The 144179-nt window shown below is 34.8% G+C and overlaps 1 protein-coding gene across 1 annotated transcript; it reads left to right on the top strand.

Annotated features, from left to right (window-relative positions):
* Positions 1–55412: 55412 nt before the first annotated feature.
* Positions 55413–128332, top strand: Si (sucrase-isomaltase). The gene is made up of 47 exons (XM_042279159.2): positions 55413–55530; positions 56814–56920; positions 61870–61987; positions 62262–62371; positions 64010–64161; positions 65711–65882; positions 68751–68850; positions 69748–69860; positions 70584–70709; positions 72309–72440; positions 72527–72646; positions 74727–74840; positions 76669–76753; positions 78095–78212; positions 80009–80180; positions 82388–82504; positions 84280–84434; positions 85715–85799; positions 86552–86608; positions 88285–88409; positions 90015–90103; positions 91862–91911; positions 92577–92747; positions 92981–93136; positions 97941–98147; positions 98364–98518; positions 99832–100000; positions 102046–102142; positions 102252–102364; positions 102452–102577; positions 103875–104003; positions 104661–104771; positions 106044–106106; positions 107152–107268; positions 108890–108977; positions 110496–110634; positions 112466–112599; positions 113579–113613; positions 113700–113816; positions 117117–117265; positions 119450–119534; positions 119617–119673; positions 120241–120365; positions 123542–123630; positions 125449–125498; positions 125697–125864; positions 128144–128332. The coding sequence occupies exons 1-47, from the start codon at positions 55413–55415 to the stop codon at positions 128210–128212; spliced, it is 5454 nt and encodes a 1817-aa protein (XP_042135093.1). The 3' UTR covers positions 128213–128332.
* The last annotated feature ends 15847 nt before the right edge of the window (positions 128333–144179 follow it).

Below are 144179 nucleotides of genomic sequence, written 5' to 3'. Positions count from 1 at the left end.
GGGTCCTTTTATTCAGGTTCAACCCAGGAGGCCTCCGAATGGCAGATGGAAGGAAATGTGGTGATGGCCACGAGCCCACATGTAGAGGGTTTTTATAGGGAAAAACCACAAGCCAGGAATTGACAACTTAGGACTGATTGGGTAGAAAGGGCAAGGTGATTTTTTGAAACTATTGGTCTAGACTTTTGGTGGGGAACCACAACCTGCTGAACAGGATTACCTGGACTGCTCAGCAGGATTATCTACATATCTCCAAGGGCCATAAATCACAGACAGGATCCTGATAAGCTTTCCTTTCCTGTATAAACAGCAAACAGGATGTCTGCAGGAATATCTGGATCCTGTTAAGCTTTCCTTTAATCAGCAGACATGATGTCTGCAGGAGGATACTGCTCTGTATCCGTTCGAGTTATCATGGCATATTCCTGAGCATGTAAAGTTAAGTCTAGGCCTTCACACTATCTCTCACAACTTCATGGTTTTTTGTTTGTTTGTTTGTTTTTTTAATAATTCACTAAATCCAACATTCATAAGTCTCAAATACTTATTCATCTATATGTGGTTGTGTATTCACATAGTGTGCACTAAAGTATGCTCTGCTTAGAGCATACTTAATACATCTATATGATTATTTTAAAGATACTTAAAATCATTTATTAATCTGCTGGAGAAATGATTTATTGGCTAAGAGAACTTTTTGTTCTTCCAGAAGACACAAAGCATATTACCTGAACCCATGACAATTGGTTGACAACCATCTAGAGTTCCAACTCCAGCTTCTAAAATAACTTTTTCTGATCTCTGCTGGTACCTAACACATGTGGCATTGGGGCAGGGGGCCAGAGGGAGTGGCGCAAAACAGCTTGACCACACAGCTGCCATGACTGGCTTCGAATCCCAGACACAGCTTCTGGCAGGCAACACCTGGACCCAGAAAAAGTCATAAGCTGACCTCACCCAGGGAGAGGCGGCATCTAAGGGGAAATACCTGACATTCTAAACATTCCCTATACCCCTAGACAAATGTCAGCCAATCAGGGTCCTGAACCCTGGAAATCCTCTCACCCCAACCTCTTCTATGATAAAAACCCCACTCTGCCTGGGCTCTGGGGTCTCTGCTCTTGTCACTGTGTTGGACAGAGAGTACAATCTCCAAGCTTGAAAATAAATGCTCTTTGCTTTTACATATAGGATCTGGTCTCCATGGTGGTCTTTTGGGGGCCTCCATGATCTGGGCATAACAGCATATATTCACACTCAGATTATGTATATATACACCTAAGTATACATACATATATATATATGAAAATATCTATCTCTATCTACCTATCTATCTATCTATCTATCTATCTATCTATCTATCTATCTATCTATCTATCATCTATCTATCTATCTATCTATCTATCTATCTATCTATCTATCTATCATCTATCTTTCTCATGGAAAAATAGGTTAGACCCACAGGTCTAATACAGTTTTTCTTTATCATGAACCCGCTGGCTGTAACTGCTATTTGGCTTCTTTTACTATGGGGGGACATGTGGCAGGGTTTTCCTGTAACTGGAACTAGGCTCAAGGTTGCAGGCTCAATGGCATTCGTCCTGTGCCAGGGGCCTACATTCTGTGGGGTGTTTTCCACAGCCTCTCCTGGCTGCAGAATAGCCAAGGCAGGGTTTTGGGCAGGGGCCTGGGTTCCTTAGTAGGTACAGTAGATACTTAAATTTTGCATCAGATCTCTGAGTTCTCCTTACCCTCATTCTGCTCCTAAAAAAATAATTGTGGAGTATAATTTTTACAGTATCCTTAATAATTTCTGAGTAACATGTTATTTAAGATATTCTGTGTTTTAGTTTGGTTGGTTGGTTTTCCCATACATAGTTTCTCTGTGTAGCACTGGCGGTCCTAGAAATCACTCTGTAAACAAGGCTGGTCTTGAGCTCACAGGGATCCACATGCCTCTGCCTCCCTGGGGCTGGGATTAAAGGGGTGGGCCACCACTGCTGGGGGGCGGGGAATATTCTGCTTCTTAAACCAAGTCTTGAAACTCACATTTAGGAATCATTCTATTTTCCTTTTCTTTTTTTTAATTTTACATTAAAAAAAAATCCAGTTTTCCATCACTCCTCTTCTCTGAAGTCACTCCTCCTGACACTCACCATTCACTCCTCCTGCTACTGTTCAGAAAAGGGCAGGCCTCCCATGGATATCATCAAAACTTAGCATAATTTCCTGCTGTAGAACTAAGTACATCCCCATGTATTAAGGCTAGGCACAGCAACCCATTATGAGGTATAGGTCCCAAAGGCCAGGAAAAGAGTCAGAGATGTCCTCTGTTCCCACTGTTACAAGTCCCACAAGAGGACCAAACTATACAACTGTCACATCTATGCAGAGGGCCTAAATTAGTCCCATGCAGGCTTCCTGGTTGTCAGTTCTGTCTCTGTGAGCCCCTATGAGGTCAGGTTAGTTGATGCTGTGGGTTTTCTTCTGATGTCCTTGACCCTTCTGGCTTCCTCTCTCTCTCTCCAGCAGGGGAAATGTTCTTAATTGTAATTAATTTTCATGTAAAGATTGCCTCTAAGTATCATTATTTAGTGTCATTGTTTTAAAGTCTTTCATATGTTACTTTTTAATATGATAGATGGTATCTTGTTTTTTTGACACTGATGATAGTATGTGTACTCTTCTTTTATTTTAACTTTTTGTTGATTCTTTGTAGATTTAAAATCATGTGTCCTGATCCCACTTATCTCCCCATCCCCTCATTCCCACCCTCTCCCATCAAAACAAAATTTAAAGGTAAAGGCAACAAACAACAAACAAAACAAAACAAAAACAAAAACAAAAATCTCAGCTTGGAAGATATAGTGTGGCCCAGTGAGTCACACAGTATGCCCGTTAGTCCATACATCTTTACTTGTGTTTGTTGCAATGAGTCATTGGTCTGGTCCAAGGCCTCTGGCTTCACCTCCACTATCGATGCTGGGTCTGCCTCTTGGATATCCTATTGTTGCCTTATGTCACGGAGATCCTGTAGCTTTGGATCTGCAGATCCAGCCCCATCACATACACTAGCAGTTCACAGATGAGGTGGGTGTTGGGGTGGGCTACCTCGTAGTCCTGGTTCTGGCCTTGGGTGGTAGCTGGGTTGGCCAGCCTGCCAACTCTACCTCATCATCACTACCCAGGTGACCTCTCCAGTCCTGACCCAACTAGCTCACCCAATGTCGCAGACAGCAAGCAGTGGCCTGTTCTCCTGCTCTCACCCCCTTGTGTCCAGCTCATGGGCACTCCCACCACCAGAGCCAACTCTCCTGTTTTGTGCAGGTGAGGTGCAGGGCCTGCTCTCTGGATTGCCACACTTGCAAGGCCCAGGGTCAGCTGTCCCATTCTCATGCCCCCAAGGTTCTACCTCCCACTTGTTGCAGGGGGAGGGGGGGATGTTTTCCTTACCCATGCCTTCCCTTGGCATAAGAGAGATGTGGCAGTAGAATTTCTTCTGCACTCCTGCCCACAGTCCCTGCTCACCTGCATTCCTACCAACAGGGTCAGCTCTAGTGTGCTGCCCAGTGGAGGAGTAATGCCTGCTCTCCCATGTACTGCAGCTGGTGAGGGGCAGGGCCAGTTCTCTCATCTGCCATAGGTAGCAAGGGACAAGGGGAAGAAGGGCATTTTTTTTTCCTCACCCATGTCGAGTGGGAAGTGAAGTCAGTTCTCCTGCTCTCATCCCTGACAACAGAGAATATTTACTCTTAAGTTTCATGTTTTTCTACTTTTTTGCTCAATCATAGCACCACCGGACAGATGTCCCAAGTAGAGTAAGCCAACAGTGATTATTTTTACTTCTGAATCTGTCACATATATGATCCTGAAGCCTATATCTCAAAACCAGTATAATGTGTACTGTATTTGGTTTCATTTATTCATTTATTCAATCTCATTTCTCTGAGTGGGCTTCTCTAATACCAGTCTCTTATGACTTTATTCCAAAGCCACTTCCTCTTAGTTTTTGCTTGCTGTTTGCCTTTCTTGTATGATTGTTTTGCTCCTTATTCAGCACGATTAGAAATACAGGGAGATGAATGATATTAAGTTGGGACATTGGAGAAAATATTTTGTGTTAAGTAACAGAAGAAGCAATAAATAGTGTTTTATGAGAATTAGGATAGAAAGGAATTATGGGAGAATGAGCTAAGCTAAAAGAAGTTAAATTTGGGTGCATTGTATTTGAAAAGCCTGTAGGCTGTTTGATGGGAAGTAGTAAACAGCTGAAGTACACCATGATCCAAGAGTTTCATACTGAAGAGGAGCGAGCAGTTCTAAGTCTCCTTTAAATGAGAAATCTCTGGAAGAGTAAAACCAATGAAAAATAGAAGGGACAGAACTCTGAGAACCTACATTTACGTGGCTCAGTGGACGTTCTACACTCAGAAGAACCTTTTGGCTGGAGGTGGTTTTAAAGGCAGAGCTAGCGGCATTTCCATCTGGCATAGAATTATTCCTCTGTTATTGAAAACAGATTCTTTTCTCATACAATGTGTTCTGATTATGGTTTCCCCTCCCTCTGCCCCTCCCAGTTTCCCTCTACCTCTTCTCCCAACTCAAGTCCACTCCCTTTCTGTCTCTCATTAGAAAAAGATAAATAGGCATCTAAGTGATAATAACTGAGCATAACAAAATTAAATATAATAAAATAAAACAAAAAAAATCACATTGAAGTTAGACAAGGCTAACAAGCAGAAGGAAAGGAGCCCACAAGAAGACATAGTAATTTATAGTAGATATCCTTTGATAGGCTCAAATTATGGGGACTGCTCTTTTAATTACAATTTACAGAGAATAGCAATGTATCCTAATCCTTTTCCAACAGTTAGTGTTATATTATTGACAATAATCTTTGGTATTTGCCCAAGTAAGTATTAATATATTTATTTTAATTTCACTAATTCCTTAGACATCGACTTTCTGACCTTCGAGATTTCTGTTTTAGAGGAGGGATAGCAGTGGAAATCCAACATAATAACTTAACAGAGATTTAGAAGCGAATAGCGAGTTGAGGAACTGAATTGCAACCCAATATACTCAATAAATCAGATGGTCCCAAGACTGTTGATTTTGAGTTTTAATGTTCTGATCAGTAAAATGATATGAAGAAGGAATTGTGTAGTTTGCAACTGTGGACAAAAAGCATGCTGGAAAGATGAGGATGGCAGGGAGAGTTATGAGTTTGGTTTTATGGAAGGAAAGCTGTTTCAAGTCAGGTCAAAGAGGCAACTGTGCATGTGAATTGTGAGTGCTTTGTCTTCTAGAGCTATAAAGTGAAGGTGATACAAATGACATTAAAGGCCAAGTAGCATGGTTAATATAACTAGGTATGACTGTGATAAAGCAGCATACCATGTTTTGTTAGTGGTAGATTTTGACCCTTGGAATTTAACACAAATAGCTATGTTATAGTAAGGAGACCTGCATCATAAAATAATAAAGCTTTAAAACTGAAGTGGATAGTTGAGATAGAGTTGTTCAAACTACATCATTTTACAACTGAGGAAGTAGAGAAAGCAGGTTATCTAAGGTCAAACTGTATACAAGTAACAAAGTTAAATTAATTGATACCTTGAATCATATCTTATTGACACTATCATGTGAAAGTTATCTATGGAATTTGTCCTTTTAACTGAGTTGAGTTTTTAATCTTTTGTTCTCCAGTACTCAATGGATTGGTAATGCTTTACTTATTGATAAAAAAATTTTCATCAGGTAAAAAATACAGTGATGCATATTGGATAATTTTTGAGTGATTCAAACAGACTATATCACTGCTTTTAATTGGTGTTTTAATGACAAGAATACGAAGTACAAAGCACAAAGAATAAAAATATATCCAAATTTTTTCTTTCGTTAATATTGAATTCTTGGTAAATTCTATTGCTATTTGTGGAATGGATTTCATTAATTGAGTGGAATATAATTTTAAGTTAGTCTTCTATATAGAATCACATAACCAAATTGAAGAATTACATTGCTAGGTGTCTCTCGTGTCATATGTCTGTAATCTCAGCACTTAGGAGGCTGAGAATAGTGACCATGAACTCAATGTCAATCTAGGCTACAATGGAGAAGCATTGGAGAAGTTGAACATCTACCTCTACCTTGATGTAGCGAGGAGTTCCCATTCTTCTTTGAGGAATCAAGCAGTGTCAGAAAAAGCCAACTAAAATAGAAAATTTTCTTATAACATAGTGACATTTTTATAGTATGTAAGATATAATACGATATAAAAATATTCAGGTCACAAACATAAACTAATCCACATCCAAAGACCAGAAACACTTTGAGACTGAAGGTTAGAAGTTGATTAACTATAGTCAGCACTGAAACAGGAGTGATGATAATTTTGACAAAGATAATTTCATGACAATGTTGCTATAAGAAAAAAATAATGCTCCCACAAGCACTCATAAACCTTGAAAGAAAAAACAGAGAGACAACAGGGAAAAAAATTTTTTAAAAAAAACATTAAAATTCTACCCACAAAAGAAAACCCGAAAATGCAAAGTTTATAATATAAAGACAAAATAACAGAAGTAGAAGTTGCAGGAGATGGGTGAGAAGAGACTGAAGATAAAACTAGAAGATAGACTAAATAAAAACTGCCAAGTATTAGCAATAGTGGAAACTAAATCTCTGGCGAGAGAACAGAGCAGCTACACATATAAAATAAAAACAGTTATGGTAGCATGCGAAGACCTGTGTAAGCTCAAGCCCAACCAAATGTTATCATGGGACACTGACCCACCCCCAGACAAGGAATATTTGAAAATGACTAGCAGTTAAGAGAGGGAGAGTCAATTTCCTTCAAAAGTGTAGTCACTCATAAGTCAACCACATGCCAGTGGAAGGTCACACAACTAAAAGTATATGGACAACACAAACTGGGTTTCAGTGTCTATTTAAAAAGAAAGAGAGTACACAAGCACAAGGTTGTTTGGGTAGGGAAGAGAGTGGACCTGGAAGGAATTAGTATCAAAACACAATGTACAAAATTCTTAAAGAAGTAATTTTAAAAAGCCAAAAAATATACTGTAAATAAAGGGGTCAAAACAATTAAGAAAACAAGCTATCTCTAAGTCACTTGAACTGATTAAATGAATCATGTATCCTGTGTTATTCAATATAATTTATAACATAACATTCAGGGAAGCCAAGCAAGAACCAGGAAAACATTATACAAAACCCAAAAAGCAACAATAAGAAAACTTCAAGTAACTCACAGAAAATCAGAAACAAAGAGATTTTTAAAAGGAACACAGTTACTGAGTATGAAATATTGCATTAATTATGCAAACACAGTAATTCAAACAATATTGTCCGACTGGATTAAAAGCTATGAGTCTATATACAACCCCATGTCACAATCAGTAGTTTAGGTTAAGTTGCAAGTACAAGGACAAAAGCCGGGAGGTGGTGGCGCACGCCTTTAATCCCAGCACTCGGGAGGCAGAGCCAGGTGGATCTTTGTGAGTTCGAGGCCAGCCTGGGCTACCAAGTGAGTTCCAGGAAAGGCACAAAGCTACACAGAGAAACCCTGTCTCGAAAAACCAAAAAAAAAAAAAAGTACAAGGACAAGAAAAGAGTTTATGGGAGTTTTATTGAACAAAACTCAGGAACCAGCTATATGAATTACAGAACAAAGGCATCTTAAAACAACACAACTTGACAGAAGGAAAGGAGACATTACGTAATAATTAAAGTGTCATTCTATCAAGAAGACTCAACTATTCTAAGTACTGGATTGTGCAAAAAAGCATTATGTAATAACCATCAACTCAGAAAACTTTGGTAACCTCAGAAAGCCTAGTTTTGACACCACCAGCAAGAAACCATATATCTTTTGCAGTATTAGACAACAGGGTGAGTTCTGTCATCCAGTTGTATTCTGATACTAAGTGTATACGATGAAATCTTGATAGAAGCGTGTTCAACCTTCACTTTAGATGCCAAAACCCTAAGTTGATTTAGTTTTGTTGGCTTGACTCTAAATCAAGAGTTCCACAACTCCTTACTTAGGTTCAGTTAAATTGCCCCAGTAGCTGGCAGAAATAAAATTTCCTAGTAGTTTATCATAAAAGATAAGACAAAGGAAAGACGGGGGATCTGTGGTTAGTCTGTAAAATGAATAAAAAAAAATTCTTAATAAAGAAAAAAAAGATAAGACAGATGGTGTGGACTATGAAAGGCACAGAGTAAGGAGGTTTTAGCAGGAGAGTGGGGACTTGAAAATTCACATGTGGATAACTGTGAGAACTTGTGAGTGGACCAGAAGGGCATAATCCACATGAACAGACGTGGTAGGGAGTCAGGCCTGGTGGTGCAAAATGACCCTAGCACTTGACTGAAGCACGGGGATGATGAGTTGGAGGGCAGGAAAGCCTGAAATATATAGCAAGCTATTTTGTCAGAAAGTGAAAAAGAAAGAAGCAAGGAAAAAGGTAATGAAGAAAGAAAAAGAGAGAGAACATGCCATTTTTCCCTTCATAGTTGCATCAGGATCCTCTGACATCAGGAGAGCCTTCTGTTCTACTCCCCGACATAATAGGTCATACATTTTTAATGGCAGCTAAAGACAGAAAGGATTACAGATTCTATGTCTTGTTGAAGAGAGAGACTTATAACATGGGAACTAAGGTTAAAAAACTAAAACCTCTATAATTACATGCAAATACATTGTAGTGTTACAAGTATGAACCACACAGTAACACCTCCAAGTATGTGAAACAAATAGTTAAAAGCTAAAAAGATAAATAGGTATGTCAAACAGCAACTAAGATTTGATACTTTAATATTACTCTTCCAAAAACTTACAATAAAAAGTAATATAGGAGAGATAAGCAACAGCATCCAAAGTATATGATAAAACGTCTGCAGAACTCCCCAACTAACAGCAGCAAAGCATAAATTCTTTTCATTTCACTAAGATCCACTAACACAGAATAAATTTGAGGCATACAATGATATTAAAAATAAAATAATTAGGGTCATACAAAATGTACTCTTGAAGTAAAGTTGAAACTCAGTGACAAAAATATAGTAGGAAAATCTGAAAACACATGTGAATTTAAAGAAACATTCTAAAATAATACAAAGCATGAAGAGGAAATCAAAGTGTACAGTGGACTGAACGAAGATGAAATTACTTAGACACAATGCACTTGCTATATCACCAGGAATTAAAACAAAGAGGAGACACCTACCTTCAATAATAGGAGCTCTAACACTGAGAACTGAGAAACAATCAATTTAAATCCAAGAAAAAAAGGACTCAGAAAAAAGGAGAATCAAGTGAAGTTGGAAACACAGAATAATAAAGAAAATCTGTGAAAAAGCAGCTCGTTGAAACAATCAATAAAATGGACAAAATAAAAACTACAAAATTGAAATTTCCAATACTAGAACCTAGAGGCAAAATTAACAACAGTAATAGTAGTGGTTGTGACACATTTTGAAAATTATACATATACGTTTTAAAAAAGCAGGCTGACTACTCAAAAATCATAATCACAAGCTACAAAATGTGAAATAGGTAATTTTTGGGGCAGCACAACCATTAAAGAAATTACACACACACACACTCACACACACACACACACACACACACACACCACACCACACACACACACACACACACACACACCACACACACACACACACACACACACATACACACACACACACACACACACACACACACACACACACACACAGAGAGAGAGAGAGAGAGAGTTTCAAAATACCTTGCTAATATCCACCAGTCCTAGATATTTAACTTGTGAATTTTACTAAATGTATTAGAAATAGTTAAAAGCATTTAATTTCTACCTCTCCTAGAAAACAGAAAAAAGTAGTTCTTAATAATTTTATTAAAGTAGTAATACCTAGATATCAAATTAAAGATAATAAACACATTTTTAGAAAGATTTGCTAGATTTATTTTTTATTATTTTATGTGCATGAATATTTTGCCTACATGTATGTATATGCAGCCAATGCATATCTGGTACCTGCAGAATTCAGAACAAAAGGCAATGGATCCCCTGGAACTGGGGTTAAAGAGGGTTGTGAGCCATAAATTGATGCTGAGAATTAGACTTGGGTCCTCTGTAAGAGCAATAGTGATCTCAATGAATGAGACAACTCTTCAACCCAATAGACACAAATTAAAATCTATACAATTACATATACTGTGAATAAACATGCAAAAACCCTTTAAGACATAGAATACATGAAAACTATATAATATAATATAATATAATATAATATAATATAATATAATATAATATAATATAATATAATATAATATAATATAATGTGATTTATTTAAAAGACTCAAGGATGACTTAGTATTTGAAGAACAATTTATGAAACCCATGATAAAAATAGACAAAAGTAAAGGATAAAAAGTTCTAGCAATCAGTGCAGAAAAAAAAAAAATCTATTGGTAAAGTCCATCAGGCACACATGATTAAAAAAAGAAATAGACCCATGCATGCTCCCCAGCTGACAGGCCAGAGTCCATGAGCTTCCACCAGCTAGGATCAGCTGTCTCTGTAGTTTTCCCCATCATGATCTTGACCTCACTTGCGCACGTGATCCCTCCTCCCCTCAACTGAAGTCTTGGAGCTCAGCCCAGTGCTTGGTTGTGGATCACTGCATCTGCTCCCATCAGTTACTGGATGTAGGTTCTATGATGGCAATTAGGGTAGTCACTAATCTGATTATAGGGATATCTCAATGGAGGCCTTACCCTCCCTGAGCAGCAGATGGGGTGAGGGGATGGGAGAACTGGGTGGGGCTGGAGAAGGGGAGGGAGGGGGAACTGGGATTGGTATGTAAAATGAAAAACAAAACTTTTTTAAATAAATAATTTTTTTTAAAAAAATAGACTAAGACCCACACCTAACATTACAGAAAACATTCTGTATCTGTGGGTGATCCATTCATATATTCAGCAATGAGAATATGACAATTGCTTTTTAAAAAATAACACATGATTAATCACTAATCAGTTACTCTTTACATGGAATAGAACAGTAAAACAGTGAAAAAATCAAGCAATAATGATCTTCTGACACTCTTTATTGGTCTTGCAAAAAGCATAAACTCTTCTAGAAATTTTTGTATTTATTTTTGCAATTGTTCTCTACTATCTATTTTTAAAACATTAAATAAATAAAAAAATTGTGTGTGTGTGTGTGTGTGTGTGTGTGTGTGTGTGTGTTTATAGAGATGATTATTTGGGGTTTGATAATCAATTAGGGGCTCTTTAATTGGAAAGATTTTTTTTTTTTAATTCTCAGCAGCCATTAATTCCTGAAGTTCTTAATCTAGTAGTGGTTCCCTGTGAGCCTTCCCTCTTCATGTCTGCATGTCAACTGGTGTTGTCATCCTCCATGTCTCACTTAGGCAACCATTCTCTTGAGAGCATGGGTCCAGCCTCGCTGTCATATGTAGAAGATACAATCTTTCAGCAAGTTTCCTGTTCCTCTGGCTCTGACAGTTTTTCTGCATCCTCTTCTGAGATGGTGCCTGAGCCTTAGGTATAAGGGTTGTACTCAGATTTATAATTCGGGGCTGGGCACTCATGATCTGCTGTTCTCTGCATCTTGAACAGTTGTGAATTCTAAAATGCCCTATGTCACTTGCAATAAACGAGTGTCTTTAATGGGGGGCGGTTTGAGAGATACATTATCTGTGGTAAAAGGATGTTTGCATTTAGAACTTAGAATGTAGTTAGAAATCATGTTTTAAAAGAGGTTGGAAGAGTGGGCGCACTGTCCATACATAGTTGGTTAGGTGTACAGTACCAGGCAAGCATTCCCTTTTGCTGAGTAGAGCTTAAGCTTAACTTGATGTCTATTGGTTCTTCCCATGCTGTAAGTTCTTCTTTACCTTTGAGGATATCATGCTGTGATGGTCAGTTTGTGTTTTGTGGTCATTATGCCTGGGCAAGAACTTTTCACTGATTTTCTTCTTTGGCAGTTTGTATAGCATCTCAGATACCGTAAGAGCTACTTCTGAGCAAGGAGGCCTCCAGATCTGATTCAGTTTGATTCTTCTAAACCCCGTGTCCAAAGTATATGACATATATGATGTCTTCAGTAAGAGTGACTTAACTTTTGATTTCTGGGAGGTAACCAAGGGCAATAGAAATATCTTATATAATTTTTTATAATGTTATAATCACATAATTCTTATATGTGACCCAGAGTTCAGAAATCAATAATGACCACTAAGTCATTAAAAGCATATTTCAAACTATGCATTTTAACCTGTTTCCAGAGACTAATACTGTAGGCAGAGTTTTCCTGAGCCAACCACCTACTCCCAAATAATCACTCAGAGGCTTAATATAAATACTTGTGCAATAGCTCAGGATTATTACTAACTGGTTCTTACATTTTAAGTTAACCATATTCCTTATTTATGCTCTGCCATGAAGCAGTACCTTTATTAGCAAGGCATGTTCATCTCTTGTTCCTTCTGCATCTGCTGATGACTCCTCTGACTCTACTCTTCCTCATAATGTCATTCTCAATTTGGCTTTCCTGCCTAGCTTTATCCTGATCAGCTACCATAGCAACATATATTCATACAGTGTACAGAAGGATTACTCCACAGCATTTCCCCATCATGTCTAATTAAAAAGGAAGGCTTTAACTTTAACATAGTAAAATTATATACAACAAAAACAGTTATCAAGTAAGAATTACTGTTACTGAGTTTCTTCCGTTGGTTGCTCTTTTCTTTATTTGAAGAGACACTTTGCCTGGACTTCTTCAGTTTAGATTCTCTCATTAATAATTCCTAGGGGTCCTTCTGTCTTCAATCTCTATCCAGTTCTGGGATAACAAGACTGTGCTACCATGCTCAGCTTTTTAAGTGAGTGGTAGGTATCTAAACCCGATCCTCATGCTTGTGAAAGTTTGCCACTTGGCAAACTGAGCCATCTCCTTCATGTGCACATGCACAAATAAACATGTACTCAAAGAAAGCTTCAAGACAAATTGAGCATGGCCTAGTAGAATTTAAACCACAGAGGTTATTAAATAAATAAAACATCATAAACAGCACCACAAGTTTGAAATGCAACAATTAGCCTTTAAGACCATCATTAACATACATTATAGATATTCTACAATAGTATAAAGAACACTAAAATAACCATTAAGAACAAAATGATGGAAACAAAAATAAAAAAAAAATCCCAGGAAGTAAAAATAATGGAAAATAATTATATTAAATTAGACTTAAAACTGAAGAAAGCACTTAACATTCATCAAGTGTAAGACAAGGATGAAAAGAATGGTAGAAGGTTAGGGAAAGTTAACATAGAATTTAGAGGGGAAGAAGAGACACACGAGGGAAAACTTCTCAAAACTTGAAAGGGAGCAAGTGCAGATTCAAGAAGCCCAGTAATTTAAAACCAATTACAAGGACAGTGTCAAAATAAAACAAAAATATAAATAAAAAAAACGAATTACAGTTACAATATTTAATCTATTTATATTTGGCAAAATGAGAGAAAATACTCTATTATTTATTGTATCTTGATGATATTGGGCTGTATGAGATAATGTCTCAAAACAAAACTAACTGAACCAACCAAACAAAATTCTGCCGCTTTACTAAAACAGTATAAATTCTAACTAAATATTTGTTCTTATCCACAGAGATAAGTGTAGTCCTCGCTCTTAAACAGATTTCTTTTTGCAATAGACACCATTATAGAAATCCACAACCAATCAAAATGCAACATTGTAGAACTCAGACGAAACTGAGACATCTAATCTTCACTTCTGCATGTAAAGCTCAGGGATCATTGTGTAAGATGAGGCATAACGATTCTAAAACCCAGAGGATTATGGAGTTTAATGTGGGATTATGTCTCCTAGTAATGTCAGAAACTACACCCATAAAGTCTCATCAACAAGGTTACCCAAACATAAACTGAGCAAAGTAACAATTGACATGCTAAAGTGAATAAGGAAAAGCTCAGGAGGTCTCATTCCCCCAACAAAGAACTACGGAAAAGACGAATATGGAATTCTGATATTTTGAGAGGTAGTCTTCCTGGAGGAAAAGTATACCAATTGGTTGTATAATGCCAAATGGTCAAACCTAAGAACATATAAAGGGCGGTGGTGGTGCATGCCTTTAATCCCAGCACTCGGGAGGCAGAGGCAGGAGGATCTCTGTGAGTTCGAGCCCAGCCTGGTCTACAGAGCAAGTTCCAGGACAGGCTCCAAAACTACACAGAGAAACCCTGTCTCCAATAAATAAATAAATAAATAAATAAATAAATAAATAAATAAATAAATAAATAAATAAATAAATAAAAATGGGTTGGGGATTTAGCTCAGTGGTAGAGCACTTGCCTAGCAAGTGCAAGGCCCTGGGTTTGGTCCCCAGCTCCAGAAAAAAAACATATAAATACAAATAACATACAGACTGAGCAGGTTATATTTATGTATTTTAGAATTCACATACATACATTTAAAATATATAAACAGGTTTATATAACATGCATATATGTACATACCAACAATTGAAGAAACAGAAGTCTAAGAAGAAACAAGTCTAAGGAGAGGTATATGAGAGGGCTTGAAAGGACGAAATGGAAGGGAGAAAAAATGTAATAACGAAACAGTCTTATAAAAATAAATTAAGAAACTCTTTATGGATGGGAAAGTACTTTTATAATTTTTATAACATATAAATAAAATGAATGTAAATATCATTATCTACAAGTAAAGATAAAATAGTAAATCTAATTTAATAATGCTTTATAATTTATATAAACTTATATTTATATAAATATAATTTAATAATAAATTAAATTAATAATTTAATTATCTAATGATGCTGTATAAATAATGACTGTTTACTTTTTATACTATACTCAATAGCATCTTATGTGTACATGTTTTAATTAGTAGCTTTGTCATAACTTTAGTTGTATGCTTTCAATTGTTTTTCCACTGAAAACCACTGAAGGATTCAGCTTAACAAAATGATTCTATATTTTTGTGAGAAATTTTTTAAAAATATTTTGAAAGAAATTAGGTCACATCAATAAATTATTTAGTTGCTTTAGGATGGCACCACATAAATACCCTGCTGACCCCCAGCTGTTTCCTGGAATAATCTCCATCTGAGATGCACAGACTATTGTGGGCCATCAAAGTTCTCTTCAGTAAATGGCATCATCCTGGGGCATCAATTTTTATACTAACCAGCGTTTATTACTTTCTTCTTTGCTATTAAAGACCAGGAAAAAAAAGAAGAGAATACAGAACTGCATTGATTTTTCACTTGGCAGACCTGGTGAGTAGACACCATATATCATGTGATTTTGTATTTTGTTCTGATTCTTTTGTTTGAATTAGCACATATGCTAACCGAAATCACGTTTTGCCTCACGTGAAGAAAAGCTGCACCATGGTTGCCTGTGCTATCTAGAGAGTTTTATAGCAGTGATTATCATACAGTTTGTCACCTGGTCAAAGATCAATGTAAAACCAGCTCAGGGAAATGTTATTGTTGTGTAGGTTGTTATAAAAGGGGCGCAGTCTTAGCTCCAATCTTCTACAAAACAGGTATGTAAGATATGACGTAAAGTTTGATAAGACAGAAACTTGAGGTTGATCATGTTGCAACAGTGTAGGAGATACAAGAAAGGAAAACTTGTATATCAAATAGTAACAGCTTCAGAGTCTGGATAGAAATGCAAAAAGATGTTTGGTAGGCATGGAATACAAAGCATTATATATTACACTGTGAGATTTAAGGAAAGAATAGTTTCTTCTGCCACTTTCTGTAGTAAGTCCTCTGAAGTCATAGACAAAAAATTCAATGTTAAATGATTCTGAGGAAAATTTTCCTAATAATTTAGTCATCATCTGAGGAAGGTATCTTCAAAGACATTATGCATTACAGTGTTACAGAGTTTCCTCTGTGGATGACAGTCTTTGACATTGACTTTGAGATAATTGGCAATAGCAGAATCCTACCTGGACAAGCATCAGAGTTCTCTGTACAAAGTACTCTAGTACAAAGAGAATCCCTTAGGGGATTTGATATATTACTTGTCCAAGAATCTGTTGAATATGCAGATTCCTGAGCTGCTGACTTCAAGGTTTGGAGGCATTATCTTTGGGATTCAGAAGCCTGGTTTTCTGGAAATTCCAGACTATTCTAATGTAGTATATTTGGTCTATGTCAGAAAAATCTTAACATGCTTGCTGCTTATAGACAGGGAGGCCTCTTGTTCAGTAATGATTCGGGTACCTGAAACTTTAGGAAACTGTTACTCTTTGTAGTCATTACAGATGATTTTCTTAACTACAATCAAAGTTCTCCAATTATTTAGAATCTGCCAAGATGATAAAATATTGACTAAAAATATAATGGCTACATTATTTATGGTAGCCATATTCTTGCATATTTAACTGCAATAATTGTTTATAACCACAATGAATTCCTTACATTGAGACACAAGTAGCAATCTGGCATCATTGCATTCTGTTTTTGAATTTGTAAATATTGAGTTTGTATTTTTTATTGTAGTGCTAAGATCCAGCCCATTGCCACGTGCTTGCAGCCACCATCCTCACCCCTGTGCAAATGCCGTTTTCTAGAAGCCCTTCTCACACTAAAGCATTATCTCATAGTGCTTCTTATTCTTGATTTCCTGTACAGATATTAATTCACCTTCAAGGTGTCTGAAGCCTTTTCTTAACTTTTTTTTTGGCAAAATGCATTGCAACTGGAGAGGTAGGAAGGCTAGTATTACTGCTCTGTTAAGCTTAGGAAGGTGACATTGGAAGTGCCGATGTCATATTTTTCTCTGCTTTCACTCCATTACCTGATGTAATGAACCAAAGTGGGAGATCTTTAGTCTTTTCTCATATTTATTCTCTCTTTATTTATTTATTTATTTTTGAATTTGTGATTGCAATGCATCTATTTATACTGTTAAATCTGAAATTCAGAAAACAGGCCCATACAATGTTGGTTAATTTGAGAGATAATATAAACTTGAACACAGCTATTTTATTTAGAAACTGCTTTGTAAATATACTTATCCTAGAAATAAATGAATATGGTTGTTAAACACAGACCCAATTTGTCTTAGATGAATCTTGGGATCTCTGTTTCACAAGTCCATATACCTGGTGTATGGACTTATTGGTTATTGGTGGGGAATCTGGAAACAGCTGCACTTACAATGCTTGGTTTCTTTGTTACGAGCATGTTTGTGTAAAAGTCTTCATAACTAAATCAGCGAGGAACCTATAGCCATAGCTAACAATGCTGAAAGCATCTAAGGACTATTTAAAAGTGCATCTGTAAACTTTGCTTCACTATCTTCCTTTTTTATTAGATTACATTAATTATATAAATTCATGGGTTTCATTGTTCCCTGAGTACAATGCATTTTGATTATGTTGATCACATCTGTTGCATATCCTTCCCCTCTTACTCCTCTACCACATCCCTCATAGTCATGTCGCCTTCACGTCCTTCTTTTATCCAACATCATCTTTGTTATAATTTGCTACAAGTTTTTTCATGCAAAATATTTCATTATATTATTTCCATTACCTCAGCTCCTTCAGCTCCTCCCACCCTCCTACCCAAACAACTTCATGTTCTTCCCCCTCCCTTTCTCTCTTAAGAAAAAGCAAAAATAAAACAAAAACAAAAAATCAAAACAAGCTAAAAAAAGATTAAAATACATAAAACACACACATCACCACCACCAAATAGTGTCCATTTTGTATTGGTCAACTACTCCTGGCCATGGGGCTTATCCTGGGAGGTGGTTGAAAAACCTACTTAGTGACTTTAAGTTATATATATATAAAAAAACAAAAAAACAAAAACAAAAACAAAAAACTGTGGTGGTATTCTAATTGTACTGAAATGTGATTTTGATTGTATGTTAATAAATAAAGTTGCCCGGGGGTCAGAGCTATTAGAGCCATAGAAAGGGCATGGCGGTGGTGGCACACGCCTTTAATCCCATAGATCTCTGTGTGCTCAGGGATACAGCCAGCATTGGAGACATATGCCTTTAAGACCTAGGGGGCTGTACATTCAGACAGTGACGAGGCAGTCACACGTTTGGGTTTACAACCAATGAGAAGGCAGAATGACTAGAAAAAATGACTTACGCACAGGAAATAGCTCTCTCTTTTCAGGAAGCTGGGACACCGCAGGAGGAAGGGTGAGATTTTAGCTCTGAGCTCTGACCTCTCAGCTTTCTCTTTTACATTGTTTCTGTGTTTCTTATTTAATAAGACGGTTGGATACATCTACACAAAACAATTTTTCCTCTCTAAGCCAGTATCAATTGCACATAGCTCCAAGGATGTTAAGGATGAGGATTTTTGTCTACTTCCCCTTCTCTGTACTGGGATTTTATCTGGTATTAAGATCAGTCCATGTGAGTCCATTTAATAAGTGATGATAGGGATTTAGTAAGATATAAATTGAGGAAATACACTCACGAATACAAAATGGAGTAGGCAGCTGAAGTCATCCTCTGATTTGATTGGGAGCAAATCCACCTCTCAGTAGCAAGGAAAAGGGGCATGCGACCCTTTTTCCTCTCCTTTTAAGAGGTCTTGTACAATGGTGGGAAGCACTACCTCCTTCAGGCCCTATAGCATATTGTCATGGGCAAATGAAATACTACTGCATTTCCCTTTTTTGTCTAAATAAGGAGATCCTAAACTTAATTCAAACTATATACAATAAGAATGATTATCAAATATTGTCCAGGAACAACAAAAGGTAATAACATAAACAAAAATGGAACTACAACCAATAAGAATAACAGCAAACAAGAAAAGCATGCCAAATGTCCAGAATATAGGTAAATGGCAAATCATTGAGATTACTCCAATAGCTGTTCTATCTTGAAGATTCTAACTCTAGTACTAATATGTTGTAGCTAAGATATGAGAAGATTGTAACTATAACTATCCAGTCTTCAACTCCATCAAAAACCAGAGAAGGAAAATAATAATACTGGAGAAAACAGAAAATGCAAGCAAGCAATTTCCAAAATTCTTGTGAGAATAGACAGAGACCGCTAACAGCCTGGACAGTCAATTAATGTTTCTCAGCATCACTGGGGCATTCAATTTGACTATAGACCTAGAATATCTGATGGACCACTTTCAGATGCTGGAATTTTGAAAGACTGTCTTACACTGTCTATGCAGAGTTCAGTAGTTGCTTTTCCTTGTGTCCTGCTTGTCCGGAATTCATACTGTCAGCAGTTGAGGCAAGGGGAGTTCTTTGCCCAGCAGACCATTTTGTGCCAAGAAAAAGACAAACTTCCAAACAGAAATGTCTAGAAGCCCAACATTCTCTCAGGATCAGATTGGTGCTGCCAGGATCAATCGTGTCTCACATCAACAGAATTCTAAGTTATCAAAACATTTAAATGCCATATTCTCTAGGTCTATGAAGTGTTTGAAGATTACATATCCATCTGACATATGGTTCTGTAAATCTGGAGAACCTAACTAACATAACTATAGAAATGATAAGCATAGGTGACTATAGTTCTGTAAGTCTTATCTATGTAAATAGTCTAAGAACCAAGGATTCATATTAACAAGATAAACAGTCAGCAAGCAGATCTACCGTATAAGGATATGACCTCAAAATTGTGACAATACACGAAATATCTTAAACAGAGGTAGTGTATATTGCAATATGCAATATGACAACAATATCCTTAATATGTATCAACATATATTGCTGTATCCTAATGGCTCCCTTGTGGTGTCAATGGCATAGACACTAGGAGTCAGTTGAAAGCAAACAACAAACTCATTTATTGAATAATAGGGAAGGCCTTATATACCCTCCTCCCAGCACCCAGTCTATGTTGCAATCTGGTGGGATTGCATGGCCATCCCTCATTGGCTGTATATGATCAGGAACTCTGACAGTGCCTGTTGCTAGGCCCTCAGGCAGACTTCAGGTTGGCTTATAAGGAAGTATGTTATGTGAATGCCTTGGCAACTGATTTGAGCCAATTTCCTCAACCCTATATTGGTGAAATTATTAAGGACACACCATGTAGTTAAAAGGGAGTTTTATTTTGTGGGGTAACTTAAAAGTGAATGGATATTTTACAGAGTCTGGGAAAGGCATGGTGCAGTCCAGTAATGTTCTCTGGAGAACTCTGCCTGGTCTACCTCCAGCATCCAGGGTCCAGGAACCAAGAGAGCCGGCACATCCAGATCTTGGGTCTTCAGGATCCTCTCTTGGCCCTGCCTTATAGGCATGACAGTTACCTAAGCCTCAATGGGGGTTGGAACTTCCAGATCAAAGCTGGAATGGCTACCCACTACAATTCTATGGGCCTGTCATACTATAAATATATAAAATATTTCAATCAGGAGTAGAAATATATGTATACTACAACAAACATAGTTTTGTATTTGTATCAATATACAAATTATCTTAAATAGGAATGTAATAGTTTACATTTGTATCAAATATACAAGAATCCATATCAGTGCAAATTATCCAAGGCTGATAATTTGCTAAAACACATTGCTAGTAGATACAATAATCTACCTTAATATACTGTACCTACTCATCCCCCCTTTTCCTTCCTAAATGAGAATGCTGAGTCTAAAATTTATTGTTACACCCCCCAACCCTATAACCATCCATCCATAATCCTAAGAAAAATGAAACCTTTGGGAGACAGGCATCGTTTTCTTAGAATTGCTTTCTGCTGTTTAGGGGGTGATGGTATCTCTGTGGGGTCCTGCAAGAAAGCTTAGATAGTTAGTCTCAATATGGCTAGCCATAAAGTCTGCAGCCAGTCTCATAGTAATGGGTAAGATCATCTGAGATTTTGGTTAAAAGTGTAGTATGAAGGACCATCTCCTCTTGGAACTGTCCTGAAACATTATCTGTCCAAGTCTGGTCATTGAGTAATGTTCTTAGATACAGTGTTATCTTTCTGGACTGAGTAGAGTCATTGTTGTGGTGACTTCATATTCCTTCTGGAGACCTCAGAGGTTGCTATTGGAAAGACTTTTTTTTTCACTGAGGAAAATTGAACATTATTAATATCAAAATGGAAAGTTCAGATTTATGCTGGATGGAGAAGGGATTCCCAGAAAGCAAGGACAAGCATGGAGAAAAATAGAATCCTGATAACAATGGCCCTTAGATTATTGGTTTTCTTCTGTCCCACACCATTTGGCTCTTCTGATATGAGACAGAGTATCTTAAATTTTCTTTTAGCAACATGCTTGGATTAAGAGAAGGAGAGAGCCACATACCAACTCCAAAGCCAGCTTGATTTATAATTGAATCTGGACCACAACCATCCTAGAGTGAAAGAGATATCAAAATTAGGCAATGAGATATTACCCTATATAGTATATTGATACCAATATGTCCTTCCTTTATGCAATAGACATCTAGGTGTACAAGGTCTTATGATTTCATGAAGATGGAAATTTCTATTATCCTATTAAGAAAAAAAAAAAAAAACAGAACCTTGCCCCAACTCTTGTTTGTTGAGTTTTTCTTACAATGTGTAGAGTTGTGATATTGGTGGATGAGCTATTACTTTTTCTCATTCAGGGGTTTCTCCTGTTCAAAGCAAATTTTTATCAATTTTGTTGGTATTCATAGCTTTCCTTCTCCTGCAGAAATAAAAGCAAAACCCGTTCCCCAATGTAGGACATATCTTGGTTTCCATTCCAAGATCAGTACATCTTTAAAGTAAACTGGTTGGTTTAGCTCAGGAGTCTTTTCTGTTATCCAATGTCTCTCCATGGCTGTTCCTTTCTCATCAGCAACAAGAAAATTCAAGGTTAATAAAGCATTATGTAATCTATTTCTAGGAGTCATTGTTACCTGTTTCTGTTTATTTAGCATATCCTTTAAAGTTAAATTGGATCTTTCTATGACTGCTTGGCTTGTGAGATTGTGTGGTATACCTGCAACATGTTTTATATAGTAATAAGCAAAGAAACTGTCTCATTTTATTGAAGATATGTGCTGAAGTATTGTCAGTCATAATTTGTATAGCTATTCTCATGATGGCCATAACTTCTAATAGGTGTATAATCACAGAGTCAGTCTTTTCAGAACTCATAGGGGTTGCTCATTGATATCCTGAATAGGTGTCAATGGTATGGTGTAGATATTTTAATCTTCCAAATTCTGCTAAATGAAACATACTTCTGCCAAATTTCATTTCTTTGTATACATTTAGGATTACTTTCTACAGGTAATGGAGTTTGGTTATAGAAGGAACAACTAGGACATTTTCTTATAATTTCCTTGTCTTGTTGCCAAGGGATAGAAAAATCCTTTTTCAAACCTTTGCTATTTACATGGTATTTCTTATGAAATTCTGAGGCTTCTAGCACATTACCTATTAATAATTTATTAATCATCACTGCCTTGTGCTAGAAGACCTGGTAGACCCATAGGGGATATGATGTGTTATTTATATATAGAATGTTCCCTATTTCTAATGATTTCTTATAATTGTATAAATGGTGAAGTTAATTCTGTGCTATGAGGAATATTCAGTGGTTTCAATATGTAAAACAACTCTCTCTGCTTATTGAGAGTAAGTAACTATATTGAGAGGTTCTGTTAAAGTCCATTAGTACCACAAGAATGGCATACAGTTCTGCATTTTATACAGAACTGTAGGGACAGTTCTGCATTTTATACAGAACTGTAGGGGCTTTGAATTGTTTTACTTAAGTCTCCTGATTTATATCCTGCCTCTCCTGATTTATTTGCATCAGTATAGAATGTGGGAACTCCAGAGATTGGTTTTTGCTGTACAATGTGAGGAAGGACCCTTTCAATTCTTTTTATGAATTCTATTCTCTTGCATTTGGAATAGTGATTGTTAATCTCTCCCAAGAAGTTACTGCAGGCTCTTTGCCAGTATTCATTATCTTCCCATAAAGAGGAAATTTCCTTATTAGTTAAAGGTACTACAATTTCTGCTAGGTCCATTCTGAACAACTGACAAATTCTTAATTTTCCTTTTAGGATCAAATCAGAGATCTTTTTTACACAAGTTTTTAACTTCTTACTTGGATTATGTGGTACAAATATCCATTCCAACATAACATTTTCCTTCTATATCAATTCCTGTGGGGGAGTGTCTTGAAGGGAGTAAGACCAGAATGCATTTAAGTTCTGGATTCACACAATCCACATGTGGCTCTCATATTTTCTTTTCTACCTATTCCTATTATCAGCTTCAGCTGATAATTCTCTTGGACTATTTAAGTCCTTGTCGCCTTTTAGGGTATTGGCCAAATTTACTAGTCCATATTTAGGTATTCCAATGATGGTCTATAAGTTGGAAATGATCCTAAAATTTTTTTAAAAATTATCAATAGTCTGCAAATTGATCTCTCCTGAGTTGTACCTTTTGGGCTCTAATTTTTCTAGCTCTATCTTATTCCCTAAGTAATTAATAGTATTTCATCTTTGTATTTTTTTCAGGAGCAATTTATAATCCCCAACAAGGTAAATTTTCTTTACTTCTTCAAACATGTTTTCTAATGTATCTAACTTTGGATTGTCTGATAAGATATCATCCATATAATAGCAGATTATAGATTGTGGAAATTTTGCATGAAGTATTTCCAACTGTGTTTGCACAAAATATTTGCCCAAGGTAGGGTTATTTAACATTCCCTGTGGGAGGACCTTCTATTGATATCTCTTGAGTGGCTGGAAATTATTATATAAAGGTAGGTACTGTGAAGGCAAATTTTTCTCTATCCTTTTCTTGTAGAGATATGGTAAGGAAACAGCCTTTTAAGTCAAAAACTATAATAGACCATTCTTTAGGTAACTTGGAGGGAAAGGACATCCTATTCTGTCAGGAGCCCATAGGCTGAATTACTTTATTTATGGCTTCCAGATGTGTCAGCATTCTCCATTTACCATATTTCTTTTTAATAATAAATATAGGAGAATTCCAAGGGCTGGTAGATACTTCAATATGTTGAGCATTTAACTGCCCCTGAACCAGCTAAAGCATGTAGTTTCTCTTATATCATAGGCCATTGTCCAACCAAGATAGATTTGTCCATTTGCCATTTTAAACATAGGGCCATTGGTACTTCTGAGAGTTCAATTGCAGTTGTGCTCTGTTTATGTACAGCCTGAATGGTTGGTGTCTGTTTTTAAAAGTATCTTATCATATTATTCCCAGAAACTTGAATTGGTCTATATTCCACTCCTGGGATTGGAGGAATTTTAATCTGAGTGTTCCATTGCTGTAACAGATCTCAGCCCCAAAGATTCACTGCTACATTTGTCACATATAGCTTCAGACTTCCTCTTTGTCCTTTTGGCCCTATGCACTGAACCCATCTCGTACTGTGTTTTAACTGAGATAGGGTCCAATCCCTAGAAATTGGACATATACCTCTTCATGAGGCCAATTTGGATGCCATGATTGTGGTGTAATTATAGTCACATCCACACCTGTGTCCACTAATCCATCAAGGACAATGTTATTAATTTGCACTATAAGGTTTGGTCTTTGTTCATTTATGGAAGTCTGCCAAAATATTCATTTTATGGAAATTTTGGAACTTTTGATCCAACTATCACAGTTGTTCTATCATCCAGTGCAGTATCATTCTTTACATTAGGCACTGGGTTATTTAATTGTCCTGGGGAGTAATTTTCCCTACAGTGACTGGAAATGCTTGGAGCATGTTCAATTTGGGGGCCTGTAAGAGGCCCCCTGAGGTGTTTCCCAGTGGTAGAAGGTTGCCTCATATGACTCATATTGATGTGCATTCATTGGTCCAGTGTTGGCCTTTGCCACATCTCCTACATAATCCAGAAGATTGGGGTCTCCTGTTTGGGTTATTTCTATAAGAAGCATTGGTTCCAGGAGTACCTTATGTACAATTTCTTCTTATATGACCTGGTATACCACAGCTAAAACATTTTTTATCTTGATGCCTCTTTCCACCTTTGGAAATCACCTCTCCTATCCAAGCCTCAACACCATTTATATGTTGCATCCATTCTTCCAAAGGTGCTGCCCTGACCTTTAAAGGTATAAGTATTCTTTTTCATTCTGTATTAGCATTATCAAAAGCCAAAGATTGAGTTAATACTTGTCTTAACTGTGGGTCTGATATTGCCTTTTTAACAGCCACTGTCAGTCTTTGTAAAAAATCAGTAAATTTTTTTTTTCACTGTTGAAAAATCTTCGTATATAGCTCAGTTGGTTTTGCTGGTTCTGGACTTTTCCCCCAAGCATTTAAAGCTGCTGGAGAGACTAGGGGTGGGATAATGTATGCTCATCCAAGGAATTTTGTACATCAGCGAAACAACCCTCACTAAGAATTTGATCTTGGGAGGTTTTTAAACCTTGCCATTCAAAGGCCTTAGCCTCTTCTCTAAACCAGCTTTTCCATTGTAACTGCTAGTTGTACTCTAACAGATATTTAATTAACTGAGTCCAGTCATCTGGTATGATTCTGTTTCTTTTTCTTTTTTTTTTTTAAATCCTGAGTCCTCATACAAAAGGATCTCTTATTTATTTATTTATTTATTTATTTATTTATTTATTTATTTATTTATTATGCATACAGAAGAGGGCACCAGATTTCATTACAGATGGTTGTGAGCCACCCTGTGGTTGCTGGGAATTGAACTCAGGACCTCTGGAAGAGCAGTCGGTGCTCTTAACATCTGAGCCATCTCTCCAGCCCATGATTCTGTTTCTAGGAGACCACATATTTAATATCTATTTTACATATGTTGAACAGATTCCAGAGGTGGCTACTGCTTTTTAAATATTTTTCAAAAAATCTCTCATATGAATTGGTTACCAGATATATTTTGTATATTCTTCAAGGATATGTATTATCTGCTGTCTTCTCATGGATGATGAGTCACCTGACAATGTTATTATATGTATGGTTCTGCCTGTCTGCTTATTAGTTCCTTTATTATCCTTACTGAGAGACTCCTCCAGAGCTTGAAATTGATTAACTGTGACCTGTTGCAGTGTTTGAACCTCCTCTGTTGTGAAGGATTCATACAATTTTTTATGTTCATCAGAAACATATGATTCCACAGACTTTATTTTATCAATTAGCAAAAATTAGTCTTCCTTAGAAATTATCTGAATGGCATTAAGATTGCTCTGAAGAGGTATTGTTTTATCTATTAAATATTCATACTTATTATCAGTAGAATTAAATCTGGTTGTCCAGTTATTATTAAGTGACTGAAGTTCTTGTGGCAAATTAGCAGATTCCAAAGAAAGAATCCTTCTATTTAAGTCCTGTGTTGGTCCCACTAATGTCTCAATTTTGCTGTTGTTATTAGGCTGATTTTTCATTGATAAGAGATGAATCACCATGCTAATTACTATTATGGTGATCATTGTACACTACTGAGGAAGGTCATATATGTCCTGTAATATTTCATTCATAGTACAAACAAAAAGATTTAAAAATTCCTGAGTGGTGAAATTGTCTGTCATTTTTTGAGAAATATTCAAAACTTGCAAAGAAAATTTTATTAGTTTATTTATTAATCAGTTTAAAGTGTAAAATTGTCAAGTAATTTACCACAGATGAAATCCTTAAAAGATTGTTCTACATGTCCAGATGTTCCAGGTGTAATTAACGAGGTTAGGGGAAGGGCTGGTTCCTTCAATGACTTTTGGATGTAGTATAGTTGCTTGGCCATGGTGTAGCGCCAAAACAGGTCTGGTGCGGACTGACTCAGGCTCTCTGAATGGGCTCTGTGAATCAAACACTAACCCAGGCAACTCCTACGTATGAGTAACTGGCCACAGCTGCTGGGATCATCATGGATGAGGTAATACACAGAACATTGAGAAGCGCTGCCTGGGACACATGCAGACACTGCAGGGCTGGCTGCACATGCCTAGGTGGTTGCGCACAAAATGGCAATGGCGGCGGGAGTTTCAAATGGGCAGCAGCTACACCAGTTTTATAAGAAAAACAACAACAACAACAACAACAACAACAACAACAACAACAAAAAACCAGTCTGCTGGCAGTCTCTAACCAGGCAGGGGTCTGTTACCCAGTCTGGCGCCTAGCCTATAAGTATGGAACTAGAAAGGCGCCTAGCACAGACACCTTTCTCTCTCTCTTGCAGTGCTCTATCCACCGCAGAACAAGCATGCTTCTGGCAGTGGTTGAAGTTCCTAGAGCTGCCTGGCCTACAGACTCCCCACTGGCTGCAATATGCAGACAGTTCCTACAGGCTTCACACAGACTCTGCAGGGAAGAGAAACTCACCAGCAGCTGCCCCCATGCATTAGAGTTTGGTCACGTGAATAGCCCCAGGGAGGACATGTGGGACTCAGATCCTTGTGGTTGGACCTCAGCGGCTTGTGGGTGCTAGTGAGGCAGGCTTGCAGTAAGCACATGCACCTCTAAGCAAATCTGCTGCTACTGCCACTCAAGCTGTGGGCAGGAGCCACAGGAGTATGGGGTCTTTTTCATCACATGGGTGCCACTTACTAAGATCAACCCACACGAGTCTATTTAATGGGCAGTAGGGATTTATAAGACATAAATTGAGGAAATACACTCACGAATACAGAACAGAGTTGACAGCTGAAGTCATCCTCTGATGTGACGGGGAGCGAATCCACCTCTCAGGCAGCAGGGAGAAGGGACTTGTGACCCTTCTTCCTCTCCTTTAAAGAGGTCACATACAAGGGCAGGGACCACCACCTCCTTTTGGCCCTATAGCCCAAGGTCATGGGCTGAGCAAATACCACTACAGCCTGGTTTAAACCAGGCTGTGCATCTTGTCATAGTGTCTATGAGTTTATATGTGCCTCAGTCCTGTCTTTTCAGAAAGACTCTGCTTCCCCAGAGTCATCCACCACCTTTTTATCTTATAATCTTTCTGCCTCCTCTTCCACCTAGATTCCTGAGTCTTGAGAGATGGCTTATTAAAACATCTCATTTAGGCTGAGTGGTCCAAAGTCCCTCACTCTATTCGTGTTGTTTAGCTGTGGATCTCTTTGTTAATTACCATTTATTGCAAGATGTTTCTCTGATGAAGGGGTTGCAATCTATGGGTATAGAAATATGTCATTAGGAGTTATTTTATTGCTTTGTTCCTTTAGCGGAATAACAGTACCAGGTTTTCTTCTAGGGCCTTTGTTATACATAATCTTAGGTTCTTTGTAACTTTAATGGTGTCCTGGAGTGGGCCTTAAATCCAATCAAAAAGAGGCTGATTTATCCCTTATTTATTTATTTATTTTTTTTTGTGATACTCTTGCACCAATACATCAACCTTTTCTCTTTCTTTCTTTCTTTCTTTCTTTCTTTCTTTCTTTCTTTCTTTCTTTCTTTCTTTCTTTCTTTCTTTCTTCCTTCCTTCCTTCCTTCCTTCCTTCCTTCCTTCCTCCCTCCCTCCCTCCCTCCCTCCCCGCTCTCTCCCTCCCTCCCTCCCTCCCTCCCCCCTCTCTCCCTCCCTCCCTCCCTCTCTCTTTTTCTGTCTGTCTTTCTTTCTTTCTTTCTTTCTTTCTTTCTTTCTTTCTTTCTTTCTTTCTTCTTTTTCTTTTTAAGATGTAATATCACTATGTAGCCCTCACTAAGAAAATTTTCTTTGCACCAATAAAATACACCTGCCTCTTCCTTCAGAGTACTGGAACATCAAAGACAAACATCACCTTAAAGTAAAAGGATAGAAAAGATGTTCCAAGTAATGGAAACAAGATGCAAACAGATGTAGCTGTTATAATGTTTGACAAACTAGACCAAACAAAAAAATCGGAAAGGATAGAAAAGGACATTACATACTTGTTAAATGTGCAATCCACCAAGAAGATGTAATTCTAAACATTTATCCCCCAAACCCAAGAGCACACAATTTCATAAAAGAAATACTACTACAGCTAAAATCGTGAATTGACCCTAAACCAGGGATATTCAGTGGGATTAATGCCTCACTCTTGTCAATATACAGATCATCCAGACAAAAACTAAGCAGAGAAATGCTGGAGTTCAAGTATTTTAAATTAAATGGGTCTGAAAGACACCTGAGGAGTATTGTACCCAAACACTAAATATTACGCTTTCTTTACAGGAGCTTGTGTGACTTCCTCCAAAAATGACCACATGACACAAAGTACTTCTCAGCAGACATAAGAAAACTGAAATTATACCCAGCATCCCATATGATCACTATGGCTTAAATCTGGATTTTGGCAACAATAGAAACAACAGAATGTATGCAAATTCATGGAAGCTGAGAAACTCACTAGTGAATTAAAATTGGTTCAAGATAAAAATCAAGAAGGATATTAAAAACTTGTTATAGTTAAATAAAAGTGAAAATACTAAATATCCAAGGCTATAGGAAACAATAAAGGTATTTTTAAGCAGCAAGTTTATAACACAAAGTGCCTACATAAAAATAGTAGAGAAATGTCATATTAATAACTTTGTGGCACAGTAGAAAGTTCTTGAAGAACCAAGAAGAAATTATACCCAACATGAGTTGACAGAAGAAACAATCAGGTTTGGAGTGGAAATCAATGAACTAGAAACAGTGCAATTAGAAAGAATCAATGATATGGAGAACTGTTTCTGTGAGAAAAATCTACAAAATGGGCAAAACATTAGCCAATTTAAAGAAGAAAATTTAAAGACAAATTTATTTTGGTGTAGTTATGTTCAGGCATGACATCAGTGATATTATATAGTGACAAATTGTAAGTTCATCAAGAAACTGCATGTGTGAATAGTGTATAGACTTTTAGCTAAATAAATAAGTTGCTCATGTTCTGCAGCTAGAGTTACTGTGAAAGACTATACTTATTAGTACATCACACAGATTAGATTAGTCTAGCTGAATTTATCTCAGTAGCTCAATTCAGTTTAATTGCGAGAAAATAAACATTAAAGATATTTAGAACTGTATAAATCCAAGATGGAACTAAATGAGTGATAGGAAGGAGCATAAATTCAACCAGTGTTACTACTGATTTTCAAGTTATTAATTTTAAACTCATGATTTGCTCCAATTGCCCATTAATTTATCTTCAAATTCCATCTCTTCAACCTCCCAAGTATCCAAGACAAAACCAAATCTTACTTAAAATTATCTTAAGGAGAAATATGTGATAAAAATGAGGATAAGATGTTTCAGCTTTTCCTGTTTAATATAGTCAACAGCTAATAAGAAACTCTAAAGTCAACGTGCTGATAATGTCACAGCCACTGTAAATTACATAATGACTATAGGGCTTGTGTCGAAAGCAATATAACAAAATGCATGTGTGCGCATGTCTCTTTATAGTGCCAGAATGGATATTGAGAGTGTATTCTATGACATCGTGGCTACGTTATTAAAACTAGATAAAGATTTTATTGCCTGTAACAATCTCTTTCAAAAAAAGTATTTAAACTTTCTGAGTCTCAGATTTTCCCTGCATTGCTTAGATTTATGACATCCTAATGCCATACATGATTTGAAAATCTCAGGAGGCATAGCTTTAGTAACTAACCAGGAAGATTCATTGAATAACTGTGATGTGAGATTTTTTTATGTTTTCATTTAATTGTCTATTGATGTAGAGTGTTTTAAATAATGGAGAAAATTATGTTTTTTTTTCCTATTAAATTTCTCAGTGTTTCTCTTTGTAGGATCCTAGTTCTGAAACACATTTAGATACATTTCTTGTCAAGTTGTTTGTTTTAATAAAGAATAATATGAATAAGACTCTGGATTGCTGTTTATTTCTATTCCTTTTATAGTTTAGTAGTTTCCATGCTTTTTTCTACCTGGGAGATTTTAAAAAAATACTAATTTATTATTTTTATTTTCTTGGACATACATGGAGTTCAGAGAGCAACTTTCAGAAATCAATTTTTTCTTTCCAATTTTTGGCCCCTGGGAATCAAACTCAGGACTTCTGACTTGGCAATAAGCATCCATTGAGTCATCTCATCTTTCTCTGGGAATTTTTTTGAAAGTTATTCATGTATTGAACACATTATATGTAATTTTCTAGATAAGGTTTTATTTAAATGTAAACTCTATCAGTAATATTTTGCACATTATTAGAGGTTTAAAAATGGCAAATTACTCCAGTATGGGAAATAACTAAAAAAAGTTCTTATAATGTAACATTGAAGCAGATCCATGGCTATCACCTCCCTACAAAACACAAACATCTAAATTAGGCCAACATGGTGGTATATTCCTGTATCTTACTCTATAGAAAGTTAAGGAAAAAGGTATTTTGAGTTTGAGGCCAGTCTGGGCTATTTGGAATGTTATAGGTCATCATTAAAAACAAACAAACAAACAAACAAACAACCTTGAGACATTGTCTCAAAACCTCAAATAAAATAAAATAAAGAAATGCAAAAAAAACATATTTGATTTAGAGAAATTTTCTAGGTTTATCAAATATAACAAATATTTCGTGGTAGTCTTTGATAAACAGGCTACAAAACACTCCTAGGTAGACAGTAAATTAAATTATTTAATTTTATTTTTGTTTAGGCAACATCTTTATTGCTCAGCACATACTAGATAAGTCCTCTACCTACTAAAACATATTGTTGATCCAACATATTTGTCATTTGAATCCATTTTTAATCACCTTTGCTGAGGTCGAACTGTCATCCCTTTCCAGTGTGTTAATCACTACAAGAACAGAGAAATGAAACTTTCTCTCTTGGTGAAGAGCTTTGTTAGAAACCACTCTTATAGCACGTGCTCCCTGCATGTGTGTTATTAAACCAAGATAAAGAATTCTTATAAGTGACCCTGGGAACTTTGGAACTTTACTCAGCTTATTCAGATAGTGCCAAGAAGCCTTCTAATACTGACATTGTACATGTATCTATTATTAATTATTTAAAATATATGACAGGGTAAACTCCAAAGTTGCTCCTGACTGATAGAAAGAGCATTGCCTTTGGTGATATAAATCTATGGCTTTTCCACTGAACATGGACATTGAACTTCAGAGCAGCTGAACAAGTGCTCCTGAATATGCATTTTCCTTATGGATTTCTTTTCTTTCTCTCCTTTTGTGTCCCTATGTCTCCTTCTGTCCCCTTCTTTGAGTATACAGCAAAAACAAAGCATAATATAGTATTTTTGTTTGTGTTTATTAGAAAGGTCACATAGCATACATAAATGACTCCCCTTTCCCTTGCTCTCCCTTCCTGACACTGTCCTTGTGCATCATCCCAGATCTTCTCATTTATTCCACAACCTACCATGATGACTCACCTCACACAACACAGTTATTTGAAAGTGTTTTAACTTTTAAATAATTTTTGTGGAACCCAACTGTTTCCATGTAGACATCCCTTTCAAGAAGAAGGTGACTTCAGATAGTAACCTAATATAGATAAACCACTTCAAGTAACTGCTTTTCCTTCACAATGATGCAGATTTTTAGGGGGAAAAGTCAACACAGAGTCATTCAATATTGGACAATTTTACAAGATAAATGACCTTAAGCTTCTCACTGTTCTTGTGTTTTGGATTTCCTCACCTCTGCATGTCTATGATGCAGCTTGTATTTATCTGTCTTCTTAGATCTTTGTTTGAATGTTTTTTCTTAAAATTGTTTGTATATTATTGGTTTTGAAAAATAAAATATGGGTAATTATATCTCAACAATTTACATAGTCTTGCAGACAATAATCTACATGTAGATGTTAGAATATACAGATTTTTTCTAGATAAATAGCATGTAGATTCTCTTTTAAATAACTTGATATGACCAAGAAAATACTAAAATATTCAGCTTTTCTTGTATATTTTTTAATGTAAAGTAATTTAAAAGTTAAACCATACAAAAAACTGCAGAACAAATAATTTTGGGTAAGACCTTTCCGCATCCAACTTGATTGGGACTCTTTTTCTTGTATTTATTCATGTCTTCAGAATGACACTGAAGCTAGAAAAAGACATTTAGATAAATATACTATTTATTTGTCAGAATGGGCTTCTGTTTTCCACTTTCTGAGTTATGTTTTAGTCACAAAAGTTAAAATTCTTTTGTTTTTGAATCCTCATCAATATATCTGTTTTGGTGAGCTTATGCTTATTATGATAGCTGTCCTATCTGAACAAAATCCTTGGTGTTCCCAATCAATAAAGGACTGGAACAATATTAATCAATTGAATGTGCAGACCTTTCTAATTTTTGTCAGTCATCCTAACTGCAAGAAACTTTATCTAAAAGCTAGTATGCATCAGTGAGTATATTATCAGCAGGATGATAGACTGGAGGGAAATGAAGGGATTAATGAGCCACAAAGGATAACTCCATCATTATAAAGAACAAATATGTGGGTAAAGAATATGGGAATCAAGAAGAAAGAGCTAAGAGGTCAGGATTTGTGTTTATCTCTGATCCACAAGCTAACAGCAATTCACAAAGTGTACAAAAAATCAGATTATGTACAAAGAAGAATTTCCTAATTTTAGACCCATAGTTTGATGGTAGCAGCAAATGGCAATAGCTGAAAAGCAATATTTCTCTGCCATACACAAAGCTAGGTTTCATAGAATGACAGACCTTTATTCAAACTAGAACTTAGCATATAGATACAAAACCTGAGATTTGTGTCAAATGGCTTGCTCAGTCTCAAGTTTAAGCATTCAATAATTTAACAAAGCATCTGTCTCTAGGAATAAGAGTCAAAATTGGTTAGGATAGTCAATTCCCATAGACACAGAAATGAATATTAAGTAAGCCAGACTCATGCTGGCTTTAGAAATAAAATCAGAAAACCGAACATTATAATGAGTGCATTGTTACTTAAATGCTATAATATAAATACAGCATTAAATATCCTACTAATAAATTATTCACTAATCCTTACTTAAGTGATATTTGTTTATTGTATACTACCTAAGCTTCATAATACTGCCAAAAGTCAGTATCAAACATCATTTGCCTACTCTCTGTCTTTTTCATGCATGATGTATTTGTGTTTGTCCACAAATATCACTCATGTGAGAACATGTGGAGACCAGAAGTCATTATGTCAATATGGTTTTGTCTCTCCCTCCCCCCTCTGTGTTTCTCTCTCTCTCTCTCTCTCTCTCTCTCTCTCTCTCTCTCTCTCCCCCCGCCCCCCGTTTTTCTCTCTCTTCTAACAATTTCTTTATTGATTCTTTGGGAATTTAACACCATGCACCCTAATTCTGCTCACATTCCAGTGCCCCCATATCCTTCTCTCAGCCCTGCAGTGTCCCTCCAGAAGAAAATTTTTACAAAATCAAACCAAACCAAAACACAGCAAGTCCACAAACACACAAACAAAAAGAACCCCCCCACCCCATCTTTGCTTCTCTGTCTTCTCTGCCTCTCCAACAACTCTGGTGGCATTGGGAGCTATGTGTTACGTAGTATACTCTTTTGTCCAATCAGTTTTACTAGCAAATGTTCATTGCAATGGGTCACTTGTCTGGTTCAAGGCCTCTGGTTTGTGGTACACCATCAACCCTGGATCCTCACTGAAACTCCTGCAGCCACCCGGAGTCTCAGACCTTCTGCCAGTAATGTTCCATAAGACCAGTTTCTTCATGAGGTCCAGTTGGTCCTAGATGGGTTAGATGTTTGGGTGGGACAACCCAAGGTCCTTCTGGGGGCCTGAGTGGTAGCTGAGCTGGTCAGTCGAGGCCACTAGGGCCACCTGCTTTATGCCAGGGGGCAGAGTTAGCATTTTTTGCCCATGGCATCAGACTCATTTCTCCCTCACCTGTAGTTAGGGGTTGGTCCACCTCTCCTGAGTGCAGGGGCCAGCTCTCCAAGGAGGGTCAGTATCAGCTCTCTTTCTGCAGTGTCCAGTAAGAAGCAGGGCCAGTTTTCTCAGGGCACACGAAGGGTGGACAGCTCAGCATAGTGCTCTGATTTCATCATGAATTGTTTCTATGGCTCCCTCAGGTGACACAGGCCTAGACCTCAACAGACCCCAGCTATAGCTGGACCACAGACCCAGACATGGCCCTTGGCAGCAGCTTGGGCCAGATGACATCCTTGGCTCTGGTGGCCGCATGACCCACAATACCACCAAGGCCTCAGGTTGCAGACCCAGGCCTGGATTTCAGTGTGAACTTTGGTGCCAATGCAGGTCTCAGACTCCAACACAGACCCCACACAGCTCCACTCCAACACAGCTGCCTAGTAAAACCAAGGACCCAGGCATGGTCTTTGGCAGCAGCTGGGTCTGGATGTCACCATTGTCCCAGGTGACAGTGCAGGCCACTCAGATAGGCATGGGCCCATCAGCAGCATAACTCTAAGATACCAACATGGCCCCAGACCTTTGGGCATCCACACAGCCTTCAATGGTAACATAATCCTTGGACATCAACACAGACCCTGGCTGCAGTAGGGCCATAGACCCAGATATGGCCCTTGGCAATAGCCTAACCTGGATGACACCGTGGCCCCAAGTGGCAGCACAGGCCACTCAGATACCTATGGCCTCAGCTGTAGCCTGGTCCCTAGACTCCAACAAGGCCACAAGATGCACCCCAAACTCTGAGTCTCCATGTAGGCCCTAGTGGCAATGTGGGCCACCGACTTCCACACAGACCTTGGCTGCAGTATGACCACATCTCTCTCTCTTTTGAAAAGTCATCACTTCATAGAGTTTTATATATATTAATGTTACTGAAGGTTAAAAGATCACGATTTATTTACAAAATTTGTTTAATTTACCTTTAAAATAGTTCTTGTGTTTTTTCCCTGTTCCTGTGAATTGAAGATATAACCTAGTATAACTTCATTTGCTGACATTCTCTAACTCTAATTCAGCTTTGCTACTTTGAAACAGTGTTGTCAAACATAAGACACTTCTTACTCTATTAGCCTAATAGTGTTATATACACAGATTTTCATTGAATCTCTTCTTAAACAGCCAGAGACTAAAGGAGAAAAAATATTCACTAATACTATCTTTTTCTTCCTTTTTGTGTGGGGGGTAGTTTGTTTGTTTAGACAAAGTCTGTTGTGGCTCAGGTACCCAAGGAAGACCTGAAACTCTTGACCTTCCCTCATCCACCTCTTAAGAACTAGGATGACAACTTTCTGCCACCACAACTGGCTTGTGCTGAACATTATTGAAGTTTTTGCATACAAAGGCAAGCTTTTCATTGTGAGACTTTCATTTTGTTCTGATTCACACCCCAATGCCCTGTTTGGTTCTTCTCAAAGACCTTATTGTTCCCCTCTCCTTCCCTCATACTGTCCCTTTTCCTGCTCCCATGTCACATACATTCCCTTACCCTCTCTTTTATGTATCTTCTCCTCTCATAGTCTTCTGTTCTTATGTATACTTTAATTATGTGGTTTTTAAATTAACTTTAGTGATATATATATATACATATACATATATATCACTATATATACACATATATATCACTAAAGATGTACACACATTATATATATATACATATATATATATATACATACATACACATATATACCTGAATTCAAGCTGTATACAATCACAAGGACAAGCAGCACATGGCAAAGCATATTTTTTCATAGTGGCATATAAAGGATAATAAAAGGAAGCAATAATGAATAACTGAAGTAAACTCACTCCTGTCTGCTACACCTGGGAGGAGCATGAAGACACATTACAAGAACAATTCCATGTTTTGAAGAAACTGAGGTCCAGGACATTTGTCTTATTTACTTGGAGTTTTCTCATAAGCACTAAGAATTCTCACAGACTCCATTTCTGGACTGTGTTCTGATGTTTTAGTGTCTCTTACAGGGTGGGTCTGATCACAATACATTTGATGTGTCTCTAGTTATGCCTTCTTTATTTTGTATATATATATATATATATATATATATATATATATTGATCACATTTTTCTCCTCCCCAAATCCTTCCAGTTTCTCTCTTCCTCCCTACCCAACTTTAAGTTCTTTCTCAAAACAAAAGCCCAATACAACAACAACCCCCCCAAACAAAAACCCAAAACCCCAAACCCCAAAACAAAACCAAGATGAAAACAACAGCAACAAGAAGGAAGAACAAACAAACAAACAAACAAACAAAAAAAAAACCCCACTGCTATGGATGATTGATTGATAAATAAAACACTGATTGGCCAGTAGCCAGGCAGGAAGAATAGGCGGGACAAAGGGAGAGGAGAATTCTGGGAAGTGAAAGGCAGAGGCAGGAGGAGATGCTGCCAACTGCTGCTGCCATGAGAAGCAAGATGTAAGGATACTGGTGAGCCATGTGCCACGTGGAAAGGTATAGATTTATAGCAATGGATTTATTTAAGAAAGAATATCTAGATAACTGGAAGCCTGCCAGGGCTGTACAGTTTATAAGTAATACAAGTCTCTGTGTGTTTGATTGGGTTCAAGCAGCTGCAGGACTGGCAGGTGAGAGAGATTTGTCCTGACCATGGGCCAGGCAGGACCAGAAAAACTTCAGCTACACCCCACAAAGCTGTAACCAAATGAAAGTACCCGCCCAACACATACAAAATTGTTGAGTCCATTATATGTTGGGCCTATGTCAGTCTATTGAAGAAAACTGATTTTTCCCTCTACCATCAGGTATAAGTGATAGCTCAGTTGTTAACATTTACCATTGATATGGATCACAACACGCCCCCACGGTTGGGTATGGTCGTGCATGCCCGGCAGGGCCTAGTCACTTCTGCCTAGTCATTTCCGGGTCAAAATGTCTCGAGTGACCAGGACCCCGTGGCTGTGTGTGGTTGTGTAAAGCACGCAGTGCAACCATGTGATCTACCCACATGCATGGAATAGCCACATGGGCCTGTGTGCGCAGGCGCGGCCCAGGCTTTATAAGCCAGCGCCGTGATTCCTGTCCCTACTTCACTCACGTGTCTTTCCACAGGCCTGTGCACATCTGTCCCTCTCCCTTATCTCAATAAAACTCCCATTAGTGGATTCTGTCGTGTTTTGTGACGTTTCCTCGCAGGGTAAGAGCACTGCAAAAAACCCAACAACCATAATAGCTGGTTTTCATTCATTCATTCATTCATTCATTCATTCATTCAATCTTTCATTTTAAATGCACTGATCTTAGAATACTTGGAATTTGAATTAGGAGTTTCAACAAGAATTTGGAATTCCCAGAGTCAGTTCTCCTTGTCTCCATTAGCCACTCCCAGCACCACTGGAATCTAGTACCACTTGGAGCCTGACTTAAAACTCTAGTTAGAGACACCTCAATCCAGTCCCTTCCCTCTTCACCTGCTCATCTATCTGCCACCATATCAAACAAGCTCATCTGGGACCACTTGGAGTCTAAACCAGAAACCAGAAGTGGCTATTATTAAATGAGTTGTTTCTTCTAACTTCTAAATGTCTAACAGAGACTTCTAACTTCCCTGATTTACTAAAACCTTGATATTGAAGTCCAGTGTGAATTAAGTGCTATTTCTCCATCACTGGCAGGTACTTATACTAGCTGATGATGTTCTGTGCTTCTGGTGACCAAGAAGTCTATTCAGTTATGGCTAACAGTCTTTAAGGAATCTTTGTGACTCTGATTGCTGAGGTAACTGAACTAGAAATTGATTACAAAAAGATTGGACCATCATGTTCAATGAAATATTGGATAATGACTGATTTTTTGTATGGATTAATACACTTAGATACAAACATATTTTTTTAAGACTGAACTTCATGTGACATTTTCATATTAACTCAGAAGTGACATTGAGAACCTGACACATTTGGTAATCATCATGTGAAGTGAATCATTTTATATTGTCCAATTTTTCCATATTGTTTCAACATTGGGATTAAACATGCATACTTAGGTCTCAAATCTAGCTGTTGCATGGACTCTTTAACAGACACTAGCTTGGTTGCTAGCAGTGATGGAAAATTTGGGTAATAGTAGGAATCCAGAGGGCCCTAGTTATTGTTTGAAGTCAACCATGCTAAAGCCCAGGGAAGGACTTAGAATTCTACCAATTCTGCTTGCCCCACAGCTCTGCTGCTTCTGTCTTTAACAGTTAATGTTCCTGTTGATAGAAAGGAGACTCTCTAGAATGGTCATCATTTCTAAGGTCCCAAGAACTTTCTTTTAACAGAAAGGATTTCAAGATGCTAGAAATAATGCTTTCTTCTGAGTGTCTGTTTGAGGCACAGTCTGTTATACTGTATGTTTTACTAAAATAGTGACATTAACTAATATTACTTTACATTAGACATGTGCATTTAATACTGATCAATGTTGTCCTGAAGCACCGTCTCCAATATCATGTTTTATAGACTTTTCACATGTTGACATTTGGCAACCTGTCATTTGATTTCAGATTTTATTACTTTTCGCATATTATACACAATTCAATGAGTCTTAACTGTGGCCATAAACAACCTAGAGTATACTCATGAATGCACAATGGTTTTACTATCCATTAAAGCTGCTGCCTCCTTCTTCATTATCCAGTACAATTGTTTGCATTTTCCAAGCCTCACATTCAAAATAATCAACAACAGTTATTTATTTAATATTAAGTTGTTTTCAGAGTGGGGTACAGTTTAATAACATGTTTTTCAGATAGATCTGAAAAGATGTTATATAAATCACAATAAAATTAAAAGTGAATTTCCATCTTCTGGTTTTTGAGACAAATATATTAGTATCTGTAAGAACCATGAACTATATGTAAAGTCAAAATTACAATTTCTACTTAGGGGAATTGGATATGAATTAGTGGTTGTATAAGGAGGACAACATATAACATGTGTAGCTATATAAATGTTCACATACTGTGTACCACACACTGAAATCACTGGGCAATAAAATAAGATGTATCTAATGTTGAAGGCATTTTAAAGTATCATTTTAAAGATAAATTGATTTTATCTTATATATTAAACCAAAAACCTACACACACACACACACACACACACACACACACACACACACACACACGATGATACAATATAAATAATTCTGAGGAGGGGAAATTCCTCAAGAACTGAATTTTGTATATGTATTTGTTCAGCAGGGCTGTGCATTTGGCACCAAGTGAATGGGGAGGTCAGAGGAAAACTTGCATAAATGAGTTATTTCCGTCTTCCTAACATTTGACTCTAAGGATCCAATTCAGACTTGACAACAGGCAACCTTTACCCACCAAGCTACTCTGTTGACCTGAATGATCAAATCTTAACAAAATAATTAAAATTTGAAAGGCAAGAAGTTTATCCTTAAAGCTTTCTCTAAAACTGGTGGCACAAAAACGTCTCGGAGTGTTTTAGGAGAAAGTCAAGAGAAAAGATGGAGAGTATGACTCTGGAACTATTGACCTTGGGAGATGAAAACTCATTCAAGTCAAAATGTACAGTGGAATGTTATATATTTGTGTTCTTGGTGAGAAGAAGATGAAAATAGAAATAATATAGAGGAAAAAGTTCAGCATGCTGCAGTTCAGGTGAGACGAAAAAGTAGAAAAACAAGTTTAGCTGTTTTCAACAGCGATATGACACTTTGAGGGGTGAGTTCTCAGAGGAATAGGATTGTAAGAAAAAACATGGGTCTAAAGTAATTTTAAAAGCCAATAAAATTTTTTGTTGATCTATCTTTTGATATCTAGCTCAATATTCTCTTGACAATCATGAAAAATATGAAGAGTCCATGTTCAGAAAGCAAAACTGCTGTCTCAAACACCTGTCTTAAAAACAAAGACTTATATCAAATTCCATTTAAACCAACATATTTCTAACAAAGCAGTAAGTCATCTCTATATAAGCTAGCCACATCTTTTCTTATGGAAAACTTGATTCCATCCAAGTACATTATCGCTTTGGCATAGAAAACAGAGAAAGAGGAAAACTATCTTTATTTTCTAGAAGTGCCTAGGTAAACTCCACACCTTTTTTAAGCTAAGATCCAGAATTGAAATTGAATATGAATTTTTCTATTTGCTATTACTAGTTTCTGGTAAAAGCTGTATTTTTTAACTAATTCTCTCTTCTCATAGGTTATTTTAAAAATTATTTTAATATAAATTGAGTATATACGTGTGTCTATGTGTTGGAATGTGCAAAATGAGTGGGAGTGCCCATAGAGGCCAGAAGATTTTTGTATCCCCTACAGATGAAGTTATAGGCCGTGGTGAGTCACAAGGCAGGGATGCTGTGAATCAAAATTGGGACCTCTGCAAGACCAGTATGCACTTTAATCACCAACCTATCTCTCAGGTCCCTTTTAAATAGGTTCTTAATCTAAATTCTTTTATTATACAAGAGAATCATATTTACAGTCATTTCATGAGCTTTTGGATAAGTTGTATGTGTGCATAAAGATATTGTAATAGAACACTTAGCTTGTTATTGCTTTTTAACTGCATTTAGGTTTCTGACTTGTTTCTTTTGGAAGGCAAAAAGAAAAGTTAAATAATGGTAAATTTTCCATTTTTAATTTTTTTCTAGAACAAAATAATTGGTGGATATGGTTGGTGAAACAGCTCAGTGCATGAAGTCCTTGATGTACATGCATGACAATGAGCATTCAGATCCACAGAATCAAGGTGAATTCCAGGAAGAATGGACAGTCCACCTGCAATCTCTTGCTAGGGGGAAGGACACAGGGCAAACTAATTGACTAGCCTGTCTAGAAGAATATAGATGTTGTGGGTTCAATATAAGATAGCAGATAATGACTATGACCAATGATACCCAATGATAATTAGTAACCTCCACATTCTCTCATACATGTGTTTAAATACACGCATGAACACATGTGACCACACATGTGAATGTGTATACACACTTTCATGTACATTTCACAATGTACTCACACAAAATTATTTAATATTTCACTTGAAGTTACTTGAAGTACATATGATTTTAATTATTTAAAATTTTCAGAGAAGACATTCATCTAAAGTTCATTTATGGAAATTTTATCACACATCACAAGTGTGTTAGGGTTCTTAACTTCCTTGTGTGCTATAATGAGTCATATCTATTGACTCAAAAGAACTGGTAACATGTTGCTAGACAAAAAGATCACTCGCGTTTGTTCCTAGCACTCTTGACAGATAAACATCTGTCATGTTGATTAGTACAGTCTAATATTTAAACAAATTTAGAAGGAAATAACTACATATATTTATAAAGAATTAAAAAACAATGGAATATGGTAAACTACATTTGTTGCTTACTCAAAAAATTATTTACATAGGAATGAATTATAAATATACATATAATAATGACATAAAAATCTGATCATAGTATTTACATAGTAATAAGGATGATAGTGGCACTAAGAGAATTTCATTTTACATATTAAGAATAAAAAAGTCTTCAGATTGATTAGTGGTAAATACTATGTTTTTAATCACTGATTGTCTTTCTCTCCTAATAGGCTCTGTGAGACAAACTTTTATAACTTTTGAAAAGACATTTTATTCTCTGTACCTAGAATACAACATGATATTTGGAAATTGCTGAGTAAATATTGAATAGGTACATAAACATTTAAATACAAACATATTCCATGAAAATAACTTTTTAGTCTTTATATCTCTTTGGAATATTCTAAGAACTCTATATGCATTAGCATCATATGTCTATAATAAAAATGTAATTAATATGTAAAGTATTTACAATGACCTACTCATTTTGTTGATTTCATACTCACTTTTAGTAAATATTTACTTATATAAATGAATATCTATTCCAGTTTAGAAGAATGAAGGATATAGTGTGTGAAGCTGTCATTAGCATGGAAGAGGCTAAATGAATAATCTGCTAAGGTATAATCCAGAGGAGTATCCAATTTTTTTAAGAGGTAACACTTGGTCAACTATGTTTATTATGATTTTATTCATAATAGCCAACTACTGGAAGGATCCCAGATGTCCGTCAACTGCATTGGTGTATTTCTCAGCTGTTAAAAAAAAAAAAGATATCATGAAAATTGCAGGCAAATGGGTGCTATAGTCAGATGTTTCTATCCCATGTACCAGTTTGTGAATAACTACTCAAAGGCTTAATATTAATTATAGATGCTTGGCCATTAGCTCAGGCTTGTTACTAACTAACTCATACTTAAAGTAACCAATATTTCTATTTATGCTTTGCCACATGGCTCATAGCTTGTTACCTCATTTTTACACATTCTACTTGTTCAGTGACTGGCTAGCGTCTCTCTGACTCTGCTCTTCCTCTTCCCAGAATTCTCCTAGTCTGGTCACTCCACCTGTATTTCTTGCCTGACTACTGGCCAATCAATGTTTTATTAAATCAATTAGAGTGACAAATCTTTACAGTGTACATCAGAATTATTCCACAGCATTTCCTTTTTTTGTATAATTAAAAAGGAAGATTTTATCCTTAATATAGTAAAACTATATACAACAAAAAGTTATTTAGCAAGCTTTATTTGTTAGAACAAAAACAAAATATCACCATAGCATGCAATTAGAAAAAAATAATCCTGAGTAAGGTAAACCCAGACCCAGAAATATAATAGTGCATATTAGCTGTTAAATAAATGATAATCAGGCTACAATCCACAGTCCCAGAGAAAACAGATAAACAGAAGGGCTCTAATGAGGGGACCCATAATCTTCTCTGGGGGAAATAATAAATTGTGTTGGTGCACTGGGGTTCAGTGAGGACAAGAGTGAGAGAGATCAGGCAGCAGGGAAATGATAGAGGGAGAAAATTGGGGGAGAGAAAGCTGCAATTGGAGTACATTGTGGGGGCAGTGTGGAATCCTTGTGCAGTGGAAACGTCCTGGAATCTATAAGGAATACCCTAGTGGGGACTTCTAGTAATGGAGGATACAGAGTCTGAACTGGCTCTCTTTTGCATCCACACAAGGTTTCCAGCGGAGGGACTGGTTTACATTCCTGTTGAATCGATGGCCAAGGAGGAAGTCCAATGGAGATCTCTAAACAACACAGGCTGATGAGAGGTCACTCTCTGAAAACTGACAAGTCCACATTGCTGAGGATAGCTTCCACACAGCTAATTCAATGGATAGAGGTTGAGCTTGTAGGCTTGAAGCCCATGCCCGACACTGCTGGGATGACCAGGAACCAGAGACTGGATAGCTCAGAAACCTAGGGTAGACCCAAATAAGACTGTCAAAAAGAAAAAAAAGTGAAATGATTCATAATGATATTCTACTATACTCATAAATCAGTGTCTTATCCAGTCCTCATCAGAGAGGCTTCCTGTGGCAACAAATAGGAATGGATGCAGAGACCCAAAGTCAGACAGTATGAGGAGAGTAAGTGTAAACTGGATGTCCCCATCAGGTCTCTCTTTTAGGAGCTCCAGGAATCTAGCAAATGGGGAGAAACTATTCTAGGAGTCACCAGGTGGGTCACCAGGAAAACATGGCCCGCAGAATCAACTAAGTAGGGCTAATAGATACTGAAGCGACAAGCACAGGGCCTGCATGGGTCTGTACTAAGTCCTCTGCATATGTTACGGCTATAGTTTGGGGTTTTTGTGAGATTTCTAACTGGGAGCGAGTGTGTCTCTGACTCTTTTGGCTTGTCTTGGGCCTCATTTTCATCTATTGGGTTGTCTTGTCCAGCCTAGATATGAGGGGTTTTGCCTTGTCTTATTTTATCATGGTTTGTCCTGCTCAACTGTAATATCTTGGAGGTCTGCTCTTCTCTGAAGAAGAAACAGGTGTGTGTGGGGGAGTTCTGTGAGACAGAGGAGGAGGGGGAGGGGAGAGGAGTGTAGAGAGTGAAGGCTGTGGTTAGAATGTATTGCATGAGTGAAGAATCTGTTTTCAATAAATAAGAAAAAGAAAATTAAAAAAAGGTAGCTTTTTGATCTTTCCCATGTTCTGTTTTAAACAGAAGTTGGAATTTTCAATATTGGATAAAACAAGCATTTAGGGAACTCATATTAAATTTTACTCATCAAAATTATATACTGTAACATTTAGAATACATATTTATTGCATATAATGTAGCCTAAATCTAAATTTAATCTGAAATATCATTCTAAATTTATATTGCAGCTAAGGTCTCTCAAACGTTCTGAGAAGAATAAATATGAAGTTAATAGTGTAATGTTAACTTTGTATATTTCTGAAAACTGTAGGGAAGTCACTGGCAACATAAAATGTCGTTTTAGTCTTTGATTTATCTAAGTTAGACAGTTTTCTTATCATTTCAGAAAGAATTCTGTAACTTGAGACTTTTGTTCCAAAAAGAAGCTCCTTCATAGTTAACAGGCCTGTGATGGGAGTCTTACTTTCCTCTCCTCCCTCAGGAAGAGCTGGCCTTCCTCAACACATTAACATGTAACTATGGTCACAAAAATCTCAAGATATGGCACTTATTAATATTTGAGCTGGGAAGATTTTCTTGGTCCAATAGCTGTTCAGTGGTTTAGAAAATATATGGGCTAAATGACCCTTTATGTCTATCTTTTCTTCCCGGAAGCATATTCTTGAAATGCCTGTTGATGTGGACATAGAAAAGCCTGTGCTGGAAGCTGGTAAAAGTAACATTAGGAATATCATATAGACATGGTAATTTATAAAGATTCTCTTATGACTGTCAACATTTTACTTTAAACATCATTTGAAATTCTCCTGTGGTAACTGAGAGATAACATATAAACGTTCTATAAGTTAAGTTCTGCCTTTCTTCTTTATGTCAGGGATAAGACACCAAAACCAACTCAGAGGAGGGAAAGGTTTATTTTATCTTACAATTTACAGTCTTTCATGAAGAGAAACCAGAGTAAGAACTCATAAAAGTCAGAGTCTTACAGCAGGAACAGAATAGAACATAAGAGGGATGTTTCTTACTAAATTCTTCCTCAAGGGCTTGCTAGCCTGATTTATTATATAACCTAAGACCCCTGGACCACCTGCCCAGAGATGGTACTTCCTCAATGAGAAGGACTCTCCCTCATCAATTATTAGTCAAGAATATACCCTACAACCTTTCTAATAGATAATTTGGTGGAGGCATTTTCTTGGTTGAGGATCCTCTTCCCAAACAACTCAAGCTTCTGCCAGAATGACAACAAAACTCACCATCTCAATTCCAAATATGAGAAATTGAGTATTTGTCCATGTTTTCTTGAAAATGTACTATCATTATTAAATACTTAAGAGACTTAGAATTTAAGATAAATTTTATGAAGTCCTAGGAATTAGTATAACGCAAGTTTTACTGTACATCTTTAACCATAAGAAATTACTTTTTATATAGCTAGAATGTGGATTTTGAAGATAGCTTTAGGGTTTTCATGTTATGTCTCAAAGAAATGTGGTTTTAAGTTTCTAGATTTCTAGTTCAGAGAAGTAAACCTCAGCATATCAGTGACCAGACTAATTTCAGGGAAGTCCTACTTGCCTTTAAAGTCTTTTCAGCTTTTATTTGTACAACTTCTGTTTCAGCATGGTATATAGCTATTTTCAGCATGGAATATAGTATAGTCAATTTTCAAAGTCCTTAATCACTTTACTTTCTGTTTTTAATATATAAACAAATATTCCATATTTTCAAAGTAGTTTTGCCTGTAATAAATTTCCTAAAATTAAAATATGGAGATATACTTAAAGAAAACAATAAACAAGTTGATAGTTTTAGACATATTTTAGAAAAATGACAGATTTTCAAAAATGTTTGCCTTATTTGTTATATCAAAATATATAGTGCAATATTTATATTAATTAAATGTTCCATTTTAGGTGAATTTTGTAGCGATGACAAGATAAACATTTTACATATCACAACCTGAGTAACTACTAGATGCAGTATATTTTACCCATTTGCTTCAATGATGAATAAAAAACATGTTTTGAATATTATTAGGAGAATTTTAAGGACGTACATTTGAAATAATGAACAAATTTCCCCCCCTCTGTCAATCTGAGTCTCCTCAGGCTGCTCTAGGCACTCATCAGCTTACACATGAACAGCATTCAAGCCCTTGACAGGCTCCTCTCCTGTAATGTTCTTTGCAATCACAAAGCACAAATCCAAATCCTGCTTCAAATCTCATCCTAAGTTTGAACCGACACTCTCTGCTCTCCCCGGATTATCTGCAGCTGTGTCCCAGAGAGCATTAGGCTGGTGCGACTTGACAAGGAGAAACTGCTGTGAGTATGTAACTATGCTATCCACTGCCGTATCATTCCACAGAAGAGATCAGAGAAGCATTGTGGACCAAGGCAGTAAAGGTACTTCTCTTCTTTCTGTGTTCTCGCTCATCTGATGGCTTCAGTATAGGATGAGCTGAGCCAGCACTCTAATATTATATAACACATTGAGTTGGGTAAAGAAGAAAAATTTGTACTTTTGAGAAGTATTGTAGGAGAAGTGGAGGAGGTTTTTTTTTTTTTTAAATAATTGCTGTCAGGCAGGCTTTAAAATGTGGATTCAACCTGCATTAAGAAAGTACAAATCATCTGTGAGACCAAATAAATAAAGTTGAGCAGGTTGAGGTAGAGTGGAAGCAGATTGTATTGAAAATAAAATTTCCATTTAATACAAAATGGAGATCCCAATGTATGGAGTTTTCAAAATGGTACTTTTGGAGGGGTTTGCCTCATAATGCTTTGTCTTAGCTTTTTTTTTTGAACGTATATATATATATACGTTCAACAGAGAAATTGGGAGATTTGAATCTGCATGACTTTGAGAAGAAGAGATATTGAGAAAGAAAACTAGAGTTGACTGAGTTCTATTTCATATCAACTGAAGATGAGACTACCTAGAAACTTGGGCATGAAGCTTAGGAGAATAGTCAGATATTGAGATTGAACCCTACAGTTGTCTATCCAGTGTATCCCTTCCTAATAATCTTGGGAACATTCCAGTCCCCCCAAATCTCTATTTTCTGAAGGATCTTTGCCTGATGACATCTAAGATTGTCATCTCTCTAATGATGATGATTTTGGAGTCTTGTCTTCCTTTTGTACTCCTCTTTCTGTTCTCCTCCTCTTCACTAGTCCCCTCTGGCTTGCTTCTTCCTTCTCCTTTGTTCTTATCTCTTGTCCTACTTGTCCTCCCTTTATCCTCCTACTGAATTCTAAGTTCACCCTTTGTCACTGTGGTCCTCTGCTTCATCTTGCTGTTCTCCTGACCTTCTGCCCTTTGTCCTTATGATCTTCCTCTTTCCCTGCTCTGCTCCTTCTGCCCTCTTCTCCCTCCCTCTCTCCTTCCTTCACCTCATCTCACCTTTCTGCTTCACCCCTTCCTCTTTTCCTTCTCACCCTTCTGTTTCCCTTCCTCTTCTTTTCCTTTATTTCCTTGTTGGTGAAGTTTTTGACATGTTCTCACACAGGATCAGTATCTCTCCCTTTGACTTTGATATTTACTTCTGTTTCTGGCTTCTGTAAGTAAAGCTCAAGTTCTTCAAATCCTAGGGCCTCCTGCCAACTTAGCTTCAGTCCCAAGCCTGTTATTTCATTTCATTTCTGGGTATATTTTTTGTAAGTCTCTGAAATAAGTAGGAACTTTCTGATCATTCCATTTTTTTTAAATATCTCTCTATTATTGCTGTGAATGTTAAACTTTGGTCACTTATTCTTTCTACAACATTAAAAATCAGCATTTAACTATAAAGATTTTGTAACTTTTATTCTAATGTGCATATTGGATATGTTTAGCTATCATAAATTTCAAATCCAGAAATGCTAATTAATATGTCTAAGCACATTGATCTATAATGAGAACATTTTAGCATAAATCTGTTTTGATTATAGTAAGTGTCACTCACTATTTATTTAATTTCACTCTAGTGTTTACAACATCATCTGCTATTTTATAACCTACTTAAATTTGAGTTATTTTGTTTCACAGTCTTAACATTTTTGTACAGTTTGTATTTTGTCAACTAAAAACTTTGTGGCTGGAGAGATGGTCAGGAGGTACGGCTGCTGATGGTTAGTTTTTGTTGCACAAACTAGTCATTTGGGAAGCTAGGACCTTAACTGAGGAGTTACCTACATCAGATTGGCCTGTGGGCATAACTTTGAGGCATTTTCTTGTTTGATGATTAATTCCAAAGGGACCAGACCAACGTGGGCAATGCTATCCCTAGATCAAGAAGGGCTTCTCCTGAATAATAATAATAATAATAATAATAATAATAATAATAATAATAATAAAGGGGGATCGGAATCTATCCCTGGTGCATGGGCAGGCTTCTGGAACCTGGTGCCTGTGGTGTGACACCTTGCACAGCCTTGGTGCAGTGGGAAGGTGCTTGGACATGCCTAGGCTCAGTGTGCTGGGCTCTGCTGACTGCCCATGGGAGACCTCGATTTGGGAGATGTGGGGATGTGGGGTGGCTCGGGAGAGAGGGCTGGAGGGTGGGAGGAGGGAGGAGGGGGGGTCTGTGGATAGCATGAGGAGTGAGTAGAAAATTTCTTAATGAAGAAAAAAAAAAGTAGCTGAGTAAGCCAGAGAAACAAACTAGTCAACAGCATTACCTCATGGGCTTTACTAGAGTTTCTGCCTCCAGGCTCTTCTCTTGAATTCTTTCCTTGACTTCCCTGGATGATGGACTGCAAACTATAAGCAAGATAAACCTTCTCCTTCCAAGTTTGCTTTTGGCCAGTGTTTTATCATAGAAGCACAAAGCAAACTAGAAAGCTGCTCTTACAGATGGAACTGAGTTCAGTTCCCAGCACCGAAATTAGGCAACTCCAAATTGCCTCCAGCACCAGGGGAATTGATGCCTCTGGTCTCTGTGGACAACCAGTGCATACCCAAGTCCCTCATATACACATAGTTATAATTAAAAATAAATATTTAGAAATTCACATTTATATTAAATTACAACATACCATGAGATAAATGCTTTTTTTTTTTGCTACTGCATATAATTTGTTTCTGTTCATAATTGAAGAGCTATCATGGTTTTATCAGAGCCAAACCTCTCAGTAGTTTCTAAACCGATTACTTAATGTAAAGGAGAGTGAGAAGAGAGATAAAACAGTGGCAAAGAAAGAAAGTGCTCAAGGGAAAGACCAACTCATAGTATCAGGCAGATGGGAATTACAGAAGAGAATGTACGAAAATGCAACCATATGCATTTTAGGAAGATTGAGTTTACTTTAAAAATAAACTTTGGTTAGCACGTAAATATTAGATTAAATAATGATATTTCTGAAACAAATGTTTTGTGGTTTCTTCTCACCTCCACTCGTCTCTCCTCCCCTTTCTGTCACCCCACACTGTAGTAGCTTCCTATGCTTCACCTTTTCACTTTTGCCCTTTTCTCTCTTCCGCAACATCTGTGATTTGACCCCCACCCCACCCCCACCCCCAGCACCAGTGGTAGCCTATCTAGTATCAGGGCCTCATGCGCTCTCACATGGTTTTCCTAACGTACACACAAACACTCAAATTAGGGTCCACATATGAGAGAGAACATATGATTTTTGTGTTTCTAAATTTGGGTCAGCTCAATGTACGTGGAAAAGACAAAAGCTACTATTTAAGATGTTTTAATATACAAAAGAAAATGTGAAAGTGGAGTAATTAAAATTGACAGTTTCATCCAAAGATGTTGAACACTTGTAAAAATATTTGATCTTAATAGAGAGATAATAAGTGCAAACAGGCACAAACTGAAAATTGACGGGCTTTCTTTATACCTTCAGAGAATTAAAGCTGATGCTAAAAGAATTAAACTGAACATTAAAGTCATTTATGTTATTATTTTCATACATTAGAATTTTCTAATTGTTGTTGCTGAGTAATTTGCCAGTTTATGTATATGTAGGATTGGCAACTAGATTCTATACATTTTAAGGAAAGTTTGAATCAAGTAGTTATGAAAATTTTGATACAAAATTTATGTCTCATCTATGTCTATTTTCTATAATTTTAATTGATTTTTTATTTTATAGATGAATATTGTATTTACTTCATTTCTACCCTCTTCACCTTCCAAATTCTCATGTGCTTCCCAAAACCTCCTCTCCTCTTTGTTTTCTTCTTTAGTTATTTAGTAATCCTATAATTTTATACTTATACATTATATACACACATATCTCACTGAGTTTATTAGTGTTGTTACTGTGTACATGTGTTTAGGGATGCCATCTCACCACTTGGGGTTGGATAACCAACCAGGGAGCTTTAGAAAAGTGCCTGGAGAAAAGTGATTCTTTCTCAACAGCAATTGTTGCCTATAGCTCTTTATCTAGGGTTGGGGCCTTATGAAATTTTCTACAACTATGTTGACATGTCTCCTGGAATTGTCACTATGCAGATCTTGTTTTGGAAACCACATTATTGAGACTTTACAGATACAACATTCCTACTAAGCACAAAAGCTATCATATCACACCAGACATCTTATTCTGGCCCTTACAGACTTTCTGCCATATGACCAAGCTATACCACAGATTGTCAAACACCCAAAAGATTCTTTCTACTACTGAGAACCTTGCTCATACTTGTTCACTGATGCTCTGTTCATAATAGGAAATGGAAACAACTCAAATGCCTTTTAAGTAAAGAATGGATAATGAAAATGTAGCATATATATGCAATAGAATCCTATTTAGCTGTGAATAAAAATAAAATCATTAAATCTATAAGCATATGGTTAGAAATAGAAAATATACTGATATATACATATGTATGTGATTATAGATAGAAGATAGTTAGATGGATAGGTAGATAGATAGATAGATAGATAGATAGATAGATAGATAGATAGATAGATAGATAGATACAGACTTAAATGTAGATAGATAGATACAGATTTAAATGTAGATAGATAGATAGATTGACAGATACAGATTTAAATGTAGTTAGGAGATATAGAGGGAATTAATTTTCTCCACAAGAGCCATAGGCTATATAACAAAACACCAGTACCTCCCTGTCATGTAAAACTTACCTCTTAATTCTTAGAGTAGTAGTCCAAGAGACTCTCAAAACAATTTATGGTCTTTCTATTGATCTTGGTTTATTCCCTGAATTTGAATTTATGTCTCCATTGAACAAACCACACACTTTGTACACAATACTTGAAGGAATTAATCTGTAAATGACATGCTAGTTTCTTCTGTGAATACAGCATTTAATATCATTGGAAGGTGCTATGCAAGTTGCCAAGGGAAAAAATAGCTGAAAATTCTAGGAACCATGACAATGATTGTCCCAGCAATATACCCCCAATGGCTAAATAGTGGCTCTTTTATGTAGGGAGTAGTCAATAACTGTCTAGTTGGATTTAAGGTCCATTCAGTAAGAGGGAATTCATGTCTCACACAAAAAACACAGCTAATTACCCATGACTGAAGAGCTCATAGACCCCAGAAGAGAACCCAAGGCTGCCATTTTCTTAAAACAATATAAATTATAACTGTATAAAAATATTTATTTTTATACACACAGATTAGTGAAGATTTCACTTCTTATCCACATTCCTTTCAGCAAGACCTTTCAACAAGACAATGACAAAGATCCTCAACTGGCCAAACTATAGAAAATAAGTGACTATGTGGTAAACAGTCCTAATTAATACATTTATAATAAAACACTCACAAGACAGAAACCCAAGGCAGAGAAATAGTATAGATGAAATTTTATTTCAGCATTTTGAAAATATATATTTTACTTTGTAGAACCAGCAGCTTGATATTAAATGAGAATGCGACCCTTTCATTCATTTGGCTATTCTTTCATCAATAGTTTTTTAAGTCTTCAGAATAGAATAACTTCTAATAGTTTTGAAAAAGTTCTACCCAGGAATGTGGCTTTTGTTCTTGAGAGGTGATTTTACAAGAACAAGTATATATACATATATACTTGTGTCTTACTTTTAGCTTCCAAATGGTCATTGTTACCTTGGAACTTAATGGGCTAACATGTATCACCTTTATATACATTGTTTGCCTTCATATATTTTTTTCCTAGGGGGTTTGAGAAGAGTTTATGGGGATTTTCCACATGTATTCACACAGTCTATAGGTAGAAAATAATAGTCTCAAAATTTCTGTTATATTGTACTTATTTTCTGCTTATGGAGGCCAGTCTAGGGCAATCTCATCTTATTTCTTTGTAACTAGAAGTTTTTCATTTCTCCCCAGAGTCTTGTAATGATTCAGTCATACTGGTCTTTTGTTGTTTATGTTCACATTTGTACTCCGATTGCCTTGAAAGGGAGTTGTTCTTTCTTCTGTGATCACATTATTTTAATATTGCTCTGTTCAGAACAAAGTGAGAGACTGTTTACCGAGTTCCAGTACTATGTATGAGTCCAAGTAGACTGCCCTTGTGACAGTAAAGGAGGAAGAGTGGTAAGAGACTATGAGAAATGATCTTATTCTCTCATTGAGCACAAGGTAGTTTCTTTAGCTCTTTTAGGAAAATGAAGGGTATTCTTTAATAAATTTGCCCGTAGAATTTGTGGGCAAGATAGATCCATATTATGTCCTATGCTCCCAGAAACCATAGTAATGATACCTTCAATTAGCAACATAATCAGTTCTGTAAAGTTTGCAGTATGAACTGAGAAACATTTAGATTATGATTTTGTAAAATAAATTAGTGTCATACATAAAGATAAATGTGTGTTGCCTAAGCCCTACATTTACATTTTCTTCTTATGAATTTCCTCAGTTCTGCTGCTTTAGGGCTAGTAATATACATGATTAAATTTTATATAATCATTATTTTCTAATGAAGTATTATCACATAATTGTTTTCATCTGAATGAATCTGATTTTAATTATTTCTTTATAAAGTGAACATCAAGCCTGAGAATGAACAAAATCCAATAGTCTGTAAAGAAACAGCTTCAACGCCATGTGTGGGAGACAATGACCGAAACTTAGAAGTGGTCCTGAGGGTTCACATACCGTATTCAGTGGCTCTGTAAATCTTTCTATGCCATGGGAAGTCTTGTGATGTAAGATGTCAGCTCCAACCTTTGATTTGTCAAAGTGAAAAAATGCTAGCTAAGTGTTCGTTCTTGTAAATATTTTATAATCTACATTGTTCAAATGTTTTTTTTAATTTCATAAAAGATAAAAATTCTTAAAACCATGTCCAAATATTGAAATAAAAACATACTTTACAAAGAGTAAAGCCAATTTCAAACAATGACTATGAGATGTTTCAATATTTTCTGCTATCTAGATATCAAAAGCTATCTAAAAACATGGTTATTAATTAACTTGGGATGGCAGAGAGGTATATTTATATAAACCACTTTCAGGGCTGAGTTTTCAGCAATTGAATGTGGAACAGAAGAACATTAAATGTTGATAAGCTTATGAAAGTGCAATAAAACTTTATGAGTAGTCAATATATACCTGAGCAATTTTCTCTGATCATTACTTTAACAGCCTTGTCCAGCTCCAACAGAACACAGCAAACAGGACAGGCTATGAGCTAAGGTAAGTCTCCAGGTCCCATTATATCTCTATGCTCATGTTTCTGAACAAATATGGTTTTCTTTAATTATGTTAGAAATAGCCCCATTTCTAATTTTTTAATAGTCAAATAGTAAATTTGTCATTCTAAGTATGTTTTTTGTTCTCAAAGCAGAGGAATGAATTTAAATATTATGAAATACAAAATTTTTTTCTTGCTTGTTCTAACAGTTATTATTCACATATAGGTAGAACCTTGGTTTTGTTTAAATATTTTTTATAAAAGAAAATAGATTTGAACATTTAAAAAATACTGGGAAGCCCCAGTTATTGTGAAAGTATTTTTTAAAGAATACCTGCATAGGAAGAATATTTTCTAGATTCATTACATATTTTATTATTGCTTGCAGAACCATAGAATAACATCCATCAAGATATCATTTAATAAAGCAGTGTTCATGTAAAATTGGTTATCAATTGTAACTTACATAGTTTTCCTGAAAATTAGTATGGTCTGAAAAATAATTGCTGTAATTTTCACTCACAAAGTGGAGAATTTTAGCCCCTGTTGATTTTAATACTCATATCTAATTTGATTTTGAAATATAATTTTTGTTCCTGTTTTCTACATAAAGGAATGTTGGTGTCATGATACTATGCATTTTCAATTCTTTTTTGTTTTTATTATATTAGACTTTATAAAATGTACTTTTTCCATTTTTTTTTGAGATTACAATATAATTACATTACATCCCTCTACCCTTTCCTCTGCCCAAAACTCTTCCCTGTACTCTCTTCAAATTCATGGCTTCTTTGTTTTTCATTGTTCTTACATATATAAATGCCCACAGCCTCTTGGCTTAGAAATTAATATATAAAAATTCATAATCAGTTGTGGCTTACTGACAAAAATTTTATGTTTAAGCACAAATTTCTTTCTTTCCTCAGATGGCAAAGAAGAAATTCAGCGGATTAGAAATCTCTCTGATTGTCCTCTTTATCATAGTCACGATAATAGCTATTGCTTTGGTTGTTGTTTTAGCAACAAAGGTGCCTGCTGTGGAAGGTAAGTAATACTCTCCATTTTAAGCAGTAGAGGGAAGTTAGGGGAAAGTTACTCCTCAAGTATCTGTGGGTTAAAAACTGTATTGGTGCTTGGTAAAGGGAAGTAATGAATTAACTTTCATAAGTTGCAAGTTGCCCTCTTGCTTCCATGATCATGTAATAACATCAAAACAATACTCCCTGACTAATGAATAAATCAATGAGATCAAAAACAGTTTTTAAATAATTTATGAAAAGTGGTATGAAATGTGAAGAATTCAGTGTAAGTTCCAAAGTTGCTACAACATTTTCTGTCCACTGAATTCTTTTGTTTTCAATAGAAAGCACTAAAATTAAAGAATCTGTGCACTTTGACATTAGTGGACTTCCCAGCATACATTATTTAAGAAAGAGAAATGAAGCAAAGTGGTAAAGCATTAAAACAGGTGGAATAACTTGCAGGTGGGATCTCCCTCCTCCATCTCATCACTCAATTTTGAGGATGCCAAGGTTTTTGCTTTGGTTTCCAGAAATTTGAACAGTACATGGATAGTATAGACAACATTCTCTTTGTCCTTGCTGTAACTGATGAAGTAGAGAATATATGACAAGGTACAAAGAAGGTGACTTAAGGCTTTGTGTTTCTAATGATCTTTTCCTATCCTAATTAGAGGTCCTTTATATTATTGTCGACCTCAAATTGTCTTTTCCACTTAAATTTCCATTGACCAGACAGGAGGTGACGAGGATGTTCTACAGTGTACTTAAGTCAAACATGAGTTAGAGATCCCACCACTGTCACTATCATACCTTCTCCATGTCATTGACAGCTCTATAAAGACAATATTCTCTTTAAAAAGAGGTATTTAGTATGTATACAGTGTTCTGCCTGCATGTATGCCTGCAGGCCAGAAGAGGATGTCAGATCTCATTACAGATGGTTGTGAGCCACCATGTACTTGCTGGCAATTGAACTCAGGACCTCTGGAAGAACAATCAGTGCACTTAACCTCTGAGCCATCTCTCAAGCCCCTCTCATTTCCAACAGTTTAAAGAAGATCTAATTAAAATGCCAGGTTCTACCCACCCCCAAGACAATATTCATCTCTACTAGAAATCAGACCATGCCCATAATTTAAAAATATTATTTAAACCTTTAGTTTTACTGACCAAGACTTGAATTTTCAGATCTTCTAGAATCAGAAACTGATGTCATTTTAATTAAACATAAAATGAATCAACTTGTTAAAATATTCATTACTTGAGAAATACATAAAAATAATTTTTAATATTTTCTTCTTCCAGTAACTGAAAATCCGACTTCAACCCCTAGTCTTGGAAAGTGTCCCAGTGAGCAAGATGATCGTATCAATGAGAGAATAAACTGCATCCCAGAACAAACTCCAACACAGGTCTGCCTAGAATGCTCTGGATGATTTTAGGAATAAATACACCATTATATGAAGATAACTACTCAATAGAGTTTAATTCCATATGATTAAAGATCTAAACATAAACTTCACTTATGTTTCCATTATTTCTCTGGATAAACATACCACAGAATATTTTATATTTTAATGAACCTGCTTTTGATTCCTTTGCTCTCCTCAAATTAAGAGGTTAATATCCATCCATACTTACCAAACTGTTGTTGATGTTATAAACCTTCATGAAATTTCCATCAATCTTCCCTGCTTCTTAATGTATAATCTGTAATAGCACAGGGCCCTTGAATAGCACTTGAGCATAAGCTATGTTATTTGTAGTGTTGGTGATAAGAACAGTTTCTAGAAAATTAAATACTATTCACCTTTCCAAATATATTTCTATTTTATTGTATGACAACTAGAAGAGAAGCTTGTTGGATTCATGTCACCATACATTGACTCAGACTTTTTAATTCACAAAAATTGTGAAAATAAGAGTCAATAAGTATATGTCTATATTTGACAAGTCCTATAATATTTGTGTTTGAATCTCACTTCAACATTCCTTATCAAACTAAATAATAAAATATTTACCAGAACTTTTATGCATTATAATTTACACAGGATTTTCTTATTAGTTTATCAGAAACTATATAAATAAATTAAGTATGCATCATAGTAGTAAACTTACAGTAATAACTCATATTACTCATTGATGGAGTAGCTACGTAGATCAGTGATTACTGTTATATAGATGGAGGAAAGTCGATATTCTGATTACCATTATTCTCAAGAAATTACTGAAGATTAACTCTAAATTCTTTTTGGAAGAATATTGGTCTTCTAGGAAAGTAACAGATAAAAAGGCAGTGATTTAGCTTTGACGCTATCCTTAGGTCTTTCTTGTTTATTCAATCCATTAAGTTACTGAAGAATATTTTTATTTTCACATGCTTAGTAATAACCTAATAGTAATGAACTTAGTTATAAACTAAGCTCCCGAAGTAAACAAATTCTACTTCAGCGAATACATTCAACAAGACAATGTGAGTCCAACATTGTGTTTCATGCCTGTCATACCAGCTCCCTGGGAATCTGAGGCAAGATGATCCTAAGTCTGAGGCTAGCATGGAGAAATTATCCAAGATTATAAATACGTCTTCAGTGCACTCAGTGGTAGAGTGCTTACAAAGCATAGTAGGCCTGGGCTGGATTCAAAGAACAGGAAATGAAGTTGAGGTAGAAGGAGACAGCAACAGAAAAGGGGTTTCTTGACATTTAGAGAGAGAAAAAGACAACTCAAACTTAGTCAAAAATAGTTTATCGCTTTCACGCATTGAATTTTAGACTTAATTGGAAATTCAGAGAGCTAATCAAGGCTAAGTGAATATGTCATAGGAGTTCTACAAGTGTGTACAAAGTTCAGTCTTAGCTCATGTTCCATAAACTAAGTAGGCATTAGTCATTAACTAGTATATTAAAATATTTTTAATCAGATGATTTTCAAAGGTAAATTTTTACTGCAGAAAACTGATAAAGTAAATGATGAATGAATAAAAAATAAAATGTGCCAGAAATCAGAAAAATGGTCTAAGCATTCTTCCTTCTTTCTCATACTTAAATTATAGTATACATTTTAAATGTAATGTTTATTCAAATCATGTTCTGTGGATTTTTATAGTTCTATTTTTAATTATGTGTTTCCAAAACTATTTTCCCAGTAATACCTTGTAAAATCTTTAAAACACTTGAACTGTTAGCTTTACATTTTCTTTAGTGACAAGCTAAAATATAGTTTATTAACTTAATGTATATATTTGTAACTCTAAATATGAAATTAGCATTTGAATATATTTTATCTAACCCAAAGAAGGCATTTAAGATTGAGTTAGTCAAAATGATTATTTTCTGTTAATTTCCATAAGTTTTTTATTATAAAATTTTTCTTGGGTTTTATATATTTGAAGATATATCATAATTGATATAAGATTTAAATTTGAAATATAAAACATTGTATATACAAGGCATGAAATTTTTATTGTTCAATAATGACAAGGTATATAAGAGTCAAAATGGTAACTTAACAGCTATATTCTCATTCAAAGTGTTTTAGTTCGTTTAGGCTCTGATAACAAATATCTCAAATTTGATAGTTTCTGCACATATTTCCCATAGCTCTGGAAGCTAGTTGTCCAAGACAAAGTAGTCATTTTCACGGATTTATAGTGAGGACTTTGTATTTGTTTTTAAGTATGTATGCTTATTAACATTATACCCACCCTTCCTGTTCTCTCTCCCAATAACCCTCCTTCCCCCAGTCTCTTCATATTCACGCCTTCTTTTTCTTAATTGTTACATATATACATATAATTGAATAAATACAACCTCCCAAGTCCATTTAGTGTTGCTTGTCTGTGTATGTTTTCAGAGCTGAGGGCTTGGTATTGGATAACCAATTAAGGGCCTTATCCTTTAGGGAGACTGATTCTCCTACTATCAGCAGTTGTTGACTGCCTGCACCTTTTCTAGGAATGGGACCTTGTGAGATTTTCCCAACCACATTTGGCATATTCACTATTTGTATTATTATTCAACTCTTGTGTGGGTAACCGTACTGTTCAGATATGATGGGTGTGTCTCCCTGCCATATTTAGAAGAGACTGTGTCACAGCAGATATCCTGTTCTTCTTGAGCCTTAGGTGTAAGACTTGGGCTGTACATGTATCCGTTAGATCTAGGAAACATACCATTATTTGTTCTTTACATTTTGACAAGTAGTGGCTTCCTGTAATGGTCTCTGTCTGCTGCAAAAGGATACTTCATTTCATCTGGCATGAAAGATCAACTTCTCTGGGGGTATCTAGAGATGACTTACTACTGTTATCGTAGGTACTCCTTCTTGCCATCCTTACAGGACATTTCTTCAGTGTGCAAGCCAGAAGGAAGAAAATGTTTTTATAAGGACAGCAATACCCTTGGATGAGGTTCTATACTATGACTTTATTGTAGTTTCTATTCTTCCTTAAGGACTCTATTGCCAAATAAAGTAATATGGGAAGAAGAGGCCAGGCTTTCCTTCAACATTTGAATTTGAGAACACAATTTTGTTTATACTGATTCAGCTTAGTGCTATATACTTACACAATAGAATTCTAATTATAGTATATACATGTATTCATGATGCATAATTAAATAAGAATTGAATTTTTTGCAATTTTATTCATGAGTACTTAAATTATGACTATTAATGGATTTCAGTGTTTCTTAACCTTCTGTCTTTCAAGCAAATCAGAAAGAAACATGAATTTAGAGAAACAAATAAGAGTATTAAAAAATTTAAATACTAGGAAGAACAGCAAAACAAACAAAAGAAACATCAAATTCCACAAATGAACTAAAATTAATAACAATCCCCTTTGAAGTTCATATTGTTTTTAAGCTAACACTATAATGTATGTATGTAGTGAGTTACATTATGCCTGTCAAGTATTTATGTTGTCTTGAAGAGTCCCAAAACTGGACCTTATTTGACAAAAGTGTTTTCAAAGATCTATTTCAAATGTTGACTTTATATGGAGAATCTATTCAGAGTGACAGATAGAATAAAATTGAATGAAGATCAGAGCTAAGGGATGCCAACTCTTCCTGGAGTCACTGGGAGTCATGGAAAAAAAGGAGGATTCTCCTCTGGATCCTCAGAAGCAGCATGGCTGCCTGAACACCTTGAGTTAGCACATCAAACCAGTAGTGCTCTGAGAGTTTATGTCTGTTGCTTTAAGGCACCTTTTATTTTATGGTTTTTATGGCAGCCACAGGAAAGTACTAATAGAGCATATTTTGAGAAATTTACTATAATTCCACTTTACTTTTTGCTTTGCCAAACTATGCTTATAATGTGCTCTGTTTTTTTTAAAGCATAACCTCACACATTTTCCGATTATTACATCTATGTCTTGTTCTACTTTTGTATTTGAACTAAATTAAAATAAAACATCTTTGAAAGTTTGGTATAATGGCCATTGTTTTAATTATTTTCCAGCATATCTTTGTGTTGTTGGGGATGTTTTGACAGGTTACGGAACTTGAGATACAACTGTCCAAATAAAGGCTGTATATGAGTGGTGTCAACTGATACTTTTGCACTCTCACCTGTAATGTATGCATGTGCATGACTGTGTACATGACTGTGTACATGAAGCCATTTTAATGTGATAGGACGATAGAAGATAGGAGTTTAAAGCATATATTCAGTTGATCAACATGTACAACTTGAAAAACTGTTTTCACAAAAATAGTTATGAAAACGTTGTACCAGTATTCAAACTGTAAAAATGTTTCATAATTGAAAATTATATTATATGGCTATTCAATTGCACTATGGATAATGTTCAACATCATTATGCCATTCAACATTTTAAGCATGTGTGCACTTATGGCTTTTTCTACTTTCTATGATTTTTTTAAAGTAGGAAGTAAAATCAATCACTTTAAGTCAACATTTTGTAATGTTTATTAAATTATGGTAATTTTTGTGACTATTTAAAATAACTCAACTGCTAAGATGTTTAGCTAATAAATGGTTGTAAATTTGTTATAAACCTTTGGGCTGAGAATGTGATTAAGTGGTTGAACAGTTATCTAGGATGCACAAGATCCTGTTTGTAAGCACTAGTCTTTGCTGCATGGTATATGGGATGGAATTGAATCTAAATTTTTATTTAAGTAACTTCACCTGCTTTTGATGCTTAATGAACACAACATATGTATTGAAATTCTTCCTTATTAGTATCATGATGAAGGAAAAATCATAATTAATGAAGAGCATAAAGTTTTAAAATGTGTGTGTATTAGAGTGATAACAATAAGTGAAAACAGACTCTAGTATGTCTGATTTCAGTGCCAAACATTTTATTTATTTAAAAATATTTTACCAGGCAAAATGTGAAGAGCGTGGCTGTTGCTGGAGCCCATGGAACAACTCTATCATTCCTTGGTGCTTCTTTGTAAATAACCATGGCTATAATGCTGAGGAAGTAACTGTAAAGGATACTGGTAAGGAGTGTCCTTGTCATGATAGATCAGAATATGTTCTAAGTTAAAAGATTTTATTTTATGTTTTTCTTGAAAATAATATTTTCAATAGAATCTATTAAGTGCATATAGCAAAATACAATATTGAGGCATTTTTCACAGTTTCATCATGTAATATAAAAAAGAAACAGTTATTTATACTATAAGAAAATTATTAGTAGAGATAAATTATGAATAATTGTTAATATCCATAAATTATTTCAAATGCATGTGCTTTTCTCCACCTTTATTCAAGGACTTGAAGCCAAATTGAACAGGATCCCTTCTCCTACTCTATTTGGAGAAGACATTCAAAGTGTCCTCCTCACAACTCAGAGTCAAACTGCAAATCGTTTGCGGTTCAAGGTTTGACTTTTACTATTTCTAAAGATTTATTTCTCTTTAGTTTATATGTGCAAAGTTTGTCTGTTTATGTCTATGTGTGTTTGTTTGTGTGTGTGTTTCACCAGAGAGCAGTACCCATAGAGGACAGATGAGGCCAATGTATCTCCTGGAACTGGATTTAGAGATGGTTATGAGGCATCATGAATATTCTGAGAACTAAATCCATGTCTTTTGCAAGAACAGCAAAAGACATTAACTGTAGAGCCATCTCTACAGCCTTTGGCTTTTAATATTTCTAAGAAAGATTTTGTGATAAAGTGTACTTAAAAAACATACTTTGGGCCGGACGGTGGTGGCACACGCCTTTAATCCCAGCACTTGGGAGGCAGAGCCAGGCGGATCTCTGTGAGTTCGAGGCCAGCCTGGGCTACCAAGTGAGTTCCAGGAATGGCGCAAAGCTACATAGAGAAACTCTGTCTCGAAAAACCAAAAACCAAAAAAAAAAAAAAAACCAAAAAAAAAAACCAAAAAAAACATACTTTGTCTTTTTCCTTTCCATGTGTTGTCCACTGTGAGAAATATTTATGTCAAAAAAATAACTACAATACTAGTTACCCTCTTATGTGTCATTCTCTCCTTGAAGACAATATCAATAAGAAAAGTTTCTTTTGTAGTCATTTTTCAAGAATTCAAGCAATGCATGGTAATTTAAAGTTTGCTTTGATAAAAGTTGATAGTGCTCTATGAATGCAGTGGTTGAAACTTCATACTTGAGTTTAAAGTAAGAGACTGTTGGCTTATAGGAAGGGATTAGTCATGTGCATGTATGCTCACACATAAAAAGATATAATCTGGAGAGGAAAAAAATGACTGCAATTTTTATGAACACATTAAAAATAAATGACTTAAATTATTTATATATTAATTCAGTTTTGCACTGATAAGGATAGAACCCTTGAGAATGAATATGCTAAAAAGTGGTCTACTGCCACAATGTATGACAAAAATATTATTTGAAAACTCTTCCGTGTGTGTGGTTTGTTGAGACAAAGTTACTCTGTATAACAGTCCTGGCTGTTCTGGAACTTGCTTTGAAGAACAGGCTGGCCTTGAGAGATCTGCCTGCCTCTGCCTCCTGAGTTCTTGGAATAAAGGCATGTGCCATCATGCCCAGTCATTTTAAAACACTTTATTCACTGTTTCAAAGAGCTGGAATAAAACTAGCTGCCCATCAACAGATGAATAGATAATTTACATACATATGTATATAGTATGATGTATATAGTATATGTATAGTTTGCTATTTTAATCTAGAGAAAATGTAATTACAAATTTAAAATAATAATGGGTGGAGTAAGTACTAAACAGAGGTAATAAATAGGAGTTATGAAAAAGGGTATATACCTAAATTATACTTAGTGACAATATCTTACCCATCCTCATAGAAAACTTTTTAACCAATTAATTTATAATTATTTCATAGGAATTTGTATAGCTTATCCTTGCACAACCATAAAGTGTTAAATTTATATTGTGGCATTAATTGATATTTTATAAAATTATATATGCATATATATACATATTTCACAGCTTGTATGCAGTAAATCAGAGGTGGGAATTTCTCTATCACTTACTGTTTATGTATTAAATTTTTGACAGATTACAGATCCAGTTAATAAAAGATATGAAGTGCCCCATCAGTTTGTAACAGATGTTGCTGGAATCCCAGCTGCTGATGCACTTTATGATGTACAGGTCACACAATACCCATTCAGCATCAAAGTGATCAGAAAAAGCAACAACAGAGTCTTGTAAGTGATGCTCTCATTTTGCATTTACATCAGTTCCAGTAGGTTGCCAATATTATTCTCTTGCCCGAGGATAAGAACCTCTTAATGTCAGTTCCAGTTAACAAAGAATATCCCAAAAAGTGTAAGTAAAGATCTATAAATATGATGATGAAGAATTAATTTTGATTCCCATTAAAAATAAACTAAAATACAAATTTGAAAACATCAGTTGCTTCCAACCAAAGGCAGAGATGGAGAAAAGTGCTGATAACATTGTACATTGTCAATATTACTCAAATGTAAGAATGACTGCTCTGTTTGGTACCCTCATTACTACCTCTTTTTCCAAAAGAATACTCAGAATTAAATAGTTTCTACTCAGTGAGGTATGAATTTCCATGGCAGTATCAAAATCATTTCCTCATACACATCAAGTTAAATACAAGTTGAATATTCTCATTTAGAATGCGTTGTCTGGGGAAAGGAGTAACTATTGCAAAGAATTTAATAATTTCTTGCTAAAATTTCAGTCTCGTCATACAGGAAGCATTATATGCATGCACACTCACACTCACACACTCACACACACTCACACACACAGTATGTAACAAGAATTAATAATAAAAAGTTATATATTTTAAAAGGGTAAACAGGGATATATGGGAAGGTTTTGGGGAGGGAGGGAAAGGGCAGTGATTTAGTAATTACATTATAATCTCAAAAAAAAGAATTGTTCTAAAAATAAAAGTAATGGTTTTGAAGTAGAGAAAAGTGAAGACACAGGCTCCATGTTATCATCTAACGATGAACAGTGTTGAAAACCAAATCTCACAAAATGATTTTCATTAAATATATTTGGAAATTTTTAAAATTTGCTTTGTGCAATTTCCTAAAAAGTACTTAGTTCTAAGCATAGTAGTTCAGCACAGAAAGAAAAATATTTCACTGAATCAATTACATGTGAACTCTAGACAATTCTAACCATAGAACTGAGTAACACACTGCTGATCTTGGGTCTAGGTCACGATAGAAGATAGGAGGCTTTTGCTAATTAGTTAGACATGAAGAATATGTTTTCAAGATTTTTTTCATGATATGTTTTAAAACAGTGGTTTTGAAATTAATTTTACCATGAATGAAACCAGTAGAGTGATGTATTATACACAGTACCAAGGACAATGAACACAGTTAAAACCTGAGTCTGCAGAATAAGATTCATGATCTTTGAAAACATGACTTGCTTCATTCTTGCATTTGTTCATTCATTCATTCATTTACTTATCTATTATTTATTTAAGTGTAAGTTGCACCTGTGTACAACGAATGATAGTGGTAGTTAAATTCTGCGACTGTGAGGAGGACTACAGGGAAGCATGCCTGTGAAACTTTGTACTAATGGAAATGAAGTTATTTTGATGACATGTGGAAGAATTTTTATTTTCCCTAATCATGACTGCAGCTGAAATCTGACACCTTAGAAATCAAATATCCTGGGTGGTATCTACGTTTAACTAAAATGAAGGAATATTTCATCTATACACATACCATTTCTTTTTCTTCTGTGGTTCAGGTTTGATACCAGCGTTGGTCCACTGGTGTACTCAAACCAATATTTGCAGATTTCAACAAAACTTCCAAGTGAATATATTTATGGTTTTGGCGAACATATTCATAAGAGATTTCGTCATGACTTATACTGGAAAACATGGCCAATATTTACTCGAGATGAACTGCCTGGTGATGTATGTTATTATCTTGGCTTTATAGATTAAATGATTATACTGGAGAAGTTGTGATGGAATTTGACAATATTGTTTATATCACATTGCTGATTAAATTATTTACATAACAGAAATACCTATCCTAGCATTGTACTTATTTTTAATTTGTTTTAAAATTATATTTGTCAAACAAAATATCAAATTTATTACAAAATTTTCAAACATAATTTGTTTGTCTTAACCCTCCCTTGCCCACATCCCCACAAACCCTCTTATCTTCCTGCTTCCAGACTTGCACCCTCCTACCCTTAGCAGCCTTACTGCTTTTTCTGTCTCATACGTTCTGTTATCCTCTCCCTTTCTCAACAACTATTTCTCTTCATGCTCACTTTTCTGGTTACATGACGTGTAACATGATAGAGGGAGAGAATAAAAAAGAGAGGGTAAATGTTTAAAACCAGTACTCACATGTGAGAAGGAACATATGGACATATAGTATTTGTCTCTCTGAGTCCAGATTACTTATCTAATTACAGTATTTTCCAGTTCCATTCATTTCCCTGTAAACTTCATTTTTCTTTAAAACAAAATAAAATATTGTTGTATGTATTTATCACCTTTTCATCATTCATTCATTAGTTGACGGGCATCTAGTCTGGTCCATTCCCTTACTATTATGAATAGAGTAGCAGTAAGTCTAGATAAGAAGGTATCTCTGTTGTAAGATATGGAGCCCTTTGAGTAAATGTCCTGAAGTGATAAACATCAGTAATATGGAAATTTTGGTTTTATTATTTATTTATTTATTTAAGAAACTTCCATACTGATTTTCATAATGGATGTACCAGTTTGCACTCCCAACATCTGTGAATAAGGGTTCCTATGTCCACATATCCTCATTTGGGTTTTCAGGCATTTGTTCTCTTTTTTTGTTAATTAAAAATATATATATATATATATATATATATATATATATATATATTCATTTATTTTACTTTTATATGTGTGTGGATTTCGTCTGCACCTTTGTGTGTGTACCATGTGCATGCCTGGTACCTGCAGAGGTCAGAGGAGGTTATGCATCCCCAGGAACTGGAGTTACTCATGGTTCTGAGCTTTCTCGTGTACTTCCTAGAACTCAGGTCCTTTGCAAGAGTGTCCCCGTTCTCTTACCCACTGAGCTAACTCTCCAGTTCTCATTTGTTTTCTTGATAACCAGTCTTATTCAGGCGACATGGAATCCAAGAGTTGTTTTAGTTTGCATTTTCCTAATGGATAAGGATATCAAACACATTTTAAAATATTTATTGATCTTTGCTGTATTTCCTTGTCAGAGTCAGCTATTCCATTGATTACTTCAGTTGATTATCAGATTTGTTCTTTGGGTGTCTTGTAGTTCTTTACATATTCTATCAATTAACTACCCTGTCTGTAATAGAGCAGTCAAATATTTTTTCCAGTTCTTAATATGGCCTCTGTTTTGCTCATACCTTCTTGGCCATGAAGATTTTAATTTCACCCTATCTAAGTTGCTACCTCTTTGCCATTAGAGACTTGTTCAGAATGTTCTTTTCTGTACCTAAACACTTGAATTATTTTTCTCCACTAATTTCAACATTTTAAGTTTTTATAATGTTAATTTATATGAATTTTATGCAGAAGAGATACGTAGATCTAACTTATCTTAATGAAAACTGATAGAAAAGTATCTGCACTGATTGATTTTTTTCTCAGTACTTGAGCATGCATTTCCAGCTAATTACTGCTTACTTTTTTATTTTTGTATTATATTATTCCATTTTTAGTCCTCTTGTAATTAAAGACAATGAGCTGGAATAATTCCAAATACCATGCTCTCCACAGGATGAAGTATCTACCTACATTTAGTCACCATCTATTACAGTTTCGTCGACTTCCTCCTGACCCACAGCACACAATCCCCTAAAACATCTAGTTTCTGCAAGAAAGATGATTTCTTTGAAAATACAACTTCAGATTGTTTGTACCTCACATAATAAGTTATATGAAGTATCATGTTGCAAGAACTTCTCCCAGACCTTACCACGAAGAAGAATTCAGCTTCTAATACTTTCCAGAGCCTCCCACTTTAAGAGGATCATAGTCAGAGTACATTTTTGTTTTCTGAATGGATGTGTTTCTTGCATTAATGTGGAACTTACAGGGCCAAAGGATCAACCTCTAAAGTTATTTTTACTTACTACTTGGTTATCTTTATTATTTTTAGACATGAATGCATTCTATTTCTCCAAAGGAGTAAATGGACAGTTGTTTTAAGGAATTTCTCTTGGTACAAAACTACTGATTAATTCTAGCAGTCTCTGTGTTAGAGTTGACAGCATTACCCTCTGAAATAAACACCAGGCTGAAAGTTTCTTCAAGCTGTCTTTCTACACAGGCTTTCCTTTAAGCTTCTATATAAAACCAATCAGATAGACTTAACTTTTCATTTGTCATCCTTTTTAGGACTTGGCTGTATTATCACACATTCTCACATGATCTTAACAAATACACTGCAGAATCTAAGATACACATCTTTCTGTGTGCCCTATGAAAAAATGGGTCCTGATGAGTGTTGCCATAATATCCGCATGGCTTATTGAAATATTTCTATTTCTAATAAAGCAAAGAGAAGCAAATGATCTATTAATACATGCTAATGTTTCCTTTTGCTAACATAAAATAATTAACTGCAGTACATTATGTTATTTTATACTATAATCTTCTATGTGATATATAGTAAGGGAAATTAGTGTGGAACTATAAAAGGTTAAACTACAGGAGTAAATGAATTTGTAAAGTCCATTCTAGCATATTTTGTTTTCACTTTAGATTTAGTTCAATATTTAAAATTTGAACTTCACCTTTCAGAATAATCATAATCTCTATGGGCATCAGACATTCTTCATGGGCATTGAAGATAACTCTGGAAAGTCATATGGTGTTTTTCTCATGAACAGCAATGCAATGGGTAAGCATGATTTAATTGATAATTTGTTTACGTGGAGTTTATCTTGACATGTTCAAGCACACTTTTGATTCCCATCATAGATATTTTATTTCAAACTAAACAATTTTGTAAAAATTTTATTGGAAGGTTTTAAAATTAGGTTTTAGCTGTGAAGATTATAACACTATAATACATAGTGTTGTGACTCACAGGCAATCTCTTTCCCTTCAGAATAAAGCTGAAATGCATTCACACAGATAGGTGCTTCACACAGTCTCACTGTCAAGATAAGCTAACACACTACCCTCAGGAAAACAAAAGCTAAAACAAACAGCCAAAAAACAAACAAACAAACAAACAAAAACAAAAAAAAAACCTAGAAAGATCTTTATGGCCAAAGAAGGAGTAAATTTGCTTCAAGTAATATATAATCTCTTGTTTTCTGTATGATGTGAACAGAATGTCTTAGTTGATTGAATACTATTGCAAGAAAAATGTTTTTCATAATTATTCAGTCAATTACTTGTACAATGTAAGTTATACACTTTCAGAATTATTTTTAGAAATTAATGCCAGGTAAGATGATCTTTCAATTGAAGTTAAATTGCAATAACTAATTGAGATACAGTTTTAGCAAAGTATTTGTTCTTGTTAGGAGTCTTATCCTCTATGCTCTGCTAATCAACTTCCAGAGGAGCCATGCCAGCTCTGGAGAGGGTATCCTGTCACAGGCCTTACAAGTGGCACCTTCTGTTGTCCCCAGAGTTGTTCTTATTTTCAATAGCTTACTTCTCCTTAACAATTGAACGTGATGTGCACTGAGATGGTTATCAAGAGGCTCTAAATGTGTGCCACGATTATTTTATCATTATGAGCATTTCTCACACTATGTTTATGTTTTCCTATTTTTATTTGTAGAGATTTTTATCCAACCAACTCCAATAATTACTTACAGAGTTATTGGTGGCATACTAGACTTTTATGTATTTCTTGGAGATACACCAGAAGAAGTAGTTCAACAATACCAAGAGGTTGGTTTCAGACTGAATTTGTCAAATATTTCCTATTTTATAAGCTTTATAGGTTATAAACAGCTTTATAATTTGTTTAATAATTCATTGTTGCATATATAGCCTTTCTTATCTACATGTATTTTTCTTCTCAAAATGTAAAGCCATGGAATAATTTTTATTTCTTCCCTGTATAATGAAATCTGCATATATTTAAATGTATATTTTTATTTAGATTAATTTTTATGATAGGTTTTTCTGAGTTCAGATGTCATATTTATTTAAAATGTTCCATATTAAAACTTTATTTAGTTATGATCATTTTTGATAGAAAAAAGCAAAAGAAAGTGTATAATTTTGGAGAATAGGAATAGTCACTGAAAGTGTAGGTTGCTCACAATTTTGATGAGAATAGGAAATGAGGATATGACAAAAAGTGTCCCTTTGTATTATCTTTTTTACTATACTTTAATTCTTATCATTAATTTTCCATGATAGATGAATATATCTTTGCAAATGTTATTTTCCTGAGTGTTTCTTTAACAAAAAATACACAAAAGATGTGGGACAGAACATAAACCAATTAAGTGTTTTATAAGAAAGTTCTGGGAGATTTTGAAGGAAAAAGAATAGAATTCAGATGGGATTCTGAATTGATAGCAGTAGAATAAAAGCACGTTAATAGTAGTAACTCTAAAGAGATTTCTCTTTGTTGAAACTAACTGACTGACCTTTTACCTCAAGCTCATTGGACGACCAGCAATGCCAGCATATTGGAGTCTTGGCTTTCAACTGAGTCGCTGGAATTACAAGTCACTAGATGCAGTGAAAGAAGTTGTCAGAAGAAATCGGGAAGCGGGCATCCCATATGTAAGGAGAATAGGGATTGGGGAACCAAAGATAAACATTATATCATAATAGAAAATGACTCCAAGTGTCAGGGTACACCGATACATAAAGTGTGCTAGATTGATGTTCTAGAACATTTATGATTATAAAACTGATTTAATGGTAAATTCATTCTTTATCCATATATGGTGTCCATAGGCCAATTGAATTTATTTCCTTTTTTTCTTTTTTGAATTTATAATGTACTTACATCATATCTCTCTCCAAAACCTCTAATATCTACCTCCTAGCTTTTTCCAAATTAATAGCCTCTTTTAATTTTTAATTGCTTAAAAAACATATTTTTGAAAAAAAAAACTTATCAGGAATTTTAATGTGAAATGATAAATGTTTGTTCGTTGTTCATTTTTAATGTAATTTTTGAGAACTCGTAAATGAGTGCTGTATTTAATCATTTGCACCCTCCCTCTCAGACTTTTAGTTCCTTCTGTGTTCTCATCATTGCTTCTCAAATTCATAACTTCTTATTTAATTACTGTTATATACACATAACACGTGTATATAAATATATCCTCCTGAGTACATTTAATGTTGCCTGTATGTGTTTAAGGCTGATCTCTTAGGATCCAATCACCTATTCCAGGCCTTGTCCCTGGAGAAGATTGACTCTCCCTCTCTTAGCATCGATTATTCGCTAGGAATCTTCACCTAAGGTTGGACCCTGTGGGCTTTCTACATCCATGCTGACACACCGACTCGCATTGCCATTGTGAAACTCAAGCTTAAGCAACCTATTATTAAGATTTCAGGGCATCACTTCCTGTCACACACAAAGACACTATCTCACGGCAAATGTCCTGGACCTCTGGCTCTTACAATCTTCCTGTCCAGTCTTCTACAATATTCCCCGAGTCTATGGGGATTGCACTGTAGATATATCAGTCTGAGTTGGGGACACCATGATCATCTGTTCTATACATTTTCACCAGTGGGAGATTGCTGTAAAAGTCTCCACTGGCTCCTAAAGGAAGTTTCTGTGATTAGGATTAAAAGCTACACTTATCTGTGGGTATAAGGAATGCAGTTAGAAAGTATATACATTTAAGTATGAAAAATCAAATTTGTCTTTAAAATTTTATATGTATATGTATGTATATATATGACATGAATAGAATTCACCAATGAAAATTTTCAATTAATAGTAGTTTAAGGCTTTTACACATAAAAATGGGATAACCTAGGGCCAGGAGAGTGGTTCAGTAGTACAGCATTCATTAGATTCTAATTTTCTTAATAGCACTAAAAAAGGAAACAAAATGAATGAATCATATGAATGAAAGTAGACAATTTTATGAGCAATATTATGTCTTATTTTTATGAAAATAAAGTAAATTACAAACAATGACTCACTCTGTAGCTCAGGCTGGCCTGAATTTTGAGGACCTCTTACTTTACCTTCCAAATATTGAGATTAAATACACTAGCCTGCTCTCTCATGACTAGATTGAGTTCATTGTTATGTTAGTTTTTCTCTCAATGAAACAAATGTTTGTGATTAAAGATTGACATTACAAGAAAGCTCTTTCAACTCTCACTGAAACACGTTTTGCTAATTTTCAGGATGCACAAGTCACCGATATTGACTACATGGAAGACAAAAAGGACTTTACTTATGATGAAGTTGCTTTTAATGGGCTTCCTGAATTTGCTCAGGATTTACACAACCATGGACAAAAATATATTATCATCTTGGTAAAGATAAATTATGTAGTAAAATATATTTTATCATTGCACATTTGTATGTTAACATTGCCTACAGAATCTTATTTCTTTATCAGGACCCTGCCATATCTATAAATAAGCGTGCTAATGGAGCAGAATATGAAACATATAAGAGGGGTGAGGAACAAAAGGTTTGGGTGAGTGAACCAGATGGAACTACACCACTTATTGGAGAGGTAAGTTCTCCCATCCATTAAATTCATGTGGATCTGGTTTCCTATTTTGAAAACATTGTTTGTGTAAATGATGTGTGTGTGTGTGTGTGTGTGTGTGTGTGTGTGTGTGTGTGTGTGTGTGTTGTTTTCCTCTTTGGATTCAAATTGCAGTTTTTCAAGGATAGTTTAGTCAGAATAAATACACCATTAGTCCTTACAGGAATTTAGTTGTACAAGAGTAGATAGCAGGTCATTTAAAGTCAATAATCAGAATCAATGCCAATAAATCTGACACACTGTTTAAATTCTTACATAAATTCTGCAATGTTTGTGTAGATGATTTAATGCAAAATATTTGCAATTACAAACTGAGGAACTTTATACTAGGCACTGAGTTTTTTTATTTACATTTAAACCTCAAAATACTGTGTAGTTATTGAAACTGTTGCAAGGAAGACAATGGAAATATAGAAAATTGAATTAAAATTTCAATGATCACAAAATCAATTATGAAAGAATTCGAAAGATGCCTAGCTTTTAAATATATGTATATTTACATGTGTATCTGTCTGTCTACCTATCAGTAAATCTATCTATCTATCTATCTATCTATCTATCTATCTATCTATCTATCTATCTATCATCTATCTATCTATCTATCTATCTATCTATCTATCTATCTATCTATCTATCTATCTACCTATGCATATGAATGCAGGCTTATGTGTGCCATGGCATGTTTGTTTGAGACAGGGCCCTTGCTTGCTGCACTCTCTTGTTCCAGGAACTTCTAAGGATTCTCTTGTCTTCTCTCATCTCACTTTAGGAGTGTTGGGATTTTAGACTGTGCCACTGTTTGGGGAATCTAAATGGAAATCTCATGCTCATGTGACAAACACTTGATTGATGTAACTACCTGCCCAACATGTGAAGGACATGTTTGGATAGAATAAATATTCTTTTTAAAAGCATACTCATAAGTCATGTTAAAAGCAAAGAATGACTTGTATATGGAGTTGGTAATTCACTGCTGTGGTTTAATAAAACAAAATAACACTGTAAGGGGAAATAACAATTTTAAATGTGTATTTATTAAATCATTGTTTGTAATAATGACAAATATCTTACCTATCCTTACCTTAGTTAGGAAACTTAAACTTTATGGGAAAGCATTTCTTTCCATGATTATAGGCTCCACCAGACCTCCACGTGACCCTGTTTTTACTACCCACTAATATTTCCCAGATTATGTTTTGTTAACACTCGTCACTGTGATCCTAGGCAGATCAGTAAGCAACTGTGTTTATATGGTTTTAAAACAACATAAACTTGTCCTAATTAATTAAAAAATTATTAATCTTTAATGCCATTATTTGAGGAATAGATCATGAAATATAGTTTGAAAAGGAATACATAATCAAGAGACAACATAGTGTACTTTATCTTTGATATCATAGGGTCAGGTATTTGATGCCTTGAGTTTAAATTTCTGCCAGCCAGGTGTGAGGAGGACGGCCTTGAACATCCTATTTGACATGTCTGTGTCACTTATCTCTCCTGCAAGATAGATTTAATTAACCTATCTTATATGTAAAATGATGACCAAAATGTATCTCCCAAATTTCTGTTGACTATGTTGTTAACAATTATAAAAATGTTTAGAACACAGAAAAGGTCTAGTGTATATTGCTATAATAATGAAATCTTCTCTTGAAGTTTTTGGAAGTAGATGCCTTTGGAAATGTAGTATCATGCTTTCAATTAATGAAACTGGGATGCATTATATTACTCTGGTTTATTAACCTGATCTACAAGGATACTAAGAGATACAATTACTTCTACTCCATATGACATCTATAAATTTTCTTTCTTTTCTAAATACTTAATGCTTCTTCTTTATATTTACTTAACTATTTTCCCTTAAGGGAGTTTAACAAAATGTCCAGATAATTTTGAATGTAGGCTGCACATGAGTCATACATACCTACTGAAGTACAATATTAGAAATTGAGTACTGACATTAAATACATGTGTTTGAAATACCACTTATTTTTAAATTCTCTTTTATTCATGTGTATATGTGAATGATCTATTCATCTAGGTTTGGCCAGGATTAACGGTGTACCCTGATTTTACTAATCCTCAAACCATTGAGTGGTGGGCAAATGAATGCAGTATTTTCCATGATAAAGTCAAATATGATGGACTTTGGATTGTAAGTAGCTATTGTAAAAGAACAAATGGTTTTATTTGGTGATCATAAAATGAATTATCCATAAATACATATACAGGTATGCATTGTGTATCTATATAGAGAATGAATTCTAAATAAAATTTAAATACTTTCTATCACTTTCTAAAACACAAACACAATTCATGTTGAAGAAAGTAATCAAAAGTAAAAACTGTAAATTTAGATGTTTTTCTCCCTCATTAGTGGACTTTGAAAAATAAATTTAATTTTTTATATGAGGAGTTATATCTTTATCCCCTATCATTTTTTTCTGAGATGATTGATTTGGGGATAGGCCTAGGACAGCACAATTCCAAAGCACATTTAAAAATATACAGCGGCCAACTGTCGCACTGTGTACCATTAATTTCCACCTTAGGAGACTTCCCTTCTAGTAAGTGATGGAAGAGAAGAACGTGAAATTGGCAGTGGTCTGTATTTTATTTCAAAATACATTAAAATTTAGTTCCTAGATGATTTATGAAATCACTGAAAAAACCCATAATGTTTGGAAAATTCTTGGAATAATTTTTGTTTGCTTGTTTTCATAATTTTACTTAATCACAATTTGCCATTTGCAAGGCAGTCCCATGAGATAATAGTCAAGGCAAACCTGCATTTGCGGTGACTATAAACCCACTGGAGGAATAAAAATACCTCAAGATTCTAAACCCTAAGCTTAGAATAAACTTCTCATAAACATGAACACACACACAAAAAAAACAAACAGACAGAGGTTTTAAGAAAAGCAGAACAGTTCTGTACAGTATTAAATATTGTTGATAAGTTTTCTTTGGCTGTCTGGGTCTGTTATCATCATAATGAGCTCACTCATAAGTTAGTTATTAATTTATCTAATAAATTAGTAGTTAGTTATTAATTTATATAGTGAATTAATAGTTATTAATTTATCTAGTGTATTAATAGTTAATTATTAATTTATCTAATTCGGAGTTGTTCAGTCCACAGAGATGGATGACTCAACTGGTCTTCTGTATATATTAGAATCATGTAAAAGTAGGTTGCAATACCAGGTGAAGCCAGAGCAAGGGTATGCGGGAAAGGGCAAACTCTTCCTTCTTCTCTGTTCTTCATATAGGCTGTCAGGAGAAACTGTGGCCCAGATTTAAGGCGGATCTTAATTAAGTCACTTCAGAAAAATCCCTCTCAACTGTATTGTGCTGCTTGAGTTTTAATTCACTGAAGATATAATCCAATTGACAATAATAATACCCATCATGTATACCTTAAAATAATTCCCCAACACTTTAAAAAATTTTGTTTAACAAATTCTTAAAATAAAATTAAGCTAGCTTAAGTTTCCTTGAAAGACTTTCAGGGTTTTATGCTGCTCCTAACATCCCATGCCTCCATTACTTATGACAGTTTAGAAGCTGTGGACCTGTGAATACTGGTATCAGCAATAGGCTGAGTGAATGATAAAATCTAGATAACTGCCCATCAAAATCAAATATGTATAAGAACGCCTATGCTGGGAGAGGGGATACGTACACCACAGTGAGACAACTGACACAACTCTCTCAATGATGTCTGCTACATGAGCAGATGTGCTTTGTGTAGATTTATAATTCTGTAAAATGAGCGAGGTTTGCAAGATTTAAAAATCTTTCCCTCCATTCAAGGTACCTGTCTTAGCATATGCACCCCATCTTTAGGTCTGTCATGTACACATGTATGTCATATATGTGTATGTATATGTATGTCATCTAGGAATTAAACAATTTCAAGGATGTCTTTTTAAATAGCATAGGAAATCTGTTATTCACAATTTATTTTTCTATCCACTCAGGACATGAATGAAGTTTCCAGCTTTATTCAAGGGTCTCTGAAAGGGTGTGCTGTCAATAAACTGAATTATCCACCTTTTACTCCTGGTAAGTTCTATTTGCTTACCTAATTACCCTTAGTTGAGACAAAATTTGTGTTGACTTATAAATTCTAAAATATATTTCTAAATCACAAACTTTTTTATAATTTTGAATCCTAAAATCACTGATTTTTTTCTTTTCCTTTGCTGAATAGAATAACGTGTGGTTCTATTAATGTAATACGTATTTATGTATGTGTTGTATGTATGCATTAATGTTTTCAAGCTTATGGATGAGATACTGAGGGTCTTATGTACTGCTCTCTATATTATTTATATTGACCTTTTTGTGTGTGTTGTTTGTGTATGTACACGTTTGTATGTTTCCACATGAACACATGGAAAATACGATGTTCATTTCTTCATCTATCATTCTCCATCTTATTTTGTTAATTTTATTTATGTGTTTATTTATTATGCCCATATGAGTGTAAGCACAAATGTTCATAAACACGTAAGCTTGTGCTGAAGCACAGAGCCGAGAAGAAGGTTTCTGCTTTACTCTTCTATCTCCTTCTATCTGTTCCACTGAGGTAGAGTTTCTCCTTCAAGTTAGGACTCACACTTTCCTAGCATACCCTAATGACTCTTGTTCTGAACCACTGAGTGATAGATCTGCATCCAGCCTGTTAGGTGGGTGCTGAGATCTAAATTTCAGTACCCAAGTTTTCAGTGCAAGCATTATTAATTATTGAGCCAAGCTCCCTCAAAACTCATTTTGATATCTGATTTCTTCACTAAAGCTAGAGGTCACTGGCTGACTAGATAAGAGAGAGAAAGAAAGAAATAGTGAGAGAAAGTGGGGAGAGAGAGAGAGTTCTATAGACCCACCTGTCTCTATCTTACAGTGCAGGGAGGACTATTCACCATCATGTGTTCCTTGCATGTGAGTGCTAGAGATTCAAACTCAGGTACTCATTGTGTGCTGAGCACTGTACATACTGAGCCATCTCCTCAGTTACTAATCAATGTCATATTTGAACAAACTTGTGTACTATAAATGACTAAAATTAGTATTGGGGGGAATTCTATATGTGTGTAAATTACAATTCACTTATCAATAACTCTTTCCCATGGATTTATTTGTTATTAAAACCATAGAATATTGTTTAATTAAATTAAATTACATTAAATAAATTAATGTGTATAGTATTTACACTGGTTGTAGCTAAAATCCTTTTCCAGTCTCCACAGGAGTGAAATGCATAAAACTAATTGGATATCGTTCAACTAAATGCAGTCTTCTGTTATTTTTTTATTAGGTATGAGAGAACAGATTATAAATAAAAGACACAAATGTTATCATAAAATATCTCATGAGAACATTTGCTTTGTTATTTCCTCTAAGGTATTCTTGACAAAATTTTGTATTCCAAAACGCTTTGCATGGATGCTGTGCAGAAATGGGGGCAACAGTATGATGTCCACAGCCTGTATGGATACAGCATGGCCATAGCCACAGAGAAGTAAGAGAAATTTTATGTGGAAACTCAATGACTCATCGTTTTGTTCATACACGTGTTTCTGGAAGATTAGCAATTCATATTGAAAGTTACAAGAGTAAGAATTAAAAAAAATCTTCATGGTAAAATTCCACGTTATTAAAAATATTTTTCTCTTTTACTGATATAGGATGTTATCAATATTAGTTAGTTATCAAGAATCACATGCCATGTGATTTTCATAATTCCCAGAGGTTATCCTTTAAAGATTTATTCTATTTACTTTCTATGGAAAACAATAAAGTTATTTTTTTTTTAGCAACCATGAAGTTCTCAGCTGGCTTAAAAAGTGATGATATAATAACTGTCCTTTACTCTCCAAAAATAAGTGTTTCAATTCACTTAGTTTCTAAGTAGTTGAACATAATACAATAAGGTGCATGACACAAAACAGAAGCAGAAACCCAGTACTTACTGACTTTCTGCTCCTTACTAGTGTTCCATAAGGTTCTACAGAGCAGTAACTGATAGCACTGAGATGTAGGGCTCAATATATTTGCAACTTTCTCTTTAAGTAAATGCTCAAGTGTAAAGGCCTTGCTGGTGGCAAATCATGCAAAGTGTCAAAACTTTTGTATATTTTCATTACAGTGTTGACACTTCTCTTTGTGCACATCTACACATATAAATAGTAATAAAGGAACATTAGGCTATTTATCAGCTTGGAGATGGAGGACAACGAATGGTTTTGAGGGAGCATTCTTGGCACAGGCTAGAGGGAGGAAAGGGAGGAGGGAAATGTTATAGTTCTATTTTAATTAAAACCATTCAAAAATAAATTAATAAAACCTGAATGCAATGTGAAACATTACTTTTTTTGGTTGTTTGTTTGTTTTTGTTTTGTTTTGTTTTTTGAGACAGGGTATCTCTGTGTAGTTTTGGTGCCTGTCCTGGATCTTCTTCTGTAGACCAGGCTGGCCTCAAACTCACAGAGATTACCTGGCTCTGCCTCCCAAGTGCTGGTTTTAGAGGCTTGCACCACCGCTGCCCATCAACACTGGGCTGGAGAAATGGCTCAGCCGTTAAAGGCTAGGTTCATAACCCAAACATTACATTTTTTAAGTAGGTAAATTATTGGAGAAAAAAAGAGCAATATCTGTTGGTTCAATATAATATAGCTTATAATATGGAAAAGGCATGTGATGATATTATATATTCACAAAGCCAGTCTCATTGACTTCATATTTTGAAGTACTTATTATTGATGAAATTATTAAGGTCACTCCACGTAGTTAAAAGGGAGGTTTATTTTGTGGGGTAACTTACAAGTGAAGGGATAGGTTGCAGGCTCTGGGAAAGCTCTGGAGAACTCTGCTCGGTCTACCTCCAGCGTTCAGGGTCCAAGAACCAAGAGAGCCCACACATCTGGATCTTGGGTGTTCAGGGTCCTCTTTTGGCCCCACCTTGTAGGCGTGACAGTTACTGAAGCCTCAGTGGGGGTTGGAACTTCCAGATCAAAGCTGGAGTGGCTACTCACTACAACTAATGATTATTTTGTTTGTTTCTGATAATTTCCCTCTGTGAGAATATTGTATTTTCCAAAGATATCCTTCTTTTGTATTTGATCAGAATGTATTCAAATGAGCTACATTTTGATAGCTAAATGCAAAACTGATGTTAAAATTTCACAAATTTTTGTAAATATTATGTGTTATGTCTGAGAAAGGATCAAATATACATTTGAAAGTAATATTTTTACGTTAAAGAATTCAATTTTATTTTAGAGGGATACTTATGTTTTATTTTGGTTATATTTTTAGAGCCGTAGAAAAAGTGTTTCCAAGTAAGAGAAGTTTCATCCTCACTCGGTCAACATTTGCTGGCTCTGGAAGGCATGCTGCTCATTGGCTCGGAGACAACACTGCCTCATGGGAGCAGATGGAATGGTCCATCACTGGAATGCTGGAGTTTGGTCTGTTTGGAATGCCTTTGGTAAGACAGTTTAATACTACACAAAAGATAAGCGCAGAATAGTGTTCAAACATTTTAAGGTAGAGAAAGTATAGTAAATTCTAAATATGATTCATGAGTCTGACAGTAAATCTAACAAAAAATCACATAAAATTCAGAGATTCAAGATTATATAAAGTCATCACAAAATATTTGAAGTGCATGTCTAATCATTTTTTTCAGTTTTCTTTCATATATATGAATAAAGTGAACACCCAAACACAATGAAACAAAGTAACTTTCACGTACAATATTGAATTTGGGAGGTAAAGAAATACACCATCATAATATATACAAACAAATTCAGCAAAAAACAAGATGAATTTCAGAAAAGGAAAAAAGATCAATCTATTACTGAATGTTAGCAATTTGATATTTCTTAATCAAAGTTGGTATGTTTTTAGCTATAAGGAAAATTTATAGTCTTAAATACTAAACCAAAAACACAAGCAGGAGAGTATGGCCAGCCATGTACGCAACCTCAGCACTAGGGAAGCCATAGTCAAGATCGGGCTAGACTTCTGAGTGTCAAGTACCAAGAAAAACTGGACTATTTAGCAAAACCTTTGGCTTGAATAATAAAAATAAATAAAATAAAACAAACAAATATACACTAACTAAAACAAAATCAAAGACACAAATAGTGCAAATTTTAATTAGTGCATGATTTAAATATAGGAAAAAGAAAGCAATTAACCTGAAATGTATAGCAATGAAAGAAAGATTATTTCAATGACAAAAAGAGGAATATAATCAAACACACAAAAGTGATTATTTGAAAATTTGAGCAAACACATTAAGTTAAAACATATGCTAATAAATATATAATTTCAACCATGTTCCTTAACCAATAAACACTGATATCAACAATATAAAACATTTATTTTGAATTATTTTTATTAACTTTTCATATGTGTCATTCTGTTTTGCTCTTATTCATTCTTCTGCCTCTGTTCCCGCTCATCTTCCCTGATCCCCATGTTTTTTAATCATTTGAAAATTTTATATCTGTCTATAACTGTTTTGATCAAGTTCACTCTCAATTCCCTTCCCTCCCCTTCTTTCTATATCACCTCCAACTTTCCCCTCTATTTTTAAAACATAATGAGTCTGCTTAACGTAGCCAGCATTTGCATTGTTGTAGGACAGTCTACAGAATCACAGAAAACCTCTCAGGGATATCATCCCTGAAGAAAATTAACTCTTCCACTGAAGCCATGTACTATCAATAGCTGTAATTAGCACATTAAATATGGTTTGTGAGTTTTCAATTAGGCTTACAATGAAAAAAAGCACAGGCTCATGTATGTATACATACCTTCCAAATGTTCCACATTACTGTAGATATATAATGAAAGTACTAGATACTCATATAGATGATTAATTATACATTTGAAAAGACAAAATAACACATAGCTATTTCTCATGTATTCTGTAAAATGTCAATACCAAGTAGATAAAACACGTGTAATTAAAGTAGAGTTTAATCACTTTAGAAGAAAATATGAGTATAATTTCTGACATGTTAGAGGAATAATGTCTCAAACAGAACATATTGGACACAATTACAGATGAATGTAAATTGGATTAAAATGAAATTAAACATTTTGCCAATCAAAAAATATCTTAATTGTTAAAAGTAGAAAGCAAGCAACATACTGGGAAATGATAGTTTCAATTTATGTAATCATAAATGGTTAATACTGAATTTACAATGCCTACTGTAAATCTATAGAAAAAAAGAAAATGTTTGGAAACCTATGGAAAACTTTGGAAAACGTGTGACAAACATTACTAAAAGAAAAACCTCTACATACTCAAACACTTCAAAAGATCTCAACCTAAGCAGAAATCAAGTAAATTAAAGTTAAACATTGGTGAGACACATTTCGTGTAAACCAGTGCTAACAATTAAGCCTGGTCATTGAGAACAGTTCCGAAAATTAACAATAGGAACATTTAGGGCATGGAGGTGAAGGAAGGAGGGAGATGGGAAGCAGAAAATAAAAATAATGTGGAGAGAGATTAAAGAAGGATCGAACATGGAGCATAAATCCGTTTAGAGGATGTGTATGAAGGCCATAAAACAAGTAGACTATGAGCAATGCCAATTAGTTGCTGCATACATTGGAATGTAGTAGACAAGGCAGAATGTCAACACTGTGAATAAGAGGAACACTGTTGTTTAGGTTGGAGCAGACATCTGCGGATTTGTGGCTGATACAACTGAAGAACTCTGCAGAAGATGGATGCAACTAGGAGCTTTTTATCCATTTTCTAGAAACCACAATGCTGATGGCTATGCGGTAAGTGACACTTGTTCCTCATGTTTTTAAACAAGCACAACTGCATTTTTGAGCAATGTTCTTTCATTAGTATAAATATGGTAAGATAAAAAGTATGCAACATATTTTATAAATAAATGCTTGAAATCTACTTCTTAAATGTCAATGTATTTTATGTCTAAAAGTGGACAAATGAGAAAAATCACAAAACAAAATGTATTGATACCATATTTTTGTCTTGGATTTTGATAGTGAAAATTTTGGTTTATAACAAAATATAAAATTATATGCAAGATCCTTGCTCGTTGTTTTTTATAAAAGGAAGTCCAAAGTTCAAGACCCTTATAACTGAGCCCAAAATTATTTTGTAATGATTATTAAGAGTGCAACAAGCATGTCAGCAAAGACAATACTAACTATTAAAGCATACTTCTGAACTGGTAGGAACAGAATCATAAGAAAATTCACATATTCTCATCTGAAATATACATGCTGTGGGCTATCATGAACACATTTTTAAAAAGAGAACCATAGCATCCATTTAAATCTTCAAGTCAGTTAAGAACATGCTGATCAAGATACTTTCAGTGTTCACATGTTGCTCTCATACAAAATCTTGCTTCCATTTGGGAAGTGTCAACTCCACAGTTCAGGTTGTAAAGAAACTTCAGAGAACAAAGTCAAAATGGGCACAAAGTAGAGTTTGGGGAATCCATGTCCATAGGAAAGCTTTGTACAAGCAATGCTGTATACATCTGAGTTTTCTAAAATGCAAATGGCATGGCAGAATGAATATGGTAATGATTAATTAGAAAAATGAATGTGAAAGACAACAAAGTGACCATGAGATAGTGGAGTGGTGAGACTTTTGGATCCACTGGTCAGGTTTGGGCTTCATGAAGCTGACAGAGGGTGGCAATTGGACAAGGAGCACGAAACAGCAGCTGGGTTCTAGCAGGCTCTGCCAGGTCAGTGGGAAAGATGTTAAGGTGAACAGGACCCCTGGGTAGCCTTGAATCTCCAGAATAGAGTCAGGCACAGCAATGCCACTATTATGTGGTTGGGATTAGTTAAACAGGAAGGATGATTTTGCTGTAATTTTAAAGGGAAAACTCAGTAAATTCTGTGACCCCTTAGCAAAATGTGTGAACAAACTTTATCACTGTGGTCCTCCTTGGTACAGACAGGCAGTTATTTCATATGTAGAGGATCTTTCGGTCTCAGGAGGAGTGTTGAACTTCAAAACTATAGTTTGCTAACTGGCCAGAAAACTTTGTTGCTTGTAGTTCTGGATCTGTAGATTGTTACTGTCCTTTCTGAAGTCCATGGCTATGAACAGGACAGAATCCATTAGTACATTTCAGACCTGTGCTTGAATGTGCTACGTACATCCTATTAGTCAAAGTATGCCATGTAGCTGAGCACAAATTCCAGTGTAGGCATGCTGTTAGAATTGAAATAAACCACCGATTATTTGACTAAGGTTTTGAGAACATGAAAAATTAGAATCATCAAAAAAATTAGTAGTTTGAAATTTGGTCATTTTTTTGCATATTGAAAGTGTATATTTAAGTGAGAAATGTGTACTTAAAAATACAATTTGATTAAAATACAACTGAGGATACAAACCCTGAATTATCCAGTCGTAAAGAGGGTATACTAGGGATGTATTCAATTTTTCATAGAGGAGCACAAATTCAAACAATTTGCTTTAAACACAATAATCAAATTGGTTCCATTTTAAATGTTTATTTACATTTTCTTTTCTCATTTTAATTTCCTTTGATATTGTACAGGAGCAGGATCCTGCATTTTTTGGACAAGACTCTCTTTTGGTAAAGACATCAAGGCACTACTTAACCATCCGCTACACCTTACTTCCTTTCCTCTACACTCTGTTCTATAAAGCCCATGTGAATGGAGAGACAGTTGCGAGACCATTTCTTCATGAGTGAGTATTGGTAATTATGAGTGAGAATTACGATTTCAGGGGTTAGAAAGCGGTCTCAGAGGGTTAGAATCTTGACTCTGCAAACAGGAGGAATAGAGTTCTAATCCCCAGTACTCATTCAAAAAGTTAGACATAGCTGCCTTTGATTGTAACTACAATATTAGGGGGCGCAGAGAGAGCTGGGTCCCAGGAACTCGCTGGTCTGCCACCACGCAGGCCAACCTAGTCAACTCCTGGTTCAGGAGGATGCCCTGATCCAGGCAATATGGTGAAGAACAAATAGAAGAAGACAAATTTCTTTGATCGCTACATGTGAAAATGGGCATGTGCGTTTGCAATTTCACATACATGCACCACACACACATATATTGCACACATGTGCAAACACTTACATGCCATACATATACACAACATGACACATCCACACACATACCAAAAAACATAACATACATGCACACCACTTACACACATTCATAAACACAGAGAAATAACAGTAAAAAGTATATTCAGAAATATAAGAAAACACTAGTGGAAAAAAATCAAGATGTAAATTGGATCTATGATTACTATTTTTTTCTACTTGTATAGAAACTTTTCTGAATATATATGTATATATATATAAAATGATTGTGATAAATATAAACAGGTTAAAAAATATAAAGCTACAAATGAGATAATTTAGCAGAACTTATAAAAGAAACTACATAAAAAAATACATCAGGGATGCCAGAAAGATTTAGCTTAAAAATTACTGAAAATGTAACAGTCATGTATTATAAAATCACCTAAATATAGTGTGGTATAATCATAAAAATGTACATTGTCTACATGTTTATATGATATGAACAAACAAGGTATTTCTTAGGGAATGACCTAACATTCCTTATAAATGCACATTACATTTTTGTTGAAAAATACTGAAAGTATATTATGAAGTAATTCTAGAAATTTTTGGACCTGCTTTACAAGAAAATAATAAACAAAAATGGTTTGTTAGCTATTAAAAGTAGCCATATATCTATGGTAGACTTCTTAGGGGTTTTGAGTATGGAACTGACTCATGCCTACCTTTCCTCTTTTCCTTTTACTCCCCTTCATTCCTCTTTGCCTGTATTCCTTATTGTATGTTGTATGAACTACTTTAGAATTATTGCTTAAGAATGACATAGTAAACAAATATTTAAAGTAATGATTCTCAGTTAAGAGCTGAAGAGATAAAGAAAATGAGATATTTTGCCTTGTGTGTTTTATAATATCTTAAATATTATCATTGTTCTTAGATTTTATGAAGACCCAAACAGCTGGATTGAGGACACCCAATTTCTATGGGGCCCTGCTCTACTTATCACTCCTGTTCTGAGACAGGTAGGCTTTACACATGTATTATATTTATTGCTTAAAGACAATTTTGCATAACAAAATTTGTTTACACTTATGATGACCCTGGATACCACTTACTTCTCAACGAACTATTTCAAGCTCACAAGCTCTCACTGAAATTTAAAATGCCAAAATATTTTAAAACTCACAAAATTATTTGATATGTGTAGATTACAAAATATATAATAAAATAACTTAGCAAGGGCGTCTGTATAGTCAGTTTTATATTGAAAAGTTTATATTTATTGCATTACCTCAAAGTTTATCGTAATGTTAAATAGCTTATACTTAGGGAGACATAAACATAGCAATTTTGCTAAGATGTGAGTAAAATAGTCATGTAAAACTGCTGACCTTAAGAATATGTAAAACAAAAAAGTGGACTGAGATTATGTGTCTTCTGTTTCTAAACTCTAGTGTCCATGTAGTTTATGTAGAAATGAACAATTTACATGACAATAATCATGTGGCTTATAGCAGCACAAGTGTGTACATGAATTATAATTGTCATCTACATAGTATCCCCTTTGCCACTACAGTGTGTATTTTACACATAAAACTAAGAATTCAGAACTACTGGAGTGTAAGAACAGAAAAGTATTTTTTCTCTTGAAAATAGAAAAATCTAAAATAATTCTTAGGAAGATTCTTTCTTCACTTGAGTTTCAAAAGTGTGCAAAATATTTTGTGTATATTTACTATATTTTGTATATTTACACCGATTTTCTTTATCTTAGGGAGCAGAATCTGTGAGTGCATACATTCCTGATGCTACCTGGTATGATTATGAAACAGTAAGTAACATACATGTATATAAGGCCACAAGTACTTTTCCACATAACAGTGCATCTGCATTTGTGTTTGGGAGTTCTGAGATTATTATAAGAAATATTTCTCAACTGGAGAACTGTGTAAAAATTGATGAACAATTATTTTCCATTACACAAAAGCCAGATTTTTAATATAAAGCCATATTTTTATTAAGATAATATATTTTTGTTCTTAAATGGAATTAAAAGAGTATATTAGAAAAAAATGGAAATTTATTTAATTCCTGTCTTCTAGTTTACATCTGCCTTCTTGCCAGAAGAATTGAGATAGGTTTATGTGTTTTTAAATTAAAAAAAATAAATCATTGAAAATGTTTTTTCAAAGCCAACTAGAAAAGCCCAAATAATAACATTCACAAATTCATATATACAATTCTTTTTTTTTTGGAAGTGGATGTTACTAAAGCATCTTCAGATTCAGATATATTATTTTTTAAAGTGACTATGTTTTGCATATTCATTTGGCTGAACAAAACGTTTGTTTGAAACAAATTTGAAAATTTGAAAAGACTTTCTAAAGGCCAGCAGACTTTATTTGGTGTGTGTCATTTTTCTGTTATTTACTTCTTTATTATTTTAATTATGTTTATGGAGCAACACGACAACCTAATGCAAGCATGCAACGTGTAACAAACAAATATGTGAACACTTGCCTCTCAAGCATTTTACATAATGCTTTGATTGAAACATTATAAATGTACATAAAAATATGAGTTCAGTGTAATGTTTCATTGCATTTGTCCATTCTACATTGGTCAAATCAGCTTAATATAATAATTGTGTACTGCCTCTAGCTCGCCCTTTAACAACTGTTGTTGCTCATTATAACTCGTGTTGTTTCATTATAACTCAAGTATAATGAAAAACATTGTAAAATGGTCCTTGGATGGCAGTTACACTACTCTGGTGTAGAAAAAGAGTACTCATTTATTACTTCATTAATCAAATGGTGTCTTGGTATCTCTTACAAAACTCCCTTCTATTTTCCCTTGTGTAAGGTAGCATAAAAGTTCCTCCAAAATCTACTGACAGATTTGGTTTACTATCAAATTATGTTACTTTGGAAAGTATACAAGGACAGTGGCAGGAATGTTTCAAAATGATATACTCTTATGTTTAAGGTTGTACTATTCTGAGAGTAATATATCAAATCAAACTCCACATCCATTAGCTGAAGAATGTACAAAGAAAATGTAGTTTACATGCAACATACTATTACTCACACGTAAAAATAGTGAAATCCTGTCTACTGCCAAACAATGGGTCAGGACTAGAGGATGTTCTATTGAATGACAGAGCCACACTAAAGACAAATACCATGCATTCTCTATAAAATATAGACATATGTCTGAATGAAGAATCATTAGTTATTAGAAGCATGATAACTAAAAAAATAGTACAAAATGTGGGTGTAATTGTTAATTATCGTAGAAAGGAAATATTTCTCTCTATCCTATTTTATATTTTAGAAGAAAATGAACTTATTTTTATAAGCATTGAAAACCGAATGAAAATTATTTTCTCCCCATGATTATAAACAAATACATGGTTAAGTAGACAAAATGTATAACTTACAAACATTATGAAGCAAGTTTAAACATGCATTAACAATAAAAGCAATTTTTATTCTTTAACTATAGGGTGAAAAAAAGCCATGGAGAAAACAAAGGATTGATATGTACCTTCCAGCAGATAAGATAGGATTACATCTTAGAGGAGGCTATATCATCCCAATCCAGGAACCCAATGTAACCACAACAGCAAGGTAAAATGAAGGGCCATTGCATAGTCATATAGGTTCCTTATGCTTTATTTGTTGTATGTAGTATGTCTGGTATCCTAGACTACAAACTTCATGCATGTCCGGAATCACATTTTTATAAATTTATAACTCAAGTATAACACTGCCTGGCCTCTATTTTCTGCAAATATTTATTGAGGAAACATGAGTGAGTACATCAGTTTATGTAAACCTTTTAATACTTTGGTTTTCTGGAATTTATTATGTTTACAAGTGTTTCATGAAAGTTTTCTCAAAGATCAGTCATCACCCAGATCTTCCTGAACAACAGAATCAAACTTTGGCTAATGTGTGTAACATATTCTGTGTAGAACAGTTGCTAGGACCCTATAGCATCAGCAGCGTTATCTTATGGTGATACAGCAAGAAGATATGTAGTAATTGACCTCATGATTCATTTTCATTCTAACTGACCTCACTTTTGAAATTATTGTACATTTCAATGTTTTAATTTTAAAGTTTAAAAATAACACTATTTTAGTTAGGGTTACTGTTACTATGATGAAAAATCATGACCAAAAACAAGTTGAAGAGGAATGGGTTTATTTGGATCACACTTACACATTATAGTTCATCACTGAAGGAACTCAGGACAGGAACTCAAGCAGGGATGGAACCTGGAGGCAGGAGCTAATACATAGGGCATGAAGGGGAGCTGCTTATTGGTTTGCTCTCCATGGCTTTGCTTAGTTTGCTTTCTCACAGAGCTCAGGACCACCAGGCCAGGGACAGCACCATGCATAATAACTAGGCCTTCTCACATAAATAACGAATTAAGAAAATGCTCTACAGTCTTGCCTACAGCAGGATCATATGGAGGCATTTTCTCAATTGGGGCTCCTTCCTTTCAGATGACTCTAGCCTGTGTCAAGTTGACATAAGCTTATCCAGTACAGCCACATTTTCATTTGTGTAGGATAATTAACACATTTCAATTTAAGGTTATATTGGTTGAAATGAACATTCTTATTTACTTTAAAATTTTACACACACACACACACACACACACACACACACACACACATATATATATATATATATATATATATATACATGCTTGCTTGTCTGTATGTGTACAAAATGTGTGTGGTGCACACAGAGACCTGAAGAGGTTGTAGTTTTCCTGATAACGAAATTACAGACAGTTGTGATTCCCCTGGATGGTGTTACAGGTGACCAAGCAGAGGTCCTCATAAATAGCACGAGTGTTTTTAACACTGAGCAATGTCTCCAGCACCCTAAATTAAACATTCTTCAAACACATTTAATTTTTTTGTTTCAATTGAAATGTTACATTGTTTAAATTTTGCAGATGTCATATCCTTCAACAATTAAATATCATCATACTTATACATTTATTATGTTTTTGTTTGTTTACATGTATGTTAATTATCTTTTAACTCATAATAGTACATTTATATTGAAATTATGAATGCAAAAATATATAGATATCAGTGTTCATTTGTTAATGCACAACTAAAACTTCTTAAATGTAAATGTATTTGTTATAAGTTATAATTTGATTGCAAATTTATTTTAATTCTATACAAACCTCATTTTCCATGGTAGCCGTAAGAATCCTCTAGGCCTTATTGTTGCATTAGACGAAAATCACACAGCAAAAGGAGACTTCTTCTGGGATGACGGTGAAACTAAAAGTAAGTCTCAACACCCTCTGTTCTGATGACTTAGTAACTTAGCTTTATTAAAAGAGATTGCATTCATAATGATATTTTTATGTTTCTTTATGCAATTTGACATCACTATTTGACTTGTTTATATGATTAACATATCAGCTTCGTGAACTGATGCATTGTAGAACCTCTTTGACAAATGTATGTGATTTTTATGTTACATTCATACTTTTAATTTAATATAACTTGTCATATTTTCAATGTAGGAATTGCATCATGTTTTTGAGTATTTTGGATAATTAATTGTAATTTTTAAACATGCAATGTTATTAATGAAAATAAAAATGAAACCAATAATTTCAGATATAGTTAATGTCGGTGTCAAATTATTTAATGTAAAAAAATTTTCCTTTCTATTATTTAGAATGCTTAATTTATATTTTGAGAATTTAGTACAAACAGAAATAAACTAAATAATTAATAAAACAACCACAAGCCATTTTATTATATAATGTTAATCATATCTATTAATTTCATGTTTTTATATTTAATTGATCCTTTAAAATTTTACTGAAATTATTTTAATTTATTTATTTTAATATGTGACACTTAGATAATAACCATTTTATGTGTGTCTACAAATATTATCATATAGTTTCCAATTGAACTCATTACTTTTCAAATCTCATTAAATTTTACTTTCTTCAGTTTCCTTCAAATTTGGCTAGTACTAATTTTCAGTTTCCTTATAATAAAACCTTGGGAATGTTTAGTATATGTGTGATACAGACATCATTGTTTTCTTACATTTCCCTCGTTAAATGTCAGTTTACTTACAGGTTAAATTAGTTTTTAGTGTCTCTCTACATTCATTCCCTTTTCCAGAATAATGAAAAATAATAAATATAGAAATGTGAAATAGAATAGTTCTATATCATGTCTTCATAAAAAATCATGTAATTTCATAGCAAAAATGTAAGATGCAAATATGACTTGAAATAGTAATTTATAACAACATATCATTCTTTATAACCTTTCCTGTTGTTTTAGTAGTGGAGACCGGGTCCTATATATCTCAGACTGGGTGACTTTCTCACTCTCCTTTCTCTACCTCTGCCTCTCCAACTGGGATTACCAGCTCCAGCCAATACATCTGAGGAGAATAAGATTTGTTTCTTCTGAATTTCTAGACTCTTTTATTACTCATGAAGAAAAAAAACTAAATTAGATAACATATTTCACAAGGAAATGAGATAACAAAAATTTAATATCTTATTATTATTTGAAATACATATACCCATATGTGATGTTAACTTAATTACTTAAAAATGGTATTATAACTGCATCATAATTGCAGCATGTCTCCTTTTTTTCTACCTCAATTTAGGGCTGACCATTTGATGCAGGATAACCAGGTTGAGCCTCTTCCCTGGGGAAGGCTTTCTCCCACTCTCAGCAATCATCAGTTGACTGTAGTTCATTGTGTAGGGTTGAGTTCTCAGGAGCATTCCCCGACATACATGATATTTTTAAACTGTGATCCCCACACATTGATTCCCTTCAGCCCACCTTGTAGCTGCTCAAGCAATTTCCTTCTAAACTTCTTGCCCTTTTTTCTTTTTAGTGTAAGTCTTAACCTGAGTCTAGTTACTAGAAATGTCAAAGTATTAGAACTGTCTACAGCACTTCATTATAATGATTTTAAAATAACTATTATATAAATGTAAAGTAAGAAAAGAAAATTTATTTCACTTTGATTGAATAACTATTTTTCAATTTCAGATACCATAGAAGATCGAATCTATATATTGTACAGCTTTTCAGTTTCCCGTGTAAGACATTATTTTGAAATATATATGTGTTTCTTAATGTCTATTTTATAATTTACTATAGGCTACTTCTGTGGAGTGCTTAAATTTCTCTCCAGTTTTCAATAAATTCAGTTAAAATAAATTGTTGAATTAATTGTTAAATCAAAATTATTAGATAATGAACAAACAAAACCTTTTTATTAACTTATTAGATTATATTTATAATGAAGCTATGCATTGATTATTTTTTCTTCCTTAAGTCTATTTTAACATAGCTTGGAAATAATTTCTATATATTCAATATGTTTTTGTATGTCAATCACAGTGATAATTCATATATATTTGGTGATAAAAATGAAAAGTATGTGCACATTTAATTTTTTAAATACCCAATGAATTTTTTTCACAGAAGTTATATTTCTTTATTCTTTCTAACAATTCTGAGTTATCAATATAAAGGCTAGAATAAGAGATATTACATATCATTGGCCTCATATGTGAAGTCGTCAATAATTCTAAAAATAAAGTTTTATGACATATACAAACAAAATCAATTATATGCACAGTGGTAACTGGTGGGATGGAAGGGTGGATGCCTCAACCATTTCCTTTTTTCATATTCTATCCATTAGTGGGGTTGATATCAAAGGACTTAACAGCTAACATTACATACCATTCTTCCTCAGAATGAACTGATTGCTACTTGCACACATTCAGCATATTCAGAAGGAAATGCTCTCTCATTCAAAACAATCAAAATCTTTGGGCTGACAGACACAGTCACAGAAGTCACAGTAGGAGAAACTGCTCAGCAGATGAACGCTCATTCTGGCTTCACTTTTGATGCGTCCAATAAGGTAAACTGGTTTCTTTAAAATGTCTGTTATGTTTTTTATGTTCTTTCATACTCAAGTTGGAGTTCTAGATATCAAGTCATATGCCTTTCCCCGCCCCCTTACGTCTCTGTTCTTCAAAAAATATTTCAAAATATTAAATAATTCTGAAAACCTACGGGGTTTGCTGTACATTGACATACTTTTAAATTTACCCCTCATCAAGTTAAAGAATTAATCATTCCTTTTTTCCATAGGTTCTCTCAATTACAGATCTCACCTTTAATCTTGGAAAAAACTTTATAGTTAGATGGAATCAAATTTTCTCAGACAATGAGAGATTCGGTTGTTATCCAGATGCAGGCATCGCGACGAAGGATGTGTGCGAACAGAGAGGCTGCTTATGGCAAGAGGTAATAGCAGTTTTCTTGTGGACAAATATATGATTTTCATGTAAGCACATTAGTGGGAAATTTACACATGCATATTAAATTCAACGGCATATAAATTACATTCATTTATGAATCGTTTGGTATTTGAAATTTGCATGTTTAAATATCGATCAAATTTTAAATGAATTCATTCTTTAAAGATGTAGCTTAGCAGATGACAGATGAAGTGAACCGATACATCACTTTTCATGTGGAATGGATGATAAACTTTTCCCTTATAAAATAGCATTTCGTTGTACTTCCTCTGTGCATTGACCACAGCTGACTGGCTAAATTGGCAAGGTATTTTGTCAGTAGTAGCAAGTACTTTCAAAACAAATTTTCAACCTATAAAAACTTGCATACATGTCACTCTGGGATGCTCTAGTTATTTTGGCCAGTCTGAGAACAATGATGGCTGTGCACAGCAGGTGTTTCTATCTATCAGTGCTATAGGACAGAGGGATCGATGGGAAACATTCTCACCTGCGATGCTTATTATTCAGTTCTCGGCCTTACATCTCTGAGTTTTGAGAGCAGGAAGCATTTATTTATAAGACCGAGTAATTAAATTTTCTTTCTATAGGACTAAAGCTACAACACATCATCCATCAACTTCCCAGGGGGTTCCTACTTATGTGAAATAAGTCATAATTTCTGCTTCCAGGAAAATGCCCCCTTTCCTTTCTGTTTATAAAGAAGTGCATAGTATTTAGCATTAGGAATAATTAAGCAGATGAAAAGTAAAAAAACAAAAACAATTGCTTCTTTGTAACAACAACTCTGGAAGGGAGGAACAATTCTGAAGTCAATGCGAAGAATGTTAAGTGGTATTTGGTACTCATTTAGCATGAATCTTATTGTTTAAATGCAGTTACAATCCTAAAGATAAATAAGAACATTTTTTTCCTCAAACACAGATAACTTCTAAACATCAAAAAGTGTTAAAATGCACTTTCACAGAGTCAGTAACACTTGAGAAAGAAATATCAACTGGTAAGATGAAAAGAGTGGCTATTCACCAGCCACGTTTCACAAATAGTAAAAAATAAAATAAAATAAAATAAAAAGGCCAAGGTGTGTGAAACAGAATTAGTGATGGAATAACATCAAGAATTGTGTCATAAAAACATGAAAACAAATAATTTAGATCAATCGGATAGTCCTTTTTTAGAATAATGAGTCTTAGCCTGAGGGAGGTTGCTGTTAAGATACACAAATGTCGAATCTGAACTTCTATTTTAGTGTTGCCATCTTTGTTGCCGTGTTGAAAAGACTGTTAGAGAGCCAATCAATTAATTTGGTGTGGTCATATTTATATCAATGAATGATTAGTCTCATACATATTTAATAAAAAAGCCAAGAATTTTTGTTTTCTCATTAGAGTGGAGAAAAAAGAAGAACAACTGTTGACTTCAGTTTGTTGGTTTGAAAAATTAGAAAAACAAGAAATGTGTTAGGAGAGATAGAGAAATCTTTGTGGTTGAGGAGCAGGCTTGGAGGAGAAGCTTCTGTCTTAGATATATTGAGGTCAATATTCCTAATAGAAGTTCAAGTACATCTGTCAAGTAACAACACACATTTAAACGCCTTAAAGGATACTTCCTCATCACATGTCAGCATATGTGAAGTATTCAAAGCCATGTCATGGGATGAGATGACCAAGGGAGTGAACATGAACAGAAAAGGGAAGATCAGGTCAAAGGCTAAACCCCGAATCCTCATGGTTCTCCATCAGGAAAACAAAAAGTAGCAAAGGTATTAATATAGAAAATTTGTGGGCTCTTGGTAAGGAATTTAAAATGCATCTTAAGCCAGATAAAATGATCTATCATTCAAATTACAGTTATAAATCTATGAGAAGAAGCCTTAAAATTGACATCTGGATTTGGTAGGATGAAAGTCATTAATATTATTGGCAAGTAAAATGTTGAATGGGTTTTATGGCTGCTTTAACTTAGTTAAACTAAAATGAAGTAAAAAATTGGAAATTTTAAGGTAGTAAATTTGATAAAATTTTCGTTTTTTTTTTTCCTGTAAAGAAAAAAGAAAACATGGAGCTATGGGGGAAAGGTTTGTGAGGTGACAGTGTTTTTACTTTCTTTTTTAAAATTTATTTATTTATTTTTAAGACAATTTCTCTTCATTTTACATAACAACCACAGGGGTCCCTCTATTCCCTCTTCCCGCCCCCAGCCTTCCCTGCCAACCCATCCCCCATTCTCATCTCCTCCAAGGCAAGACTCCCTGGCTGGAGAGATGGCTCAGCCATTAAAGGCTAGGCTCACAACCAAAATATAAGATCATTTTTACTTTCAAAATGGGTTAAGTACAATCAGCCAATATTATTAAGGATAACCTATATGAATGGAATATAAACCATACAGGAGAAACTGGAGCTGAGTTAGAAATGTCTTCAATCAGAGGAGCACTGGATACACAACTAAAATGTTTCTTATTTGATATAAACCAGACAGTACATACCATGTACTGGGAAGTGACATGGTAGGTAGTTGTGATATTCTGCTCTGTGTTGTTTTCTGATTGCTCTCCTTTCCACACTCAAATAATAAGGAAAGCCGTGAAGTCATAATGTAAATAAAATCTGTGTTGGTCAGCAGTGAAGAACAAATGCTTTTGCACAGGTTTGGTGGTAGTGGTTGAACAGTGGAGAAATCAACTAGGGTTGTAGCATTAGTACCCACTAGTTCTGTTGTGATTTTAGGAAAAGTGAGTGATAAGCATGGTGCTGTATTACCCTACTCATACACATCTGCACTGTTAAGGCATAATGCAAATTGTTTTTTCCAGGACTATGAATATATATCGAAAATATAAAATGAGACCGATAACAAGGGTGTATGGATTAATGTCAATTAAAAACGAGGGAATTTAGTGATGGAGAAATATGTCGGCTTGATAAGGAAGGAGTCAAAGATAAAAAGTGAAAAACAAGACAGCATTGGATGGTGTGGTTAACCCAGCTACATTCAGACTGTGCATAAGTTATGATGTTTATTCTGATAAGAAAGCAAATATAAAATTTTTCTTTACAAGACAGTACCGAAATGAATCACTGATATTATCAGGAAGCATAGATCTTTCCTAGAACTTGAGGTCCATTAGAGATTGCTCCAAGTCCACCAAGTGGTCAGCAGTCTTTGCATTTCTACTTAATCTGACATTAATTTTTCTGAGCCCCAAATGTCCAAATTGATCTGATGTCATTTGAAAACATCATGTCTATAAACTACACAGAATTACTACTTTCAAAGTCACAGCAACTTATTTAATTCTCTAACATAGAGATTTATTGCCACATGGTAAATTTGTTTTAAAACAAACTTTTTTTAAATCATGTATTTTAAGTTTCGGCATTTAGAAATTTCTTGGAAAACTCACATTACTTATTTTTCTGTTGAGTACTTATCATGTAGGTACTTAAGCTGTTTTTATTAATTATTTTGTTCAGTTTATTATTTTTTTAGTTTTATATGGATGGCCATTTTGCATGTACATATGTCTAAACCACATGTGTTCAGTACATGTGAAGGTCAAAACAGGATGTCCCGTGGCATAGGACTGAAATTTCAAAAGGTTGTAAGCCACCATGTTGGTACTGGGAATCAAACCCAGGCCTTCCAAAAGAGAAGTTAGGACTTTTAACTGGTTAGCCATCTCTCCACATCTCCCTAAATTACTAATACTAGAATATACACACTCTAAAAGAATGTCAATTCTAATGGGAATGATGAACAAGAAGGTGATAGTGAAATTTAGGAAAATAACTCTCATAGAGTCACGTAAAGTTGACCATTGTGTAAACTGAATTTCAAATGAGAACCACAGTATTCATATTTTACAAGGATTGCTTTAAACTGATACTTTAAGCACCTAAAATCTGAGTAGCTAAAGCAAAACAGAATTTATTTTTTTTGGTAAATAGAAATCGAAGTTTGGTTTGTCAATATTTTAATACGATCAATGTGTCAGATTCTTCTACATGGTTTTGTCTTCAAAATTTATCATAGCTATTGAAATTATATTGCAAACTACCCAATACAAGAAAGAAGGGAGGAAAAGACAATCTCGATGTAATTAGTTTGTATCAAATTCTTTTAAGGAGTTTTGAATGTTTCATACAATTTCTGAAAAATAGACTGAAATATGGAGAAATGTATTGCTTCTTGAGAAACTATAATCAATCAATAACTATGGAAGACTGTGAGAAAATGCTATAGTAAGCTATTTAATTCTCAGTGCTGTAGTTATCAATTTTCCTTCGGGTACTATCTACTACTGTGTCAAAGAGCAGATATAAAATATCTTAATTCGGAGTTCCTGTTTTAAATCCTGATAGGAATGCCATATGCAGCTTTCAACATAAGCCATAAAAGATACTGTGTTAGTATCAGTATAAGTGGAAGAGAAGAAACTACAATTTTGTATTTTACAGTCATTTTCAGAAAGAGAAAATAGCAGCATTGTGAGGCATAAAATTACATACAGGCAAAAATTAAAGTAATGTTTGTAAAAGCAATACAGTTTATATTATTTTGCATTGAAAAACAAATATTTGATCATTTGTCTCTAGTATTCTAACATTAGAGTCAATATGTAAATATGTGATATAATAATTTAGAACATATCTCAAATGAATAATAGATTTTTTTATTATGAGTTACACAAATTGTTACTAAGCTCAGATAACATCTTCCTGTTTGATTTTTTAAGTTCAAGTTTACAATGCTTACACTTTCTGATGTTGAACATGTATTGCTTTTAGGTTCATACACTATCCGGTGCACCTGAATGCTACTTTCCTACAGACCACAATCCCTATTCATTAACTTCAGTTCAATATTTGTCAACGGGTATAACAGCTGAACTCCAGTGGAATCCTGTAAACGCTAGAATAAACCTTCCATCTAATCCCATCTCCACTCTCCGTGTGGAAGTAAAGTATCACAAAAATGACATGCTACAGTTCAAGGTAAGTTTCAAATAAAGTATCTTAGGAGAAAAGGTTAAACGATTTCATATTCTACTGACTGCATTAGTTTCTGCATTTGCAATGTAGGTCTGTAAGGTAGATATGCAGAATCAGACAACAATTCTAAGTGCTCCCATTGGACATGTTATTTAAAACATGTGCTCTCTCAGCAGTAAGAATGAATACTCCTGTGTGGTTACTGTTTCTCTGCAATAGATTTACGATGCCCATCAGAAGAGATATGAAGTTCCAGTACCATTAAACATTCCAAACACTCCTACAAGCTCTTATGCAAATAGACTCTATGATGTTGAAATCAAGGAAAATCCATTCGGCATCCAGGTTCGAAGGAGAAGCAGTGGAAGGCTTATGTAAGTGATTAAGTTATTTGCTACAAAGGAGAAAATTTTTAGTTTAAAAGAGCAATATGATAACAGTTGGAGTTTTATTAAATATTTTCCCAATTTTCATATTTTTAAACAATATACTCATAGAATCATATAAAAACTCATTTAAAATTCCATTTACTTTATAGGAATGATTACTTTTGTTAGTAAGTATTAGATTCAGTATTATAATAATGTAAAGCAAATTCATGTTGAAATACATCGTGAGTGATAATAAGATAAACAATAAAGAGTGTGTTATGCAAATGTACTATTAAAACTGTTGAGAATATTTGTGAGATCTGGAACCTGATACATACTGAAAAAAACAAATTGAGCAAAATATGTATTGATATTATGGTGAATAAATGTATTTAAAAGATCATTTTCTTTATTTTCACCAATTGCACCAGATTAAAAGCATTTTCAGTTAAGCTCTGCAAGCCTTCTTTTAAATTATATCAGGATTCTGTCAGTTATTGGCAGTGTTGATGCAAATAAAGAACCCCTGACTGACCTGGTTTAATATGATTTTATTATAAAATTTTTTTAGCTTAAAAGATTAAGAAACAAAGTTATTCATGAAGCAGGCACTTGGGTACTCTTCTTATACAGTAATTTCAAAAATGATGCAAAAGCTTTGAGGGCGCCTCTGATTTTTCATAATACAAACACCTCTCCCTTGCTGGCCTTGATTACTTTTCATCCTCCTTTCTGTCTTCTCACAAAAGTAAAATGCCTTCCTTTAAAATACATTTCTTCCTATATTCCATGTATTATAAATGCAAAATACAATAAAAAATGGCTGACTGCAGTAGCCGGGAAGAACTTGAAGTTGAAGGATTTTTTTAAGTTAAAAAAACAAAGGCAATGATTACCCCCAAAGGACAGATCACATTTAATTTTAGGATATAAATTAAGGAAACAATATAATTTTTAAAAGTTTTATTTTTAAGACAACATTGAACTAAAGATGAATACATATACTATAGTCTCATCTTATATTTCCATTCAATGTTACATAAAACAGTTTACTTGTAAAATTATTAACTTAGTCAAGAAAAAATATATATTACAGTAATTACATATATTCATTTGAGGCCTTGAGGTAATTAGGACTATGAGAAACATTATGTCTTTTAAGATCACAAAGAAAGAATTGACATTATTATTTGCAATATGATTTTGTGTTTGCATACAGAAAAAGTATTTGTTTAAAGACAACAAAAATAACTACAGCTATTACTTTTTATTTTGCACATATTTAGAGTAATAGGCTTGTTTACTTTTATTTTCAGCTGGGATTCTCGCCTGCCTGGATTTGCCTTCAATGACCAATTCATTCAGATATCTACTCGTCTGCCATCACAATATGTATATGGTTTCGGGGAAGTAGAACATACAGCATTCAATAGAGATATGAACTGGCATACTTGGGGGATGTTCACAAGAGATCAACCTCCTGGTGTAGGTACCCATATGTGGCTGCCTTATGAGGAAGCTAAAATAATGATGGGGATCTAGTTCACTTCTTTGCATGCTGATAGCGCAAGACTGAAACAATGCAAAGAGTGCTAGAGATTCACAGAGATGATGCAGTTGTTTTCTAAAAAAGATAAACATTATCAGAAATCATTGAAAAAAGTAGAGAAAATACAATTTGTTGGGTATTTAAAAAAACATATTGAACAATTTCTTTTAATTTTACTTCATGTTTTTATCTTTTAATTTTTGGAAATGTATTTTTAATTTGGGTATCTTTTTTTGAATCCACCAAGTCCAATTAGTGGTTCCCATATACACATGGGCAGTGGATCATCTAGTGGAGCATGGGGAAGCCACTAGTAGCTGTCTGTAAAGAGTGATTCTCTCTTCCTAGTACTCATTAATGGTTGCTAACTCTCAGCTGAGGGTGAGACACTCTGGCTCTCCTCCCTAATCTGTATGGAGATCCATTGCAGACAAATGCAGGAACTATGAGTTTATGTGTACAGCAGTTATGTCCACAAGAAAGAATTTCACAGAATTCTCCATTACTGGCTCTTACATATTTTGTGCCTTGTCTTCTGAAATGTGACCTGAGCCTTGAAAGTTGATTTAGAGATATAGATGTCCTATTTGTGACTCAGTAGCCACAGTTGCTTAGTTTAATCATTTTGAACAGTGATACATTTTTTTTATGACTAAGAATGGTAGCAGCTCAAATCTTTGGAAATAAACATGACTCAAAAGCAATTTGACAGCATGCTCATTCAGAAAAGTAACATCAGTAGGTTCTCTGCTAGAGCCTATGGCTTCCCTAGTAATGGTTTTTGACTGTGTTTATAGTATTAGGCCTGAAACCCTCATCTGCCCTTGAGGGCAGATCTCAAGTCCAACAGGACAGCAGGTGGTTACTTCCATATACTATCTCACCACTATTGTCAAATTGTGAATCTTGCCAGGTGAGTCAATATTATAACATGTAGGCTCCAGCACTGGACAAGACCACTGATGTCTATCCGCAGAAACCTGCATAGCACCTTGCAGCATTTATGAAAGCTAACTAGTTTCTTAACCTTTCCAGTTACATTAAACAAAACATACTTATTCCGTATTCTTCAAAATAACTGCTTATAAATATTAAATTTCACTGTTCATGTTACATATAATAGTGATTTGATACTATCCCCCCCATACCCCCAGAGCTAAAATTATACATTTTATTAGGTCAAACTTCTGCTTATATTCATAACAAATATTTGTATGTGTTTTGATACTTTACAGTTCTGTTTTGAAAACAGAACAAATTTCCTTAATACTTAATTCAATGAACAATAAGTAATATTATTATCATAATTCTAAATATATCATTAATAAATGTTATATTTATTATATTAATAAATGTTTCAAACACTAGCTCACCTTTAGTTTTACTTGTAATTGCTGCTTAAATTATACATTTAGGAACAAACAAATTAATATTGCATTCATTTTTGTGGCAATATGCACAATCCATTGCTATCTTTACTGTATTGAAATTGTATCAGAATCTATTTGAAAGAAGGCTATATCAAAATTATTTCTGAAAACTCAATCCACATTTGAATAATTTACTAAAGTTCAAGTTTAGAGCCACAAATTACATGTTATGCATATGTAAGTTTGTATCCTTATAAACTCTTTCTTCTTGACAGGTTGATTACTTACACCACTATGATTTTTTCCAGGATGTTTTATTTTAGGGAAAATGTGAGACACCTAACTTCTTGAAAGAAACATAACTACTCGAACACCAGGGTTGTTTGCCAGTTATTGCTGCATATTTTCATATTCATTTGCATGCTCTAAGGAAGTATTAGTTCAAACAAAAGAAGTAATAACTTTAGACGAAGTACATTTGTTTCATTCAAGCAGTGTAACTTGGTAATCAGGAATACGTTAATTTCCAAGATCAATTGTAATGAACTTAAACAGTGTTGATGTAGTCTGTGCTTTAGTTTTACTAAATATACATTTTTTATATGTTTCAGTATAAACTTAATTCCTATGGATTCCATCCCTATTACATGGCTTTGGAAGATGAGGGCAATGCTCATGGAGTTCTGTTACTAAACAGCAATGGAATGGGTAAACCTATTATTTGTTAAATTTCTCACATTAAATGGGTAAATGCGATTCAATAGCAAATAGATGTCTTACATATAGATAAAAATTAAATCTTATTTTGAATTTTCAGATGTTACTTTCCAACCAACTCCTGCTCTAACATACCGCATAATTGGAGGGATCTTGGATTTTTACATGTTTTTGGGACCAACCCCAGAAGTTGCAACAAAGCAATACCATGAAGTATGATTAAATATTCATTTAAAAACTATAAAGTTTTATTTATAATTTAAAATACTTCTTTTATCTCACATATAATATTTTTTAAAGGTAATTGGCTATCCAGTCATGCCACCGTACTGGGCTCTAGGATTTCAGCTATGTCGTTATGGATACAGAAATACTTCAGAGATTGAGCAACTGTACAACGATATGGTGGCTAAAAAGATCCCCTATGTATGTATACCAATAAACTAGATGCTGTAAGGACAGAAGGAAATGCTTCAACACTATATTCTTTAGGAGTAAGATTTGGAAATAACGCTCATATTTTGGTGGTATCTTTATAATTGGATGAGGGATTTTTATATATCTTTGTCAGATACATAAGCAAGGAGCTAAAATATTCCACCATTGCCTACTTTCCCCCTTTAGTAAGACCCTGAGCTGTTCTAAGCAAACCTCTTCATGTTTTTTTTTCCTCTTATAAGTTGTGGCTTGCATATTCTGTGTTCTCTTTATGTTTGAGTAATCTATAGTATCACTGGTATTGTGACAAGTTGGAAGGAATTCGACATTCAACTGCCTGACTTGAGCCTTAAAATATGTAATTGGAGTACATAAAGCTATACAGCAGGCTTTACAGAATAAGTTTTTTCCACAATGCTTAGAAATCAGTTTGTTTTTATCAATAAAAAGAATTCTAGTACCACATAAACACTGCAGTATATAATTCCTCTATGTAAGTCCTCATTTTACATCATGAACCTCACTATATGACATTGACGTGGATTCTATATCAGAGTCTAATAGTGCTGCATTATTATCAGAAAATTATTTACATACATTGAAAATACAGAAGTATGCAAGCTGATATTTGAAACTGAGGTTTTCCAATATTATCCTAGTATGACAGCTACAGTTTTTCCAAAAACTAGAATAGTCAAGGGTAATGTTGATTAAGAGAAAATGGTTGGAAAATTAGTTTCTTAATACTAATTTGAAATTTTTATGGTAAAATTCAAATTTGATGGCTTAAGTAAATTCCAACTTTTTAAATATAAACCATACATCCTTTAAGGTATTTCAAAAATCTATTTGACTTATTTGAGATTTTTTTATAATAACTGATTGAATTATAAATAATTTCTCCTTTTTGTCACTGGTAAAATTATCTTAAATTATTTTGATGTGATTTATGGTTAAAATGAGTTCAAAAGTATTTCTTTGTGTATGCATTGGAATTTCAGTTTATAACTGACCATATTACCATAATTTCATAGCATTAAAAGTTTTTTTGTTTCTGTTTCCCATGGAAACCGATATTGCCATATTGCTGACTTAGAATGTTTACTTCTCAAATTAAATTGTTGAACTATTGGCCAAACCAATCACCTGTATAAAATTGTTTTTAGAGTACTTTCCATTCTTTATCACCTATTTTCTCTTCTTTGGCCCAGATTTTGCTATATAGGTGAAGCTAGACACAACCTCTATGATGCCGTTACCAAGTTGTCTCTATTATCTATTTTAGGATGTTCAGTATACGGACATTAATTACATGGAAAGGCAACTAGACTTCACAATTGGTGAACGATTCACGACTCTTCCTCAGTTTGTTGACCGAATAAGAAATGAAGGAATGAAATATATTATTATCTTGGTCAGTATTTATTTTTGCATGAATTATATTATTTATTTATATTTACTCTTCTAAAATGAATGTATGAAAGCTTTTCAAAATGAAAAGTATACCACTGGGCTTCAGAGCCTGGAGATGGCTCAGTAGTTAAGAGAATTTCCTCTTCTTAAGAAGACCTGAGTTTTGATCACGGTACCCATGTTGGATAGTTTTAAATTCTCCTCCTATCTATTGATTTTTCCCACCAACATTTTATTTTGTTTACTCATGCTCTTACCATCTACCTTAAACTAAGTTATGTGTGTAAAGAAGCATGTCAAGGGACAGTTATTAAAGGCAAGTTGTGCTCGAGTTACCACTCAAGTTACAAACTGGCTTTGATTTCCAAGAGTGATCGTAGATATTTTTGTCCCTGAGTAATTTTCAGGTGTTCTTTTGAAACAACAACAACCACAAAACATTCAATAAACTTGCTTGAGTTCCAGACAGATGTTTTTGAGCATTTCTTAGAATATAGCTGTGGCATTGATGTCTGGTCATTTTTCCAAATGGGAGCTGAAGGATACCAAGGTGCTAAAAGAGAAAGTGACACTGTCTCTGAATGGATACCCAACAAGCTTTAGATTGGCTCAATATGTATTTTTTTCATTTTGTTTTATTTTTATGTTTTAATTTTAGGATCCAGCAATATCAGGAAATGAAACAAAGCCTTACCCTGCCTTTGATCGAGGAATACATAAAGATGTCTTTGTCAAATGGCCTAACACAAATGATATCTGTTGGGCAAAGGTACCTAATATTTTAAATTTAATAATTTTGAAAATGTTAGGTATTTTATTTCATTAAATATTCTAAAAGCGTGTTTGGTATGATAGAAAAAATATAGATTTAATAACTAAGATATTATATGTAGTATCTGATCTAAGTATGAATTAATAGGCATAAATAAGGGATTCACACAAATCCTAAAATACATTTTTATCACTAAATGGTTTTTTATTAAACTTTTAGATATATTTTATGTTTAATAATAAAACTTCCAATAATGGAGTGGCTGCTCAGGATGCTCTGCTGTGACAAATGCTTAGTATGAGCAAAATGCTTTTGGGTCTTGCTGTTGTTTTGCTTTGAGAACTGAACTTATATGACGAAAGTGAGGAAGGAAACTCATTCACTGGATGTTACAAAGCAGTGATATGGAGATTCAGTGAATTATGGCACTATCAAGGATTAAGCAGGCAGAGGGAATTGAAAGATGGAAAACTCAGAATGACTTCTACAGTGATATGAGACATTCCTTGGTGTCTTAGGGACATGTCAAGACCCAGCAGGACAGTCCCAAGGGTGCAGAGTAAAGGGCTGTCAGTGTAAAGGGCTTTGGAACTCACTGCCAGTGGGAGGGAGGGAAGTCAGAGCTTAGCCAGACCAGGAACCTTTTTATGTGTAACTGTGTTTGTGATAGAGAGAGCTAAGTCAAAGTGCCTCTTTTTGCAGCCTCTGGGCTTCATGGCCTGTGATGGGTTGGTTGTTTCCTGGGAATTCTACAAATAACAACTTCCTGGAACCCTGGACCTGTTTTAGGTCCCTGGACTTGGAAGATTTCTTTCATATTTAAGAAAAATATTCCCAAACATCCAATAATAACATTCCAAATAGATTAATTTTACAAATTGCTATGATGGTGACATAATTTGCTATTTATGTTTTTTTTTTTTTTCTAATTTAATGATTTAGGGTTGTGGTTTTAACATTGTCACTGGATCAGAGTGTTGACATTAATTATGAAAATAATGGAGTTCAAGCACAGTCTAAACATTAGTTAATTATATTGCATCTGTGGCGGTTAAAGGGAAGGTAAATAAAGGAAATAGACTAATTTTTATCATTCTTTTTCTCTAAGTCTAAATATATTGTAAAGTGAAATGGAAAAGATATAACTATAAGGATTAGAGGGCCAGGGATCTCAAAGTTAGACTATGTCTCTAGTAACATATTCCTAATTTTTATAGCATTCATTCCTTATTCATTTTGAATTACTAATTCACTTATATTTTCTTATAGGTTTGGCCAGATTTACCTGGTATTGAAATAAATGAGAGCTTAACAGAAGATGAAGCTGTTAATGTAAGTTTTGTATTATTGGACTTTATAGCTAAAACACATTCAGAATTTGGGATTAAAGGTCATATTAGTGTATGATGGAATCTGAGTATTTTCCTTTAAATGGAGGAAGTTTACTTTAAAATATTTTCCATTTGATTAATTTTAATCACTTTTAATGAACTTTTCCAAAATATGAAATTTTAGGAATAATTAGATAAAGCAATTGTATGTTTTACATTGTTTTCATGTGACAATAATATCTAAGATTTTTATCTTAAGGCATAACATGAGATATACTTTACAATAATTTTAAATATCTTGCTATTGGATTGATGCTTTATTTTTCTTGTCTTGATTTTCTTATATCAGTTAGCATAATACTCATGAATTATCAGTGATGATAAAAGAAAAAGTATTATGCTTATCTCAAAGAAAATAGATTTTCAGACACAAAAGACAGAGATTTGCCTGGCTCTTCCTCTTCCAGAAGATATCATTTACCTAAAGCTCCAGCTAGGAGTTGGACTTTTTGCACACTTCCTCTCTCTGTGTTGGGAATTCACCTGGTTTGAACTTGCATAGATTTGGTGTATGCTGTCACATGCCTGTGATTCATATGTGAAACTGCTTTATTTTCTCCCAAAAGGTTTCTGTGTGCGTGCGTGCGTGCGTGCGTGCGTGCGTGCGTGCGTGTGTGCGTGTGTGTGTGTGTGTGTGAGAGAGAGAGAGGGGGGGGGGGGCGGGGGGGAATTTTCAAGAGGTTTTCACTGAGTTATGTAGGGCTGTTCTGGAATGAACTCTCTAGACCAAGCTGGCCTCAAACTCACAGAGGTCCACCTGTCTCTGCCTCCAGAGTTCTGGGATTAAAGGTATGTGTCACCACTGCCCTGCAGGCTGTTCTCATATCACTCACTTTCTCTTTGCATGTATATCCCTGTCCCATTGCCCCTGGATACTGGAGAGAAACATGTGTAACTAGAGTCTGAAAACAAAGTTCTGTTCACATATGCATGTTCTCTGAGGACTTTCTGAATATGAGCATGTACCTCCACTTTGTTTTGTTTAGGCTTCCAGAGCACATGTAGCATTTCCAGATTTCTTCAAGAATGCCACAGCAGAGTGGTGGGCAACCGAAATTTTTGACTTCTACCATGAAAAAATGAAATTTGATGGCTTGTGGATTGTAAGTGAGCTTTTAAGGTTTTATTTTATGTTTATTCTATAGAGGTTTTGTAAATCTAATAATGCCTGTATAACCCTGTGCAGGTTAGCTCACTCTTTCATTGCTCAGCATTGTTATACAAAAGAATGCTAAAAATAGACATTTAACAATTTAATATATATGTATGACTGTAACTTCTTGGGCCTCTCAATTTGTCCAACTATTCAAAACAGCCTATGTTTCTGGCTATGAAAATACATTAACCACTTATTTTATTTTTACCTAATGCAAAAATGACACACTCAAATACTAAAATTTAACCAAAGTAATGTCTTTTGAACAACTTTCATATCTTAATAAAAATATATTTGCATAGGTTTGAGATGGTATAAAAAGAATCAACTTTTCTATAAGTAAATATTTAATGCAGGAGAATGTACATGATGCTTGACTAGCTGTTTAGAATGGCATTGCTTGCTGTGATGCTTTGCATATGAATACTTGTGTTTAGTTCGATTTTAACTGAGGAACATGAAATGTAGGTACTGCTATGTGCATACATATAGGATAAAAATTTGCATATTTGATATTCAAATATTTGAAGTACAAGGAATATTTCATAAATATGTCCTTGAGAATTACATATGGGTCAGAGAAGATTACTTGTTCTCAGGTGTGAGAAGTCATTTCACGAGAGCTACTCAGGTTTTTGTCCATTCTGCAGGATGACAGAGATTCTAGTCCATGTGCTCAGTAGAGACACTCCTTGTTTCCTGGCCCTTTGGTTGAGATCAAGCATAGAGATGCCCCTTGAAGCTGGCTACATTTTAAGCTACATTTGTATTTATTTATTTATTATTTTTAATTTTTAAAAAATTTGTATTGATTTTACACACAAACCACAACTCCCCCTCCCACCCCTCTTTCTACTCTCTCCACTGCCTCCCCCCTGACCCATCCCCAATCTCCTCTCCAAAACGATAAGGCCTCCCTCCCATGGGGAGTTAACAAGGTCTGGTACATTCAGATAAGGCAGGTCCAAGACCCTCTGCCCTGCATGAAGGCTGAACAAGGTGTCCCACTGTAGGGAATGGGTTCCAGTAAAACCAGTGCACGCACCAGGGACAGATCCTGATCCCACTGCCAGGGACCCCTCAAACAGACCAAACTATAGAACTGTCTCCCACAACAATTGATGTCACTTTGAAGAAGGGCTAGAGAGGGAGGAGGTTTTAAAATATATAATATAATTTGTATCATGGAAGCATATTACTCAATTCACTTTTATGTGCATAATCTACAGTGGGGAATACAGTATTTTATGTTTTTATAGTGAGGTAGATTATGGAAATCACTTTAAATATTCTGAAGAAAACAATACATCTTGATGAAATGTTTTATAATTTTGAAATATGGAGTAAAGAAAAGGCTGTTCAAACCCAATTAATTCATTTGCACCTTAATCCTTCAAGTTGATTACCTGGAACTCCCTACCTCCAAGGTATCCCAGACTGCCTAAAAGTCATGACAGGACTGCTTCAGTGCCCTGAGTTCTGAAATTACAAACTTGTGTTACCTATGAAACTTTACAAATTATTATTTTCAACAGATATGCAGTAAAACCCCTTGTTTTCTCTTTCAGGATATGAATGAGCCTTCGAGTTTTGTAAATGGAACAGTTAGTAACCAATGCAGAAATCATACACTAAATTACCCACCTTATTTCCCAGGTATAATTTGATGGCTATATATTATATAATATGGTACTATTATTACTATTCATTGTTTATTTAGACCTTAAGTTGCAGTAAGTGGAAATTCATTCTAAAATTAAGTAGTCAGTCACACAGTCCAATACACTCAACCTCAGGTCCAATATCTAATAATTCAACATTATTTTGAGAAGAAAAGTAAATGTTTTATTTATGTACCCATAATTCTATCTTAAATTTAATTTGTTTTGTTACAGTTTCCTAAGAATTTTCTATGTTAAATGATTTAATACCTTTACTCATTAAATATTGTTTGCAATAACTATTCTAATGAAGGGAAAATGGAAGAAAACTATTTTGTGCTCATCTGTGGTCTGGTGACAGCTAATGTCTGGAAGGAGGCAACAAACACAATGTTTGTTGGTGACAACAGTGGCTTTAGTCCTGAGATTTGTCCTCCATTTGGATTCTTTTAATGAAAATGTACTGAATCAGTACTTTTCATTTAAATGAATAAAAAGAAGTAGAAATCTCAGGGATGGACAGATGGCTTAAACGTAGAGTGCCTCCTGCTCTTGCAGAGAACTACAGTTTGATTCCTGGCACCCACATGGGGCAGCTTAACACTATCTGTGTAACTTCCGATCCAGAGGATCCAATACTGCTTTCTGGACTTTATGCACTTCATGGGCACTTGTACTCATGTGCATTTGCACATATACACAAATAAAAAGTAAAAAGGAAATCTTGAAAAATGTGTATAACAGACACTCATGTTTTAGATTTTTATACAAGGTTCAGCTACTATTACACAGATCACTAAAGAGACTTAAAATTAGTATACACAGGGTGTACAAATGATTACAAATCAATAATTATTTGAAATCTCATAATTTGAATATCAAAAATGTGTGAGCAGATGCAATTTTATTATTTGAGGGAAAGGATACCTGTTTTATATGGCCTCCCATGGGGAGTTAACAAGGCCTGGTACATTCAGATAAGGCAGGTCCAAGACCCTCTGCCCTGCATGAAGGCTGAACAAGATGTCCCACTGTAGGGAATGGGTTCCAGTAAAACCAGTGCACACACCAGGGACAGATCCTGATCCCACTGCCAGGGACCCCTCAAACAGACCAAACTACAGAACTGTCTCCCACAACAATTGATGTCACTTTGAAGAAGGGCTAGAGAGGAGGAGGTTTTAAAATATATAATATAATTTGTATCATGGAAGCATATTACTCAATTCATTTTTATGTGTTTCAGAATATTTATAAGAACAGGTTGTTCACATATCTTGATAAAGAAATGTTTAAAGCATTGAGTGATCATTATACAGTATGCTATAGTAATCTGAATTAATTACTATCCAGTTTATATTTGCTTAAAACATTATCTTGCACTTCATATGTATCTTTTAAATCATTAGTAAAATTAGAGTCCGAAAATTAAGTATTAAGAATGTGTGGTTATGAGCCACACTTTTAAAGTCTTGTTCTTCAAAGTATTATTACTACATTTTTTTTTTACCAGAACTCACAAAAAGAACAGAGGGGTTACATTTCCGGACCATGTGCATGGAGACTGAGCAGATTCTGAGTGACGGATCATCAGTTCTGCATTATGATGTGCACAATTTATATGGATGGTCACAAATAAAACCTACTCTGGAGTAAGTAATGTTTATCATTTTTTTCCTCTGGCTTTCTAGTTCATTTTTTTATTGATGATATCAGCTTCAAGGTTTCATATTTCAGGAGTCTTGCCGAATTTCTTTCTTTTCCAATTGTTCTTTGTAAATTACTTCTTCCTACCTAAGTCTCAGAAGAAAATAATTTCTATCTATCAGTCAGTTGAGCAATGGAACAAATATCTATCTGTCCTCATTATAGCCTTATTGTTTTTATTTCTTTCATGTTATTCCAAAAAATTCATGGCCATATTTATTTGTTTTCCAAAATATACTCAGCACAATACTCGGTGAATAATGTTGAATGTACAAATGAGTAAATAAAACTTGAGTAAATATGCAATTTAAACTAATTATTAACATAATCCACATAACCTCCCACCAGCATTCAAACAGACCTCCAGAATATTCCAGATTACATCAAGCTGGTAACTAACACTAACCATCACTTGAATAACAAAGCAACACAATGAGTTGTTATAGCTAAGCAGATCCTAAGAATCACTGTGTTTCTTGCTGTGACCAGAAAAGTGTATGATTCTGATAACGAACTTAGTCAATATTAAAATCTACCTAATTATGCATTTGAGTTGTCATCTCCTGATATGTTTGGGTTTTTTTATTTATGTGTTTTGTTCTGCTTTTGAGACTAGATTTCTCTTTGTAGCCCTGACTGTCCTATAACTCACTTTGAAGATTTCAGCCTGGCCTTGATCTCACAAGGATCTGTCTGCCTCTGCACCCTGAGTGTTATTATTAAAGGCATGAATCACCTCTGTCCACCATTCTGAAATACATTTATAGTTTGTTTTATATAAAGTTATTTTTGAGCAAGAGCAAATTTTATTTCAATTAATAGAACACACACACACACATATATATATATATATGCTAGTCAGAGAAAGAGAGTGATAGATGAGAAAGCAAATGAGAAATGACAGAGAAGAGAAAAGTGAAAGAAAGAAATTCAGAGAACATAAACTAATGTAATATAGTGCATTATATTTTAAACTTGAATATGTTTTAATATACATAAGTCATCAATGCTACTCTCTCTCTCTAAAGGTAGAAAAGAAAGAGAAGACAAATTATAAACAAATTTGTTTACTTTGTATCTTGATGAGATTTGACTTGGGATAAATTCCACAACTAAAGTATGATGATTCTTTATTAAAAAAACAAATAATCCACTAAATATTTTCATTCTTTATTTACTGTAAAGCAGGGGAGGCCTTAGCATATATATTTTTCATATTAATATGTACAATAAAAGTGATAAGTTATAACTGAGAAGAACTGCATTGATTTATCACATCCATACTTCTACCAAATGTTGCAAATTTAAGTAGAATAAAATGCTCTGTTTGATTAATTAGCTTAATTAATAATATTTGTAGTTACATGCATTGAAAGATTAAGAAAGGAAAATTTCACATTATATATGCATTTCACTCTAGCAAGTTTTAGAAGAGAAGAAATTTATCTGTTGTACCTTGGAGCGTTTTACTCCATAGTTAGTGAAGGCTCTGTTATGAAGAGTTGACTATGACAGGAAACCTGATGCTAAAGTAGATACTGCATGTTCATGGAAGTTGTTTGTATGGAAATAGTTAAGCCATACATGGTAACTCAAGTCTCCAATCCCAGCACTAGAAAGGCAGATTTCTGAGTTCAAGGCGAGCCTGGTCAACAAAGCAAGTTCCAGGACAGCCAGGGCTACATAGAAATACTCTGTCTTGTAAAACAGCAGTAGAAAGAAATATTTAAAGAAAATAAATAATGTAAACATGCAACATATGTCTTCATTGTGTAGTGCATTACAGAAGACCACTGGCCTGAGAGGGATAGTCATCTCTCGGTCTACATATCCCACGGCTGGTAGATGGGGTGGACACTGGCTCGGAGACAATTATGCAAACTGGGACAATTTGGAAAAATCTCTCATTGGTATGGGATAGTTATCTTCTATTATTATTTTTAAGCTCTCCAATAAATATTGCTTTACATTGTGCTAAAAAATATCACAGCTAAATTGTAAGAATTAAAGTACTCACATCATTTTTATGACACAGGACATCATTGAAATTTCACTAGTCAGAAAGGCATAATCAAGGATGCTTCAGAGAAACAAATGACTGGTGATATTCAGCTAGTTTATTTGGATAAAAAAAATCACTATCTGTTCTGGACCCTGTTTCCAAGTTGAAGAAGGCATGGGCTTGAAGAGACACTATCTAAAGCTAAGAAAGAAATATATAGAAATTATCTGCTAGAGAATAAATCACTGAGAAATGGTCAAGAAGGAAACACATGAAATCAAAGCCTTTTCTGAAAATAGAAACATGGCAAATAGCAACGTCATTTCAAACCACAAATAAACAATTACTGGTTTCCTTCTAGACTTAAATCTTATTGAATAATGAAAGGTTCATTAAAACCGTATTTAGAATGTTTCTTTTACTAAAGAGCTGAGAAATTACATGCATTCTACTTTGTTGAAGTTATCATTTTAAATATTATTTAATAAGAACAATTATATTTGTTTTATATTGTAAATAAGTGGTTAAATAATAGCAGAAACACAATTTATTTTTAAAAATGAAATTAAGGAAAACATTACCACTCAGTCTTATGCCTCTATGTTGTGTTTATAACTTAATTGTGTTTACATTATGTTTTAGTGCTATTGTCTCTATTGTCTTAAAGCAAATGATCTCTTATTTTTGAGAATATCATTGACACAAATAAGTACAATAAGTATGATTATAAGAAAATAATTTATCATGAATATCAAAATGTTTTATTTAATAAGAACACGCACACACACACACACACACACACACACACACACACACACATATATATATATATATATATGAATAGAACATCTTTAATAAAATACTAAAATTTTTATTCTAACTTTCAGGCATGCTGGAATTTAATCTTTTTGGGATACCATATGTAAGTAAATCTATTCATTTTATATTTGTAGTCTATAACCATTAATAAATAGTACATAACATACATTAAATATAACTGTCTTTTAGGTTGGAGCAGACATCTGTGGTTTCTTCAATGATTCAGAGTATCATCTCTGTGCTCGTTGGATGCAAGTTGGAGCCTTTTATCCATATTCAAGAAACCACAACATCCAATTTACTAGAGTATGTAATTACTACATTTAGGTCAATTTTCTTCTATTGTGTTTGTTTTTGTCCCCTACACAACCTTAGAAATGTATGTTGTTGTTGTTTCAATCATATTTTACTTGACAGAGTTTTACATGAATACTTCACATCTTTTCATGTTTATGAAGTACTTAGTCTAGCTTTTTAAGACTTGTAGGACCTGAGGTGTACTCAGCGTGCATGTTTGATTGGGGAACACACATACTGTAGCTGTTCTATAAGATGTTGGAAGTGTTAGGAGAATGTCCTACTATAGAACTTCCTCCACACTGGGACAGAGCAACAAGAAAAAGTCAACTTGGAACTAAATTGGTTAGAAGTATGAGACATTTGCAATGATGAATGAAATGGGAAGGTTTAAAACCAAATATCTAAAGAGGAAGTTGGTAAATTGAGAAAGAAGAAATGATAGCACAAATTGCAGGCTCAGATTTCTGCACAATACCAATCACTGAGAGTTATTAACCTATTTCCATACAAATTTTGAGCACTGTATGAAACAGTGCTTAATTTTATGTAAAACTGTGGACAGTTAGAGGCAATATCCTAATAAGCACTAGCTTGTGCTAAACTTTTAGTTAACAGTGCAGAAAAAGAGTGAACTGAGCATAAAATACGTCAGTGAAAGGTCGACAATATAAAGACATAGTCAAAGCATGTTTCCTAATCAACAAAATGCCTGCTGTGCTGAGAACATTTTGTACAATCCAAATTTCACTTGAATTAGAAGAGGTGTCTTCAGTGTTTTTGATCTTAGCCATTCTGACAGGCTTAAGGTGGTATCTCAGAGTTGTTTTGATTTGCATTTCCCTGATGATTAGGGATGTTGAGCAATTCCTTAAATGTCTTTCAGCCATTTGAGTTTCCTCTGTTGAGAATTCTCTGTTTAGTTCTATAGCCCATTTCTTAATTGGACTGTTGGTGGTTTTGATGTCTAATCTGACTGAGGAATCTGGATGCAGATATCCACGGCTAGGCCCCGGGTGGAGCGCTGGGAGTCTAATTAGCCAGAAAGAGGAGGGTTTATATGAGCGAGAATTGTTGAAACCAAGGTTGGATAAAGCACAGGGACAAATAGCCAAACTAATGGAAACACATGAACTATGAACCAAAGGCTGAGGGGCCCCTCAACTGGATCAGGCTCTCTGAATAGGTGAGATAGTTGATTGGCTTGATCTGTTTGGGAGGCATCTAGACAGTGGTACCAGGTCCTGGGCTCGCTGTATGAGATAGCTGTTTGATACCTGGGACTTATACAGGGACGCTTGGCTCATTCTGGGAGGAGGGGACTGGACCTGCCTGGACTGGGTCTATCAGGTCGATCTCAGTCCTCGGGGGAGGCCTTGATCTGGAGGTGGTGGGAATGGGGGGTTGGCTGGGGGGAAGGGGAGGGGGGCAGGAAGGGGGAGAACAAGGGAATCTGTGGCTGTTATGTAGAACTGAATAGTATTGTAAAATAAAATAAAAATATATATATATATATATATATATATATATATATATATATATATAAAGAAGAGGTGGATTTATTTTCTTTATAGCCAAAATTCAGTGATACAAAGCAAGTTATGACTACATATTGAAGCAGATTGAAAGACAGACAAACTGTGGTGAAATGTTTGAAGAAATATGAAAAATATAATAGAAACTTGTTACTAATGTACGAGATTGAGACACTGGAGGAAAAGGGCAGGGACTAAGAAAGGCCCAATTAAAAAAGGAGTGATTTGGGGAATATGCATTGGGATGTATCTTTTAAATATTTAGTGTATCCATTCTAGCGATTCATTATATTCTAATATGATTTATTTATAATTATATTTCATTTACATTTAAAATATTTTAAAATCATATGAGCATGGGTTAAGGAATATATAGTTGAAGAGATGTGTGGAGATTCTGCACCTGAATGGTAGTTCCCCTAAGGTCTTGTAAAAGAGAACATTTGAACACAGATCTCAGTGAGAAAAATATAAATATTTGGAGGAGGAAATTTTCAAATGTAGAACTCTAGATTCAAAAGTCCCTAAGATGGTAACATTGAGAGGAAAGGACAGATGAAAGAAACATTTATAAGTAAATATTCCCAGAAAAGAAAACTCAACTTGCCTAAGTATGAATTAATATAATTGAGCTTAACACTATGGCTTAGATATATATGCTAGTGTAAGACAAGAACAAAAGCTGAGATTGATTAACTTGGCTATATCCTATGATTTTTGTGTCTTTCTACTTACTTGACTATGAAACTACAAAAATATATTGTGTATATCTAACATATATTATACATAGGATCAAGCATAATTTAATAATTGTTCAGCTAGTGTAGTTTCAAGTCTTTGATTATTTTAATGGTGCAGCTGCCAGGGAGAACACCAGGTTATCATTTAAACTTTCTTATTTTCCAAATCTAGTAAAGTCGGATTCTTCATAAACATGATGAAGCTCTAAATGACCCCCCAGTGACTGCTATCAACACACATGAGAGGTGTTCTTTATAATTGTGAGGAAGTGCAGTTTGTATACATGATACAAATTAAAATATACAATAATCATTGTCCCTCATGTTTTCTTAATATGAACAATATTTTTGTATCCTAATATGAACAATATTTTTGTAGATTCTTAATACTGCATCATCAATATTATTGTTTTGACTTGAAATGTAAATTCTCAAGCAGATTGAAATGCTATCATTTCAGACCACAGTAATATTCCTCCTGTATTATTAATATTCAGTACTGTAATCTACTCATTTCACATGAAAATGCATGGAATGTGAGGCTAACATGGACAGCTTGGTTTATCTCTTGGTATTTCAGGTCACCTTTGTGTAACAAACCATATAATTTCCTTGTTAGACTTCAACATTGCAGTACTCAGTATTATTATAACTGAGAATGAAAATGCATTCATCATCTTTTAAAATATGAACTGCATGTTATATATGTTTACCTAAATTAAGCATTCAGCTTAATTTAAATTATCTTTTTTTTTTTTTTGAGACATGGTTTCTCTGTGTAGCTTTGCACCTTACCTGGAACTTGCTTTGTAGAACAGATTGGCTTTGAATTCACAGAGATACATTATCTTTTTAAAGTATTAATATTGTACCACTTTCATTCTTCATAAAAGGAGAACTGAGACAGTATTCAGAATTTTTGTAAAGATAGTTCATAGTACATGACATTACTAATAACTTGCTACTTTTATTCTCCAATTTGATGTCATGATTTAAACTGTGAGTTATAGCTGATACATTATGCTTTCTTTCAGAGACAAGATCCTGTTTCCTGGAATGACACTTTTGCTGAAATGTCAAAGAAGGTTCTAGAAACCAGATACACCTTGCTGCCCTATTTCTACACACAGATGCATGAAGCCCATGCTCATGGTGGCACAGTTATCAGACCCCTAATGCATGAGTAAGTACAAGCTGTAATTTTTCCACAAGTAGCTTTCATTTACTTTAATCTATTATCTATTTTAATACAATATATTGTAGTTACTTTACTATATATTTTGAGCTAATAAAGGGTTTACAAACAATAAGTATAATAAACCTACTAATGGAATCATTTAGCATATAAGTGCCCTAATTATTAAAAAGTAATGCTTATTTTAAAATATGTCTTTAACTTATTATGAGGCACTTTGCTTCTCAACTCTCCAACTATTTTAACTGAGTTTTACTAATAATCAAGTAATAAAAATCACAACTGTATAGTATAAATTAAGACTGAGTACTCAAAATAAATTTATCAAAATAGTAATTTTCCCTTGTATGCCTTCACTTTTTATTAAAGATTAAAATATATAGCAAATAACAAACCATAGTGTGCTCAGCCCTAAATGGGACATCCATGGAGTTCCTCCTTTCTCAAGGCTCAGCAATCACTGCAGGAGAGGTGGAATGCCTGTAAGAGCCAGACCCTGTGGATGACTTCACTCAAACAACGTTTTCTACACAGCAGGGAAGCTGCACATATGAACTCACAGTGTTGTGACAGTGTGCACAAGACCTATGCAAGCTCAAGCCAGACAAAGTCCAAACATGGAAGGGGAAGGTAGACAGGAAATCCTACTCCTGGCTAAGGAACTATTAGTCACAGATGACTGGTAGGAGAGGAGAATTAGTTTGATGTGTATACCTCCTGGTAGGATGAACACACTCCAGTGGATGGCCATAGAATGAAGAGTGTATAGGTAGCCCTATTTGGACCCAGTAGCTTTTTATAATATAAAAGAGGACAGAGGGTAAGGTACGGAAAACAAAAGAATGTGGAAGTGAAAGGACCTGAAAGTTGTGAGGGTGATTAAAATACAAAATAAATTCTCAGGGAAATTGTAAAATGCTTTAAAAGAAGTAAGGGTGTAGTAAAAAATGTATGCTTCCATTTGAAGTACATCGAGGTTGTACTCTTAGCTCAGCTGCCGCCACTCCTCTGTCTCATCGTCGTAAAGGCACTCTTATGTTTCCGATTCATCCCCTTTGCATTTCTACATTTTGACAGTCTGGTTATAGATTCTGAACATTATTTTTTTCTCACTGAGAGTGTGTCATGCTTCAGTCTTTGTCTTATGGGGAGTTCAGTGCCGGCTAAACCTCAACTGCTTCTTTATCACTCCTCTTGGTTGCTAATGAAATAAAGCAAAACTAAAACTAATTATTAAAATGATTGTTTCATTTCAATAGCATAAGAAAGGGGAACATTTGTTAGTGACGCTTTCCAAATTTGTAACTTTTTTTCCTATGATCATTTATTTTTCAGTGTTAGAAATCATCTTACATATACCAAAATGTTTAAAGACATAATGGCAAGTTAGACAATATGAAGAGCGCAAGATAGGCAACTTCTCCTGCCACGCACACACCATGACATTTTTTATCTTCATCTTTTGAACAAAACATTCCCTATGCAGCAGTGTAATTCCTAACTTCTAAGGTCTTATCTTAGTCCGATACCTGTTAAAGTGGTATCTCTACGTCAGTGGGCCTCACTTACTTTTTATTTTTCTTAAGATTATTTGAAGTTTGGAAGCAGAATTTTACTTTGTGTATTTAGAACTCATTATGCTACTCAGACTGATCTTCATCACATGGCAATTCTGTCTCAGTTTTCGTGTATGGAATAACAGGTGTAAACCTATACACCTTGTCTTTTAAAAAATCCCATTTTAGAATTTTAAAAAGAAATAATAAATATCCACATAGCAAAAGTTTTACAGACTTTTTGCAGGTTGTTTGTAATTCCTGTTTCCAATTTTGCTGATCCTCCACTAGACAAAGTTGATATTTAAATAATTGTACTTACTCTCCTGTATAAACTCTACTTCATAGTGACTTGGCATTATTTTGTTCAAATGTTCCTTAACAATCCTTTCACTAGAACATTTAGACATAATTTGGTTTTGCTCATAAATTATATACTTCTCCACACTGTGTTCCAAACAACAGACTAGCTTTTTGTTTTAACTATATTTGAGCATGGTTTTTAATTAAATCCATAATGGTTCCAGCAGTCTGGGGCCTGAATAAGCATTTTATGGTGTTCAGAAGAGAATAAGTTCTTTGGTTTAATTGAATACCTTTTGATTCTTCTGTGAAGGTTCTTTGACGACAGAGCAACCTGGAAAATCTATAAGCAGTTCCTGTGGGGTCCAGCTTTCATGGTGACTCCTGTCCTTGACCCTGTAAGTGTGACCATGTGTTTGTTCACACAATGATTTGATTTGATTTTGGGTGATTTCAAAGACTTCCTTTCTTCAATTCCAGTACATGAACAGTGTGAACGGCTATGTCCCTAATGCCCGATGGTTTGACTTCTATACGGTAAGTTTGGGAAGAGTTCTTGGAAGTTAACTATCCTGAAATATGTTATATTTGGATGATGCATATAATAAGTTATGTATCTGTTTATTTTCTACTCAAAAATTCAAAATTAGTTATGTGCTGTTAATTATTGTTGAATCAAATTAACATACCATGGAATAATTTGTTTATTCTGATCTAGTGTGTTATGTGGGTCATTGTATTATTTTAGTAAATAAACACAAAAATGTATACTATATTACAAACATGCGTTGCTTCCTTTGGTTAGGAAAAAATGGTCACTAAAAATAATAGAGTTTTTCATCTTTTGTGACGTTGCAAAATCCACACATTTGTGCCTAGGAGATCTTGAAAACAAATAACAACCTTGAGGATGAAAATGTAACCAGGAACCAAGGATAAACTTTAAACAAGATTTCTTTTTTAAAGTCATATTTGTTTTGTTAGTTTTAAATTTTTCTACTTGAAGTAGAAAATTGTAACATTTCATTTCATAGCTGTGTTTTCTTACATTCTTGCATTACTTATTATTTCATTTCTCATTCCTCCCCTCCTTCTTGTTACCAGGGGGAAGATATAAAGGTCAGAGGCCAACAACAAACATTTCCAGCTCCTTTTGATACAATAAATCTACATGTCCGAGGAGGTTATATTCTACCATGCCAAGAACCTGAACAGAACACATATCACAGGTAAGTGAACTGTTTGTAGGAATTTCATTTCATTTTGTAATACATCCTGTTCCTAAAAGTCAGTGTTTAGAAAGGATCTGACCTTTTCCCTGTGAGCCTTCTGTAATAGCAAAGGTGCTCAATTATAAACAGAAGGCATGACAGAAAGAGGCTTTTGATGAACTTCAGTTTTCCCTGCTCCCTCCTCCCACAAGAATGACCTTTTGTTATTTAGGTAGATCCTGAAATTGAAGCTTTGAGTCAGCTGAGCATCCACTAATCTAGGGGAGTTGAATATGTTTTTATGAGATGCAAACAAACCCTATCCATCCTGAGCTTGGAAAAAGACATTCATTCTCTTTAGTATAATGGACAGTGAATATAATAATGAACAGTAATTTATAGCATTTTAAGATATGATCTTATCTTCCAACAACACCTACTCAAAAATTTCTTTAAAATGAAATTCAATTTCTAGTAGCTCTCCACATGCAATATGCATAAATTTTGAAGACTCATGGAAAATTATCTCCGAGTGGCACATCCTCTTTAAAAGTAAGACTTCCCTGACTAAGTATGAACTAAACCTCCAGGAGCTCATTGTATAATATACAGAAGCATTTGTAAATGAATACCTTGTCTTTTGAGTGTCTAACTAAGCAAGGTCATCATCTCTTTATTTTTAACTATGGCATGGAAATAACTACAGCTCTTAAAATATTATTTTGGGGTCTTTAATTTTTTTTATATTTGAGGCAAGGTCTCATATATTAAAAACAGGCTTTGAACTTGCTATGTAGCAAAGGATGACCTTAATCTTCTGACCCTGCAGTCTGTCTCTCCTTTCCGAGGGCTGGGATTTCAGGTGTGTTCCACTCCGCCTAGCTTCTATAGGGCAAAAGCTCACAGCCAGTCCTTTATGTATGCTGGACTGGCTGTCTTAACTATACTACATTCCTAGACCTGAAAACAATATTGTCATAAAACATTCTAGAATACAACTGTGAATTGTAGAAAACTAAGAGAAGGGTTTAGAGATCTCAACATATTTGTCAATTTTATAGCCTCTTTATCATGAAAAACTTCACCATATTTGATGAACCTGCAAGAGCACATCACTATCATCCAGTGTCAGTAGTTTGTTACAGGGCTCATGCCTGCTCTTTTACAATCTGTGATTGTAAACAAGTGAATAATGTCACAGAGATCAGAGCAGTTCCATTACTCCAAGCAGCCTTTAGTTTCCATCCACTCAACCCCACTGAACCCTTTGCAACCACTGAGCCTTTAGCATTCATCATTTGCAGCTCATACAATGACATATTTTGGGAACTACATGGCTCGTACCCTTTTCAACTGAATTTCATTCATTTGGTAGTACACTCACACAGTCCCTCCATCTCCTAACATCTTATTTCATTTATTTACATCATTGAATAATATTTGATGTTTCTGAAGTTTATGGATTTGAAGTCCCATTTTATTTGGAAGATTTTATTTGGAAGTTTTCCTTTGATTTCCATTTTATTTCACTGCCTCTACCTCTTTCTTTTCTGTCCTGTGGTCCATTTCCTGACTTGTACTCTATGCAAATACAGATATCCATTAGCAATGTAGTTAACAGTGGTTCCTTCAAACTACTAAGTTCTCTGAAATCTGGAGGAGGAGGACCTACCTTTCATCTTCATAAAACCTTAACATGTATGAAGACTAATGGAGACAAGGCTGCTTTGAATTTCACTCTTGTTATTCATTATATAACAAAACATCAGGTCCTTTCTTAATTCCTGAGGGCTCCTAATGATATGTCCAACCTCCGAGGAATGCGAACACATTCAGCGCATGTGGTTGATGTAGGAGTGAGTCTTTGGCTTCCTTATGCTTTCCTATGGCTACTTTCTTGGAAAGCTACAAGATGAAACCCAGCGGGCTTCAACAGACTCCGCTTAACTACTTGAGCCATGTCTCCATGTATACATAAGAATATGTAATTTGTAGAATGAAGAACTCTCAGTTTCACTGAGAGAGGTCTTTCTTCTACTTCTTTCTGTTTATGGGGTGAGGGTCACATCTTATGTGGGATATTGGCATTACATTACACAGAATTAAAGAGTAAGCTATATGACACTTGAATATACTTTTCATGAGTATTTGTAAATTGTGGGTTTGACCAGATTTTATTTTTGTTTTCCAGGCAGAATTTTGCTATATATCAGATGTAAACAATAGATTTGTGATGTTCTGTCTCAGCCTTTCAAATTTTGGTAATATGGGATTAAAGTTATATGACACTATGCATATCACCAAATCAGATTTTTATATTTATAAGATATACTTTCCTTTATCTAAGTAAATATTAATATTCACACATACATTTGTCCTTTGCTGTGTTTATATAAAAATTGAATATGAAGTTATTGAATAATTGAGCTTTAAAACTCTGTATATGTTAGGAATCTTAAGGACAGTATGCTTCAATATCTGTGATTACCAATGCAAGACAGAAAAAAATAGTTTGTTAACGAAATATCTTTCTTAACCATTTGATGCCTTCAAACCAAGTTACTTCTTACACATTGCTAGAGTGAGCTGTCTTTAATTCATAAATGAGTTTATGTAGGCATGAGCTGAGAGACATTGTTCATTAAAAAGACTGAACTTTGAACTATCTAGTTATTCTTTTCATTGGTAATAATATTTGAATCCTTTATATGTAGAAATGTAAATAAATATTAAGCTTAAGATATTGAAAATTCTATGAATAGGACTGAGGCCGCAGCTCAGTAGCAGACTACTGGACATACGTCTCTGATCCTGCTACTATGAGACAGGGAAAAAGGGAAGCAGGGAGGGAGGGAGGGAGAAATGGATTAAAATAGTGACACATAAAAGTAAAGATATCCATAAATTTAATGATTTTAATTACTATGAATAAGTCCTTCTCTGATTAGTGGCAGTAGGTGGACTCTGAGAACCCAGTGACTTATGCAACATTTCATTTTGAATATAATGAATTTCTTTTCTGTATCTCTTTTTTTTTTTCTAATTTATAAAAGGAAACTTCTTAGTTTTCTCTGTTTAGATGTTTATTTCCGTAACTTCCATTCTAGTCGTATTCTCTTTATGACTATCATATCATACAATATCCTACTCTGAACACATGGATAGACAACAAGAGACATATTTCTTTCTTATAGTCGAAAGAATTTCATGAAGCTCATCGTTGCAGCAGATGACAATCAAATGGCACAAGGCACTCTATTTTGGGATGATGGAGAGAGTATAGGTGAGTGTTCTGTTTTCCAGATGAATGGAGCTGACAACATGCACATTCCCTACATTGTGTTAACTTTGCACTTGAAAGCTGAGCACCAATCTAGAGCTACCAGTTAATGTTAAAAGAGTATAATAATTGTTTGAAACAGTACACACCAATTTAATAAATAAAAAAAAAAAGACCTTAAAGAATCCTCTCTTACTTTAAAAGTACTTAATTCATACATTAAAAGATAAGTTAAGAGAATTGCATGGGCAGAGCTTGCTTGTAGCAGAAGCTGGCCCAGTGTTGTTTACATTGACATAAATCCATGAGCCAAACACACCATGTTCCATGTGCACAAGTGATCTCTAAAACCAGTAGATATGCTGGGCGGCCGTTTAATCCCACCACTTGGGAGGCAGAGCCTGGAGGATCTCTGTGAGTTTAGAGGCCAGCCTGGTCTACAGAGCAAGATACAGGACCGGCACCAAAACTACACAGAGAAACTCTGTCTCGAAACAAACAAACAAACAAACAAACAAACAAAATCAGTGCATTCTCTGCAAAGCAGGCGGAAATAAGTTTACTTTCCTTACAGTGTTACTATTGATTTTTGTTTTGTTTTTCTTTTTGCCTTTCTTTTTAACATACCATGTTTTTTGTTGTGATTGTTTCTTTTTTTTAACCGTAACATATTCAATTATCTTAAACCTAAATTTATTTTCATTGTATTCATAACTGCGTCCCAACATCACAATAAATATCTAAACCTCTCACTATATATGTTTTGTTCTACATTGGCATCAGGAACACCTAGAGGTCCTGTTAAGAGTACATATTCTGAAAGTTGTGAAGATAACTGAAGCTTTAATGTACTTACCTTGAAAACAGGAAAATCTGATTTCTGTCCCAAGAACATAGCACCTCCTACTTTTTTTCCAAATCAGAGTAGTATGCTCTTGCCATACTTCACTGCGGAATTGGAACTAGCCTGAGCTTTGGGGTGAGATATAAACAGTCTAGTCTATGAGACAATTTCTGGGTTAGTGTGAGAATCTGTCTCAAAAAATATGCATTGGAATCATCCACCTTTCACACATAAATGAGCACAAAACACATGTATATATACCTGCATGTATACATACACAAATACATAAAAAATACATGTATTCTGTGTGAATATATAGAAAAAAATGCTTGTGGCAGAATATCAGTTTTAGAATCAAAAAAATTAGCAACAAATGAATTTTCAAAAAAGTAATGACATGAATAGACTATAATGTGTACATAGTAACATATGTGAGTAGGTGGGGAATTGAAAGACATTAGGTTTTCTACATTATGCCAGTCCATGTTTCCATCATATATGTGACTGTTCTTTTCTTGTTCCATCTTCGACTCTGTTCTTATATAAGTAAAAGGAAAATCCTATTTATATTTGTATTTTTTAAGTTTCTTCATTGGTTTAATTTTCTTATGACAAATTACTTCTTTCTACAATGAGAATAGCAACAATATAATGATGATTATGATAATGACAGCACATATCTCCAATAGCATTTTTGTTATTGTACATAAAATTTGCCAAGCAGTCTTTTGTAAGTGTTGGCTATATTATTATTTTGGCAAGATGGACTTTAGATAAAGTCAGGGGTCCAAATAACATTTGTGTGTGTGTGTGTGTGTGTGTGTGTGTGTGTGTGTGTGTGTGTGTGTGTGTGACTTTAGCTAGAAATGCTGCAGTAGTATATAGATCCATTTATAACCAGAAAAAAATAAATATACTAGTATTTACTATTGTTCTTTGAAAAAATAAAATCACGTCCCCTTTTTCTCTCTTTACAGACACTTATGAAAAAGGTCTATACACCTTGGTACAATTTGATCTAAAACAAGTATGTAATACCTTCTATAATCAATTGTACTAAACCATGTATGGAGTTTTATTCTCTGTTCATGATATAAAATGCATTATTTAATATATTTGAATCACTAATTTGCTATGCAATATGATTCATTTTGGTTCAAAGCTATGTATTTTTCTGACTATTTACTTGAATTTTCAAATTGACACTTTTTCTTTGCCTTTATAGAAAAATTTAACAAGCACTATACTGAAAGATGGGTATAAAAACAAAACTGAGATGATGCTTGGATACATCCATGTGTGGGGGATAGGAACAGCCAACGTCACTGAGGTTAATTTGACTTATGGTGGAGTGACAGGAAAACCTGAATTTAATAATGAGAAAGACAAGGAGGTGAGTGACATACGGATGTGCTTTTACTCAAGCATGTCTGTAAAACATCTCCATGACTCCTCATGGGCATCACCAGGACAAAAACAGAATTACAAATTAACTGTGTTGTCAATTTTGTTATATTCACATTTTTATGTGTCATTACTCTCAATAACTTGCCGTACAAATCAATTTAATGACAGCTACTCTATAATTTTCCTCATATAAAATAAGCAATATTAATTGAGATTACTACACCAAATTGCTACCAAGAGGAACAGTTCCTCAAATACTGTTTTCAATAGAAAAGTTTACCTTTAAGCATGGAATGTATCTTAGATAAAAAGTCTCTGAAATGGTTTCAAAATTAATATAGCTCCTCTTAGCAAAATGAATATTTTCATCAGAGAGACAATAGAGACTCTGAACCAGGCATCAGGAGTCTTGTGTCAACAGTACCACTGCCTACATTGGCTTTTCATTTTCCACTATAATTTTAGGTCTTTCCTCCAAATTTGGTAGATCTGTAGAAGTATGCAATCTATCAAGTTCTTTCACATCTAAGTTGGGTGAATTCATGACTCATAAGTGTGGATTTAATAGAATATATATTTCAGAACTCAGTTAACTCAATTTCCTCTGAGTAAGGCCATGTCTTCATGACTATAACTGTGAGAAAAACATACTTTTCCAATTTAATTGTGTATGAAAGAGCTACCAATCAATCAGTCACTTTAAGTGTACTTAATTTACAGAGTAACAGGTTGTACAACCTCAATTTTAAGGAAGACAGCTTTGAACAACCTTTGGTTCTAATGAATGGCCCAGGCTTTTGGTGTTAAAGGGTATCATGTCCATACCTCTTTCACTGGACTCTCTGAACACTCTCTGTTGATATTGATGTCCCCTCTGCATGTTGGATTTCCATTTTAACTTAGAATTTAGTCTTTTTACTGCTTTGATGTCAAACTATCCTAAATTTCTTTAAATTATGTCAACATGGGCAGAGGAGCAGTTTGGGCTATTTGGTGCCCTTTCTTGGTAATAGTTGATAATTTAGCTCTTCAGATCTACCTTATTTGTGAAAATTGTACTGGCTTATAAAATTGCTAGTGAAAATGACACAGATTTAATAATTCTTTTGTCAGAGGTAGAATGTCAAGAAATTGTTTCCCTGTAAAAGCAAACTGGTTCTCCATGGTTCAGGTTTTATGGGCCATTAATCACAGTTTGAAATAAATTGTGCTATAATGCGTATTTTTTAGTCAGATTGAAAAGAAGAAGAAGATGACATGCTTTTTATATTTTCTTGATATTTATTTAGCAATGATAAATAAACCTCATAATTTTGCTATAAAATTGAATTACATTATGACAGCTGAACAGGGTCAATTGAGGTATTCTGACATGTGTTATTTCAAATTCTTTGGGGGCAATTATATCATTTAAAAGCATACTCTTTCAAAAGAAGTTTGCTTCGTTGATTATACACCTTTGCACAAAAGTTTAAATGTTAAGAAAATTAATGATTTTTAAAAACATATCCATTTAAAATATCAACTATAAACAGTTCTTTGTAAGTCTATGTCAATAAATCTCATGCATGAATATATACCTCAAAGTCACATGTGTTGGTTATCCAATACCAATTGGTCAGCCCTGAAAAAAAAAATACACACAAGTAACATTATTCACATTGAGTAAATTTTATTTAGGAATTTAGGAATATATTTAAGTAACAACAACTAATGAAAACAGAGACCATGAATTTGAAAAAGGATAATATAGAAATCATCAACTTGACACATTCCAGAATCACCTGGGAGAGAGTCTCTATGAGATATTGTCTAGACTAGGTTGGCCTGTGGGCATGTCTATGGGAGTTTGTCTTGATTGTGTTTATTGACATGAGAAGACCCAGAACACTATTCCATTCCTTGAGTCTGTGTCGTAGACTGTATTAAGACAAAGAGAGCTGAGCACTAGCAAGAGGTCATGTATCCGTTATGTGATGTGACTTGTTCTTTTAAGTGTCCAACTTAAAAGGTCCACTTTGACTTCCTGGGATGATGAATTATAAAATGGACTGTGAGATAACACACACACACACACACACACACCTTTTGAGAACCACACACACAAAAAGGATCATGTATGAATGCCATCATCAAAATAAGGAGAGCTATATGTGTTTATTTACAGATGACCTGATATGGAAATGGGGTTTATTTTTTAAAAAATGACAGGAAAAACATAATTATAAATAAATAATTAATTGTAACTTTACTTCCTGTTTTTAGATACTAATAATTGACCTGAAACAATGGAATGTTTTTCTTTATGAGCCGATAGAAATCAGCTGGTCATGAAGATTACCGTCAGTTTGAGTTCCTGAGGAGGAATTGATAATAGGTTCATAGTTCACCTTCATACACTTCTCTCTTCCTGAATTCTTATGTTCTTTAAAACAGAATTGCCATAGTCTTTATCTTAATATTTCTGCATTGTGTACATCAAAGGAAGTGCTAACATGTTCTATTAATGTGACCTGGATGTCACTACTATAAAGGTTTAACAGGATTTGAATAACTACACTTACCTTTGAAGCAACAACTAAACCTGTAAACGTGTATGCATGTAACTAGTATATGATTAAAGGAAGTGATTTTTAAATTAACAATTTTTTGTAATATAAATTATACATAATATTGTATTCAATTGCATTGACTTAACTTATTTAAGAAATCATAATATTTAATCATTTTGTACTATGTATATTTCATTACAAAACAGAAAATAAAGGTATATAAATACATTAAGATGTGGCTTCTTTTCCTATGTTTTTCAAGGAAGCTCTCTCATTCAGGTTGTGATACTAAAATAAGTTAATATAACATGATATTTTAATCAAGAATATCAAAATTTCCCAGTTCTTGAGTACTGGTAGCTCTTTCGGTTTAGAGTATCATCTTACACTGACAGAGAAGTCAAGAAAGGAATCACCTCATTGTATCCCTTCTCTGGTGGGCATTAACAATTTTATGAAAACTCCATCCTCATGGCCTAACTACTTCCAAAAGGTCCATGCCCAAATGTCATCACATTGGTGTTTGAAGTGCGCAAATGTCGAAATTCCTGTTTTTAATAAAAATAATTTTCTTTGTTTACTTTCACTTCACAGACAAGGGAAAAAAAATAGTGCTGTCTATTCTTAGACATTCAGGTTTTGGGAAGGCTCTTAGTCTTAAAATAGGTCCCCATGTTGTCTTTGAGTTTTCAGATTTTAATCTAGCTGCAGTAATTAGCATCAAGACTGGAACTGAAAGAATAGACACTTAAGTGGAACAGAATACAAAAATATCACAGAAATCTGGAAATAGTAGAAAGGCAACTTGGACTTTTTCTTTTATTGTAAATAGATTCTTTTCTTATATAATATATCCAAACTATAGTTTCCCTTTCCCACATAATTATAGTTACTCCTCCCAGTTCCTTCCCACAGCCCCTTCCCTCCAGATCCACTCTCTTTCTCTGTCTCCTTAGGAAAGAACAGGCTTCTAAGTTATAACAACTAAACATATCAAAATAAAATACAATGATACGATGCAAAAACTATTATACTGAAGTTAAACATGGCAACCTAACAGGAGGAAGAGTCCCAATTGTGGCCACAAGAGTCAGAGACCAACTCATTTTCAAAGTTAGGAGTCATATAAAAATAAACAGTAAGCTAATAATGATATTATATATGCACAGGACCTGGTGTATACCCATGCAGGCTCTGTGCTTACTGCTTCAATCACTGTGAGTTCATATGACCCTTCCTTCCTTGATTCAGAGGGTCTTGTTCTCTGGGTATCCTCCATTCCCTCTTGCTCTTACAATCTTCCTCCTTTTATGTTGGATTCTCAGTGTCCTGAAGGGAGAGATTTAGTTGAGACCTGCAATTCATACTTCCTCTTTGTGTAATGTCTGGCTCTGGCTGTGTCTCTCTGCATTTGTTTCCATCTGCTGCCAGAGGACCCCTCTCTTGATGGTGATTGGATAAGACATTGATCTGCATTAATCTGTGAGCATAGCAGAATATAATTAGGAATCCTTTTATTAACTGTTATTTTTTTTTTTAGACCAGTAGTGTTTGGTTTTACCATAGGTCTCTGAGCTGTCTAGTCTTTGCTTCTTGGTTACCCAACCAGTACCAGGTATGGATTCCTTCCTCTAGGATGGGCCTTATACCAAATAATACAGTGGGTGACTAATCCCACAAGTTTTGTGCCATCATTGCACCAAATTTTGCAGACAGTGCAGATTGTGAGTTGCTGGGGATGCTGTGAATGTGTTGCTCTGATTGTTTGATAAATAAAACGCTGATTGGCCAGTAGCCAGCCTGGAAGTATAGTGTAAATGGGATAAGGAGAAAGGAAATTCTGGGGGGTGTAAGTCTAAGGCTAGGAGACGCTGCCAGACACCAGGAGAAGAAGCATGATGTAAGATACTGGTAAGGCATGAGCCATGTGGCAAGGTATAGATTTATAAAAATGGGTTAATTTAAGATATAAGAACAGATAGCAAGAAGCCTGCCATGGTCATACAGTTTATAAGTAATATATGTCTCTGTGTGTTTAATTGGTTCTGAGCAGCTGCAGGAGCCGGGTGGACACAGGAATACTCCAGCTATAGTGAGTCAAAGGATTTGTGCCTGGGTTGGTGTCCACATTTCTTTTTTGGTAGCATGCAGAGTACTTTCCCATATCAGAGACTAGAACATAGAGGTTTATATACAGTTGCCCTAAAATCTTGCATGAGCAAATTTAGCTGAAATTAGAAAGTTATTGCTACTATATGATAATTGTAGAAAAGTAAATTCTAAAAACTTAAAAGCAAGCTTATCTTTGAAAAAGACATGCCATGACTAGGATTAGAGATACATAATATTGCATATTACTCTCCTCAAAATTTTATTTTCATTTTTGATTGTTATTTATTGTATTGCCTTAAAATTTGCAAATAAAATATTTAATACACATTACATTTACAAACAAAATATTGTTTTTCATTATGTATGTGTGTGGTTATGTGAATGTGAGCGCAGGTGCCTGCAATGGCTGGAAGAGGGAATGACATTCTCCAGAGCTGGAGTTACAGGTACAAGTGAGATGCCCAACATTGAGTGCTGAGCCATCTTACAGAAACTAAACTGTACATTTTAATTACATATTGTTATCATCTTTGCTCCAATCCCCAGACTGAGTACTCTCTGGGAGCATGAATTATTCATTTGTGTACCCCTAGTTCTCTGAAGAACACTAAACATTCAAAACAGTTTTGGAAGCGCATGCAAGAGCCCTTTTAAATGCTGACACTTGAAGTTTGTAGGTTAACTTTCATTTCAGCAAAGTAGGAAAATACTAAATTCAGAAAGCAAAGTTTCATTACAAAGATGAGAATTTAATTTGTGTTGCTGCCTTCTGTTTTGCTTTTGTGCCCTTATATGTAGTTGGAAGGGTTGGGGATGGTAAAAGAAAAAGTATTCAAACAAAAAATCATTACTTTGTATAGTAATTCCTAGAGTACTCCATTTCTCGGTTTTCCTCTATTAAAGTGGTAAACATTGGGCTAGACAAATGACTTGCGTGTTAAAAGCTTACTGGTGTTCAAGAAGACCAAGATCCTAATCCCGGCACTCATTTTGGAGCTCATACCATCTGTACATCCCGTCCCAAAAAATCTTCTGCCCTATTTTGGCTTTTGTGGGCACATCATGAATCAAGTGTATGAATATGCATACAGACAAAACAACCGTACCCATACATTCGTGAATTAAAATTAAAATAAAATTTAAATGATAAATATTGAAGAAGCAGAAATATTTATCTTTTCAAGGGTGAAGTTCTTCACCCAAATAGTCATACATATGTCATATATATATATATATATATATATATATATATATATATATATATATATCACACATATATATATATATATATGATAAAGTTTAGCTGACAGAAACCTGAACTATCAAAATATAGAAAAAAATTACATTTTACATATTGAAAATACAGTTTCATTCTATTTGGTTCAATACATCCTAATTAGTATAAATATTTAATATAAGATTTAAAATTGTATTTTATCTCCTCAAATACTGCCAACTTATAAAATAGATTTTTTCTTAAAATGACAAACTGTTATTTACTAAGAAAAATTGAAAATGAAAGCTAACACACCCCATGCTTAATTTATACTTAAGACTGAAATCCACAGAAACATCCCATCAGAAAACAAGTATTTTTTTTGATGTTATAATTTTTTTTATTCTTTGAAAAATATCTTTTTAAATTTGGGCAAATACAAGACACAACAACCAAAGAATGATGAATTTGAAGGTTTATGGGCTGAAACCTTAATCTGTGCTCTGTTATAATTCTTAACTGTGATAAAAAGAAAAATATCCATGTAAGTATACATGAATTAAACCTACAACCTGTGAACATGTAAGGTTATATGATTAATAGAAATTATCAAGGTTGAGAATAGTTTCTATCAAACGACCTTGAATTGGATAGGTTATAGTTGATAGAGTTGCTTGAAGATAATTAGAGATTGTAGGTCTTTAGAATTAGAGAAAAGCAAAAGCATGTCTTTGGAGATCAAAAGGAACACACACATAGAGACATAGACACACACACAAATACACACACTGCAGACATTTTAAGGGGAAGAAAAGGTCAAGAAAATAATATCCCTGCTGAAGTACCAAAACATGGTGTTCTTACAATTGTTTGAATTTTTCTATTAACACTCATTACGGAATTCTGTCATTTGATACTAAACCATGTGCTGTTTATAAACACTATTACAGTATTGGTTATATATGCCTATATTAAATGTTTGTTTGTGCTGGGCGGTGGTGGCGCACGCCTTTAATCCCAGCATTCGGGAGGCAGAGGCAGGCAGATCTCTGTGAGTTCGTGGCCAGCCTGGACTACCAAGTGAGTTCCAGGAAAGGTGCAAAGCTACACAGAGAAACCCTGTCTCAAAAAAAAGAAATGTTTTGTTCATGATATTTTTATTTTCAAAATTTTCAACTACAAAAACAAAATTAACCATGCTAATGGAGTACCAGGTTTTGATAAGTTTGTACCACAGAATGTCTACACACACATACATCTTTATAACTTATTCATCAGAGATAATTTGCAAGTATATTCATCTTTTTGAAACATAACTGTGCCTCATTGCTATCAACAGCACACCAGACTTCTCTTCCTCCTTTGTGTAATTTAGCAGCTGTTGCTGGCATTTGTAATTATAAAAAACTTTTTTGTCTTTACTTAAAAGCTACTGTATTTTTTATGTTTTTATAGCAACAATAGAAAACAAAATCATTTATTGCGGGGATTTAACATGAAATGAAACAAGGCTGCCACTCCTCTTTTAATGATTTTCACTATGTATAATATATTTATAAAATTATATGTAATATTAGCTATAACAAAATATATAATTACATATAGCATTATATATATGTATATAAAATACATAGCATACAGAGTCAGAGATTTACATGTTATTTTCACATAATTAATTTAGACTGACATTGCCATCCCCATTCTTCTCCCCATCCCTTTCCCCTCCCTTTCACTTGAACCATTTTGTCCTTTCCTCTCACCCCTGCCTTCCTCTTTTCACTTTCTTGGTCTATGTCATCAGCTACAGGCCCTATACCGCTCTTATAGCCACACCCCCAATGATGAACCCCTCTGATCTCTATCCACAGTCACTTCCACAAAAATACACATGCAAAATTTAGAGGATAGGGCTTGTATATGAGAAAGATCATGAACTATTTCTCTTTCTGAGCTGGGTTTACCTTAATTAATTGGATATTTTCCTGAAATTTTCACATGAAAATTATCTTTCTTTATGGATGAATAAAATTTAGTTATTTATATTACTCTGTTTTCATTATTCATCTATCCATCAATAGATGCCAAAGCTGATTCCAATTCCTTGCTATTTGTCCTATAGAGCAATTATTAACAAGGATGTGATAATACCTCTGTGGTAGAATAAAGCAATTTGGGTATTTTCTTGGAAGTGGTATAGCTAGGTTGCATAGTAATTTTACTGTAGTTTTTGGAGAAAATTTCACACTGATTTCCATAGTGACTATGTCAGTTTATAGTCATATCCATACTTTAGTCTTTGAAATTCCTACATATGTTCCCAGAGCATTTTAATATACGCCTCACTTCAACCATCCTGTTCATTCACCCATCTAATATATCTCCTTTTCAGATTCAAGTCCTCTTTAATTTTTTGAATTTATTTTTTATTGTTTTATTTATTATATTCACCGTCTACTCCTTCCTCTATCTCTGTCTAGATTAAGAACCACCTTTCTAGACCTCTACCACTTAATAGTCTCTCTCTTTTTTCCTTTTCCTCTTTTATTAGTTCAGTGATTCTAAGTTTTGCTACAATATGCTCCTAGGCATGGGGTCATCTAATAAAGTATGGTCCATCTATCAGGAGATACAAAGTCTTAAAAACAGGACTATTCCTCTGAAAGAAAACATCAGCTGTTCATAAGGGATGGGGGCTGTAAATCTCTTCCTACTATATGCTAAAATTTTGACAATTTGATCCAGTGCAAGTAACCACAACTTCTGTGAGTTTATAACTATCGAGATCCTGTCATGTTCAAAAGACAGCTTTTAACTGTTGATGCAGGGGATCATGCTCACCTCAAATGCCACAGGTTGTTAAATAAAAAGCCCAGTGCTAGATGTAGTATACTTTCCCTTGGATTGTTGGTCAGATGCATCCTACATGGCTCCCCTATCCTCAAAAACAATATAGGCTATTCCCATTGCTCCTAGTTTCCCACCAGAACTTGATAATGAGACATTATTTCTTCAGATACCACATACTTTGAACACTGAACATGGGGAAATTAAATTGGTACTAACCAGGAAACAGTCTGCAGGTTAGCTTTCATAGTACAGGAAGGTACTATGTAGGCTGCTGGATCCACAAAGTCATCACAAGTCTTACTTAACAATGAACTGTAATTATGACCATCATGGCAAGAGGCACCCATGGATACAATAGTTGCATAAATCTTATGGGGGTAATCATCCTACTTTCTGATTGGACTTGAGTTCCATTCTACAGGAGAAACCATGAAGTTTTTACTGAAAATCTGGCCAAGGACACATGGTTGAGAAACTCAAAGAACCTAAGGTGAAGCTAGTACTAGTCTGCTATGCAGACATAGTATCAAACTACTCTCTAAATTGCTCTCTCTATAAGTGTTGTTCCTAGACCTCATCAGAGAAGTTCATTATGATAATAAATCAACTCATAACTGTTCAAAAAACCAGGAAAGATAGCTCTTGTGCCACATAATAATCAAAACACTAAACATACAGGACAAAGAAAGAATATTGAAAGCTGAAAAAAAAAAAAAAAGGCGAAAGATTTATACGATCTGAAGAGAAATCAGAGTATGACCGGCTCTGGTGATGGGATGGCCAAACACCCTAATAGTTGTGCCAGAAACCCCATCCAAGGACTGAGGAATCTGGATGCAGACATCTAAGGCTAGGCCCCGGGTGGAGAGCTGGGAGTCTAATTAGCGAGAAAGAGGAGGGTTTATATGAATGAGAATTGTTGAAACCAAATTTGGATAAAGCACAGGGACAAATAACCAAACGAATGGAAACACATGAACTATGAACCAATGTCTGAGGGGCCCCTAACTAGATCAGGCCCTCTGAATAGGTGAGACAGTCGATTGGCTTGATCTGTTTGGGAGGCATCTAGGCAGTGGTACCAGGTCCTGGACTCACTGTATGAGATAGCTGTTTGAAACCTGGGACTTATACAGGGACGCTTGGCTCAATCTGGGAGGAGAGGACTGGACCTGCCTGGACTGAGTCTATCAGGTGGATCTCAGTCCTCGGGGGTGGCCTTGATCTGGAGGTGGTGGGAATGGGGGCTGGGCTGGGAGGAAGGGGAGGGGGGCAGCAAGGGGGAGAACAAGGGAATCTGTGGCTGTTATGTAGAACTGAATAGTATTGTAAAATAAAAGAAAAAAAGGGGGGGCAAGAAGCGTATAGAGGAAGCTCTATTAGAGTTACACCCAATTCTCAGTGGAGACTCTTAAAACAAGAAGGGCTGAGACAGATGTCCTGAAGACTCTAGAGACCACAGATCCCAACTCAGACTATACCTAACAAAACTTTTGAACACTGTAGGTGGCAAAAACAATATATTCCATGATAAATCAAATTTAAACAATTTCTGTCCACAAATCCAGCCCTACAGAAAATACTAGAAGGAAAACTCTAATACAAGGCGGTTAACTACATCTATGAAAACACAGGGAATAAATGATATCACACCAGCAAAACCAAAAGAAGGCAAACACACACACACACACACAAACACTACCACCACCAACAACAACATCAAAGATAAACATTACCTTAGAGTAAAGGGTAGGAGAAAGGTTTTCAAAGCAAATATTCCTAAGAAACAAGCTGTTTACAGCCATTCTAATATCTAGCAAAATAGAATTCAAACCAAAATTTGTCAAAAGAGAAAAGAATGGACACTTGATACTCATCAAAGGAAAGATCAACCTATATAGTCTTTTAATTCTTAACATCTATGTCTCATACACACAGAATCTATGTTTGTAAAGGAAACACTGCTAAAGCTTAAGCCATGTGTCAACTCTCACACATTGATAGTGGGGACTTCTCTTCAGCATACACCCAAAGGAAGCTCCATCTTACCATAAGAACACTTGTTCAACCATGTTCATTGTAGCTTTATTCATAATAGCCAGAAACTGGAAACAACCAAGATGTCCCTCAACCAAAGAATGGATAAAGAAAAATGTGATACTATTTTACAATGAAGTATTACTCAGCTGTTAGAAACAATGGCATCAGGAAATTTGAAGACAAATGTATGGAACTAGGAAAAAAAATTCATCCTGAGTGAGGTAGTCAGACTCAGAAAGACAAACATGGAATGTACTCACTTATAAGTGGACCTTAGCTGTTAAATAAAGGATAATCGTGCTATAATCCATAGATCCACAGAAGCTAAGTAACAAGGAATGCTGAAGGCGGGGACATATGGATCTCCTTGGGAAACATAAATAGAACAGATTTTTGTGCATAGCCCCAGGGGTGGGTGAGGACAGGAACAAGAGGTCTCAGGCAGGGTGGGGGCATGGGAGGGATGGAGGAAGAGAAGAGTACTGAGAGAAACAATTGGAATTGGGGGACATTGGGGGGTGAGAGGAGTGGGGTTGGGGGGTGGGGGAGTGGAGGGGATGGTGGTGGGTGGGGGAGTGGGGTGTGGGGTGTGGAGGGGGGTCGCGATGTAGAAACCTAGTGCCGTGGAAATTTCTTGGATCCTAGGAGCATGATCTTATCAATGTCTTCTAGTAATGAGAGATACAGAGCCTGTCTTAGGATTTAGATTGCTGTGAAGTGACAACATGACCACAACAACTCAAGTGGAAGCTCACGGTTCAGAGTTTCAGTCCTTTATCATCAAGGTAGGGAGTATGGCAGCTTGTAGGCAGACATGGTGCAGACTACCTCTTGATCAGAAGGCAAAATGAAGTGGACTATGTATCACACTGAGTGAAGCTTGAGCAAAAGAGACCTCTAAGCCTGTCTCCAAAGTGATGCACTTCCTCCAACAAGGCCACACCTCAAAACAATGCCCTTCCCTTTATGGGCCATATTAATTCAAACCACCACAAAGCCTTAACCAGCCATCTTCTATAACTACGCAAGGCTCCTCGCAGCAGGACCGGGATATCAACCTGGTCATAAAGCCTTTGACCTACGATGTGTCATGGCTGCAAGATGTGCTGGAGTAATAGCTGTGCAGAACTTGTGAGAGTTGGCAAGCAGTGACTGGACCAACTTGAAGATGGCTAAGTAAGAAGGATCCCATGCCTGACTCTGCCTGGTTGGTTGTTCACCAGAGGTAGGATAACCCAGAAACCCAGAATAGAACTAAACACAACTGGCAAAACAACAACAACCAAAACAAACAAAAAGTAAATGAAATGATTGTTATTCTGCTGTTTTCATTAGAGGGTCATTATCCAGAAACTGATGGGAGCAGATGCAGAGACCCAGAGGCAAACACTAGGTGAAGGCAAGGGATTCCTCTGCAAAAGAGCAACAGGAAGTACTGTAGGAGCCGGAGAGGTCAAGGACACTATAGAGAACACGGCCCACAGAATAAACTAAGCAAGGCTCATAGGTACTCACACAGACTGAAGAGACAAGCATGGACTTTGTATGGGTCTGAGGTAGGTCTGCATATACCTTATAGCTGTGTACCTTGATATTCATATGGGTCTCTCAACAATGGAAATGATTGGTGTCTTTTTTATTATTATTATTTTTAATTTTTCTACTCACTCCTCATGCTATCCACAGACCCCCTCCCTCCTCCTATCCCCCATCCCTCTTTCCCAAGCCACCCCGCATCCCCACATCCCTCAAGTCGAGGTCTCCCATGGGGAATCAGCAGAGCCCAGCACACTGAGCCTAGGCCGGTCCACTAGGCTTCTCACTGCACTTAGGCTGTGCAAGGTGTCGGACCACAGGCACTGGATTCCCAGAAGCCTGACCATGCACAGAGACAGATCCCCATCCCCTTGCCTGGGTGCCCCCTAACAGTTCGAGCCAAACAACCGTCTTCTGTGTCCAGAGGGCCAAGTCCAGTCCCATGGGGGCTCCACAGCCACTAGTCCACAGTTCATGGGCTTCCACTAGTGTGGTCTATTACCTCTGCTCATCCTCCCATCATGATCTTGACGTCCCTCACCTCTCTCTCATCAATTGGATTCCCGGAACTCAGCCTGGTTCCTAGCTGTGGATCTCTGCATCTGCCTGCATCTGTCACTGGACAAAGGCTCTATGATGACAGTTAGGTTATTTGCTAGGCTGGTCACCAGAATAGACCGGTCCAGGCACCCTGTGGACCACTGCCAGCAGATGATTTGTGTCTTTGATTCCTGCTTGCATGTGGGACCCCTTCTTTCTCCTGGGTTGCCCTGTCCAGCCTTGATATGAGGGTTTGTACCATCTTACTGTATGTTTGGTTGATATTCCTGAGAGGCCTGCTCTTTTTTTTTTTTTTTTTTTTTTTTTTTTATGGTAACAGAGGAAAAGTGGGTATGAGGGAGCAGGGAGGTGGGAGAAAGGAACTGGAAGAGTCTAAAGAGAGGAAATTACACTCAGGATATAAGTGTGTGAGAGAATAATGAAAGTGTTTATTTTTGTTTGTTTTTTTGGGTTTTTTGTTTGTTTGTTTGTTTCTGTCTTGTTATGTTTTTTTTTAAGGCCACTAACCTGTTTGATTGGATTAGGGTTCAGAGGAATGGCCACTTTTTAACTTAATCACAGTACCTCCAAATAGAGTCACATTTTGTGGTACTAGGGATTAGAATTTAAAGACAAGAATTTTTTTTAGTGGTAGTACAGTTCACCCCATGTATTGACTATATGATCTTGAACAAGTCACTTCTGAACTTGTTTCTCCTGAGGTAAATGGAAATAAAGTTAATTTTTTATGTAAAATGAAAAAAAAAAACATACTGGGAGCCTGGCTGTGGTAGCAAAGCCTTTAATTCCAGCACTTTAGCGGCAAAGGCAGGCAGATCTCTGAGAGTTTGAGGTCAGCTTGGTCTACAGAGTGAGTTCCAGGAAATCCAGGACTACACAGAGAAACACTGTCTTTAAAAACAAAACAAACAAAAAAGATTACTAGGAATATCTGGTCATAACCTCACACACCATTAATCCCAGCACTCAGAAGGCAAAAGCAGACAGGGTTACTTTGAGTCTCAAGTCCAGCATGGTCTACATGAAGCCTGGTCTGCATAGAGAGTTCTAGGCCAGCCACAGATGCATAGGGAAACTCTGTCTCAAACAGACAAACCAAAACAACAACAAAAACTACTGAGACTATGGGACTAGAGAGATGTTTCAGCGGGTTAAGTGTCTCCTGCAAAAGGATAAGTACCTTTGTTTGGATCACCAATAGATGTGTGTGGGCAAATATATACTTATGGCACAAGAACTGGATATTCACTGGCCAACCAATCTAACCAATCAGGGAACTCAGGTCCAGTGAGAGGCACCCTCAAAAGATAAGGTAGAGAAGAGTTTGAAGATGGTACCCAATATTGACCTCAGGCCTGCACACAAACATGCACACACACACACACACACACACACACACACACACACACACACACAATATCAAGACAAAATAAAAAATACATAAAGAATTCTAAGAATATAAGAAATTGAAATTTTAATGTATCACATCATGTATAGAAAGGCAGTTGAAAGAGACTTGTGGTACATGTGTGTTGTACTTGAAAGCATGGACAGCAAGTTATTAATTTATTTTTAATAATTTTTATTGTGTGTATATGTTCCTGTGTGTGAAGAAACATGTGGTGTGGGGGTAAGGGGTGGGGGGTGGGGAGTGGGGGTGGGGGGTGTAGGTCAAAGGAGAATCTCAGCTACCATTCCAGTTCCATTCACCTTACCTTTAAGACGGGCCTTTCATTGGTCTCAAGAGTGTCCATTAGTCTAGAATGTCTGGTCAGAAAGCCCCAAGGAACCTTTAGTCCCCACCTATCCAGCACTGTCATTACAATTGCCCACCATCACACTTGGCTTTTCTACATGGATTCAGATATCTGGGCAAAGAGTGCACCTATGGGGTCACAGAAGAACACAATGTGATAAGTGGATGATTTATACTTGATAGATGGATGAATTTTAAACTAAAAGAAATTTTCTCCTATGGATGGAAAGATGGTATAGGGATTACTGCTCCTCCAGAGGACCAAGATCAATTTCCAATGCCCACATCATACAGTTCTCAACTGCCTGTATCTCCAGCTCCATAAATCTGATGCCTTCTCCTGGCTTCCTCAGGTTCCCAATTATAGAGGACATACATTCTCTCCCTACCTTTCCCCCCATTTCCCTTCTTCTCTCTTTCCCTCCCTCCCTACCCCACACTTTGTCTCTCTTACACACATTTTATAAATGAGATATATTTTTTAAAAAGCTTGTCTTCCCATTCTCACAGGGATATTGGATTTCATGATGCATAATTTATGCTTTAGAGGATGAGGTCAGCAGTCTTTCTAAGATTAAAAATAAAACAAAAAAATCTAACTCTTAAAAAAGTAAATATTATATGTATGTGTCAAGAGTTGTTTCTATCCTATCTTTGGATGATAATTAATGTAGGCTAAGACTTAGCTTACCTGAGGACATTTAGATACTTGCCCTCAGGTATCATATTGGATTAAAAAAAAATGGTCCTTTTATAGATGAAAGAGAAGTTTCTCTATTAGGAGTTCGTTTCAAGAGACACTTGGCAATTTCATACAAATATATATCACATAAGAATGTAGAAAGGTTCATTAGGTAGACAATACCACTAAGTATTAGTGGGAAATAGTTTTACAAATTTAGATTATTTTGTTATTATACTATTTCCCATATAATGGTAATAACACAATTCAGTTCTACATTTGTATGGACTAAAAGTAATGATGATTGAAAAGTATTGAACTAAGAGTCTGAGGAAATGCAGTTGGTGCTGAATGTATATTTGTTGTGTTCGCAGACATCAACATTTAGATACATACAATGAGCTCAATGTAGACTAGATATTCTACTTAAAAAATAATTCAGAATATAATGAATGTAAGACTCCAGTTTATTTCCATTAACTTGTTTCATCACTTTTAATTTACTTGAATTTTTTAATTACTTGGTCCTGTGTTTCTTACTGTAGCAGAACATAGAGACACAGTCATATGTTAATAAATAGCTGCCATTTTAAGTGATCAGTAAATTGTGGTCATTCTTATTTTTTATATTTAAGTCTTATTATTAATAAGGGATTTTAATCCAATGGCATTTGTGGCTGGATAAGTTGTCTTCTTTTGCTTGCCAGCAAGTGAGAAACAAATATAAAATGTAGTATATGAAATTAAGATTTGTATTGCATTATATGTCTAGTTTCATATGGAGAAAAGACGATGAAGTATGTGACAAAATCTGTGCCAGAGCGGTTCCTCACTATTCTTACTGCAGACACAGTGTTGTGCATTAAACACCATCCACTTTGAACCTGGGTAAACTCCTCCTGCACTTTGAACACATTATTAAAATGAACATACTGGTATAATCTTTAAAATGTCTTGTATAATATTGTAAAGATATTAGGAGGTTTTTATTAATTTTATGTATGTTTATTGTGTGACAAAGGGTCTTAATCTATCTCTGGTTGGCTTGTAACTGTATAACCCCAGATGGCCTCAAAGTGGGAATGACCTTCTTGTCTACACCACTAAACAGCTAGAATGCCAAATACATGCTAACTTGCACAGCTTTATTCAGTATTTGCCATTATGCTTATTACTTAAGGAAAATTCAGTGCATTGCCTCTTTCAAGTAAAACAAAATTGTGATAAGAAAATAATCTGTGATCATTGCAAAACACTACACTTAGAAATGTTCATTATCTAGACAGTTCAATATTTATACATCTAGGGAGCATAAAAATTTTCTTAATATATTGCTTAATTCCAGCAATAGTGTGAGAACAGAAAAATACCAGCAGCAGCAGCATTTATTTCAGTCTGTTCTGTTTCTTCATATAGTTACAACCAATACAAAATATATGTTACAGTTCTTAAGGAACTGTACAAATTTATAATTATAACAGTTAAGGTGTTACAGTTTAATATGAAATGGTCACTGCACATGTTTATTTTGCTTGTTTCTTACTGTTAGACAATATTATTAGCCTATCTTTTTCACCCTAATAGTAATACAATGTGACCCTTCCCTCTAGTTTTAATCTTCCTTTGAAAATTTAAAGAGCTTATTTAACTTATTTCTTTAACTGTAAATGAACACCCGTAAATCTGTTCCTAGGATTCACATTTCAAATTTTCATATATGCAAATTATAATGCAAATGTAAGTTGTATTCTACAAACCCGCAAGGACACTTGCTCAAACCCACATTAAAATCACCAAATGAGCAGCTCACACGGAGACACTGGAGACAGCCTTGAAGTTGAGGCTGTATTGCAAGTTGATCTCTCTTCTGAAATGAATGTGACCCTTACTCATATAAATGTCCAAGTACGCGTGTGATTGGGATTTATACCACTACAAAATGGACAATTACCATGACAGAGACACTTCTAGTCATTATTGAATTATCTAAACCAAGAATGCAGATGAGAGTTTTTAATGGCATTTCATTTCAGATATTTATATTTTTCCTTCTGGTTTGAATTTCAAGGAGTTGCTCTGAATTATTTAAAGGCTATCATGCTGTCTTTTTAGACTCTGAGGAAGACAAATCCCCTCTTAGTCACTTTCTAGAAAATATTCTTCTCAGTACAAAGATTTGGGGGCAGGTTCTGGCATCAGACTAGTTAAAGAAGGCAGCAAGAACTTGTAGTTAAACACTCATTTCTTTGAGTCCTCCTTCCCACTTCCTCCCTCTTTCTCCCATCTACAGATACAAAGTCATTTATATTTTAATGATCAAAACTACCAGATAAATCATCTTAGTTTTAGAGATGAGAGTTACAGAGTTACTGGCTCTAATACTGTTTCTCTTTTACCTTTAATATTAAATGAACATCTGTAAATCTACTTCTATGATGCAAATTTCATATACACAAATTATAATAAAAATTCAAGTTATAGTCTTCAAACTCACACTTAAGATTACCAAAAGAGCAGCTCACATTGAAACATGGGAGACAACCTGTCTCATAAAGTGGCCAGCCCTGAAATCATCCATATAAATAACAAATGATTCTTACATAAATACAATTTCTCTGTCTGTATAATGTTTACTTGCATGCATATGATTTCAGGTTTGTTCATTTGGTATTGGATAACCATTACGCAGGCCCTTTCCTGGAGAAGATTATTATCTCTTCGGATCTCAGCATTCTTAATTGCCTTTAGTTCTTTGTCCAGAACTGGGGCCCCTAGAGAGTGTAGCTTGTCTGTTGTGGCATCTTTGTCCAGGTCTTGTTTAATCATTCCTGTTGTGACATCATGGGTTGTTTCTCAGAGATGCAACCTCACAGAAGACTTAACTGCTTCTCTGGCTCTCCCATTGTTTCTGCCTAATCTTCATGATGCTTCCTGAGCCTTAACACCTTATATTTTCCCAACATTCAATGAAGTTATATTTTATTTATATTTGTTTGCTA

The sequence above is a fragment of the Peromyscus maniculatus genome, chromosome 6 (genome assembly GCF_049852395.1).
Source record: "Peromyscus maniculatus bairdii isolate BWxNUB_F1_BW_parent chromosome 6, HU_Pman_BW_mat_3.1, whole genome shotgun sequence".
Classification (NCBI taxonomy): Eukaryota; Metazoa; Chordata; class Mammalia; order Rodentia; family Cricetidae; genus Peromyscus; species Peromyscus maniculatus.
This window is presented reverse-complemented; position numbering and strand designations above follow the sequence as displayed.

Coding starts and splice junctions, on each gene's coding strand:
- Si (XM_042279159.2), top strand. CDS start 55,413: ATGGCAAAGAAGAAATTCAGCGGATTAGAAATCTCTCTGATTGTCCTC. Junction 78,213..80,008: donor ATGGCCATAGCCACAGAGAA/GTAAGAGAAATT, acceptor TTATATTTTTAG/AGCCGTAGAAAAAGTGTTTC. Junction 102,578..103,874: donor TGGCTAAAAAGATCCCCTAT/GTATGTATACCA, acceptor TATCTATTTTAG/GATGTTCAGTATACGGACAT.